The sequence below is a fragment of the Ursus arctos genome, unplaced genomic scaffold (assembly GCF_023065955.2).
Source record: "Ursus arctos isolate Adak ecotype North America unplaced genomic scaffold, UrsArc2.0 scaffold_13, whole genome shotgun sequence".
Lineage (NCBI taxonomy): Eukaryota > Metazoa > Chordata > Mammalia > Carnivora > Ursidae > Ursus > Ursus arctos.
The window spans coordinates 10,914,213-11,058,391 of record NW_026622797.1 but is presented as its reverse complement, the minus strand read 5'-3'; the positions used below and the strand labels follow the sequence as shown (position 1 = coordinate 11,058,391).

Genomic DNA, 144,179 nt, shown 5'->3' with positions numbered 1-144,179 from the left:
GAAAGATTGTCTATATAGAAAAATAAGACTGAAAGGAAGTATATCACAATGTTACTAGCAACTAGCCCTGGAAGATGGTAGGATTATGGGCATGTGTGTTTTATCTTCCGTTACACTTTTCTGTATTCTCCAAGCCTTTCATTATGTATTAGTTTTTAACTAAAAAAGAAAAAATTGTGTGTGTATGTGGGTGTATGTGTGTTGGAAGGGGCAAGGAGGAGCTGCCCATTGGGGTTAAATGGGAGTGAGGTGGTGGGTGACCAATCATCCCAGTTTTCACACTGTAAGACCTGAATTGCAGAAAATCCCTCAGTCCCAAGCAAACCTGGATGGTTGGTCACCACAGAGGAAAACAGGTGAGGGGACATCATAGGTGCTGCCTATGGACAGCCAAGAGTGGAAGGAATACCAGAACCATTATTTTTTCTACCAACTGGAAACCACTTACCGCAGTCTGATGGATGAGCTGCTCTGGATCCTTAAATTTGGAGAATCGAAGCAACACCCAATACATGGAAAGGTAAGAGCAACTCTGTGTTAGAACCATGTTTTCTTTTTCATCTATAAGGCCATGTTGCTCACTCAGGTCAAGGTAATAAAGCCATTTTGAGATTGAATCAGAACAGAAAATTCTAGACTTACTTGCTTTGCATTTTTTTTCTTGCTACTCAGGTCTCAAGAACTCAGAAATGCCAGGAGCACCCCTTTAAGAGCCAACTGAAAGACACAGATGTGGCTTCAGGTCAGCATGTTGACTCTAGTCCCTGTACCAGTTTCCACCCATGGAGCCAGCTCTGAGCAAAAGGCTGCAGGAGAAACATGATGCTGAGTCTCCACTCTGGTGAGAACCACTCTTCCCACCATCAGGAGCCCAGTGACTCTCCAGTGGTCTTAGCTGCGGTGAAGTGCATTTGTTTCCAAAGTCGTTGTGTGGTGATAGTAGATTCCTAGGAGACCTTTTAATAGCTCTTAAGAGCAAATGTTGAAGTGAGGCATGTGTAGCCCAGAGCAAACCCACAGACAACTCTTACCTCCAAGCTGCCATTTACCCCCCATAATAGCAGTAATAATTGCATTCTTTATTTCCCAGGTAATGCACGCAATATGCCTAGAACAGGGTCCAGCATATAGTGAGCATATGCAATATATACACACACGCCAATTTATGTACCAACAAAAAACAAGTCATAATTCCAGTTTTCCTTAATACAAAACCAGTCTCAATCACATTAAATATTTACTGAACACTCACTAAGGGCCAGACTGGGCTAAATATCCAAATACAAGATAAATAAGACGTGGCCTCTGTCCTCAAGGTGTTTATAGTCCAGTTCAGGGAATACAGGTAAGCAGATCATTGTTCTCAGAGAGCTCGCTGAGTAACAAAGCATGTGGGTATTGAATGCTGGAGAGAGTAGCAGCAGAGAAGCTTTCATGGAGGAGAGCATTATTAGAACTACATCTTTCAAATAACATATTTTTTATATTATTTTATTTTAAAAATATACAACTTCACTATTAAAAAAATTAAAAACACATAGGCAAAAAGAGAAAAAAGTAATTCGAACCACTTGGGACCTCAGTACCAAGAGATAAGCACCATTTAGCATTTATACCATTCCATAATTTTTATATAAATATGAAAACTACATACATATTTCCGGTGACACATACTATTTTGTAACCTTTTTTTTTCCACTTAAAAATATAGCATGAGTATTTTTCCATATCCAAACATATAAAAAATAAAGTACAACTTTTTAAATGGCTGCTTAGTACTCTACTATAAATGTATGTGTAATTTTCTTTTTAACCAACCCCTCTCATGATTTCCAAATGAGTTATGCTGGACACTCGCATTTGGTGGGAACTAGATTTGTTTAACAGGAGGAATAGCTCGATGTGATTGTGAAAAAACAACCAAATAGCATGGAAGATGGATCTCAGCAAAAAAAAAATTCCAAGGGCACCAATAGTCCAGTTGGAGTCAAAGAGGGGCTGAATTAAGGCTGTGTGGGCAGACAGGGAAGGTCCCAGCCTGGGGATCCAGGAGTGTGAATTTATAGGACTTGGAGTCTGACAGTGGGGGACTAAGGCAAGGTCATGCTTTGATGGGGGCTTTATCTCCTGGGTGCTTATTAATCGATATATCGAATGTAAGAACTGTTTGGGGGGAATGTGGATCTTATTCGTTTTTTTCAGGACGCATTTAGGTCGAAGGGCATACAAAACGCTGGCATGGGGATGATCGATCACTAAATTGAGAGTGCCAGATCGCTTCCAGGATGGAGACCATATGGATACAGCAGTGAAGAGTTGGGCATGGAGATCATCCCGCAAAGTTGGGGACAGGTGAGGACAGATGTGTGGGGAAGACTACAAGAGGCATGAGCCACGGAGTCTAAGATACAAGGTATGCATGAGGAGAAGAGTCTCTGGAAAAGAGCCTTGGAGATAAAGGCTTGTCTCTGACAGTCCCATGCTGCCGGAGGACTGGGATAATCCCCAGGGACCTGTTAGTTCTTCCGTGGACATGCCCTTCCCCTGGGGTGCAGCCATCATCAATAACTTAGCAATAAACGTTAGGACCTTACCGAAGGCCTGTGGTGGTGTTTCAGGCTTAGCTATTTTGATTGAGCAGTAAAATACCCTAGAGGAGAATCTCTCAAACTCTGCTACAGCACACCCATAAAAAATGGGGGAGAAGGCTTTTATAGCCACATAAATTTGAGAACACAGAAGCAAGCATTTAAATGGGATTCTTCACTACAGGACTTCTCAGAGGCTTTAATATGCTCTTGTAATTGTGCTTCCCCCAGAGAGAAATGTGGTCGATGGCATCTTCCAAACTTCTGTAAACACAGAATTCTTGCCATATGGAATACGCCTAGCAACTCCGAGATCACGCACGTTCCAGAAAGGTAGTGTAAGGAATGCTGACCAAGGAACGCCGGGCAGGTTCTACACATAACCCCAAACTCAATTACTTGTAATAACAAAACAAAGCAGCAATTTACTTTGTGTGCAACATAATAGGTCAAATACCAAAGGGAGAAAAGCATTAAAGGCAAGGAATCTTTTAGTGTTGTTATTTCATTAGCTCTGAGAGTCATATTTCTTTTTACATTTATTTATCTCTGAAATTCAAAATCAGAATAGGTCTCAGATCTAGTGTCTGACAGTCTTTGTGTGACCTGTGACAATCATGACAGAGTTCTCATTGTCCAAGCATCACCGAATATCAGCAACTTGGAAAAAAAAAAATCTTGGAAAATTAGAAATGCACTTTCGTAAAAAGAGCTCGCAATCAAATGTTTGCAGGGACCAGGTCTGCCATGGTGCTGAATGGTCAGCAGCATTTCTGACCTGGAGTCAAAGCAGGCTCGTACCATTTAATAGCAGAGCCGGATACGGAGCTCTGCTCTAATGGCTTTTAGTTATTTCACCGATTCTGTAAGAAACGATGAGCCATCGGCATCTTCAAAGGCACAGGTATGTACACAAACATGGACAGCAATGACAATAAATGAGAAATGACACAGAAGACCAGAACTGTGGATGTGAAGAAGCCTTAGGAATACCCCAATCAACTCACATCCCTTATATTGTCCTTTCTTTCTGTAGGCAAAGAGTGATAGGTGATAAAATCCTATGTCTACGTTCCAAGAGCTCTGTAAATGAGTATTAAATAAATTCCAAGTGATAAGAAAGCACTGTATCATAGTTTAATGGGCAGTGATTTTTCCTTCTTAGTGGTATATAAAATAACAGGCCAATTAAAATCAATTGTGACTTAGAATTAATGAAATGGATAACTGCCTTTTAATAAATTATTTTAGCCAATTCTTTCTCTCTAAAACATTTTGCATTTTATTCTTAAATGGCCAAAATTTCCAAGGAAATGCTACCTTTAGAGTGAAATTTTGAGACCTGTCCTTGGTTACCTTACTCAAGGGGTTCAAAGGCATTCGTCTGCTCTCACTGGAAATCTCAAGCAGACCACTTCCTAAAGCAGCATCTCTTTATCAGGCTTCTGCCTCGAAGCTGTCCTGGAGGACAAGGCTTTGCACCAGACCAGTTCTCCGGAGACAACCTAGCCTCCTCTTTGAAGTTTTTGTTTTCGTCTGCAGTTCTCTTTTTATAGCTGGAGCCAGTGGTGAGGCCGGTCTGCCCCAGCTGATGTCAGCTAAACCCTGTGCTTGAAGCAGGCGGTAGGGGTGACCCAGGGCTGCCTCCCCTCTCCATTCAAATTTCTATGAAATGGGGGGCTGAAATAAGACATTGCCTAGGTCACTATAGCGTTCTACGCTTTACGTTGACTTCTCAAAAAAACCAAAAGTACTGTTGACATTTCGTTTGCATTGTATACAAAACAAGCACATTATATTTATAAGTTGCCATTGTGCCTTAATAAGCAGACACAGTTCTTGATAATTCTCATGGTATAGTGCCAAATATGGGAACATACTACAAACTAACATTTGTCAAATGGTCACATTTCCCAGCATCTCTCTGAATTGTTTGACCACTGTGTTTTAAGATTATATTTGTTCTCACCTTGAAAGTAACCGAAGTGCTGCTTCTTAACAAGATAATCATTCCTAAGTTGAGATGGGCAGTTATAATGAAGTTAACTATTAATGTGATCTACAGTCACTAGCCTACAAGGTTGTGAGGTCAAGTTCATGTCCGCCTGGTTCACTATGATGTCTGTAGCACAGAGCATGGTGCATTATGCAGCAAATTGCTCAACACCTATTCACTGAATGAATAAATGAATGACTCAATGGCATCGAGAAATAGAAAATGAGAGCAAAATGAATTTTTAAATTCCAAATACGTGTGTAAACCACTACAAGCAAGTACAGACAATTTAGTGAGACTAATCTTTCTTCTAAGTATTCTTCACACCAGGATATGGTCTGGAAATGTCATAACAACTTGCATTGTCATTGGCCTTAGGTAAGTGAGTGACCCATATTGCAGGTTGTGGGATTATTTGTAATATACATACACACGCCTTTTCTTAATCACTAAGTATAAGCCAGACAGCTTCAACTGTAACAAAAGGGGATCCTAATCTGTACGTTTGAATCCTCTTTTGGTTTTGGGGGGTTTTTGGTTTTTTGTTTTGAAGACTCTTTTAGTCCTTTGGGAGAAGGTTTGAAGAAAACATTGGATGGAGAGATGGACCTCTGAACACCAGAATTAACACTCTCTAAAAAATATATATATATATATATATATATATACACATATATATATAATATAAATATAAATATAAATATATATATATATGTATATATATATATGCACACATACACATAAAAGCAGCTTTCCAAACTCTCATGAAAGATGCTCTTTGGTAGCAGAAAATTTACTCTTGGGGAGGAATAAGCCGAAGTCCTTGCAAATTTTATCTGACGAGGACAGCTGAGCTTTCACGTGTGATTACTGGGAGATGCACTCACAGAGCCTCTCCCAGCCCCTGGAAGTTGGTCAGGGCAAGAGACTGAAAGGATGCTTTGCGGCACCTGTCCTGTGGAGAGCAGATGGGAAGGAATCAGAGAGCAAAACTGTCCAGAGCCTGTGAGCGTGAACAAATGTAGCAGGAAAGTGCCGAGACCGTTGAGGCACCCCATAAGAAAGGAGGGCATGCCAGAGTTGTGAACCTAGTACCTTTCATTGGTTTAGGACTCTGAGGCAAAAAAACCACTGGCACTTTTTTTCAGGGATTGGTTTATTCCTGGTTTTATATGTCTTGAAAAGGAAAGAACTACACAAAAATTACATAACAGTGAAGATGTACATTCATATCCTTACTAGCTTTCCTGCCCAGTGTGATGAAATCCCAGAATTCTTATAGAAGTGATCATTCTTACCAGAGTTCATGAAATTCATCCACCGAACTAATCTAGAAATTCTGTCAGAACAAGCTCCTTCTCATATGTCAGCATCTCTGCGTCTTTCCATTCTCAAAAATGAAAATATTGATGTGCAGAAAAACAAAGAAAAGAAATTGAGGGGTAGTGAGCAGAGGAGAATGCCAACCGGATATTTTTCAAACACACGCAAAAATATTGGAATCAGAGAATGCAGGATCTATCACAACAGAAATGTGTACCTTAGGTCTAGGCTACTTTGATTCTCTGCATTACACCAAAAATCAGCTATTGATAAGAACTGCCCTCTAGATTTCTTTGTCAGGTTGAATGATTTAACTGATCAGATGTAACTAAATACTATAGGGTTGAGTGATAAAATGGAATCCAATGCTATTACTCAAACAACCTCCATATATCAGAGAGTTATGTATTGACTATGCAGCCTCGGGATCCTAAAACCAGCAGCACAATTTTTAAAGTTATTTGGTGGAGTCGGGGAGAGGTAGAAATAAAGATTCATTTCATCCAACAAAATACAATGGCTATATTGGTCATTATCTCATAGGAATTTAGAATATTTATCCTCACCAAGATCTTCCCATTGTTTCATTGGAGGAAAGTTGGATAGGCGACAAGATGCATGCAAGGGCTGTGATTATCCTATTCTCCATACATGCACCAATTTCCACTCTGCCTTCCTCTCTTCTGGGTATGTGGCCAAGACAGGTTGCAGCCCATGCTCGGCTGAGGGCTGGAGGCAAAGGCTTAACTGATGACCACAGACCTGGGCTACCATCCTTTGTAAACTTCTCTCTCGGAATTCCCACACAGGCCCACCCAGAGAGCAGGAGACACGGGGAAAGCCAAACGAGGGAGAAGCTGGAACAGAGCACATGCTGAATGGAAGTGACGCATGCTTGTCTCTTTGACCGTCGTCTCCATAGTAGAAGGTAAAGTAACCATTCAAACTCCTCCCTGAGGAAAATAGAATGCATACCAACCAATCTGAGCTCGAGTAGGTCAAACAGAAAGAACTTGCCAATTCTGCAAGGTCCAGGACATACCATCAAGATCCTGCCTCCCACAGAGCTTCAGAAAAATGGGCATTCATGAGGCTAATATTATTTCATCAAATTGGAAACAGCAAAATCAAGAAACAAGTCAGAGAAGAAATTGAGAATGTCCAGAGCTTAAGTAATCTCAATGCAGAGAGATTTATTTCTCCACTTCCAAAGGATCGTAGCTATACCCTATATACACATACATACATAATGTATTTGATTAAAGCCCTCCAAGTACACAAATAAATTACATTATCAGAATAAAGTCTATCTGGGTGTTCCCACCATGAGGAGAAGAATCCTAATCACGAATGAAGCAGTAATCATGAATGAAGCAGAATTCAATGAGTCAGCAATAGTCATTATTTTTTTTTTTTTAAGATTTTATTTATTTATTTGACAGAGATAGAGACAGCCAGCGAGAGAGGGAACACAAGCAGGGGGAGTGGGAGAGGAAGAAGCAGGCTCATAGCGGAGGAGCCTGATGTGGGGCTCGATCCCAGGACGCCGGGATCACACCCTGAGCCGAAGGCAGACGCTTAATGACTGCGCTACCCAGGCGCCCCGAGCAATAGTCATTCTGTGGGCAAAAATAATAATGAAGATAAATAGAAGTCCAAGGTGACAGCTAGATATTTACATATATTGTTATTATATATGAAATACATAATAATGCCTTTAAAGGCAGGCCATGCCCAGAACAGCATGGGAAACCACCTGACATATGAATATCATCCATTTACTTCTAGTCTATATTATTATATAGTTATACTTCAATATAGACTTGGGACATTGCCATTTATTTCATATTTAATATTACTCTTAAATGTTTCCATGACTGAAAGAAAGACATCTTACATTAAAATATTTTTAAAAGTCATATTTCATTTTCAAACTGTCAGAACAAAACAAGCAAAATGATGGAATACTTCAAAGAAGATAAACTATCACTCCCATTTCTAAAAGAGTCAGGATGGGAGCTCGACAAGATGAAACAATTAATTTTTGGAGCAACCTAATTCAAAAAAACGCAACTACTGTGAAATGTGCAGTGATGTTTCTCTTCTATTTATTAAAGAGAAAGTCCTGTGAAGTGAGATTTATACTCTCAAGCCATGAATGAGAAAAGGGGGTAAGAGCCAGAGGAAGTTCAGAATCTACACCCATCGTAAGGATCTAACCTGACCTCTGATATTAGATGACTATGTGATCCTAAAAATGACATCAATACGCTGTTCTAGTTTTTCTCTGGAGGTATTTTTGAATGCCACATAATGGAGCAGAAAAAGGTAAAATGAATGATGTTTTATATATATATATACACTTGGCTCTTAATGAAATATAAGTGATTAAATTTGCCTAATTTGTTTTTTCTTCTGTTTCGATGACTTAATTTGATCACTTCTTGGAGCAATTAATTTATCTGAGAAACCTTTTTTTGATATTTTAATCCAAGCTCTCATTGCACGTAATGAATTCTTATTGAAGCTCCAATAGTAGATTATAATTTTGAAATTGTATCATATTCAAAATACAGTGAGTCCTTCTCTGCCTTAAACGCATAGCCCGAGTGGCCGTGTATGACTCCAACAGGTAATTATAAACTCCACAGGACTTCTGGTTTCTGGTCCAGCATCTAAGGAGCTTAGAAGTTGTCACTCTTGGTAACAAGTCAAAGAAGTAAGGTCACAGGGCACATCGCTGCCTCAAAAACTGGAAAGATAGACAGGAGGATACAGAGAATCCCAACTAACCAGAGCAGAAACCTTCACAGGAACGAGTCCCAGAGTAGGGAAACCTAAACTGTAGTTGAAAAATTGCTGAAGACTCAGCAGGGACAAGCCTGAGACATAAAAACTCCAGGGGGACTCAGACGTAGGGGTCACTTCTGTGAGTTTTACCTCCAGGAGATGGACCAGCTTCTTACAGTGACAATAAGAGGAAGAAAAAAAAAAAAAAAACATAAAAAACTTTGTGCTTCTGGTGTGGGGGAAGGGGAAGGAAGGATTTAGAAACATGCCTGAGCATTCTGTTCTTAATAAGAAGGTTTCTCTGTCCTCAAGACAAACTATGTAAAGACCTTAAAACTTTGGGGTTTTATCAGAGCCTAACTGACCTGGGAGAAGGGAAATACCCTCCAGCCCACTGAAGCCATTACATCCCACCTAAGGTGATGGGGAGACTGGATATTGACAAACTGATTCTAACGTTTTTATGGAAAGGCAAACACAATATTGAAGGAGAATAACAAAGTTGGAGGACTGACAATATCTGACTTCAAGACTTACTAGAGTAAAGCTATGGGTAATCAAGACAGTGTGGTATTGGTGAAAGAATAGACAAATAGATGAACGGAACAGAACAGAGAGCCCAGAAATAGACCCATACAAATAAGGGTCTCAAACTGATGTTTGAGAAAGGAGCAAAGGTACTACGATGAAGATAGTCTTTTCAATAAATACTGCTGGAACAGCTTGGCATCCTTATGCAAAAAAAAAAAAAAAAAAAAAAAAAAGAACCTAAACACAGACCTTATGCTCCTTACAAAAATTAACTCAAAATGAAATTCTTAGAATATGACATAGGAAAAAAAAATCTAAGTGACTTTGGCTATGGCAATGACTTTTTAAATATAACACCAAAGGCAGATCTATGGAAGAAATAATTGATAAATTAAACTTCATAAAATAAAAACTTCTGCTCCACAAAAGACTCTCTTAAGAGAATGAGAAGACAAGCCACAGACTGGGGGGAAATATTTGCAAAAGACATATCTGATAAAGGATTGTTATCCAGAATATACAAAGAGCTCTCAAAACTAAACAATAAGAAAATGAACAATCCGATTAAAGAATGGGCAAAAGACTTGAAAATATTTCACCAAAGAAGATAAACAAATGACAATTAAGCATATGAAAAACTTCTCAAAATATGTCATTGGTGGACCACCTGGGTGGCTCAGTCAGTTGAGCGTCTGACCATTGATTTCAGCTCAGGTTTTTATCTCAGGGTTGAGTTCAAGCCCTGCATTGGACCCCATGCTGGGCGTGGAACCTACTTTTAAAAAAGTGTCATTGGGAAAATGCAAACTAAAACAACAATGGGATATGACTGCGCACCTATTAAGTGACCAAAATCCTAACGCCACCAAATGATGGCAAGGGTACAGAGCAAGAACTCTCCATCATTGCTGATAGGAACACCAAATGGTACAGCCACTTTGGAAGACAGTTTGGCATTTTTTTACAAAACTATAATGTACTCTTGGTAAATATATATGGTAAATATACTCTTACCACACAATCCAGCAACCACACTTCTTGGTATTTACCCAAATGATTTGAAACTTATGTCCACCCAAAACCTGTAAATGACTATTTATAGCAGCTTTATTAATAGTTTCTAGAACTTGGAAGTAACCAAGACGTTCTTCAGTGGGTGAAGGAATAAACTGTGGTACATCCAGACAGTGGGATATGATTCAGCCCTAAAAGAAATGAGCTATCAAGCCATGAAAAGACATGGAAGAAACTTTCAAAGTTAAGCCAATCTGAAAAGGCTGCATACTGTAGGATTCCATATATGACATTCTGGAAAAGACAAAACTATGGAGCCGGTGAAAAGATCAAGCGGTTGCCATGGGTTGATAAAGAGTTGGGGAGAGGGACAAACAGGCAAAGCAGGGAGAAGTTTTAGAGCAGTGACAATACTCAGCATCATACTATAATGGTGGCTACATTTCATTATCCACCTGTCATCAACCATAGAATGTACAACACCAGGAGTGAACGGGGGACAATGACATGCCAATGTAGGTTCATCCAATGTAACAAATGTACCACTTGGTACAGGTTTTGATAGTGGGGAGGCTACCTGTATGTGGGGGCAGGGAGTGTGGGAAACCTCTGAACCTTCCACTCAATTTTGCTGCGAACCTGAAACGGCCCTAAAAATAAAGTCTATTTTTTTAAATGTTGTTCTAATAAGTGTGTTTTTTCCTAAAAAATAAAAGTCCACAGTGAGCCCTTGCCCCTTCGCTCTTTCACTGTGATTTAATAAATGCTTATTAAGCATGTGATATTAATTTCCTAGAGTTGCCTGAACACAATATCACAAATTGGGTGGTGCAAACGTGTATTTATTGTCTCAGTTCTGGAGGCTAGAAATCCAAGATCAAAGTGTAGTTAGAGTTGATTCCCTCTCCTCTGAGAATCTGTTCTGTGCCTCGTGCCAAGCTTCTGGCGTTCCTGATCTGTTTTGTGTTCACATGGCATTTTCCTTACATATGTGTTTCTGTCTCTAAATCTCCCCTTTTTATACGGACACCCATCATACTGGTTTAGGGGCCCACACCGCCTAGCTTCCTATCTGCAATGCCCCTGTTTCTAAATAAGGTCACATTCTGAGATACTCATCATTAGGACTTCTGAATTTCGGGGAGATGCAGTTCAGCCCATGGTACGTGGCTATATACATAGCACCGTGTCGGGCTCTGTTGGGGAATCCAAAACATGATAAGGCCTCTTGCCCTCGAGAACATGACACAATTCATACACGACCACAGCAATTGCACAGTTGTTACAGGGAAAGTGCAGGATTAAGGGCAAAATGAAAAGTCTTGATGCTGCTGGTGTGACTTTAAAGGAAGGCATTAGAGACCACTTACAGTGGAAGCTTATGCGAAGGCTTCATAGAAGCAGCAAGAATTGGGGCATCCTGGGTGGCTCAGTCAGTGAAGCGCCCAGCTCTTGATTTCAGCTCAGGTCATGATCTCAGGGTTGTGGGATCGAGCCCCACGTCAGGCTCCAGACTCTGCACTGAGCATGGAATCTGCTTCGGATTCTCCATCTCCCTCTGCCCACCTACCCAGCCCACCCATGCTCGCTGGCTCGCTCTCTCTCAGCGAGGATTAAGGAGGACACATCTGATGTCAGGAAGGGGGGAGCGGGGTAAGAAAATGTCCTCCACAGCTCTTGGTAAGCATGTCCCTGCAGAGCCTCTGAGTAGCTGGAGATCAGCAAGTAGGGGGCTTATTCAGGGCAGCAGTGAGCAGGTGATGGAGCTGGAAAGTCAGAGGTGAGGCCAAACTGCAAAGAACCTCAAAGGATAAGTGAGGGCTCTGGGTGAGGTGGGACCTCCAAGGTTTTGGAATGGGCAGTCAGGTAAGGAAAGCCACCTTTGAGAAAGGTGTTCCTGGCAGGGGCGTGTAGACTTCACTGGAGAGGAAATCCATTCATTCCACAAACATCTATTGAGCACAGTCTCTCTGCATGAAAGGAGCTAATATATAACAAGTATCCTTTCTAAAGGAAAAGATCACACACAACTAAAATGCCCATTTATACAGAGGTAAGGCTGGGACCCGCCTGAGCCTGAGTCATCTCAGGGCACTGGTCAGCAGGCCCGCTTTGATGTGTTGGTGTTCTTTTCTTGAGTGCCACGTGCTGCAGTTTTATTCATGAATAATCCCTGAAACCCGATCCCATTCTCCCTTTTCAGCATACTGCTCTTCTCACACTCAGTGGGCCACAAAAGACAATGCTAATAGATCCCAACCGGGCTCCACAGAGGGAGAAGTGGGGGGGGAGGTGGGTATAAGAAACAGCGGCTCTATGAGAATCATAACCAATTTCCACTCATCACAGAGGCAGGCTCTGGGGCAGGAGAGTCACACATAATTAAGTCAAATTGTATTACTCAAATTTCCAGTTACATAAATCAATGATATTTGCCTCAATACTATACTGTATACGGTATAGCCCATAGATTTATAGGTGTTGGGATTGATTGAGTCAACTACCATCCCTGTTACATCAGCGGGTTCTATATCACTTGGTGTCAGCAAAAAAAAAAAAGAGTTACTTTTACATTCAAGATGAAATCACATTGTATTTTCAAAGCACATGTCATCTCAAAAAATTATGCTTAGGCAGGATTTTTCATATAAATAATTCTGTACAGGGCAATCTATCAGAGGCTGGTTTTTTTTTCCTTCTCCATCTTTTTTTAAAGTTGGCTTAGTGTGTTAAAAATAAATAAATAAATAAATAAAAGGATAAACCTTGAAAGCTCACCTCTAATAGCTGACTCAGTAAAATAAATAAATACATAAATTAAAACTAAAATTAAAAATAAATAAATAAAAGCAGAGAACTTTTTTTGGAAATATAATACTCTTCTTTCTTAAAACAATTACAGTAAGTCATCTGGGTTCTTGATTCAACAGATCGAGAAATTTTCACCCTCATCTTTTATTAATATGCATTGCCTATGGTTGTATGTGTTAATATTGTTTTGCAGACAGCTTCAAATAATCTATAAACTTAATCATCCCTTCATTTCCTCTTGACATTTTTACTTCTATTTCATGAAACAAGAGAATTTTAAATTTGGGTTATTAGAGATCTTCGTTGGTCCAGAGTTCAATTACATTAAAAAATAAAACTCATGGGGCACCTGGGTGGCTCAGTCGGGTAAGCATCTGCCTTCAGTTCAGGTCATGAGCTAGGGTCCTGGGATTGAACCCTGGGACTGCCCATCAGGGAGCCCGTTTCTCCCACACCCTCTGCCCCTCCCCCCCATTCATGCACTCTCTCTCTTTCTAATAAATGAAATCTCTTTTAAAAATAAAAATGAAATAAAACTCATTACCTTTTGTTTCAGTGTACTTATCAAAGCAATATAAGAACATTACAGAAAAGTTACAAAATAGAGTTTCCGATTGATTTCTGCCTTCTAATACAGTCAATGTGATTTTTGAAGTTTCTTTCTAGCATTCCCTCACATGTAAATATCTTATTGTGATTATAGTAATTATAAAATTTGGCATCCAACTTTTTTACTTTATGAGAGATTTAGTGGCCATAGTCACTCTTCCTGACACTTGCTCAAAGTCAAGTGTGGAGAGCAGAAGCCTTGGCCTTTGAGCACAAAGCATGGCGGCTTCAGCAGCATCAGCATCTGGGAGGAAACCTGCCTGCTCAGACCAAGAGCATCACAATGAGGAAATCTCAAAACGAACCCTGGAAGAGGAGCATGGGACCAGACTGGGGGGTTGGGGGGAAAGAATAGAGAGGGGGTCTACGCTTGTGGCAACGGGGCTTGGGAAGCTACTGTTACTGGACAAGCTCGAGAGGATGAGCTGAAGGAGGCCCAGCTGTGGAAAGCCCAGAGTAGCCACTGAATAACGGGAACTGGGGGGAGTGTGGCCACAGGGAACTATGGTTGGCATGAGGTGCCCACCCCTTGGGCTAAGGTCATAGACACAGGGATGGTGAAGAAATGTAGCTCTGATGCACTGGAAGTTAGGGCCAAAGACTTTATTTAAAGGCTGAAGAAAAACACGACCCAGAGGTCACACGTGTCCTCACTCTTCATCACAGGAATCCTCCTACGACCCAGCTTCCCTGCGAGCCCTCTGCTCTCCCCTCACCCCGCACTCCCTCAGAAGGGAGAAGCCGCTAATCACCGTATTGCTTGGTCCACAGCACTGGTGGGTGGGGTCGCTGTGTCTCTGAAGGAGGCAACATTCTTTCTTCAACTTCATTCTTTCTTAAACTCTGCCACCACCGGGCCCTTCCAGGGGCTGTCTGGCCGGTTGAAAAAGTAGACGGGGCACTCTTGGGCTTCAGCCACTCTTTGTCTCACTGTGGGCACACGGGAGTGTCTGGTCCCCAGGACTCAACCCTGAGGAGTGGGCAACAGGGAAGGGCAGGGTGGGGAGGGCAGGTGAGGGGGAGACCCCACTCAGGCTCCAGCCTGAGGACCCATCAGACTATATTAGAGGGCCAGAAGCTTGTCCTGCTGATATGGCTACACTTCGCTTCCCATTCAGGTACGATCCCATATCTACATTTTTACCTTAGGAATTCCAAAGGGCAGAGAAGTGAAGGCTAGACAGGCCTGGGTGTCCATGACACCCAGTACACCATGACACCCAATATACCATGACACCCATCTGGTCTGCGAACAGCTCTTAGCTGCTGAATCTGAGCAGCCCACAGATTATCTCCCTGTTACCTGCACATCTTTAAAAATAGAGTCAACATTTAAAACTAGGAGCTCCCACACAAAATTTTGGATTCCCACCTCCTTTTAAAACTTGTGCCATCTAGGGGCGCCTGGGTGGCTCAGTCGGTTAAGCGTCGGATCTTGATTTTGGCTCAGGTCGTGATCTCAGAGATGTGAGATCGAGCCCCGCTCTGGGGCTCTGAGCTCGGAGCCTTCTTAAAGAATCTCTTTCTCCCCCCCTCTCTCTGCCCCCTGCCCCTGCTCTCACTCTCTCTTTCTCTCTAAAACAAAACAAACAAAAACCACACATAATTGTGCTTCTAGCCACACTGGGCCAGATGACAATATTTGGCCAGGGCAGAGCAGGGCTGCCCCTGAGGGCTGTTTTCCCCTCCAGGGGCCCGCCTCCAACCTCTCCTGCTATCAAGACCCGAGACAGCTGCCTTCCATTTTCGTGCTCTGGGGGATGATATTCTTCTGGTAGCTAAGATATGGATGCACTTCTTGTACCTGTGTATCTAGAAAAAGTAGGAACATGAAAGATTAACTAAGAGAGCCTATTTTTTAAGAAAAAATAAAGGTTTAATATGAAAAAAAATACCCTTCCCTCATTTAGTTTTCTCCCTTATTTATTGAGGCATTTGTGTGAGGTGATAACACATTTTTTTTAAAGATTTATTTATTTGAGAGAGAGAGCGCACACATGCAAGTGGGGGGAGAGGCAGAGAGGAGGGAGAGAATCTCAAGCAGACTATCTGCTAAGCAAGAAGTCTGACTCAGGGCTCGATATCACAACCCTGAGATCATGACCTGAGCCAAAACCAAGAGTTAGTCACTTAATCAACTGAACTACCCAGGTGCCCCATTAATATGATAATATGGATAAGGGATTTTTTTAATAGAAATTAAAACACTTTTAGTTGTTCATGTCTCCATAAACAATTATTATTATTATTATTATTATTATTATTATTATTATTATTATATGCAGGGCTCCCTACTAGAAGCTCTTACATGTATATAGCACCTAAACTTTTGAGGTAGGTTTCACTCTGCCCACGTAACAAATAAAGAAAAGGACCAATCACAAAATCAATCAGCAGCAAGCTAGGATTTAAACCCAGGTCTACTTGGGCCCATGCCCAAGCTCTTCTCAGCATTACACTACCCTGATTTAATATGCAGGTCAGAACCTCGACTGGAAAAGTATCAGGACGATATTTCTATCTGTTGTTTCAAAGCTTTCTATTTTATTGCACAAAAACAAGACATGAGTCAAAACCTGAATATTATGGAACATAACTAGGCTGGTGACGTTAGTCTCCATACTAGTTTCTTATGCCAACCACCTGGCAAGTGATAAAGAGGCACGTCACCAATGCCCATCTTCAATGGGGCGTTAGGATCCTAAAGCCTGATTAACCCAGGCATCTTCAAACTGTGTTCCTTGGAACCCTCAACAGCCATCAGAAGAGCTTCTGGGTCATTCACCCTCTTCCTTTAGCCAGACCAGTCCCACCAATACCTATTCCATTTGCTTACACTTTTGAGTAAGTGGAAGTAAGAAAACCTTTGACAGCGACAATAATTTTGAAAACTACTGAGCTAGTCCAATCTCTTCCTTTTTTAAAGGGAAAGCACATGAGATTTTAGAGATGTGACTTGACTTCCCTCAAATCCCACACAGCTTTTAGGGGCAGCATCAGATCTCAAACCGGAGGAAGGCCTCGTCGTGTTTCAGGCAGATGCTCTCGGGTTCGAGGTGGAACCAGACACCCGTGCAAGGGCAGAGTGCTAGTGACACGGCCATTCTGTATTGCCCCGTGCCATGCGGTTTCACTGCTTAAACGCTTTTCTCCCTGGTGTTATGGTTGATTACGTGTGTGGAGGCTCTGAAAGTTGAAAGCTATAGCTCATTATTTTCTACGAATGTCAAGGGTTTTTGTTTTGGTTTTTTGGTTGTTGTTTTTGTTTTTGTTTTTTGCTGTGCTCAATTGTTTTTACTTTAACTCATCTCTGAATTCTAAATAATGCTCACTCCTTTCCAAATATGCATGAGCTTTCATTGTGCATTTGGTGAGACTGATATGGGAAGGACACTTTCTATTAAAAATAGCATTCCATGAACAATTAGGTAATAAAGAGTAATCTGGAATTTAACCAGGTAGATTAGAAAGATATATAGCTAGAAAGAAAGATAGATGATAGAGAGATAATAGAGAGATAGAAATATCAATATAGGTAGATGAAACAAAATATTAGTATAAATTAAAGGAAGGGAAATATCAAATGTGAGAGCAACTACAATAAGATACTTGATAATGCATAAGTGTTATTATTACTGATCACCATAATGAATGCTATGCGAAATGTAATAATAATTTTTATCAAGGCCAAACACACGACTTAGTGATGGTAAACATGCAGATAGAGTTGTCTTTTGGAGTTTGCACAACAGCAATAGTTTTCGCAACTTTGAGGCTGGCTCAGAGCCACAGTATTGCAAGGATTAATGACTTCCACTCTGGGGATTCCAAAGCCCAAAATGCTCCTGATACTACCAGAGACTTGCTTCACTGATATTGCTTCTAGCATCTCTAATGAAATTAAGTTTCTTATGTTACTGTAGCACTTTATCAAAACCCGTTCCACCTTTGTCTGATGGTCTATCAGATAAACAGACCCTCCAAAAAACCCATGTTGTATTACATAAATAAAGCACATGGCTCAGAATCTGCCCTCACCAAGCTACTGGTTCTCAGCCATATTTCTAAATAATACCAAGCTGCCATCTCAGCTACTAGTCAATTCTGTTAACACCTGATTCCCCTCCCTACTGAAGCCGTTGTTGAAGTAAGTTGATCAGCTCCATTGTCCGTTGTAGCGTCACGTGATTTCAGCTCTGTGCTTATGTGCTAAAGGGGAAAGGTTTTCAATACTTATTATCTTAGGGTCTACAGCTACACAGTAAAAATTTTAATTATACCCCAATTCCTAGAAATGGTGCTAGAAATGTAAATAAATAGTACGTGGCATGCCCTGTTGACCTGCTGAAATGTTTGTCACGTGGGCATGGCAAGAAAAGGGACTCTCCTTGCCCCATCTTCTGTTCTTCCCTTTGCCTGATGACGAGTTGAAGCAGCCTGTGTCCCCCAGCAGCTGTGACTGGATTGTGCGGGGCTGGTGGGCACCAGGGCAGGCACAGGGCAGAAGGAGCCAAGGGGCCCTCTGATGGATGTTCGTCCCTACCATGGACTCTGACCTTCCAGCAAATGATTCTGAGGAACCTTGAGGGATGAAGGAATTGGAGGCAACAAGCACAATTGAGAAGCAGGTGAAGGTCATTTTCAAGGCCATTCCAATCACCTCTGGTCCTTCGGACACCTTCTCAACATCCCCAGGTGCCCTCAGCTGTGCACAGCCCCAGAGTGAATATCCCAAGTGGTCTTGGACGTTGTGTTATTCCAGATCTTTCCCTCCTTCCCATCCTGTCTCATTGCCCCTTGGCCCCATCAAAACTCTGCTGACAGTGGAGTTACAAGCACTTCCCTCTTTCTGCTTTGCCTGTGGTTATATAGTTGCTTTAGCTTTTCTCCTAGACTACAAGACCCTCGAGGAGAGAAACCCTCCCCTCCTCAATACCTCGCACATATAAACACTTGTTGAATAAATGAAGGAGGAAATTATCCAGCTCCTGCCCCCAGGCAAGAAGCAAAACAGCGTCTGCTGAATAGGGACCATGTATCAGGCACAGTACATACTGTATTCTCCATGCCCTTCCGTAACCCGACACCCCCATTGGGCGCCTACTGTCTTACAGATGAAGAAATCAAGACTCACTGAGGGTAGCGGCTTGGTACTGCTCCCTCCTTCTGAATGCTTTGGTGACACTTCATGTCTAGGCTGGATCCTCTTACCATTCAGTCTCGACACAAAGGCTACCTTCACAAAAAAGCCTTTCCTCACTGCCCAATCTAAAAGCACCCTCTAGTACCTACCCTGTCACCCTGATTTATGTATCACTTTTCATCCCATACTTGGTGTTTACCTTATCTGAAATTACTTTGTTCATTTATATTTCTCCCCTCAATTAATCCCATGGGAGCTGGTGCCTTACTCACTTGCTCATTGCTTTACAAGAGCTGTGTCTAAACATAGCAGGTGCTCATTAAACATTTATTAAATGAATTAGTGAGTGAGTGAATGAGTCACAGAGGGAGGGAGAGAATAGGGTGACTCAACCAGTAAGAGCCAGGGCAGAATTTAAAACCAGTGCCACTTTGGGGTACATGGGTGGCTCAGTCAGTTAAGCGTCTGACTCTTGATTTCAGCTCAGGTCATGATCTCAGGGTTGTGGGATCCAGTCCGGTGTTGGGCTCCACACTCAGCCAGGAGTCTGCTTGAGATTCTCTCCCTCTGCCCCTCCTCTTGCCCAAGCTCAGGCTCTCTCTCTCAAATAAATAAATAAAATCTTTAAAAAAAAAACCAGTAACATTTGATTCCAAGCCTGTGTTCTTTCCTGCTAATTATAAGAATCATTTGAGGTGTTTGCTTAGATACACATCCCAGGCAGCTTGCCCCGAGATCTGACCCGACAGAGCCCAAACTCTGTGCTTTGTTAATATTAGTGAGTCCTGTGTCCATGCAGGATTGGAGAACACGGCACCGTATTACACTGTGTTTGGTGGTGCCTCAGTTACCTCCTGCTGGTGAACAGAGTGCCCCCCAAACTTAGAGGCTTAAAACACAATCATTTAGTTAGCATGTAATTCTGTGGGTCAGTGTGGGCTGGGTTCAACCCGGGAGTTCTTTTGCTGATCTCAGCTGGATTAGCTTGTGTATCTATGGTCAACTGGAGTGACTAAGTTGAGGAGATGGTGAAGGAGACCAAACCACAGATTTTTAATCATGCAGGGTTATTCATGTGATGGTACTCACAGTGTTCCACAAGCAGTCAAGGAGAGCAAGTCCCAAACACAAGCAACTTCCAAGTCTCTGCTTTACATCGTGCTAGCTATCATCCCACTAGCCAAAGTGGGTCACGTGGCCAGGCCAAAAATAAGCGGAGGGGAAAACTACTCCAGGGCTTGATACAAGGAGGCATGAAAGAATCAGGAGACTATTACTGCCACCTCCCTCTTATGACTCTGCCCCTGGTGGTGGAATGGAGATGGGGACAGCGAGAAGTGGATGGATTTTTATTGTATGAAGCAAGTGTAGCCAACAGGACCAGGTAATTGACTCATGTGGAGGATGAACGAAAGGGAAGAACACTGGGTGGTTTCTAGGTTTGAGGTTTGAGCACCTATGTGGAAGGTAATGACATTTGTTCATGAGTGGAAGGTAGGGGACACAGTGATATCTATCCTTTCCCACCTCTGTCTCCACAACCAGGTACAACAATAATTCTCAAAAGCTTTGGTTTCAGGACCCTTTCGAATTCTCAAAACTTATGTAGAACCCCAAATAGCTTTTTTTCATGTGGATTGTATCTAGTGATTAATATATTAAAATTTTTAAATATTTATTCCAACAACAAAAATCAATTATGTACTGCCAAAAATAATACAATTTTATGAAAAATAACTTTTCTAAGACAGAAAGGAGTGACAAGAATGACATTGTTTTGTAGTTTTGCACATCTCTTTTGATATCTGGCTTAATAGAACACAGCTGAATTCTCATTTCTGCTTCTGCATTTAATCTGTTGAGATATTTATTTTGGTTGATGCATATGAAGAAAATGCAGTTTGGTACAGTTATGTAGTTGGAAAAGAGCACTTTATAGCTTTTCCAGATAATTGCGTATATTCTTCAATACTATACCAAAACTCGACAGTGGTAGTTTCTTAAAGGTTATTCGTGATATGGAATCTGAGACTATAGTGATGAACTTTTCCCCACTTCGTTATATGAAAATGTATTCATTTATTCTGCACTTTGAATGGATCTTTAAATCCTGCATTGATTATTTGGAAAAGATTGGTTCATTAATTTATGCAAATCTTCCAATTATTGACTCTCTGTCATTACCTAACATCAAAAAAAAATCATGTTAATTAATATCACCACTAACCTCATCAAAACGCCTTTAAGCATCGGGAAGCTGTCAACCTCATAGTGGCAGATACAAGTTTTCCAAAATTCTAATTTCCCATGAAAGCTCAGAGTTTATCATTGGCAACAAATACTGTCAGTTGTTTTCCTAGAAGTGACAGGCTCCCTTCATTCATTTTTAAAAGAAAATGTCTGCCAAATACCCATGTTTGAATAACTAGTTTGTCTGTCAGATGTTTTTAAGTAAAAATGAGTGTTTCGTGAAAAAAGCAGCTAATTCAGCTCACAACTCAATCACATACCTGTTTTTCCTCCAGACAACCATTATACCTTGCTATGAAAGAGAAGTGTTTTATGTGTACTTCCTACCTTTTCACACCTAGTATTAAAAAGATGCATACTCCAGGGCCAGGTCTAATAAAATAAAAAATTTTTAGGGCTGTGTCAAAAACATTCTTATGTGAAATTGGCATTCAGTTTTCATTTTTATTTCTTTGCTGTGAGCTTTTGGTGGTGAGGAATGCAATGAATACTAGCATGGTTGAGGCCCCTGCCTTGATTCCTGCTGAAGCACCAGCAGTACGTCTCATCATTGCTTTGGCATCATTAGTGCAAATGTCACAACAGTGAAAAAGGCAAATGACATCTAATATTACTATGAAAATAGTGTTGACCCCACAGATCTCCCCCCCTTAAATAGTCTTAGGGGCCCCATCAGTTGTGTGCACCACACTTTGAAAGTCAACCCACCCAGTACAAATTTATATAGATGAAATTTGTGTACAGATATGAATTTATATAGAGAAGTTTCACTTTCCCCAAACCCTCCCACCACGTATGTGCAAGAGGACATATCAATCTCAAGAGTAAGCCACAAAAATAAGTCATTTCTCTGACAAGTATTGGACATGAAAGCAATTTGTGTGTATAAAAATCATCAAAGGCATAATAAAGGGGGAAAGGCAGATATTCGCAGATGAAAATCCAGGGCTCTGTTATGGGGCAACAGTGGCCTGGATACAAGACAAAACCCCAATGCCATGAGGAGAGCAAAGGGATCTGGAATGTGAGAAAGATCAGAATGGCATGGTTATCTGAAAAGGAAGGCTCTTGGAAGCCAAACTGAAGGGCAAAGAGAGACAAAGATTAAATAGGGAAGAGGAAAGACTCTTCATATAGAAATTACTGTGTATACAAGGAAGAGCCTGACACGGAAGATAGAATTGTTAGTGGTTATGAACACCAGTTCTGGAGAACAAGTGACCTGACCTTGAATTGAATTCTGGTGCTGTTAGGTTTTGGTACGATCATGGATGCACTATGATTTGGGCAGTATTCTCTCTCTATGCCTCAGTATCCTCAGCCATAAAATTGGTATAATAACAGTATCTTTTCCATGAGATGACCATGAGGATTAATGTGATCATGGGTACAAAATGCTTCACAGAGTGTCTAACTGCTCGGCAGGCTCTCATTAGATGTTCACCAGTAGCAGTATGAGCAGTCGGGAGTAGAAGGGGGGGAGGGAAATCAAGAATTTGACACAGCATGGAGGAAGGAAAGGCAAAGTAAAACAGTGGAGCTGGAATGAAAAGGGCTCACAGGTATTCAGATATAATGCCTAAAGAGGGCGAAGTTGACAAGTGATTTAAGGAGAACTTGGAATGCCTGACCAAGAGGTTTGGATTAAATGTTCAAACAGGAAAGAGTCACTGTGAGATCCTGGCTGGAGAAGCGAGTGATTAAAAACAAAACAAAAGAGTATTGCACTGGGGCACCTGGAAGGCTCGGTCAGTTCAACATCTGTCTCTTGATTTCAGCTCAGGTCATGATCTTGGGGGCGTGGGATCAAGCCCCGCATCTGGCTCACGCTCAGGGGGAAGTCTGCTTCTCTCCTTCTCTCTCTCCCTATGCCCCTCCCTCCCATTCTCACTACTTGAGCACTCTCTGCCTCTCTCTCTCTCTCTCTCTCTCAAATAAATAAATCTTAAAAAAACAAAAAAACAAAAAACCGTATTGCAGGAAAACCTACACTGACCCAATGTAAATGGAGGGGAACAGGCAGGGCCCAGAGACAAGGTCTGTAGGAGGCTGTCAATGAAAACATGTCAAAAGTTGTAACTTTTAGGTGGAAAGTTTCATAAATAAAACAGACGTCACAAATAGGGAAAATGTTACCAACGTAAGAGATGAAACAGCCCGAGTGTCTGTGTGGCACTGTCTTTCCATGGCCTGAGTCACTCTCCAGCTGCCCACTTGTAACCCTTACCCTCTCAAGGGATCAGTAGACTCATATCGAATTCAAGTGAAACACAAGTGAAACTTACATCCTCTGGGCTTGAAGCTGAAACTCAAGCGCACACATACACACAGTGTAGCACCAGTATTGTGTAAGGCATTTAAACCTCTGAGCTCATCCTAACACGTTAAGATAAACTCAGAACACTTTTTGCAGCCCCTGATCACTCACCAACCTCATCCCCTGACACTTCCCCCAATGCACCCACTTTATCAGGAGTCTCTCAGTTCACGGTGGCTGGAAACCAAGTCCTACTAGCTCGAGAAAGCATGTGTGAGTGTTTCTCAGGGTTGAGGCCAAGACAAAAGGAGGGGAAAGAGCTCTGTGGCCTGTGTAATGGATAAGTCAAGGTGTTCCATACCAGCCAGATCAAGCTAATCGCAGTTTTGCAAACACAAGCTGTCTTTGACCTCTGAGACTGAGGCTGCAATGTGAGGCACCACCTCTTTTCCCACCGGGATCCCAACCAGGCTTCCTTCCCCTCCCTCCTTCACCACCTCCACATCAGCCATCTGCTTCTGGGGGTGGGGAGGGGAGCCGCTTCCTGATCCCCGCACCACCCAGGCTCTGCCCCACGTGCTGAGGTGCCCTCTTCCTTTCCCCAACAACCTTCCGTGGCTCTTTTGGGACCTTGTCCTCCAGGAGAGGGCCCCAGAATCCCTTGCGAGCAGGACAGAGGCTTGGGCCCTGCTCCTGACCAACTAACTCGGAATTGGCACTTTAACAAGATCTTAAGAGATTCCCAATCACATCCCAATTTGAAGGGCTTTCCAAATTACAGAACTGGCCCACTGAAGGGTCTAACAGGTGCTTACTTACATACCGTTCTCCTTGAAGACAGCCATTGTCGTGGCTAACCAGCTTCCTGCGGAGCGCCTGCCCAGTCAGAGTTGTTTAACAACTGCTTGCTGGATAGACCAAGGAATAACGAAGGGACACATTGAAGGTGATTTGTTCTTGCACGTTTAGGAATGATTTCTAAACCAGAATTCAAATAGTTATCCAGTAGAAGATTCATTTTATCTTCGTCAGCAGCTGAAACATTTAAACGTATAGATAATAAATTCATTTTAAGTACTTATTTTTAAATGCCTACTTATTTATATCAGCTACACCTGTTCCTTTATTGAAAGCTCCTCTTTGGTTTTACAGAGAAATTAAAATATTCTGATAGTCCAAATGCATAGGCTCTAGGAATAAAACCATCAAAAAATATTTTTTTAAATTAGGTCTTAAATGTTGGCCAATGAATCTTTATGACAATTATTGACTTTGTAAAGCTCCCCCTAGATTAATGTGCAGTAGAATCTGTGCATCTTAAATGTTTTTCAATCAATGGCTTCATTTAGGGTTTTTTCCCCCCTTCTTTATCTTTTCAACAAACAGAGGCGGTGGTAAGAGCAGTTTGTCATTTTTAAGGCACGAGGATTAGGCTTTGACTAATTGGAAGATTTGCCCATTATTTAAATGAAACTTGTTTGCAGTTTCATCATCCGTGTGGCTGTAGAAAGGCGGCCGACTGGCCCATCAATTTGGTTAGAAAAGAATAAATGAATAAGGAGACTGACAGTGTTCTCTCGTGGGAGGCTCTCTGTCGCTATATTGTTTCTCCAGTATTAATTATCCACGTAAAAATAATTCACTACGCTGCACTATTATGTGCTCTGCTCTAAGCTCCCCAGTCAGCTCCCTCCCGGCCTGCCTCTCCCCGCACATTCACATCTCCTGATGTCAGCAAGCGCTGTGCACTGATGTGTTCACTGTCAACAACGCACCGGGAAATCATGGCTCCAGGCAGCCAAGACTTATTCTGGCTTGAGGCTGCTTCTGAAAGTGAGGTTAGCTCTCATCCACGCTGTAGGAAAGGCTCATTTACAAACCTCGCACCCTTTCTCTGGTTAGGGTTTGAAAAGATAGTGCCAGCACCTTGTGCTTGAGCTCTGAGATGAGGTGTGCAGGGAGGTGTCATTGATGGGTCATTGAGGAGCTCAGATGACTCAGAACTGACGGAAGGGGAGAGAGGCACAGAGCAGGAGGAGGAGAGGGGGAGGCTCACCGGACCACCCCCATCTTGTTCCGTGAAAGGGTTCCAAACCATTAGTGTTAAAGATCTGACCTGGCCTTCCAGGCACTGCTGAAATGGGGAGGACGGAGGAGTGGATTCCAGGGACAGGGAAAGGCACGTCTGACTTTGGACCCAGAAACAGAGGGATGCCAAGATTCGGAAGCGTGCAGTAAAGGGCAGGGCAGTGGGACTTGGAACTGTTCAGGTGAGGCTCAAAGTCATAGGGTTTCAGTGCTATGGATGTTAAGGGGCTTTTTCTTTCTGCGCATTTGGACAGATTTGCACATTCTCCATTACAGTCTGAGCTCTGCATTAAATTCAATCGCAGACTCTGTGGATTAGCCCACTCAGGCTTCTCTAACAAAATACCACAGACCGGGCGCCTTAAACAACACCCACTTACCTGTCAACGTCCTGGAGGCTGGGAAGTCTAAGATCAAGGTTCGGTTCTCTCCCTGGCGGAGAGCCCTCCCCCTGGCTTGTACACAGACACCTTCTCTATGTCCTCAGATGGCAGAGAGAGACAGAGGGCACTGGTGTGTACACCTCTTCTTCTAAGAACACTGATTCCATCGAGATCTCACCTAAACCTGGGGCGCCTGGGTGGCTCAGTCAGTTGAGCGTCAGACTCTTGTTTTTGGCTCAGGTTATGATCTCATGGTTTGTGAGATCGCGTCCCAAGTCCTGCTGCTCAGCAAGAGTCGGCTTCAATATCTTCTCTCCCTCTGCCCCTTGCCCGGCTCTTGCTCTCTTATTCTCTCTCTCTCTAAAATAAATAAATAAATCTTTTAAAAAAAAAAATCTCACCTAAACCTAATTACCTGTCAAAGCCCCCACCTCCAAATCCCATAACATCAGGGCTTAGGGCTTCAACATGTGAATTTCGAGGGAATACATTTAGTCTATAATCGCCTGCTGAGAGTTTAGCTACCACTAGGCAACATACTAGAACAGCCTTTTCTTCTGTTTTTCCCCTTAACCAAAGTCATTCTCTGAGTACGTTGGCATAATGGCCCTCTCCATAGAGCGTGGAACTTCATCCCTGCAGCCTCGGGACTCTCCACTGCCCACTGGGGTCCCACACCCTACCCTTTGCACAGCAGGCACACCCACTCACCTTTCACACCAGGACACACTTCGCACCTCAGCTTTCCCCTGGCTGCTTTCACCTCACCTGCTCATACCTCAGGACCCAGCTTAGGTAATGCTTCATTCTCCAGACTGACTTCACCCCTCTGGGCTTCCCAGCACTAGGCGCTCTCCCAGTCAGACATTTACTACTCTGCCCTGCAGGGTGGCTAGTCACCTCCCGAAAGGTGGCTTGTCTCCTTTGCATCCCAACACAAAGCATGGTACCTGCTTGTGAACAGCCTTCAAAACTAGTTCAAGAGATAGTCATGGTTGCCTCCTGAAACCCAGTTATCATAATACATGAAAGAAAAGAGGAGTGGGGGGGAGTCAAAGTAATGGTTTTCTTCCCTCCCCCTGCCCCTTCTCTGGGAAAGGATGACCAGGTTTTCTTGTTCGGTGGAAAGGAGAATAGGGTGGGGGCAAGCAGACAGAAAGTACCAGTGTCATTCTTGGCCTCACTCTCTTGGCCTTGTCCCCTCCCCCACAGCCCTGCCCCCTGTCTCCCAACCCTGACCAGAGCAGGAAGTCCTGAAGCAGGTCCAAGATCTCTGCAGTGCATTTCCTCGTCCTGCCTTCCTTGGCGGCACGCTGCCTGCACCCCAGGTGTGGGAGAGGTCCCAACCAACAGAGGGGAAGCTTCCAGAGCTGAGAGAATGAGTGGGCCAGGAGGCCTCTGCTGCTTTCAGCATCCATTTCTACTTTTGGGATCATAGCCAAACATCCCCACGTCTACTCTCCGTTCAATGTATTTCAACTTTCGCTCTTGCCAACTCTTCTTTTTAATCTCCAGATGAGTATTTTCTTGCCCAACCTCCAACTTTCAGAATCAATACTCACCAAACAGGGAAGTCCCATTACCTGGAGTCAAGTTAGCTGGGTTCTTGCCCACGTTTTCTGTGTCCGACTGGGTACATTTCAGAGCCTTCTCCCGCACGGGCCTCAAAAACCCTGAGGGCTGCCAAGTGGTAACACTACTGTACTGTACCCTCCAAAGTGGTTAAGGTGGTTAAAATCTCCGTTTCATGGTTTTTACCACAATTTTTAAAATGAAAATGTTTTTAACATGTAACAATAATTGATAACAGTAATAATAACAACCCTGTCATCAGAAATCTCTGTGGTTACCTTCCTGGTAGTAGAGTGTAATTTCAATAGAAAACTCAGTGAAGTATCTCTACATGTTGTAGGTTCAACGGTGTCCCCCGAAAATATATGTTCAAGCCTTAACCCCCAGAACCTCTGACTGCGATCTTATTTGTAGGCAGGCTGGTGGTAGATGTACTTAGCTAAGGTCAGGTCATACTAGAGTAGGGTGGGCCCTTCATCCAGTATGGCCGGTGTCCTTATGAGAAGCAGCGCGCACACACGCACACACACGCACGCACACGAACACACACACGCACACACACGCACGCACACGCACACACACGCACACACACATGCACACACACGCACACACGACATGAAGTGGAGGCGGAGACCAAAGTGCAGCCAGACAAGGAGCACCAAGAACGGCCAGGAGAGGCTGGAAGCTGGAGGAGACCAGGGAGGATTCTACCTTAGATCCTTCAGAGAGCTCCTGGCCCTGCCAGCACCTTGATTTTGGACTTCTAGTCCCCCAGATGGTGAGAGAATACATTTCTGTTGTCTTCAGTCACTCAGTTTGTGGTACTTTGGGCAGCAGCCCCAAGAAATTGATATATCATGTACATAAACCCCAGAATCTTTGGGAATTTGCCTCTCTGTTGCACAAAACCTCATTTCTGCCCCTGACATCATCCCTCCTCACATAAGCACAAACGCAGTATCGTTGGCGTAGCAATTCTTCATGTTCTCAAAAGGGTTGCCCACACCTCTACGGCATCCACGATGTTCTCTTTTTTTAATCAACAAAAGCCTGGATCCTTTGGCTTTTCCATATGACCAAGTTCCCCGAGTCCCTGAGTGATTTTCGCTGCTTTTGCTTTACCTTCTTCATCGCTACCACGTCCTTTTTACACCGAAGTGATAAGAATTGGAAATGATACTCTAAATGAGACTCTGCTAGTCCTTTCATATAATGGTAGAATAATTCTCTTTGACTCAAATTCAATATATTCTATTCACACCTCTCAAAGCTGTTGGTACATTTTCGTATTGCTTTATCACTGTGGTTTCAAGTACCAGCTATTGTTACATCGGACCCACAGACTGCTGGAGGTTTAGAGGTTATAACCCATTGGCTGCTTGCCTCGTACTCCATCATTGTCCAAAATCATACATTAATGACATGCATTTAATATGCACTTCATTCAATAGTACAGATTTTCTATAGTAATTAGGTCAGGTACGTAAAGGGGAGACCCCTTCCACTCCAAGGTTAGGGCAGGAACGAAAACTAACATGTATTGAACACCAGCTACGCCAGGCATTTCACATACGTGATCTCCACATCCCCGTACGTTGGATGCTGTTGTTTTTATTATGTCCGTTTGATAGCTATAGACTGAGAGCTGGAAGAGAACTTGACCCACTGCCGCTGTTAGTAGATATCAGAAGCAGGGCTGGATGTGAGTCAGCACAACTCTTCCTCTGGACCTCATCACCGACCAGCAGAGGGTAGGTGATGTTACCCTCTTCTGCTTGGGAAAAATGGAGACCCAAAGAACATCAGTAATAAGCCGAAGAGGCTGTGTGTGATGCTGGAGACAGCACTGTACTAGCAATAAGGAACCCTGAGCTCTAAATCAGCCCTTCTCTTAAGCTTCTTAAGCTTCTAAAGATCACAGTTTATTTAATTGGTCCATTGCTGTGTGATGTTGAGCAAATTGCTGACCCTTTCTGGACTTCAGATGTGTCATCTGTAAGATGAAGGGCTTGGAGGAGGCGACCTTAGCCGCTTGAGCTTTCATCTTGATTAGCTCTGACACGGGAGTTCCGGGAGCAAGGGGGAGGGTCCATCCCCTTCTGCCTTTAGTTCCTGTGTCCTGTAGATGCTTCATGTCAGCGTATGTGCTCCATATTCATTCTTAGCACAGAATACTCTCAATTTCATATTAATTTCTTTCATTTCAATTCCTTAGATCTCTTGGTTTTCCCCAGAGTGAAGGACATATGGCAAAACAGGCAACAAGAAGGCTCACTGCCTTTCTGTCCAATTCCCATGTGGGTGGAGCCAAAGCATACTTGTCCTGCTGTGTCAGCGACAAGAGGACACTGCGGAGGGACCGTTGGTCCAATTCCTACAGCTCAACTAGTCACCCCTGGCCAAGCACTGCTGTTACCATGGAAACCATTGCACTGTGCTCCATGGAGGCCACAGGTCACAAATGCAGATGCCACCACCAGCAGACACAAGCCCTTGTCCCCTCCCCAACATGCCCTGACTCAGCAGCACCGGTCACACACTCCAGCCACAAGCCACCAAAGGCAATCAGTTAGATCGAGGTCAAAAGTAGATGCAAGCTGGGAGCTGCTCTGCCCGTAGCTCTACCAGACTGAGAATTAGCATCGCACACATGGTGTCTACCTCTTTCGTGTGATGGAAGAGAGCCCATCGGACGGTCCTCAGCACACCACGTGACAAACAGACCTGCTCCAAAGAGAAACTGAAAAAAATGACAACATTTCCTATGGTTGAGCTATGAATTAAGAATTATCCTTCTTACAATTTGAAGATGTGGGTGGAAGATTTGCAGATCCTACCAATGCCTTTAATGGGTATACAGATTCCTCAGAGATCTCGTTAAAATACAGATTCTGGTTCAGAGGTCGGGGCAGGGAGGGGGCTGCTGAGCGTCTTCCTTTCTTGTAAGCTCCCAGGTGAGGCCGATGCTGCTGGTGCACGGACCACCGTCTGAGTAGCAAAGCCTTAGATGACACTCACTCCTACTACACATAAAGCTGACCCTGTCCAATCGCTGCCATTTGTCATTTCAACAAGGAATCAGAGTAAATAGTAGCTGGCTCAGAGCACACATTTCTACAGGGCGGAAACTATGTCTGTTTGGAATAAAGATAATAGCTACAATTTATTGAGAGCTTGCTCTGGGCCAGCACACCCACATGCGCACACACACACACACACTCCACACGATAAATAGCTTTTGCAATGGATTGTTACTGAATCAAAATGTAAAAATAAGGGAACTGAGGCTTAGATCTGTTCTGTGACCTACCCAAAGTCACACCATTGGTAAGGGGTGGAGCCAGGGCACGAGCCTACCTGTGTTTCTCCAAACTCATATGCTTGTCTCTCTGCACACCGCTTCTCTGCCCGGCTCCGTGGCACAAGGCAGCACATACAAGGGCTTAGTGCACACTGCTTCCCAAAAGCAATGATCTCACCATGAGGTTCCGTGTCCCTGGTTGGCACTGCTTCGGGAAAGGTCACTAAGAGAATCCCAAACAGGGGTTTTCACCCCTGGTCAGCCCATGGCTATTATTTCAGGGATTTGGGTTTTCATTCATTGAACAATGATTTGTTAAGGGTTTCCCACAGACAAATCATGAGGTTAGAAGAAGCAAAAGCTATAAGCTCTGCCTCTTCCTTCTAGTTCTTATGCTTGACTTGGAACCTCTTCTTCTCTGAGTCCCAAGAGGATTATAGTTTTTGCCCCAGGCAAGGGCCAGATTCTATCACATCTTGAGGAAAGCTGAGAAGGCTTCTTGAGACCAGAACTGAACTTCAAAGGTGTCACGGATGGAAACAAACATTCTCCAGTGATGAGGGTCCACACGGGCTGGTCTGAGCTGGAATAGACAGGCCAGTCTCTGGAGTCAGACATTCTGCTCAGTTTTACTTCAGCACTTACTGGAAGTGGGGACATAGAAAGATTATTTACCCTTTCTCAGCATCGGGTTTTGTTGGTTTCTTTTTTTTTTTTTTTTCTATTTTCATCTTAATGTCAGGATTATTAGCACCTGCATCAATGGCTGATTGGACCACTATGCCAGTTTCATAGTCCCCGGCACATGGCGGGCACTCAGTGAGGACTGGTTTCCTTCCTTCTGCCATGAAGATGGTCAAAGTGTGAAAATGAAAAATGAGGGTGAGATCAAGGAGTAAAAGAAAGGAGATAGTAGCAGGACAGAGCAGGGGCAGAAATTAACTGTGGCTCTTTATAGGAGAGCAGGCATACCTGATCAGGGAAAGGTGGAGGAAGGTATAGAGCCGTCAGGTAGACCACAATCACGTGACCGAAGTCGCGCTTGACAGCCAAGAAGGAAAACAAGGAGTCAAAAGCTGAGCCAGCCCGACTCAACAACTGCGATTCTTCCTGGGAAGCATGTGGTACCAACAAGCTGGAAGAAACAGTCTTTCTTCTCTTCTCTTCCCCCTTTCTCCCGCCCTTCCTCCATTTACACAAATACATGATCTTCTTAAAAAGTGCCCACCTGCTGTGCAGCCTCTTGATCTTCGGGGCCCTGTCGAGCGGCCAATGGGACTCTTCCAGGCTCCCTAACTCCTCCTTATGGTCTTCAGATGAACTCACCGGTATGCAATCTTTACCCATCAATTCTAGGACATTGTCAGATTTGTATTCCCCACACTCACTTACATAGAACACATGCATAAAAATACATTTATCTCAGACAAATGGTTTTCACCTAAAGAAACACAGGAAGAAGAGGGGATTTTTCATCACTTTTCCAATGAGTGTGGCAGTACCGATTCCTCTATGTGCTCAAACAATGTCAGATTCTGCTGGATGGCCACTAAATCTATTTCCTCTGTGCAGTATTTCCCGGGCTGTCCTGTGGTAGGCCCTTTAGTAGGGCCAGGTGACCCAATTCTAGATGATGGGTAGAATCAGTGGATGCCAGTTCAGGCCTGGCCCATGAAAACATCCCTCACAACCCTTGCCTCAGTTCTGAACGAGGTCAAGGTGACCCGAAGTCATAAGACAGCAGAGCTACAGAGAAGAAGCAGTCTGGGTCCCTCGTGTGAAGCTTGGGGTAGCCACTTGACCCACATTTGACTATGACATGAGCAAAATAAGCTTCTACTTGTGAGAGGTGGAGTGTCTGTTATAGCAACTGGTACGATTCATTCTTCCTAAAGCAGCAGCATAAAGCCCATGACTGATGCTCACCGTAGACCAGTGTCAGCCCTAGCCAGCCTCAGTCCGACTCAGCTGCAGGCCCTAAGGACCTTCAGCCTTCATGAAAGTGCAGCCGCGTGTGATGTATTTCTAAACTAAGCAGACAGACTTTCTGCTTGGGCCAGATCCTACCAAGGTTTATTGTTCAGACACTGTGAAGTGACTGACAGCCAGGAGAATCCCCTATCCCCGCATTCTAACCAGTCCCAAATGTCTCTGCTTCCTCGCTGGGCTGCCCATTATATCCCAACATAGAGTTCCAGTCATGACGACCAACCTGGCCATTCCAGCAAGTGTCTGCCTATGGATTAGAATCATCAAAGTAGAGGAGGAAAGGAGGGGAATTACATCTTACGGTAGAATCTATCCTTGTGATTGCTAAGCTTCACAATACATTTTCACTTGTGTTGTGTGGACCATCAGGTATCTGAGACAAATCTTCTACCACTCTCTCCTTCTATTACTGGTTTCTGATCTGACATTCTCATGGTTTTCAGTGTTACTCAAGAGCAAGAATTCTCAAACCTCAATGTGTATACAGATTTCATGGGAATCTTGAATATGTGAATTTTGACTCCATATGTCTAGTGTAGACTCAAGGTCCTGCATGTCTACCCAGTTCCTAGGCGATGGTGATGTGACAGATCTGCACGCTATGCTTAAGTGATAAGGCTCGTGAGGGAAAACAGGACTGATAAAGTGACACAGATCACACCCCTGAATTCCGTCTTGTGCATCTTTGCCTACATCTTCCAATAAAGGCGATTTAAGCCATTTAAATATGATCGTCTTCTTGAGAGTTCCGCACATGGGAGCTTCTACTTCTGTTTTCCTGTGCCGATAGATCACAGTGTTGCACCTAGTATGGCCACACCCAAGCACGAGCACTCCAGAATTTTCGTCTGTCATCTGTAAGCTGGTCGTGACAGGTCAGAGATGAGAAGAATCATCTTCCAGATCATGGCAAAGAGGATTTGTATTTCTCTAACTGGGGCCTTGGAGACAGTTCTGAGATCTAGAATTTTCAAGTCAAGGTGCTGGGAGGGAGCATGGAGACCACCTTGGAATCATCTAGTCTTGTACTTTAGGGACTTTATTTTAGCTGTAGAAACTTTTCTTCCAATGCAAGCATGCATCCATAAAGCTCAAAATTAAAGGAAATAGAAGGAGGAAGTCTCAGGTAGAAAACAGATAAGGCATTCAGACTCTGAGCCCTCGTGATTTGCACTCCCAGGTGTGCCAGGAGCAGGATGAGAATCGCCTTGTTTCCACTACCCCCCATTCATTCAGGGCAGTCTCCAGAGCAGCAGGGTGGTGCAGAGAGAACCCAGGCTTGTACTCAGGTGAATCTGGATTCAATCACAACTTCACCACTAATCTTTCTGTGGCATTGGACAAGTTACTTTCTATCTGCACTTCTGTTTTCTCACAAATAAACTAGATGATTCCTATATTCCTATATTGTCGGATCATTGAGAAGAGGAGACATGAACCTTAATTCTTGTGTTATACTCCAAAAGGGGTGAATCTAGTTTATTGTCCACATATGAATATATGTGACTATAAAAGTTATCTCCACTTTGGAGACATTTCACTCAATTTCCTCAGACACCCTCATTCTCAGGAAAACCCAACTTCAGACACATTCGACATCCACAAAGGAGGCTTTCAGCATGGACCGAAGGGGGCGAATAGCATGTATCAAAGAATACCCCAGACCATATTCTCACCCTAAACATCTTTGAGATCTACATATAAGGTTAGTGATGTCACTTATGATAGCCAGGTCCAGGGCAGCTATAGGGGCCAAGACAGGAAAGGTGGTTTTCTGCAAGACATCTGTCTACTACACTTGGGAGACCCATGCTGTAGAGAAAATTGCATTATTGCTCGGCTTTCTGTGCTTTATAAGAATTTTCTGGAAGTCTTTGTATAGTTTGTCCAAGCACACTTTCAAGGAAAGCTTTCATTATAAAGAAATTGGGGTACAGGGGACAAGTATCTATTATACACTTACATGATTAATGGCTTACAACCTATGCTTCTGCAGAAGTCACAGAAATACACAATAGATATGGCTCAAACCCTGGTTCCTGGAGAAACGGCTAGATACTAGGATGAAAAGTGAATGTGGTGTCAGGGAGGAAGTCAGATCTTCTTTGGGTTATCACTCATTTTCCTCTAAAGGCCAACAACGCACAGTCGCTACTCACTTTCTCTGCTCAAGAACCAAGACCATCGGAACTGCTTGGCGTACCCTTTGAAAGCTCTAAATTCCAGCATGCCCTTGCAGATTGACTGAGTCAGAATCTATGAGATGGGCAGCTAGGAGCCTGCAGGTCAAACCAGCTTGAAAGGAATGCCTATATTGACACACAGATGTTTGAAAACTCCTTTGATGAGTGGTAATGATTATTCACTCTGTAATGAGCTGAGTTTACCATGATTGCCATTGTTTTGACTTAGGTGCCTGGATGTCTCTGGGAAGGGCTGGCTTGGGTCAGCTGTGACAAGGGTCACCAGCAGCTTTGGGTAGCCAGAGATCTTCCAGAAAGGAAGAAGGGTGAAGAAGGAAGCGTATAAGAGGTGAATGCTTCCCATTAGAAATCCCCAGATTCAGAGACCCTAATCTTTCCTCTCCCTGATGTAGTCACTCCAGGGAAATCACACCAGCCAGATTCCCTCTCCTGAGTCTGCTGCTGGCGTCCTCCCTCATTCTCCCCACAGAGGTCAGGTGCACATTTAAGATCATAAAATTCCCAGCTGCATACATTGCAAACTGGGAAACTCAATTCAATTCTTCATATTTTATTAGGTGCCAAGCATTTCTCTTTTATTCTATGACAGAGCCAATCACGCCCTCGGAGTATCTCTCTATGGCTAGGTATTTCTCACACCTGGACTGTTCTCCCGCACGGCCCCACATCATTCTCCATCAGTGGTTCCTTCCCTTGGCTGCACAGCTGAATCATCTAAAGAGTTGATTCTAGAAGAACAATGCCTGGATTCCAACTCCAGAGGTTCTGAATTAACTGGTCAGGAATGGGCCCTGGACATAGGCATTGTTAAAAGCTGTGCAAGTGATTTTAATATATGACCAAGGTTAAGAGTTGCTTCTCTAGACCCAAGAACCATTACACTGCAAAGAAACTGATAAGATAGGGTGCCTGGGTGGCTCAGTCGTTAAGTGTCTGCCTTCAGCTCAGGGCCTGACCCCAGGATCCTGGGATCGAGCCCCGCATCGGGCTCCCTGCTCTGCTGGGAGCCTGCTTCTTCCTCTCCCACTCCCCCTGCTTGTGTTCCCTCTCTCGCTGCCTGTCTCTCTCTCTGTCAAATAAATAAATAAAATCTTTTAAAAAAAGAAAGAAAGACAGAAAGTGATGGGACCAGTGCTGCTCAATGCTGACTCCACACTAGAGTCACCTTGGGAGACTTAGAAGTCACCAAGTCCTGGGCCCCACGCCACTCAAATAAATGAGGATCTCTGGAGGTGCCAACCGGGTGTCCATATCTTTCAGAACCTCCAGGGTAATTCTAATATGCACCAAGATTGAAAACCCCTGGTGTAGACCGAAGGCGTGGCCAGAAGCAATCACTGGAGAAAGAATGAACGAATGACTATTCTGTGGGTAAAGCAAAAGAATAAGGAAAAATAGTCTCCACTTACGTGGCCAAGCAATGAGGGGCTTTTTTGCAGACTGATTCTACCTCATCTATTTGCCTACCTTTTCCAGCTGGTAGTTGCTTACCTGCCTGCCAATATTTGTGCATAGGCTCTAGGAGTTTACAGTCAATAAAGTATCCCACCTGCGGACTTAAACAGGGCTATTATCTGGCACAATGTTTGTGTGATTGCTTCTGTATTGCGAAATGATTTTATCTGTTGGACTTTCAGACTATCAGTCTGTGGGAGAAGAGAGCCCGGCAAACTGAGAGTAAGTTAACAAGCCTGGCTGAGAAAATTTATTTACGATTTCTAAACACCCACTGCCTACCTTTAGTCTTCTTCTGAACATTGGGTATCATTACCAACACATTTTTTCAATATACATATTTTTTTTTATGGCGGATATCTAGGAGTCTCCATTTCTGAAATCCCTAGAACTACTTTATTACCCGTTTATCACATGAGCCAAGGAGAGACATTTAATAATATATTCTGCTTTTAAAGAAGAAACGTCTGGCACTAAAAACCAAGGTGTATACATTAAGAAATAAAGATCAGGGAGACTCTGAAACAATTACTCAAGACTGTACAACGAGACGAAAGTAAAGCGAGAGTAATGAAATGGTCTACAATTCTTTAATTCCTAGATTCATCGGTCATTCCAATGTCCTCCTATTTATTTTTCTTCAGATTTCCTGCTAAAATGCAAGACAGCTCATCCTTCGTTTACGAAAACCCTGGAATTTAGTTTTTATATTTTGCAATCTCCCTCGATTTCCCTTTATCTGCTCTTTTTATTGTCTTCTGTTCAACACTTTTTCCAGAGGGAAGGTGAGAAGGGGACAAAAGGGGTTTCTGGAACTGTCAGTCCCTTTTCTATGTTGTGACCATTCTGATGACGTCTCAGTATTGAGGGAATAGAAAATATTCATTTGTCATTTATATATTGTCGTTTGAATATGTCTATTAATTTCTTTGCCTATTTTTGAGTCATGTTTTTTTGCTTTTTGTTGTTGAATTTTAGGAGTTCTCTACTCAGAGTACTAGTCACTTATCAGATATGTGATTTGAAAATATTTTCACCCATTCGGGGAACTGCGTCTTTATTCTATTGATAATGTCCTTTAAAGCAAAAGAATTTTAAATTTTCATAAAGGCCGTTTGCCTATATTTTCCTTTGTTCTCTATGCTCTTGGTATCATATCAATAAATATCAATAAATCATTGACAAATTCAAAAAAGAAAATATTAATTAAATTAATTTGGACAATTATCTTTAGAATTTGTATAATTAGTTCCAAGTTATGTGAGTATTATGAACATTTTTGAGTGCCTCCTTAAAATCAATCCCTCTCTCCCACCAGCCAGCAGACAGCATATTGACTTCCCACCGGGCAATATTCCTCTGCAATTTTATTCGGTCATGTGTGGAATAGTTGAGTCTGAATGAAGAACTACACAAATAAGCCATATTTGCAGGAAGCAATCTGTCGGTGAGATATGGTGAAGGAGAGAGTCAAATTGTAAACAGGTGTACAATCTCTAAGTTCTTCGGATGAAGAGAAGTAAGGAGTGAAACTTTTCTCTCACATACTACCCTATGGAATAGAGAGAATTCCTGATAGCCATGATGCTGACCTCTCCACGACGGGAGCTCCTTGCAAATAGTTAGGAGCAGTAACTAAAAAGGAAGTAGCATGAAAGTTATACAAAAACAATAAAATAGCAAAGAAAAAGAAAAGAATCGGGGGGGGGGGGGAATGACAGAAAATGCCAGGAAATGAAATTGCCCAAAAGCAAAATAATTTCCAAAATATTTTTAAAGTTTTTAATTAATGTTTTAAGCATAAAATCTCCCATGAGTATTTTTGAATGCTTCCAACTTCACTGACAGCAAATACAAAGATTTTTAAGACATTCATTCTAAGAAACTCTTCAAGCAAATAGAACATTTTGATCCACTCCAGGAGTGCCCTAAACCCCACTTGGTGTAACCGCGGAGGAAAAAAAAGGTCATTAGATTTAAACTTGAGAGAACCGCTGGTGGGAATAGCTGCTTTAAGTGCTTCTCTCTTCTTGTACAGGGATGGGAAATCTATTTCCCATATTGGGGGGAAAAAAGTATCGGGAATCTTCATATCTACTGCAGTTTCTTTTTTCTTCCTCCGAAAGAAGGAAGGAAATTATGAAAGAATCGAAAACCAGTAGAAGATGATAAGCCATGTGTGACGTCGTTCAGCACACAGTTCCTTACGCTGCCCTCGTCAGTCTGGCCTGCGATGCTGGAGCTGTGACCAGTCCTCCCATGGCCAACACCAAGGTGAGGACAAAGTAACAAAGGAAGGACAACACCGAGAGTTCTGATAAAACCCACTCCCAGATGAAGTTGGGACTGATAACATTTACAAACCAAAGAGAAGGCCAGCGAATTGATCCTTAAACCTTGTTTTCACCAAAATCTTGCTGTCAATGTGTGATTATGAACCCCAATCCTTGGAAATCCTGCTGTCTCTATAGAATTTTATTTCTGCAAATTAGATTCTGGAAAATGCACGCATGTGAGTGTGGTGAGCTTGAACAGATATCTAAGGCAGGAATCTTCGCATCCCTAATTAGAGGTTCTATTATTTAAACAGTGAATAAACCAGTTCAAATCATTTCAACAAACATTTGTTGAGATTATTCAATATGAAGAGATCTATGAGTTTACAAAGCTAAATATACATGGGATGGTGAATATTATTTTATGTTAAGCTCGTTAAGAACGAGGAGAGGCTCTAATGAACCCAGAAAACACATTGTTTAAAGGAGAGAGAGAAAAAACAATATTTAGTTTTTGCTGAATGACTGGAACAGATATGGTCAGTTCTGCTCTAATGTGACATATGGGTTCCTAAATATCCCTGCACTATGCAAAACCACACAATAAAAACCACAGGGCTTATGGAGAAAATGAGATTAGGGCATAACACTCAAAAACCTAGTGACCTGTAAAAAAAACACAACAACAACAACTTAGTGACATGTTTGTAAAAATGTTTTAAATAAAGAGCCTATGAAAAACAGTGGCACACACGTGACATGATTAAGAAACATGTATACTACAATAAATACGGCAATTTACCATCCTAATGCTGTGGGCGTCACAAGGTTGCCGCTTGTGAATTACCGGGGAGTGATGGCTGGTGAGAGGTTATGTGAACAGGCTGCGATGAGCTAGCTGGCGGATACTTGAGGTGTGGGCCTTTTGTGTATGCCGATGAGGCACAGTTTTCTGCACTCACCTAGTGTTTCTTGCTGACGACATCATGCACAGGCAAACATAAACAAAATCCGCGTTGTGAATTCAGCTTGTCCGCCTGATCTATGGGTAGTGCCGGAACAAATTCATGGCTTCAAAGTAAGCGTTATGGCAGAACTGACACGTATATACTCACACTCCAGTTCTCCGGCAACAACAGTGTTCTTCCCCATCTACCACCAAGTTTGTCTGATTATTATTTCTGTCTAAGCAATTCAAAAACTACAACACTCCAAAAAAATCATCTGTGGTCTTAAAGTAAGAACAATAACACCAGTTGCTAACGCTGGATCATTGTCCCCACCCAGGTTCTGCATGCCACCGGCACCTTCGGCAATATGGTCTAAAACCAGCCTGCGGATCTGCAACCAGGGCCCGTAACCCTCACCTGAAAGAGGTTTGTTTTGTGTCTGACCATGAGTGCCCCTTATACAGAATTACCCCGGGAAGCACTTCCACTTAAAATAGCATCGCACGGTGGGGGGAGGGGTGCCTCACTGAGCACCCCGCCTCTGATCCTCCCTTCATCCTCCTGATGCTTCTGTGCACAGCCCCCCGGAACAACAGTCATCACGTGCCTTGGTTTATCATTTTAACATTGGCCATCTCATACCCAATATGTGGTGGCCATTCTGGCATGAGATGCAATTAAAGCAGACCCTTGAATATTTATGTAAAAACCCAGCTTTCCGCGTACCCCCTGAATTATTTACCCTGCGTAAGTGCACATTAAGTCACGGGCTAATGGGTGACACACTTTTTCGTATGGATTCATATCCCCAGAAAGCATCATGGCCGTCAGGTAGTGGTGAATTCTCAGGGCACCGTGAAAGACTCTGTCCATTCTCTGAAGGAGCCAAGCTGCCCGGGGTTATGGCCGAAGGAAAAGTGGAAAAGAGAACCCGAAGCACGAGGCAACAGAATATTCGGCACACACCTCTCTCCCAAAGAACGCAGGACAATCAAAGGATGCCACGCAGAACCAACACCATTTTGACACTGAAACCAACGCTACTTGCCTCAAGATAACTCCACCAACCCCTCCTTATAGGTTTTGGCTTAATTTTGCTCGGCTGTCCATAAATTACTCTATGGGGTTTAATTCCTACAAAAGAGAATATAATCCACCCTTCTGCTATTAACGCAGCTACAATTTCATTCCTGTGCCAAGCAGCAGGGAGAGAAATCAAACAGTTGGCCCCCAGTGAATTCATCTATATGCCCCAGTTTCCTAACACTAAGCGCCTCAGACAATAGACTGGGTTTTAACTCTTTCTTGTCAAGTCTCCATCATGAGCAGTCCGATCGCACCCTTCCGCTCACTTCTCAGCTCATTACTCACAAAGAATATCTTTTCCCATGAAACCTGAGCTAACACACTCAGCAACCAGTGCTGAAGTTAGCAGTAAAAAGTCGGGTCTCGCCATCAGAAGCACATTAGCATACAAAATATTTCCATAGGAAGAAAAAAAACCCTGTCAATTGCAGGAGCTGCTCTCCATTGTCTTAAACGTTGCTGTCCTCAGTCAGAACGCGCACCCACCTCTGCTTGGAGATAATGCGTGTTCAGATCATGGTAACCTTTTACAGCGACTGTGGGCCTGTGTAGGAAGGAGATGCTAAAACTACATTCCAATTCGATTCTACGGAAATGAGGGGGAAGGTCTTTTAGACAGAAATCGAGATAAATAGGGGGAAACAGTTAATGACTGTAGGCTTTGCAAGAACTGCTAGTTTCAGGGAACCTCACTCAGGAAAGGACAAATCCCAGCCCTGACCCTCACTGTGATGTTCTGGAAAGAACTGGGTCAAGGATCCAAATGAAAGGGAAACCAGGGGTCATTTCACAATATCCTGAATTTATCGCGCCCGCCCGGCGGTCAGTTAGGCAGGCAAATGAACAGTTAAAAGGCTCCACTGAACCATAATCCCCAATCGTTATACTTAAATGGCTCTTCTCAATATAAAGGAGGCTCTTCAATAACCATAGATCTAATTTCTGTTAATTTTATGTAACTCTAACAGAGTCATTAACATTCGTGGGACCCACTCCACACGCAGCCCCTCCCTCCCCTACTCCCCTCATTTCTCCTACCAGCGTATCCCTTGAAAATTTAATTATTACCAGTGGAATTCCTGCACTAACTAAAGGCTTTTGCAATCAAATCAATAGTTGATGAAAGAGTGGTCCGAAATAGCCATGGTAAATGCATTATGCTCTCCATTTCCACATCACCCGTGTGGCTCCTTTCATGATGTTGCAACTGGAGACCCTCAAAATACATCACTTTCAGAGAGTTAAAATGTCTAAGTGTTATCCAGAGGTGGCTATTATATATTTATAAGGGCTCCCCTATATGCCTCTTCTGGATTTATTAAGTGCTCTAAGGATCTGTTTGGCTTATACCAACTACCACAGACGGATCTGAGAAATCAAGGAGGAAATACTCAAATGCCAAGCTGGGCAGGGAGGGAAAGGTTTGTGGGCATCACGACTGCTACAAGGAGACAGGCCAGTTGTATGTGTTATTTAGAAATAGAAATAAGTCGTGTCCCCCTCTTCTTGCCCTACTCATACCCCCCACCGTTCTGCTCTAATGGAAGAGCCCAAATGCTGTGCTGTCTCTCTTTGTGCTTTTCCACCTATGGGGAGTCTCCAGCACGAAATAACGTGCCTTTGGGGAGAAAGAGATGCTTCGGTGTTGTTGTGTCCTTTGCTGCTATTGGTGGAATGGGCTTTGGTGCCTTAATCAGATGAGGATTCTTGCACCAGAGATGAGTCTATAAAGAAAGCATTTTATCCAGGCCACGTGTAGTATGTACCTCATGGCATTTGCAATATTCCCCATATCTGAACATTCTGGGGGCATATGACACAAGTATATTTATAAATGGTTCCCTGGTTCTTCAACAGGGTGGTCAAGGGGCATTGCAGACGCGATGCATGGCTGTACTGGGTGCATTTCCAGAGGCCAGGCTGGAGAGGTGAATTAGGATGAATTCTCTGGATAAACAACCAGAGTCCTCTCCTAAAGGGCTGAAGCTGAATCCGCACATATAGGACCAGGTGTGCAAACACAGTTCAGATCCCGTAATCTAAGTGGTACGGGAAGCACTCACACATTATCTGAAAAATTTAGCCTGCCACTATTTTCCTGCTAAATTGTCCAGATAATTACTTCAATTTTCCATTTCACTTTGACTTAGAAACCTAGTCACAGGATAATAACAGGTCGTCGTGCAGGGCAGAAGCTTATTTGCCTATTTATTAATAATGCTCATCTATCAATAAGCAACTCCCGTGTGCCTGGCACTGCCCTCAGGAAGTTTTATTCTAATTGAAGTCAACACTTAGACTCTAGAAAGATCAGTGAACGTGAACAATGATCCATTAGCAGCTGGATTCAGTGAGAGACTGTACTGTTATGGGAGCAGAGGAGCCAGAACTCTCGGAGGCTTTCATGGAGGAGACAGGCTTGCCATAGACTCTGAGCAGCCCTCGATTGTGTTCACATCACAAACAGGGAACGATATGCTGTGTATCTCACGGAACAAACTGTGCTGCTCACAGCCAGTGGTGGCCCGAGCCACCGGCTGCCTTAGGACAGGCCTGGCAGCCCCAGGGGCTGAGGGGATCACTCATCACCTGGGTCACCCACTCAAAGCCCTCCAGTTCAGACACTTTGTTTTCAAGCAGGTGTATGTTGGGATTTCATTAGGCAGAGAGAAGGATATGAGAAAAGAGAGGAAACACATGATGTGAACGAACACAGCATTCTTTAAAGAGGAGGTACAGGGGGCGCCTGGGTGGCACAGCGGTTAAGCGTCTGCCTTCGGCTCAGGGAGTGATCCCGGCGTTCTGGGATCGAGCCCCACGTCAGGCTCCTCCACTATGAGCCTGCTTCTTCCTCTCCCACTCCCCCTGCTTGTGTTCCCTCTCTCACTGGCTGTCTCTATCTCTATCGAATAAATAAAATCTTTAAAAAAAAAAAAATAAAGAGGAGGTACAGTTTTTGCAAAGAGAACTGTAACCAGACACGGGGCCCCAGGACACAGTGTGGGTTCAGAGGTTAGCTGTCCCAGCTTTAGAATCGGAAAGTTCTGGCTTTTCCACTCTGCCCTACCGCTAACTGGTGGTCGGTTGGGTGCCCTTGGGCAAATTATTTAACTTCTCCATGCTTCCTTTTTCTAATCAGGAAAATAGGGATATCATAGTCCTTACCTATTAATATAATTGTTCCTATCGACCTACGTTGTGGAGAATAAAGGAGACAATGTGAATAAAGCACTCCGCACAGAGCCTGGTGCACAGAATGTTCCATAAAACCAGCTATGATATTAGTAATATAAGTGTTGCTATTAGTGTTGCTAAGTGATGTTTGAAACCAAAGGTCAGCAGCTTAGGGTGGATGGGGGGTGAAAATGTGAATTTTCAGAAAATGGGAATATGCATATATTTTGTGTATTTGCTGGTGGGTACAGAAAACTAGATGAAAGAAAAAAGAAATAATTACCTCAGACGCAGAAGCTCTGGTCAACTCAGAGGAACAGGAATGTTTTAACAGCTGTCTAGGGCCAATTAGGACTCGCATTTCAGATGACACATTCAAACGCTTATCTGCACAGTAGCCTCGTTTTCTCTTCTCCCTCCGTGTTTGTGCACTCACTTTTGCAAATGCATGGACAAGCAGATAAAAAGTTGAATGTAATTGCCAAAGGGGCCACCCGTCACTGTCGCTCCGGCTGCACTGTCTTCACTGAGGGACCTTCTAAGTGCCATCATATTAACGCAGGGAGAAGAAAAATGGATCATAAATATTTGAGGACTACCCAGCAAAAGTGCAAGAAATTATCTATTATCCATTGTGCAGCCAAATCCAGTAAAAGTTAGTTATAGAATCTGAGATAAAGTTGAATATCTCCAAAACAGAAGAGAACATAATTTGTAGCCTAAGTCAGCTGTGACATATAAATACACATAATCTCCAAAAAGAGAAAATACTTGATAAATTTTCAGTACCGAGCAGGGCACCAAGTACAAAGTAAAGTGATCGATTTAGGTTGGTGATAGATAGCACGTCCCTATTTGCAGTATAGATTCATCAAAAATTTCTCAGGAAGAAAAAAGGTTTGCAATCGAAAGATGTCATTAATTGTACATTTTGCCATATTATTTAGAAATAGACATTTCAATGCCTAAAGTGAAATGTCCATATAAAATACATTTTTAAAGCATTTCATTTACAAGTTACTCTGCGTCTATTTATCACTCTGAACTTCTCCATCACCGAGGGAAAACTGCGAGAGCATTTTCAACTCCATTTTACAAATGAAGAAATCAAATCTAAAGAAATTTAGTGACTGACTGTAGACTATGTGATTTGGAAAGCACAGGGCCAAGACAAGAACCCAGGTCTCTCCACTAGTACCCACTCCTCGTCATATATTCTTCTATTACATGGTAATTATTCTAGGTGCAACAGAAGTCAAGGTTAAGTATAAGTGAGTACAGCTGTCCCTGCAGAGCAGTGAAGAATGCCAGCCCAAGCTAAGGAAATGCATTAGGTCAAGTTCAGGAGCATGAACTGCAGGCACTCAATGATAGCCTGTCAAGTGGACTGGCTCCAATTATCAGTGTTTAAGGGGTGCATGGAGTAGGAGCCCTGAGGATCCCTAAAGCACACAGTAAGGAGTGTGGGATTTATCCCATAGTTAATTGAGAGCCATCAAAGGGTTTTTTAACTAGGGAGTGATGTAATTAAATATGTATTCAGAAGCCTGGCGGGGTTGGAGCCTGGATTTCAGGGCGAGAAAGAGCTGCTGAGAGGCTGGAGGCAGAAAGACAAATGGGAACAGCAGCTTGGGAATGTCTTCTATCATAGCTCGGAGTTAGCTGTGGCTTGCGTTCTTCTGGACTGTGGACACTAACTCTTCCACTAAGCTGTGAATTCTTTGCAGAAACTCATGTTTTATTTACCTTCGTCTTCCTGGGCTGCAAAGTATGGTGTCGTACATTGCAAAACCTGCGTGCAGGACTTCCCTCCTACAGAGCCCAACATCTTCTCCACCTCAACAGACCAACATGAAATGTATTGCTCTGCACCCAGAGATCACTTCTCTTGCCATCTCTCTCTCCTGGTAAATATGCACTGCCATCCCTCCAGTTTTCCAAAATCTGGCATTCATCCTACGTACCTCCCTCTCCCTCATCCCAGCCCCCATCAATTCATCCCCATACAATGCCCTGTTCTTTAAGATCCCTCTGTCCCCTTCACTAATTGTGGTTTGAGCAGTCTCCTAAGTATTTAACTGCAAATGTACCCCTTTTGAATCTATCCTCAAAACGACTAGCAGAGGCGTCATTATCAAACGAAAATATTGGGCACTGCTTAAAACCCTTTGTTGGCCCTCTGTTGCTTAGAGAACGGCCTGGAGTCCAAACTCTTCATCATCGCACACGTGTAAATCCTCCATCATCTGGCCTTCCACTCTGGCCAGTCAGCTCCAGGCACCCAATGCTCCAATCCAATGACCCGCCGAGGACACGCAGAGTGAGCTTTCAGGCCCGTGAGCCTGCACATATACTGTACCTTAGTGCCTCCGCCCAAGTCCACACACACCTGTTACCTGCCTGGCCATCTCTGATCTGTCCCGTTTACCATCTTCTCTTCTGCGAAAGCGTAACTCATACAGTCCCCACCATTCACTGGGTCTCTGAGGCCAGTCATTCTCTCCTTTCACAAAAACGCTCTGTCCATTGCTTACCTCTGCAAAAATTCTCAGCACCCTGTATTAAAGGCATTTATTTTCATGCTCCTTGAGGGCAGGGATGCTGCCTAATTCGTTTCTCTTTCTAATACCCAGTACTCAGCACATGCTAGGTGGTCTTTAAATACTTATATGTATTATGCATACATATTTTTTTAAAGACTAAATGATGGAATGAACAAATGGGTGACTGTTGACACATATTTTTTCTTCTCTATCCCCAACTGTGTGAAATCAGTAACATCTATCTGCCTATAGAGTCTGACAACAGGCATTTGAGAGCTATAGTAACAGATACGTATATATTAAGGGGTGTGTGTGAGTTCTTGAATTTCACAATCAACTTCATTGTGATATGGTTACGCTTTACATATAAAGAGCATCTTACCATGTGTGTGTGAATACATGCATAGTGAGATTTCAAGATCCCATCATTAAAATGTAAAGAATCTCAACATTTCCTTAAATGAATTAGAAGAAAATTTCCTTATATTGGTTTTATTTCTCTTCCCTAGATCAAACCTTTAGCCTCTGCATCTTGGAAACAGAGCACCGGAAACATCTTCGGTAACTGATTAGTGACTAAATTCACATGGAACAGTTGGCTTACCAACCAGCATGTCCAGTTTACCAAGAAAGAGTTTATTTGGTGAGACTATCAAGTCTATCGCAGTGACTTTCAAAGTCTTTATTCTCCCCCTTAAAGCTTCAAATTGTATATTTTTGTGAGTCACCTTGAAATATTCTGAATAAAATAAAATTGCACTGTCTCGAATAATACAATGCCTGGCACAAAGGAGACATCTGATAAATATCTGTTATCGTTGACTAACTCGTCCCTGCTTGATTGTATAATCCCTGAGAGCAGAAAGTGTGTCTTATTAACAGTACAGCCCCATAGAGTCAACCACTTTGCTCAATGTTCGTTGAATAAGTGTGTGCTCATGGGCATTTGAAATTGGGCAAGACAGACACATTCTTCAAATGGTATTTGTGTTGGTTCCACTACCTTAAGAATTGAGTTCATTGGTCTCTGTAGGTACCAGTCATTATTAAATTGAGCACTCTTCTTGACTATTACAGGTACAAATCAAGTCCATGCGCACAAATGCTAGCTTCCATCTGGCACTAGAGACCTAAATGTGAAATCCGACGTATTGTCTAAGGAGAAGTCAGCCTCAAAATCAGGGAATAGAAACAGTGATCCATAAATGTTGTTTCTTCATCTGCAGCAGTGATAAGTCACAAATAAGAAAGTAAAGAGTATTATCGCCGTTAACTGTTTCGGATCACCATCTGCAAAAAGAACACAACAGAATGGAAATTGCTTTTATAAAGTACTCAATACAATTTAAACATCTCATGATATGCAATGGGGCTCTCCGAGATGTGCCCGATGCTATTAAATACAGCATGCTCTATGGGAAAATCATGCAAAATACATTCAACCAATTGAATTATATTGCAGGGCATAAAGGGCTGAATACATAAACGAGCCCCCATTACCTTGGTCTTTGGCCTTTTTTTCCCTTATAGCTTTCAGATATAGGACATGAAAAATAAGAACAAAATAACGCCTGTATTTTTCGATCACTGATACACTTTCAAAGCATCACACAGTTATAACACAAACAGTGTGTACCCATTTTGCGTTAGAAAGAATAAAACTTGCTATTACATTTATAGTGTTTTTGCTCAATACAGTAACCTCTGGAATTGTTTACTAAAGAAGCTACAATGGGAAAGAAGCACAGTGGCTACAAATATAGGGACCTAGTCATTTGTTAGATATTGATTAAATTCGGGAAAGTTCTTTTAATCCTAATGCAGCATTTAAAACTTGCAAAACTTTTTCTATTTTGCAGGAATTTTTCTTTTTAATATTATCCTCTGAAAAAATACTTTCCCAATAAGATCCTTTAAGGTATGAAGAGGTAAGGCAAGAATTATTTAATAGACAAATTGTAAATACAAGGAAACCAAGGTTCCAGGCATTGAGTGCTTTACCCAAGGACACCAAGGAAGGAAACCCCACACCCAAGGGCTCCACGTAAATCTTTCATCCACACCCCATGTCCTTTCACACCCACCAAGGCCTCTTCAAGAGCTGCCTAGGAGAGGAGGCAGGGGCCAGACAGGGCCCCCCAGGTCCCTGGGCTCTGAGTACAGCTCTTTTATATATCATTCACTTGAAAACTAAATCTCTCATTTGAAAACTATTACTCTTCTTAAGCTTACAAACAAAAACAAAAACAAAAACCCTATGCACTAGACTAGGCCACTGTGAAAAGCAAGCTTCGGGTTAAGAATGTAGAGCAGGAGACTGATGTGCCAAGATGGTAAAGCTAGGGAGATAAAATCTCGGATCTAATATCCTGGGCCGCAACCAGGTATGAGAGCAGGAGCTGAACCAATGCACCAAATCAGGGTTCAGTGCATTGTCTCTCAGGAGGACTTATCTTCAGGACCCACTGCCATGGTCCCCCCTAAACAGAAGTCTGCTCTTCCAGCCTGGCATGCAGCCAACACCATCTCATGGGAAAATGTTTTTGCTCAACCCTCTGTCAATCCAACAAAAGTGGTTTGCTTCCAGTGGGTTTGGAAGCCAACTCACAGAGCTGTTGGTACTTTTTGTAGAGGTGAACAGGAGATCATTTTTCAAAGTTGTAAACATTTGTGTTTAAGACCTGGCCTGGCTAAGGCTCTTGCTCACAGACACAGAGAGTTGAGTAAAAGCAGTGTTTAAAAATGGAGCAACCCTTTGGTGACATGGCAAACACAGAGAAATTGGCCAGAGAGCCCACTCAATGGCAACTATATATTTTATTCATACACCATAAACCATCTTTCTTGTGGGTGGGAAACTAGCATAGAAGCCACCACCAGAAGGAGAAGAAACACTGAGCTGGGGTTGGGTAATGGCAGCAGAGGCAGCAATGTTGACCAGATGAATTTATAAGGGTGACTAGCTATAGAAACATCAGTGACAATGACAAGTTTAGAAACAGGTGGGATTGTTAGCAAATATAATGATGTAGGGACAGTGAAATTGTTGGGGAAGGAAGCACAGTCTTAATGGAACATGATCCTCAGAGCTACACTACCGAGGTCATAGTGTGAGACTAGAGAGAAAAAATAGTACAGGTGCTCACCACGCACTAAGAGTAAGATTCAAAGCCTGGGAGGAGAGGAGACAGCCTGGAAAACCTCGAGATGAGTAGAAAAGATGATCAAGACAGTTCAGAACTTGGACTCCAGAGTCATCTGTAAAATGGGAATAATAGTGCCACTACACAGGGTTCTGGTAATCATTAACTATGCTAATATATGGAAAGCACTTGGAGGAGTATCTGCTGGCTACTTAGTGCTCAAGAAAAACATATTAGTGATAATAATCATGGCAATAATAGTAATATAATAATAATAAATGGATGTTTTCATTTGAGGAGAAGAGAAAAGAAAAAGAGTAAAAGAAGAAGAAAGAAACCAAAAAGGGAAGAACCTATAAAATGAGTTGTCATGGAAACCAAAAGCAGAGAGGATTGTAAACTGAAGAGGTTAATTAACAATATCCAATACTAAAACAAGGTCAGGGGAAATCATACCTGAGAAGAGACCCTACATTTGGAAAGTTGAGTTCATTGATGGCCTTCAAGAAAGAAGTTCCAATAGAATATTGGAAAACCCAATGTTTAAGGGATAGAGTGACAACTTATAGGATAAGAAACAGGAAGAGTTGGCTATTCATTCAAGAATTTTGGAATGACAAAGAAGGGGAATAAGAGAATTACTTAAGAGGATAGCAGAGTATAGGGAAGATTTAAGATTGGGAAATCTTAGTATATCAGAAGACAGGGAACAGACCCTGGCAAGAGAGGGGGTGAAGAAAAAAGTTAAAAGTGCAGAAAACTGGGGCGCCTGGGTGGCACAGCGGTTAAGCGTCTGCCTTCGGCTCAGGGCGTGATCCCAGCGTTCTGGGTTCGAGCCCCACATCAGGCTCCTCCGCTATGAGCCTGCTTCTTCCTCTCCCACTCCCCCTGCTTGTGTTCCCTCTCTCGCTGCCTGTCTCTATCTCTGTTAAATAAATGGATAAAATCTTTAAAAAAAAAAAAAGTGCAGAAAACTGCTGGTGCCAGATGCCTGAGGAGGTCGAAGGGAGTTCACCCCACAACTCAGGGAGAGGAATGTGGAATAGTGAAGGGCAGTTTCTTCCCCTGATGCAGGAAAGCAAAGGAGAATAGACACACAAGTGCTGGGGAGGAAAGATGTGGAGGGAGCTGAATTTAAATGGGACACTTTTCACACTAAAGTTGAGTCAAGGCCATTTTCCATGGAAGCTTGAGGGGTATTAGGTTGTTTGAGAAAAAATGTTAAGGAAAAGGAACATGCTCGGGTTCTGTATGATGTATCAAGTGAACACATAGGAGATTTAATGACACATTTTTGTGATGCTCTTCAGCAACTCTTGATCGCATAGAAACAGGAAGCAGAGAGAAAGGCCGGCAAGCCAGATAAGGCTGAAAGTCCAGGACACAGGTGCATGGTTGAGATGCCTGACCAGGTCACATAGCGGAACTGTGGAGCCAGAAGAGACTTCAGGGTCCAGTAGAGCAGAGGCAGCCTAGGACTGAAGGTTATGTTAAGAATAAAATATACAAAAGCAGTAGTTGGGGAATGAATGATTAGGAGGGTGGTTCTGGTTGGGCAGAGACGTGGGGGCAGGCCCGCAGAATCTGAGACTCTGGAAGTCAAACTGTCCATCTCTTGGCTGGGGGGATAAGCCAGAGAGTAGAGATGCCAAGGAGTTCTCAAGGGTGTTCCGTTTGTTCCACGGAAAACTCACTAGCTCTTCTCCTACTTATGATGTTTTTATCATGTGCAATGCTAGAATTCAAATCCAGTTCTGTAGAATTTCAAAGCCCAAACTTTTTATCTTTCTTTTCTTTTTTATAGTAGCCACTCTAAGGGTATGAGGTGCTATCTCATTGTGGTTTTGATTTACATTTCTCTGGTGATTAATGATATGAACATCTTTTCACATACATGTTGGCCTTCTGTATGACTTCTTTGGAATAATGTCTGTTTAGACTTTCTGCCCATTTTAATCAGATTATTTTTGTTATTGGTTATTGAGTTATATGCATTCATTATATATTTTGGATATTAACTCTTCATCAGACATATGGTTTGCAAATATTTTCTCCCATTCAGTAAGTTGCCTTTTTATTCTGTTGATGGTTTCCCTTGCTGTGCAGAAGCTTTTTACTTCGATGTAGTCCCACTTGTTGATTTTTGCCTTTGTTCCTTTTGGTGAAAGATTAAAAAAATCTTCACCAAGACCTATGTCAAGGAGGTTACTGCCTCTGTTTTGTTTTGTTTTGTTTTTCTAAAAGGCCTTATATATAATTTTTTCCCCTCAGGTTTCATTCCAGGAGTGAAAATTTAAAAGTATAAAGAATCAGGACATAAAAGGCAATCCCTACATTTTGTCATTTGTTTCTCTATTATTACCATTATTGTTGTTGCTATCCCTTTATTGTCATTTTAAAGGCAAACTTTGAAGAGGAGAGACAGATGCACAGGTTCAGAGCCTGTCTTAAACTGGAACCACATTTTTCGATTTTCAGTGTAGAGTAGGCTCATTTGTGCCAACTGATTTACTCTCAACAACAAAAACAACCCTTGTCCAGGACTTTCTGAAATAACAGAGGCCAAACACTCTGTTCCTGACCTTGCCAAACTTGGGTACTTCTATGACTCTGAAAACACTTGTGCTTTACCCTGGAATGTTCTTCCTACTCTGGTCTACTTAGAAAATTCTAACTTATCCCTCCAGTTCCAGTTTCAGTTTAAGAATTACTTGTTCTGTGAAGCAACCACTGGTTCTCCCAGCAATCAAGTACCACAGAGACAGTGATTTTTTTAAATAGTCCACACTATGTGTCCCTTCTCTTGCTAGGCCGCATTCTCTCCCTGCATACCACCAACCATTAACGTCAGGCTAATAAAATTTAGTTCCCCTAGCAAGAATGAACATATGTCAAAGAAGATGTCCTTTCCAAGGAGAAGAGGAAATGGAAATCCTGATCTTTCTAGCCCAGCAGAAGATAGAAAGAAAAAGAAAAACTACAGGAAGACAAGTAACAATTGGTAAGCTATATATGTCATGGCTTTTCACCTATGAGGTAGGGTTGGAGGCTTAGGTTGAGAAGAAAGCTAGAAGATATGGGTTTTGTGCTCCAGTTTCTATCTGGAATAAAAATGAAAGAGAAAATGCTGGGTGTAGTGGCCCTATATCAATGTGGGGTGTCTGCACTGGGTAAAAATGGTAACATGCTGTGGTAAAAGAAAGAGAGCTGGTGTTTCCCTGGTTCCCTCTACCTGTGTGATGGAAGAAGCTCCCACCTGCCTTGTCAGGAAATGGAAGGTAGATAATGGTGCTTGTTAGCAAGGTGAGGGGATAGGGGAATAGTAATGTGGGAAAGTGGTGAGAAAAGTCACCACATAGCCAAGGCCTGGGGGAAGTGCTCCAAGCCTCATGCAGTGTCTGAAGTGCTGGGAAGCACTGACGAGGAGTCCTGTCATTAGAGGAAGACCACCAAGCCAAAATAACCTAGGCCACAGCCTGTCATCATTCTCAGCGAGAAGGTGGGCAAAGGACAATACATGCAGAGTCCAGGTGACATAAAGGACAACAGAGGGACCAGCAGACATGCCTATAAGACATTTCTCTTACCCACCTCCACAAGACCACCAGCAAGTCAACCCCTCACCATCATATGCTCATGCCATTTTAGAATGGGTGGAAATGCAGGGAAGAAAACAAAAAGATTACACATATATCTGAAAGGAATTTAATTGCTTGTAAGAGATTATTTTTGCTAGAAGAAAGTGAGATAATTACCTAGCTAGTAGTATTTAGCATTTAATTTACTATTTAAATTAGTAACTAAACTAACTAACTGGACTGAGATAACTAGCCAGTTAGAGCCCAATACACACAGAGACACACGGACACAAACACAGGTCGGGTTGGATGGGGACCTTATTAGTCACGGTTCTCCAGAGTAACAGAACCAACAAGATAGAGGATAGACAGATGATGATAGATGATAGATGAGATAGATGATAGATAGATAGATTAGATAGATAGATAGATAGATGAGATAGATGATAGATAGATAGATGAGATAGATGATAGATAGATGAGATAGATGATAGATAGATAGATAGATAGATAATAGATAGATAGATAGATAGATAGATAGATAGATAGATAGATGATAGATAAAAGAGGAGATTTATGATAGGAACTGGCTCACACAATTATGGAGGGCAAGAAGTCCTACAACCTTCCATCTGCAAGCTGAAGGACCAGAAACATTGGAGTGATTCAATCCCAGGCCACGAGGCTGAGAACCAAGGACCAATGGATAAGTCCTGTTCTGAGTCTGAAAGCCTAAGAACCAGGAGCCCTGATGTGCAAGGGCAGGAGGAAATGATCATCTCAGCTTAAGTGGAGAGAGAGTAAATTCTCCCTTCCTCTTTATTTTCATTCTAAGCCGGCCCTTAAAGGATTGGATGACACCCACCCACATTGGAGGGGGCCATGTGCTTTACTCAGTTCACCAGTTCAAATGCTAATCTCATCCAGAAACATCCCCACAGACACACCCAGAAATAATGTTTTACCAGCTCTGGGAATCCCATAGCCCAGTCAAGTTGACACAAAATTAACCATCACAGGGATTTACAGAAAAGACCATGAGAGAACACGGAGACGCTAAGTTTCTCCTCTTGAAATATTTGTAGATTTGTGGTCCTGCTACGCAAGTCTCACACCATGTTGTAATTATGTATCAACCTATCTATTTCTCACATTAAACCAAGGTTTTGAGAGTTAAGACTGTATTTTCAGCTTCTAATTCTAACACAATCTTTGGCATACAATAGGCTCCTGATAATCATTTGCAAAATGAAGGAATAGAAAAATAAAGGTTTTGGGGGTGCCTGGGTGGCTCAGTCAGTTTGGTGTCTGACTCTTGATTTCAGCTCAGGTCATGATCTCAGGGTTGTAAGACTGAGCCCCATGTCGGGCTCCACACCCAGAGTGGAGTCTGCTTGAGATTCTCTGTCTCCCTCTGCCCCTCCCCACACTCGTGCCCAATAAATAAATAAATAAATAAATAAATAAATAAATAAATAAAATCTTTACAGAAGAAAGGTTGGTAAGATCATGTGAGAAGGACCCCTGAGCATTCTCAGCACACCCAACAGCAAAATAGACTCAAGAATGCTCCCCAGAAATCTACCTCTCACTCATGGTTTTTGATGCTTTATTTCTAAGTTTTCTTAGTCTCTGTTCTCCTTTATTTATTCTTCCTTTCTTGCTCCATGAAAGCTTCAAGGAGAAAAGAAAATAGGAGAGCTGCCTATAGAGCTCTTCAAAAATATTTTTGAGGAATACCTTTCCATCTCTGTATGTTTTGATGTTGTGGTACATGCCAGAGAGTTTGAAACTCAATTAACTAGCAAGTTATACATTCATATCTCTATTTTGATCAATATATAGATATTTATAGATAGAGATGTATAGATATATACATGCTGAAAAAAATATAGAGCAGCTACAAGTGAGTCTACCTACAACCCAATAAGCCGTTTCACCAAATTTTCTCTCCAGCCTTGCTCCACAACAAGAAATAATAAGAAAGACTGTTGAGCAGTCTTGAAAATTAAATTATTCCTTGCAACTGCTGATGGGAGTGCCAAGGTGGATTTTGACCAAACTCTGCTAAAAGGAATCTTGTAAAATATGGCAAGGATCTCTGCAGGAATGGAACTGGAAGGAAGGAAGGAAGGAAGGAAGGAAGGAAGGAAGGAAGGAAGGAAGGAAGGAAGGAAGGAATCTGCCTATAGATTGCTCAGCACCATTTCCTTCTCCTAAGCCCCCTGTGTTTCACAGCCAGAAGTCTAATATCTACAATTCTAGAATCTCTGCCTGCAGGGCTCCCAGCCAGATTCCACCCAGGAGGAGCACTCATGCACGCTCTGGAAAGCAGAAGAGAAACCATCATCACACTAGTGCTCCTCTGGCAGAGGACGAGTGGCAAGTGAGGGTTTTGCCAGACAAGGGATTTTTTTCTTTTCTTTTTTCTTTTCTTTTCTTTTCTTTTCTTTTTTTTTTTTTTTGATGAACTTTCTGTGCTGGAGGCAGCAGCATCCAATGGTTCCTGAAGACCCCTACAACCTCCCATCTCTCTACAAGCTAAGTATTTCCTGTATTAAATCCCTTCCTTCTTGAATACGTAGAGTCATTTGTCTTTGACCATCTTTTTTTTTTTTTTTTAAAGATTTTATTTATCTATTCGACAGAGATAGAGACAGCCAGCAAGAGAGGGAACACAAGCAGGGGGAGTGGGAGAGGAAGAAGCAGGCTCATAGCGGAAGAGCCTGATGTGGGGCTCGATCCCATAACTCCGGGATCACACCCTGAGCCGAAGGCAGACGCTTAACCGCTGTGCCACCCAGACGCCCCTGTCTTTGACCATCTTGATATGAGAACAGCAATACATATTATTATACTATGGAACAGAGACACAATTTCAGGAAATGCCACAGAATCACCTTTTAGGAACCTCTCTTCCTACCCCCCACCCCTCACATTCAACCCATCTGCAAGTTTTTCTGCCTCGCCTTACCAGTTAGCTTGCATATCCACTTCCCAACGCCATGGCGATCACTTCTAGGGGCCCTCTCAGCACCAGGCTCTCCAGTGGGCGGGCAGCTCCCAGCTCCCACCCAGCCCCTATCATTGAGCACAATGTCAAGGTTCTCCTTCATCTCCTATGTTGCTCTCATAGTCAATAGTCTTCTGGGGTTACTTCCTTGGACTCCAGAGCTAAATCCTCCAAAGCCTGGCCATTCCCTCCCACCTTTGTAGCACTGCCCGAGATTCGTCATATCCCTAGTCATACTGGTCTCCCACACTATGGCCAACACACCACAGGCATTTCCCCCTCAGTTTCTTTGTTCATGCTTCCCCCTCCCCCAGAACGCCCTCCCTTGCCTGTCCACAAACACCATGTCTGTCCAAGAGAGGTCAAGTATCAGCTCCCCCATAATGCCTCTCTACGCACACCATACTCATTAATACCCTGCCCTTCTGAACTATTGCATCATGAATATTTGCCTGCAAAGTCCAGCCCGAATTGTTGCCCCACAGACTTGAGAGCTAAAATACAATGGCTATCGTCTTATCTTGGGATGACTTATCTGCAAACACTAATGAATAACTGTTCCCAATCTGTCTGCCTATAGCATTGTCTTCATAGGACAACCAGCAATCTTTTTAAACTAAAAATCAAATCACACCTTGCCTGTCCTGGTTTCCCCTACATCACCGACCCCTACACCCCATTTGGTCAGGCAGCCTTTTGCTATTCCTTAAACAAGCCTGCTTGCTCCCACCTCAAGACACTTGCAGTTCCTTCCATCTGGAAAATTCTTTTCTTAGAGCCACACAGGATTTCCTCTCTTACTGCATGTAGATTCTTTACTCAAATGTCACCACTTCCAAGAAGTCTTCTTGGACAACAGTCTCTAAAGTACCATCTCCCTCAGTCCCTGCTCCCTTACCCCGCTTTACTTTTCTACACTTGTTTGATGCCTCTATTACACATGCATTTGTTCACTGGTTTATTTCCCATCACGTAGAAGAGAAACCTGAGAACAAGGACCCCAGGGCCACACTGAATTGCACCTATAATGCTGAAAACCAAGCCAAACACACAGCAATGGCTCAGGAGGGAGCTGAGGACTGAAAACACGAACGATTTAATTTCAACCCGTCGGGGATGCTTGGGATATACCAAGTCTTGTATCTCAGAACTCCAGGTAGGCCTGTGTGACTAGGAAAGTTTTCTGTATCTAAAAGCATGTTACCAATAATGAATGAATGAAATCAAATTTAAAAGTCGTTTTTCTTTTCTATGGCATTATAATCATTTCGATGTGACACTGACATAGTTCTTCTTATGTGGTTTCCTTTTTATAACACAATTTGCATAATTTAAGGACAACTCTGGAAGATTTGCACAACTGAAGGCAATGCCAGAAAATGTATTTCGAGAGTCTTAAAATGATTTGTAGTCCTCACCAGCTCTACCTAATGTTGATGACATGTCTTATGGTAAAGGCATGAGATGGAACGTGGACACCATATGCATTCCTCTCTGGGAAGAAGAATGGGAGCAAAGGTTTAAATGCCCAGACACAGAAAAATGTACCATCATCAGGGCTGGCTGCCCCAACGTTCAGCAATCCTCAGGAAACTAACAGAATTAAAAGAGAGCCCAGCCTTTTTCTAGGTGTACCCTATTTAAACTAGCCATTGAGAGATCTAAAATCCTTCATTATGGCTCTTTTTAGAACCAAAATATGCAAATTTTCATCCTTCTGAAACACAGACTGCCCACCTAAATGAGGTCAAAATGTGTTTAGCTCAAGTAAAATAACCAAATATAATCTCAAACAACAAATAAATGACAGCAAAAGTGGGGCTTGGGGAACAGAGCTGTTTAGAAACTTGTATCATTTCTCTACTAACTGTGAACTAAGCCCAGTCCCGACAGCATGCTCCAGAGACAAATCATGTCATTGTTTATGATCTTTTTCAACATTTCAATAAGTTGAAAAACAAGAACAGAAAATTCTTATTAAATAAATTAAAATATAGTTAACCACACATTCCCTACTTAAAATAAAAGAACTCACTTACATTGTAATAAAAGATTGATAACTTATCTTAACCTTAAGAAAACAGTTTTACAAAATTCTAAAGCATTGTTTAGTTGTTCCGTGCATGTAATAGCATTATTTATTAAATTGTATGGGGAAAGATTATTTCTCAATCTTTCCATTCATACGGATCCCTCCATTCATACTAAGATATTCAGCCTGTACGGGAAAGACATTGTTCCGCAGACGCATTCAGATGGGGGGAAGCTGGGAGGGTTGAAGCATACACAGCACTTCTTCCTTTATACACACTTCTCTTTACTTTCTCTGTGAGTCAAGATCATAGTAAAGTAATATTTGCTTTATTGTTGGGTAAAATGGCCCGGATTTAACAAAAAGAATTGGTCAGATGCCACACAAAGCAGCCAGATCTTAAGACAAAGGAGCCCCGGAGACATGGAAGGATCTAGGCTTAGTGGACAGGAAGGTTCCACAATCTCAGAGTCCCTCTTTAAGAAAAAAAGAACACAAAATTGAAAATACAGAATTTCTATGGAAGTATATTTAATATATATTTGAAAAAAGAATTCTCAACAAATGATGTAATTTAAACTGACAACTATCAGAGCATAAGTATCCAACAAAACCATATTCTTTTTGAATATCATAGCTCTGTCATGCTTTTTTTTTTTTTGACTGGATGTTCCTTGAGCACCTCTTCACAAGACACAAAAGTCATATATATTCTACACAGAGACAGACAGTTCAGGCTTTCCTCTGCACGGCTGATAGAAAGGTGCTGCATTAACAGATATATCCGGGACAAGAGAGAACTTCCATCTGACTAGGTGTTAATAAGAACCAGACCTTCAACTTACAGTGTCATACACTGATGAAATTTTCACAAACTGGCCTCTGACTCTGTACATTTCAAATCTTGTGCGTCTTCCACCAACCGTATGGTGAACATGGAAGGAGAACACTCCTGTGGCAGGATGGTGCCCCACCCGCTATGTCTGGGCCGTGGTTCTAGGGGGGCTGGCACAGTGAGTGGTGCAAGTGTTCCGGGAAGCCATTCCTGCACCCAGATAGACAGCGGTGTTTGATGATACATGGAAGTGACTGCAGATCATAGAGGGGAGTCCCACTAACCCTCTGGTAAATTCACTCCCATGTCCTTTTCTTTGGATTATCTCAAAATTGCCCAGGGCCTTATAACGGTTTTATTCATAATTGCCCAAACTTGGAAGCAGTCAACATGCCCTTAGGTGATTGGATAAACTATGGTACCTCCAGATGTTGGACTATTACTTGATTTGAAAAAGAAATGAGCTATTGAGCCACGAAAGATGGAGGAACCCTAAATGCATATTATTAGGTGAAAGAAGCCAATCTGAAAAGACGACATACTGTAGGACTCCAACCATATGACCTTCCGGGAAAGGCAAAACTATGGCAAAAGTAAAAAGGTCAGTGGTTGCCAGGTGTTGGAAAAGGGAAGCAAGAATAGGTAGAACACAGAGGATTGTTAGGGCAGGAGAATTATCCTGTATGATATTACGATGGCAGATAGATGTCATAATCCATTTGTCTAAACCCATAGAACGTACAACACCAAGAGTGAACTCTAACAGAAGCTATGGACTTCGGGTGATTATGACGTGCAGACATAGGGTCACTGGTTATAACAAGTGTCCCACTCGTGAGGGATAGCCGGGGAGGCTGTACGTGTGCAGGGGCGGCTGGGATACGGGAAATCTCTATACTTACAGCTCGATTTTACTGCGAATCTAAAACTCAAAAATGTAAGTTTATTTTAAAATATTGCTCAGGGCCATGCCAGTGCTACCCAAGATGAGGGAAAACGTGACCAGAAGAGAAGCTGGAGAACAAAGAGAGAGTGATCTTAATCTGACTGGGGTTAAATATGGTATTTCTGCAAATTTTACAAAAATATGTCCATGTGACTACATGTTGGGTGGCCTCTCCCAGGGCCTTGGAAAGGTCCCTTACAAATGGGGGCCCTGACAGGTAAGCTTCAGTAGTTTTGCGGTAAATGTATTGCATTTAGGAGAGGAAGACTAGGGAAGAAATTCCAGAGCTGAAACAGATGAATGCCTCAGGATGCAGGTGGCAAAGGGAGTCAGTCCAGCAGCCTCTCCTTCTGCCCTTAGCACCGCCTGCCTCGTGCAGGTGGCCCAAAGCAGGGATCTGTGTCAGGGACAGAGGATCCAGCTGGAGACCTCTGGAAATAAAGCAAAGGGGAAAAAATGTTAAACTGTATTATATTTCTATTTTTGTAGGTAAAAATGGTCAAATATCAGCAATTTCATATGGATTAAGCCCATCATAATTATTCAAATTTAATGACTGCTTACCATGTGCTGTGTTATTAACACATCCTAGGCATTGTTATGGGTTGACTTATAATCCCCCCAAAAGATATGTTGGCCTCTGAACCCTCAGGGTCTCAGAATGTGATCTTACTTGGAGATAGAGTTTTCACGGGGGTAACCAAGCTAAGATCGGGGTCATTGGCGTGAGTCCTAGTCCATTAAGAGTGGTGTCCTTCTACAGGGGGAAATCTGGACACAGAGAAGCAGGTGCACAGAAAGAAGGTGGTATGAGAGACGGGGAGAACACCATCTATAAGCCAAGGCTATCAGAAGGTGTGAGAGAGGCCTGGAACTGGTTCTCCCCCATAGCCCTCAGAAGGGGCCAACCCTGCTAGCACCTTGATTTCAGACTTCCAGTCGCTAGAACTGGGAGAAAGCGACTTCTGCTGTTTTAGCCATTTCCCTGGCGGCGCTTTGCTATGGCAGCTCTAGAAAACAGTGCAGGTGACTCCTTAAATCTTCACTGTGCTCCCCTGAGGTGAGTGCCTTTCCTGTTCCATCGATCTCAGAAAACTGAGGCTCAGAGAAGCTAAGAACAGTGTCCAAGGTCACAGAAGCAGCAGGGGGTGAAACTGGGCCTTGAACGCCGCTCTCTGAATCCAAGCCCGTGCTCGCAGTCACCACGCGGAGCTGCCCCTGCGTTCAGTGCTACCCATCTTAAATTAGCAACACGCGCGGGTTACGGAAGGAATGTCTTCAAGTCCGTAAAACCACTCGTTCTCTGAAGTACTATTTTTCAAAACCCACTGTGATCCTGTGTGCAGGACAGGAAGCTCTCCTCACTTGAGGATAGTTAACACCAGGAAAAAAAAAAAAGCATTTAAAATAAATGCAGAGACCAAAACTCAGTGGTAAATAATGATGAAGGGGATAGCTTTGAAGACTTCACTTTGAAGACTTCATAGCTTTGAAGACTGCATGAATTCTTAGATAAACAGCAAATGAACATTTGAGCAGACCAATTGTACTAAATTTCTGTTAAAATTATCTGATACCCTTTATTTTGTGTTTGATATTCAAAGCATGTAGATGAAGGAGGTCCTCTCTTATTCACTGGAGATTCAGAACTTTTTTATTGGGAGGATCTGTCTAGTCTTCATTCTTCCTGAGTTTTTTCTTCCTTGGCTCTTACGTAGGTTAACGCTCCCAGAATCTCCTTCATATGTGGCTCTGGGTAAGCTTTGAGCTGTTTTCCAACATCACTTTCATGACTTTATGAAATCCTGGCTTTTTTGCAGGAATTGCAGATTCATTTTTGTAGTTAAAATACATTGTTCTGCCAAATATGTATAAGTTGGTACCATCAGAGAGATTATGGATCAGAAAAATACCAAGCCCTCCAAGTACCCAGATGAAATGGATGCAGGTAGGTGTTCCATTATGTGCAGAGGGATGTGAAGTGCGGGCTGATGCCATGCACTATGACAAAATATGGTTTTCCAGATAACTTTATAGTGTCGGGGGCTCTGTGAGTCCCCCCATGTCTTTGCTTAGAACGTCTTTTCCCAAACTGTTCCAGGGAATCGCAACTCCCAGAACATTTGTAGTTGAATGTATATAGAGGGGTGAAGGGCAGGATAGAGAGGGAGGAGAGGAACTTATGGTTAAGAACATTTGGGAAACCCTGACTTAAATAAATAAATTTGATAAATAAACTCTCCAAGAAGTCTCTGGGACTGTAATGCACCAAGAATGCACGTTTTGAATCTCCTAAGAGCTAGGCACAATAGGTAGTGGTTTTCAAACATTGTTTGTTTGATCATAAAACTGTGTTTTCCAGCATTTAATGGGATCAGTGTTCAGAAGAGCACACACTAGGACATGCCTTAGAAAACCATTTCTGTATCTCTGGTACAAGACTATTAGTTAACTGAAGGTGAGTGACCATAAATTCTGACTCTTAGACACCCAAATTAGTAAGACCTTGTGCTGTGAAATAACAATGGCCAGACCTCAGTTTCGGATAGTTTGGGGTTAGTCCCATGGAGTATTATAGGAAAAGCACCAGACTACAAGGAGAATTTACACTGGTCCTCATGGTTTGGGGGCCTTAGTTCCATTTCTAATAAGGTAGGATAAAACCAGACAGAACCAGAGTTAATGGAAAGAGAAGCCTCAGCACAGCAGAAGGTGCTAAAGAAGAAAGGGGAGGACCCAGTCAACGCTGGCAGCATTAAAACCAGTCATCTCTTTGGGGCACCCAGGTGGTTCAGTCAGTTAAGCGTCCGACTCTTGGTTTCAGCTCAGGTCATGATCTCAGGGTTGTGAGATGGAGTCCCCCATCTTCAGTTTCTCTCTCTCCCTCTCCCTTTGCCCCCCCCAAAAAAGTCATTTCAGAAACTGAAGATATGAACACAGGTTTCTACCCTCCTGTAATGCCCTTTGTAACAAACATAGGGGCAACCAATAGGCAGTCTTCTTTACAAAGGAATTAACCTATTTCAAAGTTTTGTGGGTTTTTAAGATTATCGAGGCTTGGGCCAGGGTACAAGTAGAATTGGAGAAGGGAGAACAACACTAGGAATGGTAGAGGTTAAGTCCATGACAGACAGCCAAAGAAAATAAGAAAGTAATGCTGGGGAAGCTGTTCACATCTATGGGAACCACCAGCACCCTAAAAATTACGCAAATGATCCATGATTTACTTACTCATACCACAGCTAGCAAAAGTTCCAGGTTAGTATCATGTTACTAAAAAGGCATTAACTTTAAAACTTCCTATCTTTTTTTTACCTGATATTTATTTATCCTTTCTATCCTGCTCACATTCCCAAGTAGATAAGTTGTCTTACGTTATTAAATCATGTGGAAATTCAAGGTAAAAAAAAAAAAAAAAGATCAAAAACAATTAAGAGGCGGGCATCTGAGTTTAATTAGTTGCTACAGCTGTGCATTCCAACCAGCTTTCTGTGAGCTGACACGGGTTTCTTAGTAGAAGGAAGTATCCAAGTTCACTGAAAAGAGATTAATTGATCTTCCGGGCACCATATTCCAGGACGACTCTATTGCTGGCATGCTTATATAAAAAGCGATAGGTAAGGGAAGCCTTCACCCGTAATGTTGGTACCATCCCACACCCCTCCTCACCACCTCAGCCCAAACTCTGCATGAAGTCCTCTCGGAGGGCTTGCTGTGGTCTGATGTTCACTTAATCCATCCCACAGAATCTTCAAAAGTGAGCTGCAGGTTGAAGAAACTTCCATCTTCCTTTGCCATCTCTCGGGAAGGTAAAACTTGGGAATCGGGGTGCCAATCCCTCATGCAGAGCTTTGGGTCTGGATACTGGGCCAAGCCAGCACCTGGGGATGGAAAGGTGAAGGGCTAAATCTTCACGCTGGATCTGGTCCAGGTTATGAAGGCAACTGACGTTTCAGTGTCACCTGGGGAGATTCAATAAGCAAGGAGAGCAGGCTTGGATTTAGGCTTGGTATCTTCCTTGTGCTGTACCTTTCAGGAACTTAACACCGTTAGGTTATAAGATATACACAGTTGTACATGTAGGTTGTATAAAGTCACAGAAATCCTCATCAGATGAGGGCTGCCTAAATACCACCACAGAAAAAGCTATAAAAAAAACCCTTCAATCATCATCACCATCACAACACTTAGAACTCTACAGTTTTGTTCCATTACCTGAACCCATCCCTGGAGCTTATCATCTCATCCCCTCAATTAGGAAACATTTGGAAAACTAAGATAGTAAAATGTATATATGTTGAGTTTGTTTCCGTGTTTTTTCTCAACATCTACTTAATGCAGGGAAAGATTTGAGACACTCTAGCAGAATGAATGGGCAAAATTTTCCTTGGTTTATACCATACCATTCAAATCAAAACTCAGTTGACCTTTTGGCAAATTCTAAATTGTTTTTAGAGCTGACATCCCTGACAAGGGCCTCAGTATCAATAAGTCTGAGTCTTTCATACCAGACGCAGAACTGGAATCCTTCTGGAAAGACAGGGACGTCTGCTTCTCACTTTTAGGCAATGCCAGCCCAGAACCACACCTAGCGTTGTCCTAGGACAGCCTAGAACAGGGATTCTCCACCTCAGTATTGACTTGTAGTGGGGATAAACTCTTTGGCATGGGGGTGGGGGGCAGGGAGGAGGCTGTCCCCTGCACTGTGGCACATTTACTATCCTACTAGACGCCCACTAGATGTCAGTAGTACCTCTGCTCAGGTGTGACAAGCAAAATGTCAGCCGTCCCTGGGGGTAGTGGGGAGAAAACCCCAGTTGAGAACCATTGGCCTAGATGTTGGGCCAAAGCCTTTCACAAAAACTGGACTTTAAATCTGCCAAGTGCCCAGGCCGATTTTGGGTTGCAAGTCCCAAATTTCTATGTCAAAAAAGAAAAGAAAGAATTTGGGTCTGCAACTTTCTAAGGTTAAGTTTTACTGGTTGGCTACTGCAATAATTTTAAAATCCCAACATGGCCCCAGGAGAATTTCTGATTTTTAATAGCTCTAAATTCTGATGAGCCCACCAGGATATTAGCTGTCCTAGGGAGACCCAAGAACATTAAAAAAACTCTTTAATGTGATGAGAGCTTCATTCCTGATCATTATTTAACTCCAAATGAGTTGTTTGTTCATTTAGAACTGCACAGTTAGGACAAAGTCCAGCTCAACTCTTGAGACATCTTGGCCAACCACAGTAATTTCAGTTTTCATATACTGGTACTGATCCTTTCTGATAATAATCAGGCAATGGCTCATCAGTGTTTTATGGCCATTCTAACAAGTGATACTAAGATTATGTCATCAACATAAAAGTGGATGTGTGTTTTCTCAGTTCCCATGACAGGCGGAGAGGCATCCAAATTATCTGATTTCTGCCTCATTACTTAAGCACATGTTTAACAGCTGAATGGCCTTGTTTTATATCACTTAAATTGGATTTTGAATTGACAAAAAACATATCTTTCTTACTTAGATTTTTGCCATAGTATTTATTATGAATTTGGCTTTGAGAAACACTCATGGCCTGAGATACATGATAAGGTTTTATAGACTGGCCCATAAAAAAATTCCTGTCTTTGTATAAAAAACCAAAGAAACAGCAAGAAACCTTAAGAAAAGTTTTGTATTTTTCTTCCATTACTTTATCAGCAGCCTGAAGGGGAGGATAGCAGTGATCAGTACTAAACTCATTTTGCATAAACTCTAAACCATTTTAGGATTACCTTAAACACAGGGCTACAAATTACATAAATGTCCCACCGAGTGCTAACTCTGTCATCTGTGAGCAATTGAGATGCCCCCTTTTTGAGGACTAATACCTGAAGAGCTAATTTAGCAAAGATTGAGGCCCATTCCTCAGGAGAGTCTCTAAACTCTGTAGGACAGAAAGAAATAAGCCCCTGAGACACTCTTGAAGGGAACAAAGGGCTTTTAATAGGCATTTAGTTTAGTGCATTCCAAATAAGAGGTCAGGAATATGTGTTAACACCAGAAGGACCCTTACAGGGAAGTCCAGTGTCATTGTCAAAAAGATTTGTGCTCCTGCAATTACAGAACCCATTGCTTGAGTGGCAATGTCCCCAGATCTCCATTTGGTATTGTTTCTGACAAGCAAACCCAAAGACTCCCTCCAAAATCTATTATAACCTGATTTTTGGAAAGGACAAGTTGCTTATGAAAACATTTGAACTTAATAAAGTTTACGTATGACTCATCTGGGTTCCGTTTGTGGTATTATCTCGATAACAGAGTCAGGAGGCATGGTTTACTGGCAGGCCTTCTGCAGGAAAGAGACAGCCAGGCCCAGCCTCTGCCCAGAAAAGGAGGCTTCTAGGCCAGTGGTTCCCAAGCTGGGTCTGAAGACTCACTATATCGAAATCACCCGAGCACCTACCAAAAATGCAGATTCCAATTACCCACTCCAGATCTAGTGAATCCAAATCTTGGGGAGAAGAGTCCCTGGAATCTGTGTTTTAACAAGCATCCAAAGGTGATTCTCCAGAACAGTGGGGTCTGACCTCAAAAGACTGATACATGAACCCTGATTTGCATCTTCATTTCCTCATATCCAGAGATTGTCTGCTTTAGGGTTGTGTTTGGTTAGTCATGGTGACATGCTGAGGGCCAGATGCAGCGTAAGAGGGGGTGCCGACTCTCAGACCCGGAGGTTTTGAGAGTCCCAGCCCCTTCCCAGTTCCCACTCTCAACCACAGCCACCCTTACTTGAGGCACTATTTCTCATTAAATTCATACACAAATATGCAGACACGCATTTATAAAAGATTATAAAACTACTTACCTGACTCTTTTCTCTGGATGAACCTGGGCTGTGACTTTTCTAGAGATGTTAGCTTGACCCTAAGAGTAAGTGTTTCATTTACCAGAGGAAAACAGGGGCCTTGCCTCTTCTTCTTTCCTCTTCCAATTGCAATGATTATTTTGTTTTTAAGAGACTCTCCATTCCTCCATGGAAGTCTTACAAAAACTACTTACCATATGTACTTGACATTAGCACCACTCTCAAGCATCAGTTTATGTATTCTGATAAATAAATAGCACCTTCTCTTTTCTCTTTCTCATTGGCCATCCTACAGTCCACAGTTACTGTTACCAAATAGTGGAATCTAGAAGAAAAAATAGGAGACACCTTTGTGAAAAGAAAATGTGCAAGAGGAATGAAAAGAGCTTGACATTTCCTTCTCACTAACCCTTTACATTCTGTCGTAGGACACAGGTCGTTTGACTAAAAAAGAGGTAGTAACCTCCAGAAGGATAACACATTCGTCAAGGAAAAGAGAGGCTTTAGGAACCTCTATTCAAAGTGAATATTTTAATCCAGATCTTTTGGAGAAGAAATATAATGCATACCTATCTAAATCTTCCTCCTAGGGGCGCCTGGGTGGCACAGTCGTTAAGTGTCTGCCTTCAGCTCAGGGCATGATCCCAGCATTCTGGGATCGAGCCCCACATCGGGCTCCTCCGCTAGGAGCCTGCTTCTTCCTCTCCCACTCCCCCTGCTTGTGTTCCCTCTCTCGCTGGCTGTCTCTCTGTCAAATAAATAAATAAAATCTTTAAAGAAAAAAAAATAAAAAAATAAATCTTCCTCCTAATTTCATGACGTTAGCAAATTATTAAGTGTCCACTTTATATCACACATATTAAACACCACCTCTGACTCCCAGGGACTCCCAACTAAGGTTGTGTGGTTGTCAAAATCAGAGTCTTCCATAGCTTATGAAGTTCAAAACTAGAACCCACCACGTGTTGCAGCTTATCAGAACATGGACGAGGCTACGAGACACAGAAGGGCTCCTGAGTGTATGGGCGTAAGGGCACAGCACACGGCAAGGGCCAGTCCGTCCCTAGGAGGCACCTGTCAGGCCCGGCAGTGCCAACAACCACTGCAGCCCAAGGAATGACATCAGATGCTCATCTTAGGAAATTTTGTTGGAAAAGAGGGACTGTGTGGTCAAGTTCATGTGAAAAACACACTCAAACACACCCATATTTGTTTGCTAGGACTGCCGTAACAGAGTATCCCAGACTGGGGGGCTTGAACAACAGAAGTTGCTTTTCTCACAGTTCGAGAGACTAGAAGTCCAAGATCAAGGTGTGGGCAGGTTGGTGTCTTCTGAGGCCTCTCTCCTTGGTTTGCAGGCCATATTCTCCCCATGTCTTCACAAGGTCTTTCCTCTATGCATGTTTGTGTCCTAATCTCTTCTTATAAAGACACCAGTCATTTTGAATTAGAGCCCTCCACATGGCCCTAATTGTGTCTTTAAAGACCCTATCTCCAAGTACAGTCACATTCCGTAGTGGGTTAGGACTTTACCATATGAACGGGGGGTTACGCAGTTCAGCCCATAAAAACCGCTTTTGTGCAGATTCGCAAGCATAGTACACTGTCAAGGATCTGAAAACTCATATAGTAAGGAAAATGCTAACCTTGTTTGAGACGGCACTCCTCCAACGTACCTGCCCTCAAAACATTTTCCACATCACATCTCTTCCTACGCCCCACAGTTCCACAGTGCACATCGCTGGGCAGCTGTCTGAGGACTTGGGCTTACTCAAAGTCCATGCTGACTGCCGAGAATTGTACCCCAACACACCTGGGGTCTGGTCTTAACAGAAACTTTGAGTCTCCACACCACAGACAGCTTGTCCCAGGTAGTGTGGGAAGACCCAGAGAAATGCCAGATATGCTTCGGAGGCATTCCAAATCCAGCTGGGTAGTAAAAGTAGGAGAGGAAATAAGGCAGCTCTAAATAGAATGCAGAATACTGTAAGACATGCCTGAATACCGCGGACATCCTGTAGAAGTCGGCCAGACGAATTCAGTGTGGACCCCCAGTGTCCACAGAACACTGCACAGACCAGATGAGGCTTGCACTGAGCTGGACCGATTAATGGGACATCAACATCAAGGTGGAAGTGCATTCCAGAATCCATGAACTGGAACACAAGGGATGTCATAAAAAAGGGAACAGCAAATTTGTATACTGAGCATTTGAACTTATGGGATCACGGGATAATGGTAACTGTCCCAATAAAATTAGTAAAGACAGAACAGAAGAATCAAGTATCTTCTTGGTTGTGTTTTGATAAACTTGAGGAAAAACAATATATTTGCAGTGAATACTTACTGTTTTGCCCATCAGCATCCATTCACACTTGCCATAAAGCAGTGCCCAGATATGCAGCCGTGCACTGTGGCAGAACGGATTCCCATCTGAAGTGAGGGGCAGAGGTTCTCTCTTCTCCATCAGTCGTGTGACGGGCAAAGCAGTAGCATGAGCACTTTGCTGACTCTAGCTAATCTCCTGGCTGTCAGAGGATGAGTCCAATCTCCAGGAAGGCAGAGCAAACAGATGAGAAAATCTAGGGCTTTGGTTATATCACGAGAGTCCCTGGGTCAAACGACACCTAAAGCCATTTATCCTGGATTTTTCAGCTAATTAACTGACAAAATATTCAAATGTTATGTACTGATAAGGTGGGTTAGTGATATAAATTTTGGAAACCAGCTCAAAGAGGTGATAAATGAATCAAGAGAAGCAAAGGTGGTCCAGGTTGAGAAGACTGAGGTTAAAAGGTGACAACTAAGAAAGAGGTTGTATCAATCATCATGTGTGAGGGCAGTCTGAGGCATGGAGAAAGAAAAGAAAAGAAAAGAAAAGAAAAGAAAAGAGAAAAAAAGAAGTGAAATGAAATGAAGTGAGAAAGGGAGAGAGAGAGAGGGAGAGGGAGGGAGGAAGGGAGGGAGAGAGAGAGGAAGGGAGGGAGGAAGAGAGAGAGAGAAAGAAAGAAAGAAAGGAAAGGAAACAGAGAGTTAGGTACGTAAGAGGAAAACCAAGAGAATGGAATATTGAAATCCCCAGGGCACAGGTAAAGAGAAGATTCCAGCTTCCTGATCTTTCCTGAGGAAAGGTTCTCCATCAAAATAACAACTACTATTATCTGTTGAGCACTTGCTTTGTAACAGGCAGTGTTGTGTGTACCAGACATTTAATGTCATTCAATCCTCTCAGTGTTACTATGAGATGGGTACGTTCATCGTCATTTCACAGATGAGGACGCTGGAGCACAGAGAGATTAATGAACTTGCCCACAGTCACACTAGTAAATGAAAGAACTAGAGCTGGACCCCAGTACTCTGCCTCTCGAGTTTACTCTCTTACCCAGTATACTCAATACCTCTCAGCCTTTAGCGACTACCTACAACTGATGCTTTCATGAGGCTAAGAATCCAGGTAGGGATTCATTTAACCAAAACTTTATCTCCTATGTCCAGGCTGACTTGGAGGTCTGAAAGTCTCCCATTTTGTGTAAGCATGGTTCTTTTTTTTTTTTTTTTTTTTTTTTGGTGTTCTGTTAAATGTAAATAGATTAAGGGCAGACAGTTTATTCAGCTATTCACATGTTAGCATGAATTAGATTGATAGAAAACTTTCCTAGACCAAGAGAGCAACCTGGGGCCATATCGATTTGCTAAAAGCATGAGGTCCATAAATCAAGTGGCTCAGATGAGAGAGGGTGAAAAACAAACTCTCTTCTTCTGGGTTCTCCTATGAATCACATTTTCCCTCCTCTCTAACTTCCATTACACCTGAACATAAGTTTTAAAGGTTAGTTTTACTGCTCATGAGCCCAGCCCCACAAGATACTTCTAGAAGTACAATCTTGGGTGTTCGTTTTAAATTCGCATCTGTCTCACTTAGGATGAAGGGTTCTAGAAATATCAAAAATGTAAAATTAAAATCTCATTGGATATATTTTCCAAGCAAAACACCAAAGGTGGAAAATATACATGAATATAAATGTTTATATGTTTTACTAATTTTAAAACCCTCAGATTTCAACATAGACCATGAGCCAAGTTTAAAAAAAAAAAAAAAAGAAGAAGAAGGAAAGAAAAGAAAAAGAAAAGAGGGAAAAGCAAAGAACCAACTAAGGAAAATGTTCCTACACACCTGAAACCCCATCTCTGCTTAGCTAAGTCCTCTTTCTCCTGCTTCTCTTCACTCATCACCACCTCCAGGAAGTCTCCCTGGATAGCCCGGTCCTCCTCCTTTATAGCAGGTTTTAATTATTTCTTTAATATCCATTTCCCTCCCTGAAGCTTACATGCACAAGGGCAAGGACCGGGACTGCTGTGCTCACCATCAGCACCTACCCCAGTACCTGACTATGGAGCTCACGCTCACGAATTAATAAATGAAAGCAAAGGGCTGCTACTCTAAACACACGAACATCCTCACAAACCATCAATAGAGAGGCAAACGCTGCAGAAGAGTGGGCCGGGTATGTCTATAAAAATAAATGCAAAATAAAACGACACCATTTTTCACCCATTTTTTTTCTTCCCTTTAAATTAAAAAAATTAAATAAAACACAAGGTCAACTAATGCATCCCTTAGATGTGGAGGATGGTCATTCTCATAGACTGCTACAACCTTCTGCGGGGCACTGTGGCTCTGCATAGCGACATCTTTCAAAGTGCGTGTCCTTTAGCCCAGCAATTCTGCTTTTCGAGGTGTGCCATCGGAATCTATACGAATATTTATCTATGAAACAACCCGTTTAGCCTGGTGTATAATAGCAAGGGAAAATCTAAACAAGCGATAATAGAGGATTGGTTAAATTACGCACATTAACAAAATGAAATGATATGCGGCATTTTTAGTTACCGTTTATTGGGCCCTTGCTACGGGCACTTACTAGGCACTGCGCTCAGTACTTAACATGCCCTGTCTGATTTAATCCTCAGAACACTTTATGCAGTGGGATTATTATGGCCATCTTCCCTGGGAGGGAATTGAGATTTAGAGGGGCGAAGTAATTTGCTCAAGGTTACACAGCTGGTGAGGAGCAGAGCCCGGGACGGTCTCCAAGGCCAGGCTCTGGATCACTAAGCTATCTGCCCCTAAGTTAAAGGTGTCAAGTGTGCATTTAGTGGCATGGGAAGGTATTCCCATGTTCTTGTTATATTAACTAAAAAGACAGATTATAAGGTAATTCACAGGACAGTCACCTTTCTGTAAAATACGAGCATATTACAATACATGTATTTTTATGTTTATGTGCCCACATTCATATCTGTGTTTATCTTTGCAAAGGGCTAAAAAAAATTTATATCTGAAGGTCATCGCAGGCTGGTGGGGTCATGGGATAATGAAGTTTTTCTTTCCTTTTTGCTTACCCCAACGTTTTATGGTTTTCTACAATAAAAGTAGGTCACACGTGTAATACTTGAAGTTGTTTTGTTTTTTTTTTAAGTTGAACTCAAAGTAGCCTAGAACTTCAGAGGACCTTACACATCACTCAGTCTAATCTTCTTTACCGGCAAGAAGAGCAAAGCTCAGAGAAATCAAGTGAGCTAATTAAAAACAGAACTGGGAGTGGAACCAGCCTGCGTATCAGCGGCCCATGGCTCTTAGGCCAGCCCTTCCCCAGGGAAGGCACCTGCGTGTGTCCTTTTGCACAGCGAAGAATGACAGAACTTGCTGAACGCTCGTTTTCCAGAGCACCAACCAGTCTGCCCTCCTGCACTACGTCTTGCATTCTGAGTGACGGGTACCTTGATGCCCTGGGAAACAATGTGTGCCACGGGGGATGAAAGCAGAAGGAAAGAGCAACACAGCCTGGATGGCTGATGGCCTCCAAACAACTCAGGGGTAAGTTTTTCTAAACCAGTGGCTCTTCAAAGAGAGGTACACCAGCACCCCCTGACAACGTTTTCCAAAGATGAGGCCCCCATGGAGCTTCTCAGCGGAAGGAGAGATGGGTTCTGGCTAGAATATTCCAAAACACCTCTCCATGTGATACTAACATACACCCTTCAATGAAGGAACACCAGACATCTTCAAATGTCTGTGTCTTAACTGGGAACCAGACACTGTTGGTTGCATCTTTATTTAAAATTCTTTCTATCTGCAACCCAGTCCACTGGGAGCCTTGTAATAGATCTGCGTTCCCTTTTAGGTCTCCTTTTGAATTTGAAAGAGAAGAACATTATGAAGAACAAAGGAAATGGTGGCACCATCTGCCATATTGCTCAGATAGATCTGGCCAAACCCCTGATCAGGGAACTTAGAACCCAAGGCAGGCTGGTAGTGAATGAGCAAAAGGCTGAAAGGTACCTGAGGGTGCAGGGTGTTGGGGACCAAAGCACGGTCATCGAGGGAGGATGGAATCCATGGTCAAGATGGTTCCACCAGCCCTAGCTGCTGAAACACAAGTCAAGGTGTCATATACAAACCAAGAACCTTTACACTGAAGGAGGCAGGCCCACGGTAGACAGGAAGCCAGGACAAAAACACAGAAAGATGGCCCCATTCAGAAAAGAACAGAAAACTTTTACAACGAAATGGGATGCAAAGCTGAGAAGCAGAAGGAAAGAAACACAAGAGAAATTAAGATGCGCTTGTAAAATTATGAAATGTATCATGCTGTATTATCAGTAATTTTAGCGACTACTCAGAAAAGCTGTTCTTTAAAAAGAAAAATAGAACAGCTTTTTCCTAGTTGAATAATAATAGAATTTTAAACACTGATTGTGTTTCTTGCTTTTTGACATTGTTTATATTTGTTATTTGTATATATTAATACATAAGTAGATTTTAAATAAATCCTACCCAGAAACCATTTTTAGAAATTTTAACTTTTTTGACATTCTTTTTTTTTTAACTAGACTATTTAACTCTATAAAAGCTGGTTAGAGATACATTGCGATTGTAAAGAATATTACAGCTAACAATAAAAATCAAAATAATGAGCATTTCCTTTTAAAGTACATCAGAGTCCCCTCACACAGGAAGTGCTCACGGTTCCTTCCTTTAAAAGGATTTGCTGCCCTTGCCATAAACATACACAAGACAGGGTATTTGTAAGTCCTTACTTACTGTATGATACCCGGGGGCTGCAGCTAGAAATACCCAAATCCACAGGGGTGTAACGCAAAGGATGTCACCTCAAGCCCAGGTGTGGGTCGCAGCTACCTACACCTGCCCAGATTCCAGGCCACGTTGTTGAATGTCCCCTGGTCTACACAACTTCCACAAAACAGCTTGAGCCAATCCCTTGGACAAAAGCCTAAACCCTCCTCCTCTTCTCTCTCTGTTCCAATCTCTGTTGACGTCAAGAATGTTCAAACCCAGCCTTCTCGGCCTTTCTCTGACTCAAGCCTTTGATTGCACAGTGAGGAGCATTCGCCCCAGGGACTGGATTGAGCCAGCAAAATGTTGTGGAAAGAGCACTCAACACAGAGTCAGAAAGCAAAGGTTCAAGACACAGTGAAGTCTGACTTGCATTTGTGATACAAAACTGCTCTGAGCCTATAGACAGGAATCTCTCTCCTGTGCACCGAAATCACACCAACTCTGCATCCTTCCTAAGGCTGGTGGAAAGCAACTGTGTGTTCAAACATCCGGGACGGTGCCTACAAACACAGGTGATGGACAGAGAAAGGAAGGCAGACACCATGTCTGCCCGGTACCAATAACCCCGCTGGTCTGGAGCCTCATCTGCCACAAAGTGCCTCTGTCCCTGCCCAGCCGGGCTCTGAGACCCCTGACAAGGGACTCCAAGAAGACCAGTGTCCTGGCTGTCCACCTGCAGCAGTGATAAGTTACCCTTCTCTGCCGAAGACCCTGTGAGCTGACCCCAGGCAGGGGACACGGAGTTTTCTCCATCGACGATCTGCCAGTTAGCAGGGCTCCCGGTTTATGGATTTTCATTCATTGTAATCTTTGCTTTCTGCAGCTGGGATTGGTTTAGTCCAAAAAAAAAAAGGGGGCTCTGCAATAATGGCGTTAAACAAATAGCGCCGGGCCTGGTATTTTTAGATACGTTAAAATTCTCTTTAAGCACGATGTGAGGGCCTGAAAACTCAGGCTGTTGCCTATGTCTGAGCGAATACTGATAAGAGCTTTATCCAATTTATAAGGCCAGAGAAGGAAATAATCATGTGTGATGGAATTGGACAAATAATCCAGCTCCAAACAATTATGAAATATAATGCAATTACAGAATCCCGTGCCAGGGTTCTGGGAGTACCAGATTCTTCTCTTTCGTGAAGCAACGATAATGGAGAATTTTAATGCTCACGGCCTCATGAGTAACCAAAACCTGTAGGCAACTAAAACTCAAGACAAAACCAGTATATACACGTGTGTGTGTGTGTGTGTGGCAGGCACGCCCTTTCTTTCACATGGTTGTGAGCCGATTTCACGTTGCCCCACAGACACGCCCCACTCTCCCCATCAAGCTGGCAAAAGCATCTTAACTCATGACTGCCAAAAAAAAAAAAAAAAAAACCAATTCTGTGGATCAGGGGAAAGTCATGTTCAACTGATGTTTCCTTGGAGAAATAGGGACGAAGTCTCATTATAGAATCCACCCAGCAGAAACGGATACAATTTCCCAATGGCTTTTCTCCCCTTCTGAGTTCCCTCTCTCCCACCGCTAATTTCCCCTCCCTCTCCCCAGTCCTCTTCCACTTGGACTCAGAGCAGGTTGGCTCTCCTCAACTGCAGGAGTCAGGTAACTACGAACAACGTTCTTTCCTCCTGTGATGTCTGCTTATGGGGAGAGGCCCTAGCAGCAGAGGTTCCAGGGCTGAGGACCGCATAAGGCTGAATCCTTCGTGTCATTTCACTGGGTTGTGGTGTGGACTGTGGTTTGGGTATGCTTAAGGAAGGACTGGAGGGGGTTGAGAAAAATGGGAGGGAAATGGGGGAAGGGACTGGGGGGAAGAATAGCCCCCTCGAGGCTGGGGTGAAGAACACACCTCCCCTACCTCTTCACTACCTTGATCCTCGTATAAGTTTTGAGAAAGCCCAGTGAGCCAGGTTGAAAAGATGAGGGTTGTGGGTACAGACTGAATGAAGCCCATCCAGTCTCCATCATGTGACATTTCTCCCGGTGTCTCCCATCCATAACTCAGGAAGACCCACGTATGCATCTGTCACGATTTCCAGCTCCTCTTCCAAATAGTGCTGCCCTTCCCTCTGGAGTCCCTGGATCCCTAGGGTCAGGTGGCTTTCTAGGTCCCTAGGAGAGAGCAAGACGGTGGAGGGAACTGACCAACAGCCCCGGATCTAAGTGTTGGCTCTTCACCATTCTTGCCTGAGCTTCCTCTGAACAAGCCCACCTGACACCTGACGGGCAGACACACCCAGAGCTCTACCCCGGTGCTCTAACTTCCCACACGATGACCCTGACACCAGCTCAGAACAAGCTCTGATCAGACAGGCATGCTCACCACCCCCTCCATGGCACCCCTCTCAGGGCTGGACACACACATCCTTCTTCACACAGCTGCCAGGGGGACCTTTCTGAAACTAAAACTCCTCCCTCCCTCCCTCTCTCTCCCTCCCTCTGGCATGTACACACGTGCAACCCCCCCCCCCACTTCTGTTTTATTACCTTCAAAATAGAACTTCCCTTTCTTTTAGGGACAAGTTCAAGTCTTCAAATGGCTTGCAAAACTCAAGATCTGGCCTTTGTCTTTAACACTCTCTCCACAGCCCAGCCCCTCGTTGCTTCTCTAGGTTCCTTGAGCACCGAACCCAATGCCTGTGCGTGCGGCTGTCTCCTCCTCTGCTGCTGCTTCTTCTCCCTCTTCTCCCGCCTCCTTCTCTTTCCCCCCTTCTCCTCTTCCTCCACTCTTCACAGAGCCAGCTTCTCACCTTCCTTCAGGCAGCACTTCAATACGGTCTCCCCAGAGAGACCTTTCTGACAATCCTATGGAAATCGGGTTTCCTACACACAGACCTACCCAAGGCCTAATTCTCTGGCGCGGCACCCCACGGCTCTCAGCGGTGTGGCACTTACTGAAATTTGCAATCGCTAATCTCTTTGTTCTCTGTTTTGGACCGTCCATCTAAGAAGCTTACTGTTCGCCCCAAGATGGCAGAGACCACAATTCATTCATCCAGCATCAGCACTCCACCTACAGTGGGATCCTGAAATCATGAGGGTACACATGATCGTAACTCAGATTTCTCTGCTTTCTTTCAGACAGACCAAAAAGAGAAGAATTATCATTCCTGTATGTGAGGAACAGTGAGAGGCCAGCCGGATTTTGGGGATTTGTACTGGGAAGGCCTGGAAGCAAGGGGCAGGTAGATATAATAGGCCGGCAGGGCCGCTCTTGAAAGCTCATAAGGGTGGGCTTGATCTGGCCGCACCCTTTGAGAGGAGCCATGGTGAGCACAACTGTACCCACAGGTTTTTCTAGTCTTGACACCAGACACACGGAATAGAAGAGACTCCAAGCTCACACTGGTGAATAGCAAGACAGAGTAATGTCTTCAAACGTCATATCCTAAAAAACGCCAAAGTTGTGGTAGTTGTTGCTGTCATGGGGTCGGACTGGTGCCTCAGGGAACTGCTTTCACCTCAGTACAAAAGCAAGCGTGTTACTACCTCGGACTACCTAATAATGACATCGATTACTTCCAGACGTAGTAAAGTCTCTGGTATTGGACATAAGTCAGGGACAGAAAAAAATGTTGGGGAGATAATTTCCACCTTCTACAGTCCCTGTCCTTCCAAGATTCAAAGGGCCACGGAGAGCCATCACAAGTTTTGAGACAAGGTGATGTGACCAAGTGTTGTACTGGAAAGATCTATGAAAAGTTTTGAAAACAGAAAAGTTTTCAGTACTGAAGGAAAGAATGAGTGGTACCTTGAGATATCATAAGGCCAGGAGGGAGAATTATTTCTCCAAATGAAATCTGATTTGACAAAAACAGTCCAAGAAAATAGTGCTTTCAAGATTCGTAACAGCTATCAAAGTCTCCAAGATAAGAACTTTTTTCATAACTAACATCTTTAATAAGTAGATAAAGGCTTCGGCATCAGAGACTTTGGAATATATTTCAGTAAGAATGACCCCTCACCTTCCCGTTCCGTGTGGGATACTCAATTACAGTGGTGTTCAAGATCAAAAACTTGTGGGATGTCTGATCTGTTTACATATATTCCAACCAGCAGCTGAAGAGCTTTCCTCACTGTAAGTAATTAAAGTAAGGCTCTCTTATAGCCTCGAGTTCTAAAGGGGTCTTCAGCTACCTGGGCCACATGTAACGCTCTCAGTACAAAGCCCTTATTTAAAAATTTCAAAGATGCCAGCCTTCTCTGGTCCCTCATCACCTGATCCTTCTTCAGCTGTTCGGGTCATGGAGGAAAAGGCCATCTTTCCACGAACTCCGTAATGGCCAGTCCTCCAGGTGCTCACTCGTGGGCAATGAGCACTGCATCTGCTTTATCGACTCTCCCTTCTTTCTCCTCTCTTCTTTTGCTACATGACTAAGAGAAGGGTCTCTGCAGCCAAGATGCATCTGTGAAACCCTGGGTGATGATTCAAACATTTGCCAAATGATCCAACTGCCGGAACTAAATGGACTTCGCTCAGGGGTGGTGGCGGTGACAATTTCAGCTTGCTCTAGATCCACAGGCACGGAGCCACGTCACCTGGCGCCTCCCCCGCGCATGGTGGATCAGGCACCTGTTGCCAACTGACTTAATTCTCTTTTACCATTTAATGAAAAAGCAACAAAGATGTTTTTCACCACTTGCTATTAGAGAGACTGCTTTGCCTTCCCCCTTGGAAGGCAAAAGGGGGGTGGGGAAAGGTGGTGACAGATGCCTCGAAGAGTGGCTTCCTTTGGTCTGGCTGTGACCAAGTCAATCAAACCTATAGTAAACGGTCAATTCAAGTCTAGGACGCCAACCAGGGCCATCACTAATAAAAAACACAACCTCACTGGCTGAACCCTGAAACATGTATTTCAACCCTTTGCAAGGATCAAAAAGAGAGGATGAACGACAAAAGGAAAGCCCCAGCCTTTTGCATTTTCTTTTTGTGTTTCGGTCAGCAGAAAGCTGTTTATTCAACTTAATAGAGGGTGACACCCGATGAAGTAATAAGGTCCACGCTGCAGGACAGGTGCCTCAGTTGTTCCAAGCCACAGACTTTCGGTGACAGCAAGAGGGCTTCAGGTTAAACACCAGAAAATATTCGTATTCGTAAGACATCATAGCCACTGAAACAGGGTTGAGCTAAAACTTTGTGGCAAAGCCAATACACAAATCCAAGCTGGTGATTTCTGCTAAGAGCTTTGGGTTGCGAGGTTTCCCAGCTTCGTCTCCAAAACCCTCATTTGAAACCACAGCGTTCAGCAAGTGAGTGAGAATTCATGCTTTCATCTGAAACCCATGCCAGCAAATGCATCTCTTGATGCAATTGGGGGTCTTAGCATCTTCTCTAAAGAACCAAACTAAACCATGGAACTCCATCGCAAAGCCCTCCTCCTACCTTGAGAAGCACAAGCTCCACTTAAAGGTTCAATAAAACGATGAGAGGTGGGGAAGTGCTTGCTGGAATAGCACATTAGCTGCTACATTTAAGCCCCCACCACAGCATCCGAATGTCCTTGAGGTTTCAGAGGGAAACCTACATGGTATGAAATGTAGCAATTACTGGTCTATTAACATAGGATGTTAGTTGCTGTCAACTACATTCTCTAAAAGAGGGGTGGGGGATTCGTACTGCAAAAGTAAACTGCAAATTTTTTTTTTCCGCCTAGGAAAGAAGAAATAAGAAATCTTGCTGGGGCACCATTTTGTCTCAGATGCAAAAACTTTCTGCTGGACGCAAAACAAAAGCTGGAAAAACAAGTGATGTCAGTGTCTCTCACCTACCGTGGCAAGCCTGGAAATCAAAGAATTTTTCAAATCCCAGGATTAGTCAGGAACAGAGAGTGCAAATGTGAGAGAGGAAAAAAGAAACGATTTGTAGAAGATTTTACCTAATGACCTTAAGACGCTGGCGCTGGAGAACGGAGTAGGTGGCTGTAATCCCCTCGGCCCTGGAGTCCCCGGGGAGCGCATCCACCCGACCTGGACTCGAAGGGAAGGCTGCCAGGAGGTGGTGCCCACAAGCCGGGTGAACTCCTCCGCGGGTGACACCCCGCCGCCACCCTCCCGCCCTCCTCCGCTGTCCCAGTTTTCTCTGCGCAGCCCGGCGCCTGTCGTTAGCGGGTAATTCATCCCCCAGCGCGTCAGCTTGTTAAGCTTTAGGCCTTTTTTAATGGCCTCAGGTGTGAGCAGCAAAGAGCCCCGTGGAGCAGCATTGGCCCGGCCGAGCGTGTCACCCGGAGCCAGGTGCGGATGGTCCCCGCGCAACCCGCGCCCACAGTGCTAGCTGGGCCCCAGTCCCCCCTCCTCCAGGCGGCAGGGAGGCCAGGAAGAGGGCCCCTCCAGGGAGCCTTCCTGTTTGAAAAGAAGGGAACTCAAAGGGGCGGGGGAGGAGCCCGCTTAAAAGAAGACAGTCCAGACATTCACCTGTGGTTAAGCAAGGACCTGTTAATCCCTCAGCTACCCCAAATCACAGCAGAGCTGGAGGAGGATGAAGAGCTTGAAGGCAAGAGGAAGGGAACAGGGTGTTGAGCAGGAAGGATTTTTGCAGACCCTGCGGTTGGGGTATAGACACTAACCCGGGAAGGTAATTCTGCAAAATTGGAACACACAGGCACTCTATCTGTAGGCAACTCAATAGAGATTTGTCCCCTGTCTCTCAGCCTACTGACCCACTTTCCTTGGGCTACATCTCCCCAGATCCCTGCCCCTTGCTGAGTCTTCCTGTTAGCCAATAGGGAGAAAAGAGTAGGTCTGGGGATCACAATGAAAGTGGAATAACACCACGGGCCTGTTTGACAGTTTTTGAGAAAAACACAAATCTCTCTTTTCCCCAGAAAATTCTTCTTGAGCCAGGCCCCCATTCCCACTGTGCAGACACACAGACACATCAAGATCTCTCCTCTTGCTCCCTGCAAGGGCCTGAAATTCTACGTTTAGTCATATATTTTGTTAAAGCACTGAAAACATCTGCAGCTAAAAAAAAAAAAAGTGTGTGCTATTTTGTAAGGAGAATCCTTTGATCCATTCTTAGTTCTTAAAGTTGTGGCACAAAGAATTTTCTCAGAGTATCCAGCCAGTTACTTGAATGAGGCAAAGGATGAGTGAATTAAGTGGATATTGATGGCAAGTCCTGGGGTGTGAGATCCTGCCCAGTTGGGTTACCGCAGAAAGAAGCAGCACACACACACACACAGATTGTCTACGATTTTGTCTAAGATCAGGCTTAATCAGTTGTCAGAAGCCCCATATGGCCACTAATAATTTTGTTACATCCACTGGCGTGGTTCTAAAGAAACACAGTTACACGATCATTGGCACCATCTTCTCGGTCCCCCGAGTGTGAGTGAATACTGAGTGAACACGGTTCAGCACCAAGCACACTTAGGTCTGACTCCTAATTCTCCCACCTTCTCACACAGCTGCTTGGATTCAAGTTCCGCGCTCCCTCTGAGCAGCTATATGACCTCAGGCAAATTATCTGCCATCGCTGAGTCTCTCCAGCCTCATGTATGATCTGCATACAGTCACGCCGGACGATCCGTGGAAAGCGCTTAGCAGAGTGCCCGGCACGTAGTGTACGTAATACGTGCTCAACAAAAATGAGCTCTTTTTTTTTTTAAATTTTTTATTTATTTATTTGACAGAGAGAGAGACAGCCAGTGAGAGAGGGAACACAAGCAGGAGAAGTGGGAGAGGAAGAAGCAGGCTCCCAGCGGAGCATGGAGCCTGATGTGGGGCTCGATCCCAGGGACCTGGGATCAGGCCCTAAGCGGAAGACAGACGCTTAACGACTGAGCCACCCAGGTGCCCCAAAAATGAGCTCTTTTTACTTTATTATTAATCGTGAGATTTTAGCCACGTGATTTTCCTTCTTTGAGCTTCAGGTTCCTTATCTGTGAAATGGAGATAGTCATATCTACTTTCACAGGAGCATTGCAAGGTCCGAAAGAAGTATATGTAAAGTGCCCAGCACCGTGCCTGACAGAGCACGGAAGCACTCAACAAAACGAGAGCGGCCACGTGGCTGAGGAAGATGAGGATGATGAGGAAGGGAGGATTTTGATGTTAGTCATGTTGCAGCCAAGTCAGGGAACTCACAGGCATCAGCCCTACCCACCCATTTCCAGAAAAGGCAGACCTCCCCCGTAAGTACCCATTCACCCCTGCTACGCCTGGAGGGAGATGCTGTCTGTCTCACCGGTTGCTTCTCCTTTGCCAAATCGGTTTTAAGCCACAGTAACAAAGATCAAGTGATCTGGTCTGAAATGACATAGAACAGAACCCAAATTCTGGGACTCTCCCCATATTTAACTGTCGCCTCCTTTCCCCCTTTTTCCTAAGCTCTGATGGGAGGTAGTGTCTTAGAGAATTGACTCAGCTGCCCGTATTTGTTCATTACAGCTGTTGCTAGGAAGTTATTATGTAAATGGCTCTACTCCTCACTCTCCATTATGCTTTTTTCTTGTTATTGTGAGATGGAATTAAGTGCTAGCCCTGTGCTGAGTTTTCATTAGACTCTTTCCATACTCTTCCCTATTTTTCTCTCCGGCTTTATCAGTCACTTTAGAAGCTAATCCTTTTATATTTTAAGGACTTTAAAGAAGATGTAAAAATTCTCGAGTATCCTGGGGGAGGGGCTGGATTTCAAAGTGGATTGAGCTCTGCTTCTTCATTGTGTCAATATTTAGTGCCTGGCTTTTTTAATTTTCAAAATTCAAATTAAAACATCATCATGCTCCTATAAGCTTCACTACCTCTAATAATCAAAGAACAAGTTTCAACTTGACACACAGATAAGGCAGTGCTGAGCCACATTCATTACCATCCCTTTCACTGGATTAGGTAATCAAGTTTAATAAAGATGAAAACCTTTCAAGATAAAAGGAAAAAATAAACACTCATGCTAAAAGTTCCTAAAAATTAAGGAAATACTGCAAAATCCATTTGGGAAACGTAGGACTAGGTGATTATTCTATTTCTTGCCACATTCCAAAAGATACTTGTTCCGTGTTCCAAAGTGCAGAGTCAATATAATTTTTACCCCCCGAAGGCAGACCAAACATGTATGAAGATTTCAAAACCAGCCCAGCAGGCTTTCCAACAGATGGAAAGTGAGGTTGCACATTTCATTTCAGTTACCTGCTTCTAAATCATTGATTTTTGTAGAAATGTCACACCGTGCTTGAAGAGAAGTCTCTCTTTCTCTATAAACATACAGCAAACTTCGCAGAAAATGCCAACATTTTTAGTTAAGAGAGAAAGCTTCAAAAAAGCCCCTGAAATTCAACTCACTCTCCCATCTTATGCACACAATACCCAGTGACTTCAATTACATCCCACCTTTCATCCCCACATGTCAGAAGCAGTTTTAAGCCTAAAACAAGCAGTGAATTGGCCTTACCCTGCTGAAAATTTGTGGGAAAAACAGTGGGAATCAACTACTTACTCTTTAGTTTCAATACACTGAAGAAAAAGGGTCAGACTTATTGCTTCAGGTAATAAGGCCAAAGCTGTAAGGGGTAAAAAGACTCCAGGTTTACACCTGTAGTTTTACTTTTCACGACGTTTTAACCTTCAGGCCAAATCTTCAAAGACGAGAACCAGCACTCTAATGTGAAAACACACATTCAAATTCGGTATCCCACCCAAACTACCTTCATTTAACCTAATTCTCCACTATGAAAAAAGGGCAAAAAAGAAAGAGAAGGAGAAGGAGGAGAAAAATTGTCAGTGAAGAAGGACTAGCACAAGTCTAGATGAGGCCAACGGAAGTAAGGTCAAACCACAGAGAGCACTGAGTTTCCAGAGGGGAAATTTAGGAAAAACACAAAAAGCAAATGACATAGATGGGTCTCATTTAATTCCTGATTCAAACTAAGGGTTAAAAAAGAAACAAACAAACAAACAAACAAACAATCAGCGAAATCTAAGTGTGGTATAGACTGGGCATTAGACGATACCAAGGAATAATGATTAATTTTGTGAGGTGTGCCCGTGCATTGTGGAAACATGAGGAAATGGCCATATTTTTAAGAGATGCACACTTGCATATGCACAGGTGAAATGAGATCTGGTTGGGAATTATGTTAAAACACTTAAGCAAAAATGAAAAGAAATGAATAGAGGAAGCAGGGCAGGAAACTTTAGACCGCTGAATCTGGGTAAAGGGCATATGAAGAGTCACTATTATTCTTCTCATTATTAATACATTTGTGTATGTTTGGGACTCTTCACAATGAATACTTCACGGAGTTCCTCTTACTCAAAAAGGTTGAGAATCCCTAAGCCAGGGGTACAAGAGTTTCTTGAGCGTTTATCTGGTGGAGACAAGAGGCAGCTCCCCTAACTGGTGTGTAAATAGCCCTGAGGTCTCAGGCATCAGGGTAAAGATGATCAATGGTCTTTGGTCAAGAAGACTACCCCTCTCAGGAAGCATGTTGACCAATTATGACTTCTCTCTCCCTAAAGGCTGAGCTCAATGTTTTTATTAACCTAATAACACATGTGTGGGGGGGGGGGAACCAGTTGAGGGAAGCCCATTAATTATGGTTAACTGTAGCATGAAGCTATGCAGAAGTGACTAAGGCCATAGGGGTAGAGACAGATAGTATTTAATAGATGCACTAAAGTGACAGAGGTGCCATGTTAGAAGGACTGGTGAGATGCAGAGCGGCACTGTCTACCTGAAGGATCAGGAACGGTTTCATAAAGTGACTTGTAAGGTGACTTTTCAACACCTCCCTGTCCTCACTGCTACACTTGCTCACTATTCGTGGCATACGTTGGTAATCAACAAGTACTTCTCGAACGTTATTGAACACTCTTGCCACTCTCCCCAAAGACTGTCAGTGGCTCAACTTGGTACAAAATGAAATCCTAGTTCGTCAGCCAATCATTCAAGACCCAGCATGACCAGACCCTTCCTCTTCTGCAGCCTGTCTGGACTTACTCCTCCAAACCCATCCCAGTGAGCCCCATCTCTCCAGAGCTCCTCCAACCCTGATCACTCAACACGTCCAGGGTGTACCTGTGTCCAGACCAAACGTAGGAGGAAAAGAGATGAAGGTGGGTGCTTGAGGTGGGGGCAGCTTCAGGGGGTCAGGAGAGAGATCAGTGGCATCTGCTAATGACCCTGATCAATAAGGAGGGAAGAAAATTATTGTTCAAGTCAGTTGAGTACAAGTCAGTGCTTTGGGAGGTAAGCATGGACTTATAGGTGGGGAGGGGGGGTACATGAGACAGGGAAGGTAAGAAGCCAGTGAGAGCGTGTTGTGAAGGGGGGGTACAACAGCGAGCCATCGGACTTACTGCCACTGGGGAACTCAGAGACAGTCCATAGAGCCCATGCTGAGAGGGACCCCTCTAGAAGGAAGTAGCCCAGATACTTATCCACCAGCTCTAGTCAATCACTGGCTGAGAACCTGGAGGAGAGGAGAGTCACACGTGCCCTGCTTCCCACGCACGGCCTCGTAGCTCTGGGAGACAGTGAGCGGCAGGTGTGAAAGATGGAAGCTGGGCTACCATGCCTGGAAACTGTAAATGCTGTAAGCATATGAGCCATTGTCTGTTGCATGTGCCCACGTTTAGACATATATACCATATAGAAAGCTCTGAAGTCATGTTCATTTAAACTCCAAAGATGGAAGAAAGCATTACAATGGGTTAATCTTGGTATTTGATGAAGTTCATCTTTGCATATCATCTTTCTATAGCAGGAGTCAACAAACTAAAGACTACAAGCAAAGTGGGCCCTTCTCAGTAAATAAAGTTTTATTGGAACGCAGTCATGCGCATTCACTTCCACTGCTGCTTGCGTGCTACGCTGTCAGAGCAGAGTGGCTGCCACAGACATCGCGTGGCCTGCAAAGCCAAAAATATTTATATCTGACTCTTCATATGAAACACCTTTGTTTCCCTGGCAGCCTTTTCTTCTGAACCATCATATAAGAAGAAGCCCAAAAGCAATCTCTAATTTCCCGATTAGTCCTTCTGTCCCTAAAGAAATGGCTTCCCAACCTGTGTGTCCGTCGTGCCATATCCATTCTTCAGCATGTCTCCTACTGCACCGCGCTCTAAGTAGTCCCCTACGCACCGTGCTCACCGCCGCCACGAGAACTGAGCTTTATTCACATTTAGATGCCTAATGTCTAGACCTCCAACAAATGCATACTTAAATAAAGTAAATTCATTTGGGAGATCTGAGCTCCATGGTCATCAATCCAGCTTGGGTTGGGGTCCAGAAAATGCGGACAACTTTCTCAAGATCGCATACATGGCCGTATCAGACCCAGGTAGTCCCCTTGTTCCTAGTCTGCGGTTGTCTGTTATTTACGGAAGCAGTCAGGCCACATGACTGCCCTCAAAATGCATGTGCTACATTTAACACGTGGCATTCCTGGAAGAAGAGCTCAAGGTGGTGATTTTAATCTACACGGTCTCCGAGTGGCCCGGACCGCTCTACCTGCGGAGCCCCTGGTCTGTCTTGGCCTCACAGCGGCCATGGCCACGGTCTACATCTCTGAAAACCCTCCTCCATCCACCAACCATTGTTCCCAAGATCAAACCTCAAAAGTCTCTCACAGGGCTCCAGTGACCCCGTTATCTTCCAAAACCACCTTAGGTGTCAGTAATAAATCTTTTGACTTCTGAAGAGGTAAATCAAAGCTTTGGACATAACTAGCAAAAAAAATGGCTTTTCATTATTTCTGCCGATTAGAACCACAAGTGTTCAGATGGCAGCTTTCAGAGCTGCTGAAACAGTAAACAATAACACAGCATCTTTACTGCCTGATAACGAGAAGCGCCTTACCTTCATCAAAATAAATCTCAGCAGACTTCAACACCCTTCGAAAAAGCTAGAGAAAATAAAAAAGAAAAACGTTAGCGAAATGATATTTTATTTATATCTTTTATTTATGTCCTGCTTTTTTAAAAATAGGCATCTCACACCCTAACCACAGGCAAAAGCCACATCGAAACACTTCAGGAAATTTGTTACCTGCTTAGCGATTTTTTTATGTAATTCAGAAAAAGTTAAGCCAAGCTACAGACGAAAGCCTTTGCCACAAACTGCCTATCACCCCTAGCCCATCTGAGGCCCATTTCACTGACTGAGCCGCCCAGGCGTCCCACTCGGAGGCCCATTTAAAACCCAAATGAGGACTTTTTTTTTTTTAAATATCCATGTCCAGATAAATTTAAGAGCTATTTTTCTCTCTTCAGGAAAGACAGAGCTTAATTTTTCAGGATTTCCAAAAATAGCTGCCTCACTCCTCTTCGTGTCAGAATCCTACCTCAAAATCCTACCTTTTTTACGGTGGCGACAATCTATGTCAAATCTATTCAAAGTAATGCTTTGCTTTCGGTAGATATTTTAAAGATGCTAAGTTTACCCTTGTTTCATATCTTTAAAATAAGCCCATATACAAGAACACAATGGGGAAAAAAACAGCTGGAAAAAGTCCATAATGGGCAACATCAGCATTATCATCTCCACTCTGCAAAGAAGGATGACCCCTGAAAATGTGAAGGGACTTCCCAAATTCACAACAAGCGCAGAGAAAGAACTGAAGCATGGTCCTTCTACCTTCCGGTATAAGGCCTTTCTCTGGCACGGGGCCGACATCTGTGTCCAACAGTGCTTACTTCTCTTAATTATACTCTTTATGCATTTCGTAAATTTTAATTAAAAGGAAAAAAGCAAGAATAGACTGTTAAACTAATACACGTCAAGCAGCTTAAGGTTATCACAAAAGCTACAAAATGCCATGACTGACTGACATTTCTCTGGGAAGTCTTGGTTTTCGGCAGCTTTTCCATTCAACCTGATCGGTCTCTTTGGTCCGGACTTTGCAAGAGAACAATCTGAATAGGACTGCATAAAGTCTGAGAGGTTAACATTATCAAGTTCAGACTCCTGTCCAATGTGATTGCTTAGACGATACTTTCCCCACCCCTCACGGCGAACAACCGCTGTAATCATTCGAGGACCCACCAATGATGCTGATTAACCTGAAACAAAATGTTTACAGAAAAAATTATGATCTCTATATAAAAATTATATATCTTTCTATATAAAATGCACTTGAACTCATTCGATCTAGAGCCACTCCATGAACAATGGGTAAGCTAATATTTCAAGATAAGTGTATGGAGAAATGTATCTGTCCTAGGAGAAAATTACAATATCCCAGGGGGAATTTTTCTCTCTATATATATCTATCTTTGGAAAAAGATTTTTATCTGTGGGATTGAAAACAAGAAAAGATACCCATGCATTAATAAGGAGAGGCAGAATCCACTGTTATTCGCTTAGCTACAAACAGTAGCCCCTGAGAAAATGATCCATTCAAATAATAATCTCTTAAAATGATATTTGACTATTATATACCCAATGTGATTTGTGTTGAATTTAATTATCTAAATTTAAAATACAAGAGACATCTAAAGCCATTATTTCATTTGGAGTTGAATGAAGTAAGTCATTTGGAAGTACAGTTTAATTTTTAAAAGTCGTAGCATAACTAAGGGAGATTTCCTCTATTTCAACTCTGGAAACACACAAGAGCAGGCTGGGATGCTTAATTGTAAAGTGCTATATTATCAAAGGGAGCAAAATTAAGTAGTCAGATGTATTTGCTACATTAAGGCAAAATGAAAACTACTATGATTAGAGCAGTGTGAGAAAAACGGAGGTAAAATACTTTCTGTTTAAATTACAGCAACGGCTACAATTAAAAGAGCACTTTGCTACTTGCTGGATAGCAGGAAGATTGTTTTCTTATGCCATTTGGCATTTGGGGGGATTTTCATACAGCCCTGCTCCAGCCCAACTCCAGCCTTCCTGGATGGCTCTCCTGAGAAGCAGGGACCTCTGCAAAGCTTCTTGAAAAGGCCACAGGAAAGAAGCGGCTCAGACAATCTAATCATGACCAAAAAGAACCAGACACAGGAATGAGAATGTCAGTCAAATTCAGTTCACAGAGGGGTGGCCTCGGCTGCTCTCTGTTGTCCCTTGCAAATGGCTATGGTGGCCTCTGGAACAGGCAGATACTGAGAAATGCAAATACCTTTTTAAAAACTCTTATTAGTTTTAAAAATAAAGACAACACTTATTTTTTTTTTTTTTGCAACAAATCTATATAAGTCAATCAAGACTGAACTATGGAGACCAAAACCCAAATCCATTCTGCGCCCCATTAAGTGTGGGTTGTGTTCTCAAAGAGATTCCTATGAATTTTCACACATACAAGAGGAGATCGTAATAGGCATACTCTTCTGCCTGGCACATGCCCTCACGCTCTTTTCCCCTGCCCTTTTGCTGACCAGGAGCCTCAACAACGCACACTTTAAGTCTTCCTAACTTTTGAGGAAGCTTGCAGGCCGTGAGCAAGTTATGTGAGTAGAAATCATGAGCCTGGCATTTTCTCTGAGCCAGAAATCAACCTTACCTGCATTGTTCTGCAACCTGCCCATCCGCGTGTTCTGAGAGGCCCAGCAGTAGATAGAAAAGTCGAGAGGGGCTTTTCCTTGGTGTTATGGGTAGGTCTCTACAGTGTTTCCCAAGGTTGTCTGATAGTACAGATCACCTGAGCAAGTATTTAAAACACAGAAAATCGGGGTCTCTCCTCTGAAGAGGTTGACTTTTTCACATCACGAATGGGGCCGTCGGATCCATATTTTTGCCAAGAGCTTCAGTTATTTCCTATAAATGGGTGGTTTGGTAAATTGTGTTCTGTGCACTTGGGCGAAATCAGGATTCACCTAATCCTGAAGAAAAGAAGAAAGGGGTAAAGGACAGAAGTAACTTGCAAGAGAAGAAACACATCAGAAAGAAATAAAGTGCTAGGGAAAAAATCCTGCCTCACTCTTCATTTCTGTGTAGACCTCGACGTAGGGGGCATCGATTACTCCACCTTTTTTAGATTTCTTGTTGAGTTCCCTGTTTGTCATTTTGTAGCATACCTCGCTCTCTCCCTGTAGGTATTAGCAACACAACAGCTTTTATTTACTCAAAACTGAGGAGTCTGAATAATTAGGAGTAGCAAACAATGTTTCCTCTTTTTGTGGAGGGCCCAGAATGAAGAGGTCACCCAGGTGCTGAGGTCAGCAGAGAGAGGAAATGTACAAAAGAGGCCCAAAGGTAATTCTGGGGATTTGTGCTCTGATAGAAATTCTGGAAAGTTGTGGCGACTGGAGTGCAGTGTAGAGGAAAATCGTGATGGAACCTGTTCTCCTTGTTGTTTATTTTGATATAAAAGTGGTGTGAAGCCCCAGGAATCTCCCAGCCAATCTCTCTGTCTTGGGGCCTCTCCTGGGATGAGCAGAGAGCATACTTCCCGCCCACATCTTGTGAACTGACTGTGGCAACACAGTGTTTCTGAAGGACTTGACCGTCTCCATCTTGGAAGATGCCAAACATCTATGTTTCCTACAATCCGAATCCTTCCTATTTGCTGGATGTTTCACCTCAACTATAAATGAAGATCTCTCTTTCCTTTGTTATTTATGTAAGTGACTCCACACACCCCCTTTCGAGCCTGAGGGTCTAGGCTATAACTCACGTTATGATAAAAAGGAATATCTGTTCATTTTAGCAGTTGCCGCTGCAAGGATATATTTCAAACACATTTGTAGTGAATGATCACACTATATGGCACTGTCAAATTGATATGAGAAGTTCCCAGAATAGTGAGCAATTAATACAGAATGTACTACAAATCACTGGGGCTCGGGCTGAAGACGGAGCACTGCTTCCGCACACCGAGAAATGAATTTGTATGCCAGCTGCATAAGAGAAATGCACTAGTGGTCCTGGGCTGCGGCTGTATGACTTAGCAACGTGGAATCGAATACGTTAATACTGCTGCCCAGACACGATAGTCGTGCACTGGAGAGGCAGACAAAACCCACAGCGCAATGCCCTTTTCCTCCATGAACGGTGGTATTCAGGAACATGAACTGGCCTAGGCCATCCCACAGGCTGCCCGGCAACCCAAGCTGCAGTCGGGCTCAAATTCAGAGGAAAGGCTTTGGGCTTTTATTAAAGTCCCATTGGATGGTTCATTTACCATTCACCTGTCTCGTGTTTTCAAATTTATAAATGGGTTACCTTTTAAATAGAGTTCATTGTTTATCTAGAAACTCTGCTTCCTTCAAGATCTATTCTGTCTACACCACTTCCCAAGACTAGCAGGATCACACACACAGCTAAAGGAAAGTGGCATTATTTTATATTAAATAATGATTGCTTAAAATGATTATTTGGAAGTTAATCAGGACTGGCTTATGACCTCAGTTCACATAATACTGATTTAATAAATGTCCTGAAGGAAAATACACTCACTTCTCATGAGTTTAACCTACTCCCATGACATAACTCATACCTTTAAATAATCTGGTTAGATACTTGTGGTTAAGTGTAATGAATAATCAAATAACTATCTCCTCTCAATGACAAGACATAATAACTGTGAATTCCAACACTGAAAAATATAATGTAATAGACTAATAATGCACATATATATCACAAAGTATTTACAATTACACTATTCATATAAATTACCATTTTTAAAAAGTAATAGTTTTTCTATATATGGAATACATTTATTATAGAACATGAAATGTGTTAAAATTGAGAAAACAGTTATAATAGATATTGATATGATACTTAATCATATTGTTTTTTTGTTTTTCATCATGAAGAAAAATTACCATCATTTTAATATGACTGTTTAATCCTTTTACCTTAAATAGAATATAATAATGAATACATTATACAGTATATTTTTAATTCACATAATATTATTGAAAAGAATATTACATTATATTTACATGCCACTTGTGTTAATAATTTTTAAGCTACATTTAGTCATTATTATTACAGAGTAATACATGCTCATTGAAGAAATGTTAGAAAGAAAAAAAAAAACAGAAAATAACAAAGAAGAAAATAAGAATCTCCCACAATCATCACTGAGAGATAGCAAGTACCAATATTTTGAGACCCAGGTGACCCATGAATTTGGATAGGAAAAAAATATATCTATGCATCCTTACTGAAATTTTGCATTTCCTTTAACCATCAACGTAGACAACAGTCACATTAAAAGATAGGGAATCTTAATAAAAACAAAGAGGGGGTGACACTCGGGTGGCTCAGTCAGTTGAGCATCTGACTCTTGTTTTCTGCTCAGGTCATGATCTCAGGGTTGTGAGATTGAACCCCATGTGTTAGGCTCTGTGCTCTGCTTGAGATTCTCTCCCTCTCCCTCTGCCCCACCCCTCTGCTCATGTGCACTCTCTCTCTCTCAAATACATAAATAAAGTCTTTAAAAAAATAAAAACAGAGAGTGAAAAAAAAAAAAGGACTGAAATTTCTAAAACTGAAAAATACAATACCTGAAATGAAAATGCACTGGATAGCCTTCACAGCAAACTGGACACTGAAGAAGAAAAGATCAGTGAGGAGCACCTGGGTGGCTCAGTCGGTTAAGCATCTGCCTTTGGTTCAGGTCATGATCCCGGGGCCCTGGGATCGAACCCTGCGTCAGGCTCTCTGCTCAGCCGGGAGCCTGCTTCTCCCTCTCCCTCTGCCTGCTGCTCTGCCTGCTTGTGATCCCTCTCTCTCTCAATCTGTCAAATAAATAAATAAATAAAATCTTTAAAAAAAAAAAAGAAAGAAAAGATCAATGAACTTGAAACTAGATTAAATAGAAATTATAAATCAAGTAATATTAGCAATGTCTGTGACCTTATCATCAATAAGAATCACATTATAGTTATTACAGATGTCTTAGTATTTATACTCATCAATACTTTGAAATTACACTATTAGATGCATCACTAAATCACACACGATAATAGTATCTGTCTACAGATATATGATACACAACATAGCTGACCTACTATTAGTCAAATCTGCACCTTGCAGTGGTTTAGCCACCAAGCAGAGAAGTAGCATGTTTTCATCATTGGAGTTAAACTCAAATAGCTTTGATGATAGACTTCCAGTTTCGGCCATGATAGAGTAATGAGTATCAGACTGTAGACAACCACTAAACTTTACAGTTGTATGAAGCAACTATTTTCATCCATTGGCAATAAAAATCGCAAAGCTGTGATCCACAAGAAAAGGGAAACACATGAGATAAACTTCACATCCACCCCAGTTTTCTGCCTAGGAGCACTTTCCAAAGCGCAGGACATGAAACTGAAACCAAAACAGAGAATAGGAAACAAAATCTGTTTGGGGCTACCACTAGAATTTGCAGGTCAGGAGAAGGTGAACAGTGAAGGATTTCCAGAAATCTGCAGTGTCGCTATGAGTCTTAGAATTAAACCACACAGTGCATGCTCAGGGAAAGACTCTGAAAAGCCTACCATAAATGAGTTGCAGGGAGGTCTAACTTAGATTTTGGAGATTTTATCATGGTAGGAGATGGGACATTGACCAAGCAAAGTGGAGATCCCAAGATGGACATTCTGGGCATTCACTTAAGACCTAAGAAAGTTCACACTTTAAGGGTGGTTCCATTCTGTAACTGAGCCTCTTAATTAACTGCTTGACAGAACAAAATTTAATACTCCTTAAAAGTAAAGGACATAATCCAAACTATCAACAGGTTAGCATCTATAATGCCTAGCATATAGTAAAAAAGTACTAGATATATGAAAAAGCAAGAAAATGTGATTCATAATCCTTGGTAGAAAAAAAATAGGTATAAACAGTCCCAGAGATGATATAGCTATTAGACTTACAAGACAAAAATTTCAAAACAAATTTGTAAATATGTTCAAATATTTAAAAGAAAATGTGAACAAATGACTCCACAAATAAGGAATCTAAGAAATAGAAAATATTTGAAACAATCAAATGAAATTTCCAGAGTTTAAAAGCAAAATATCTGAAATAAAATATTCATTGCATGGATTTAAAAGCACATTTGACACTACAGAATATATTGGTAAACTTGAAGGCAAATAGGAACGAAAACTGAAGCACAGAAGCTTCAGTTATTTAGTCTATGAAGTATATAGATGAAATATAAATGAACAAATCCTTATAATATGTGGAATAATATCAAATAGTCTAACATACATGTAAATGAAACTTAAGAAAAAATGAAGGAAAATTTGTGATAGAAAAAAATTAAGAAATACAGCAAATTTTTTCCAAATTTTTCTCCAAATTTCAAATGCACAGAACCAAAAAACATTCAATGAAACCCAATAACACACACACAAATTCCACACATAGACACAAAATATTCAAATTACTGAAAACCAAAAATAAAAGAAAATCCCAAATGCAAAGAAAAAAAGACAACTAACATACAAAAGAACATCAAAAGGAACGAATACAGTCTTCTCATCAGACATGCAAACAAGAAGACAACACAATGGTATCTTTAAAGTGGCAAGGGGAAAAACTCTTAAACTAGAATTCTACATTTAGCATAAATATTCTTCAAAAACAAAAATGAAATAAAGACATTTTCAGATAAACAAAACCTGAAAGAATTACTTAACAGGGGAACTTCGTAACAGGATTAAAGGCATTTCTTCAGGCTACAGAAAAACTATGTAAAACACAAACTCAGATTTACCGGAAGGAATGACGAATGCCAGAAATTGTAAATACATGGTTAAATATAAAAGACTCTTCTTGCTTCTTAATTCCTTTAAAAGAAAATCGACTGTTTAAAGAAAAAATAACAATGTACCTGGGATGTATAGCATACATAAAAGTAAAATGTGTGACAACAATATCACAAAGGATTGGAGGGTATAAAGAGCTATATGGTTAAGTTCTTACATAACACATAATTACACATAAAGTGATTAAATAAATGTATTAAATAAATATTAGCAATTATTCTTTATTATTATAATTATTAATATATTATTAATAGATATTAATTAAGTATTAAATAAATATTAATCTAAACTAGACTATGATAAAGTAAAGATGCATATTATAATCCCTTCAGCAAATACTAATAGAGAGAACAAAGTGATTGTGATAGGTAAAATAACAACTTCCCAAAAGATGTCCAGATCCTAATCCCCAGAACCTATGAATATGTTAACTCTTATGGAAAAGGGGACTTTGAAGATATTATTAAATTAAAGATACTGAGATCGGGAAATTATCATGTTTTATCTAGGTGAACCCAATATAATCACAAAGGTCCTTATAAGTGAAAGAGAGTCAAAAAATGAGATGTGATAATGGAAGAAGTCAGAATGACATAATACCTGGTTTTGAAGAGAGAAGAGGGCAATGAATGATCCACTGAGCATGGACAGCCACAAAAAGCTAGAAAATGCAATAAAGTGGATTCTCCCCTGAAGTCTACAGAAGAACTGTAGCCATCCTGCTGACATCTTGGTTTTAGCCCTATGAGACCCATTTTGACTTCTAGAACCATAAAATAATAAATTTACATTGTTTTAAGCCACTACATTTATGGCAATTGGTTATGTCAGCAATAAGAAACATAATACAGTAATTAAGCTAAAAAGCTCAAAGAAGAGATAAAATGGGATATGAAAACTATTAACTTTCAAAGAGCAAGAAAGAGAAAATGGAACAAAAAATAGATGGGGAAAACAAATATCAATAACTTTCAAAGGATTTAAATCATACAAACTATGTTCTCTAACCACAAAGCAATTAATTTAAATCAATTTTTAAAATCTAGAAATTCCCCACATGTTTGGAAATAGCGTATTACACTTCTAAATATCACTGAGCCAAAGAAGAAATCACAAGGGAAATAGAAAATATTTCAAATTGAACAACAATGTGAATCTGACATACCATGATAGATTATATGAGATGTATGAGATAAAGCAGTGCTTAGAGGAAAAACTATAGCTTTAAATGCTTCTATGATAAAAGAAGAAAGTTTTGAAATTAGTGATCTAGATTTTCACCTTAAGAATCTAAAAAACAATGAGAAATTAAAACCCAAGGTAAGTAGAAGGAGAAAATCATAAAGATCAAAGCAGAAATAAATAAATAAAATGAAAAACAAACAGTAGAAAAAATTAACAAAATCAAAAGGGTTTTTTTATTTAAAAATATTAGCAAAATCTATTCATCACTATCATGACCAAACAATAGAGAGAAAAAAACCCCCACAAATTACCAAATTGACAATTTCTGTTAGTTAAACATGAATTTACCCTGTGACCTAGAAATTCTACTCCTAGATATTTACCCAAGTAAAATTAAAATATATTTCCACAAAAAGACTCATACAAAAAAGATAATAGGGTGTTATTCATAATAGCCAAGATCTGGAAATAACTCCAAAAGTCCACTAACAGGAAAATGGATAGACAATATGTGTATAAAGAAATATCATTTGGTAATAAATAAGAACAAACAACTATACACAAAATAACATAGACAGGGGCACCTGGGTAGCTCAGTTGGTTAAGTGTCCAACTCTTGGTTTCAGCTCAGGTCATGATCGCATGGGTCATGAGATTGAGCCCTGCATCAAGCTCGGTGCTCAGTGGGGAGTCTGCTTGAAGATTCTCTCCCTCTGCCCCTCCACCCCCACTCAAACTCACTCTCTCTCTTTCTCTCTCTGAAATAAATAAATAAATCTTAAAAAAATAACATAGAGTTCAAAAACAATAAGCAAAATAAAATAAACCAGATACAAAACAGTATATACTACATGACTCTATTTGTAGAAAGTACAAAAACAGGGAAAAAGTAAGCTATGTGTAAATCATAGCACCAATAAAGGGTTAAAATCCAAAGTATATAAGAAACCCTGGCAACTCAAAAGATATATATTTGTATATTTCACACTTAAAAAATGGACCAAAGACCTGAATAGACATTCTTTCCAAAAAAGACATACAAATGGCCAACACACACATGAAAAGATGCTCAACATCACTAATCATCAGGGAAATGCAAATCAAAACTGCAATGAGACATCACCTCACAGCTATTAGAATGATTATTAACAAAAAAAATAGAGGCTAACAAGTATTGTCAAGGATGTGGAGAAAAGCTAACCCATTTACACTGCCGGTTGGAACGTAAATTGGTATAGCTATTATAGGAAACAGTATGGAGGTTCCTCAAAAAATTAACAATAGAGCATACCAGTTCTAGGTATATATCCAAAGGAAATGAAATCATTATCTCAAAGAGATATGTGCATCCCCATGTTCATTGCACCATTGTTCAAAATCAAGATATAGAAACAACCTAACGGTCTATCCACAGATGAACGGATAAAGAAAATGTGATATTTATACACACACACACACACACACACACACACACACACACACACACACACAGGAATATCATTTAGCCTTAAAGAGAAGGGAAATCCTGCCAATTGCAACAACATGGATGAAACTGGAGGGCATTATGCTAAGTGAAATAAGCCAGTCAGAGAAAAACAAACACTGAATCACATCATTTACATGTGGAATCTAAAAAACAGAAAAAAAATTAAGTTGCACTCATGGAAGCGGAGTGAAATGGTAGTTGTCAGGGGCTGGGAAAGTAGTGGAGTGGGGGAGGGGAGATGCTGGTCCAAGGGTATAAACTTTCAGTTTTAAGATGAATAAGTTCTCAGCAGCATGGTAACTATAGTTAATAATAATTTGTTGAATACTTGAAATTTGCTAAAAGACTAGATCTTGAGGGGCGCCTGGGTGGCACAGTGGTTAAGCGTCTGCCTTCGGCTCAGGGCGTGATCCCGGCGATCTGGGATCGAGCCCCACATCAGGCTCTTCTGCTATGAGCCTGCTTCTTCCTCTCCCACTGCCCCTGCTTGTGTTCCCTCTCTCGCTGGCTGTCTCTATCTCTGTTAAATAAATAAAATCTTAAAAAAAAAAAAAAAAAGACTAGATCTTGAAAGTTCTCACCAAAAAAAATGAAAAAGAAGTACATAGGGTGATACATTAATTGACTTGATTGTTGTAATCATTTCACTAGGTATATGTATATCAAATCATCACATCGTACCTTTAAATATGTTACAATTTTGTCAATTATACCTCAATAAAGCAGGAAGCAGGGGGAGAAGCTATGGCAATATTCCACTTTGTTAACATCTGCTCCTTCTCTAGATTGTAAACTTTGAGAAGACAAGAGTCAAGTTCATCTCATCTTAATATCCTTCAGTGGATATGAATCAAAATGAGTTGAACATCCTGGAAGGATCTAGGGGCATCTATCAGTCAGTCATTAGAGGTAGGCATGATCCTATAAAGTGATGGAAAAAATATACACTTCAAGATAAGACAGACCCTGGGTCAAATCTGCACTGCTTTTTACCAAGTTGCTTCCCCTTTCTGAAATTCAGTTGCCTCATTTGTGAAATTACGGGTGATGCACCTGATTCATAGAGCTTTGCTGGGTTAGTGAAACGGTGTCAGCACAATGCTTGGTAGTAGGATCCAGTCCATGAGAATGTCTAGGAAACCTCTATAGATACCGGTTTCCTCGTGTTTTGAGTAAAATGGTCTCTGAGGTCCCCCTTAGTGTTATGAGTCCTTGAATCTATGAGCATTCAGTCAGTCAACGAAGATACTCATTTCTCTGCTGAAGCCTGAAGATACAAATGGAATAAAACATACTTTCTGACTCTCAAGGAAATTATGGTCCAATGGAAAGGGCAAAACAGTAAATGCTGGCATGGAAGTAGAGAAAATGTGGCAATGAGAGACAATAAAGGCAATAAGAGGTATGCTGCTCCACCCTGTGTCAACAGTCTTATTTTATGGATGAACCAGAACAAGGCTAGGACACAGCTAGCGGAAGGGCAAGACTGGGTCCAGTCCTAACTTCTGGCTTTAATGGGTCCTGAGCTCTAATCTGACTCAACAACGGCTCATACATCCGCTTGACATTTGCTGGAATATACCACCCTGGGTTGTACCTGCAAAGGTAACCCACATTTGTAGAAGCCAATTATTGGCCAAAAAGACCCGCACGGTTTTGTATGGATGGGTGTGCTGCGAACAGCACTGTCTGTCAAGACACATTTACACACGAAAAGTAGAGAAAAGGTAATTATGGGAAAGATTAATGTTGATTTTCCTGGCTTTACTTGGGTTTAAAATCAGAAGCTTACCTCTTCATTAACACAGGTGATTAAGCTGATTACACCATTATAACTAGTAATCGGTCAGATGGCTTGATGAGACTAATTTATTGTCATTACTCTGACATACATTTCTTACGCACAGCACCCAAAAGAGGAGAGTTTGTGTTTGTAAGGCCACAGTCCCTCATCAGAAATTCTCAGTGTCAGATGGTTTTGAGAGTCAGAAATTTTTGGACCTCAGAAAGGTAATTTGGTACATATATCGTTCAGCATATAACACTCCCGGCAGGGTCTGGGCAGGTACTCTGCAATCAAACAGCAAGACACATGAAGTGTCACATTAAGCAGGATAAATAAAGACAATGAAGAGACTATGTCCACTCAGGCCAGGTTTTGTGGCCAAATGAGTTCAGGTCAGCTCAGGTTTTGCCACCTAAAAGAAAACACTGGATTCTCAGAGCTTTTAGGATTTTAGAATTATGAATAAGGAATTACAGACTGTATTAAATTGTGTAGAGAGCAACTGGCTAATTCTTACCTAAAACCTCCATGGATATATCTCAGTTATGCGCATAATCAATAGCCAGAATTATGACCAGAACTCTTTTTCACAGAATGCTGTGTGCACTTGCAGAGAAGGAAAGAAAGATATCTGTACCACTACTTGCTCTCCTGCCCAGAGCACACAAAGCTAATCAGCCACTGCCTTTTCTGAACCTGGAGCAGGAGGGTTGGCAAATTATGGCCAGGGGGCCAAATCCAGCTACTACTCATTTTTGTAAATAAAGTTTTATTAGAACACAGCCATGCCCTTTGGTTTACCTATTACTTTGATGAAACAACAGCTAAATTTAGTAGGGGCAACAGAGACTATATGTCTTTAAAAGTCTAAAATATTTACCATACAGTCATTTAAAAACTTCTTTTGCTGGTTCCTGGTTTTGAGGTAGTCTCATTATCCTTACCCGAGTACTCTAGTTACCACCAAGAGATTAGAGGGGACAGTTGAGATGAAACCTATTTCCATCCCTGGCAGAGTGGGTCAACATTATTCACAGCAGTCTTCATTAGTATATTATGTGCAATTTCCCTGTTTAAAGGGATGCAATGCGACACCTGGGTGGCTTAGTCAGTTAAGCATCTGACTTCGGCTCAGGTCATGATCTCAGGGTCCTGAGATCGAGCCCCATGTTGGTCTCCGTGCTCAGCAGAGTCTGCTTCTCCCTCTCCCTCTCCCTCTGCTCCTCCCCCGCTCATGCACTTGCGCGCACTCTCTCTCTCAAATAAATAAAATCTTTAAAAAAATAAATAAAAATAAAGAGATGCAATGATTCCAACTATTTTAAGAGTCATTAATACTCATCATCATGCTGTATACTTCTATGGCATAATACACACAAATATTTCAAGTCCCCATAGCCATATTTAGAATTGTTTCCATTTTAAACAAGAAGAGAAATACAGGACAAGAAAAGTTAGTTTTTATCAGAAAAGACTGGCACAAGATACATTTCAACCAGGTATTTAAAAACAAGAAAAATGATGACTCTGATTTTTCTCCCACAGCTTAACTTAGAATGGTACCCTATTACCCCAAGGTGGGTTTACAAGCTGAGCAATAGAGGAAATAGTCCTAGTTTTAGACTCACCTCAAAGTGAGGCATGAATTAACTTGACAAAATATAGCTCAACATCAGTGGTTAATAGCTGGCCTATTCAAGTTTGTGTCAACATGAAAGAGCTTTTTATCTTCTCTCTGTTTTTATTCAATGTAACACCACAGTGGGAACCTGTAGGGTTAATTACAACCTAATGAATGAATGGATGTTCTTCACATAACCTGGAGCTATTTCCACACATAATTCACTCTCCAAGGCCACTCTGCTGACTGGCCATCCACTAACCAACATAAATGCCAATGCTTGGAGAAATACGATGCCTTCACTGAATGACTAAGTACACAGCCTTCCCACTCACTGTGTGCAGTTCTATGCTAGGCACTATGGAGAATTCCTGGAAGTATAACCCTTTCCTCTTGGCCCCAATATCTTACAACTTAATTGGGAAAGTAAAGCACACACTCATAAAAGTTAAACAAGCATAAAGAGCTAATTCGTGGTAATAAGAGGTAATTTGTGGTCATTTGCCAAACTTCAGGCCAACTTTTCACACACTTCAGCATAAATCACACTGCAGCAAGAGTTCAAACCTGTCTGGAAAATCCTTCTCATCTAATATCATTAATGCATGTTTCAAACAGTGAGATTTCTATTTATTTTGACAACTATTCCCAGTGTCAGGATGTAGGAAGCAAGTATGAAAAGATGAGTAGACAGGAACTTGACAACCTAATTTTATAATATGAATTTTGAAAATATTTGTGGGAGAATTTTTTTATCTTATTTACTACACATTGTCACAGAGAATCTTGGAGTCTCCAAATATTATAGTTAGAGGCCGTTTAAATGTAGGAAAGACCACACCTTCACTTTTAAAGGTGGAAATGAAGAAATAGAGATTTCGGGTGGCTTCCCCATCATTAGTGGCAACCTAGCCTGGATTGTTGGTCTTCTAACTCCAAACTGGGTAGGGGTGACAGGAAGGGTGGGTTACAACATCCTGGATTATGTAATATTGCAATAATCTTCCTGGTGGGAAAGGCCCTGGGTAGGTCCAGGAGGTATGTAGAAAATTCAAGATAAGAGCTAAAGACTAGCTGGGGCTCTCAGGTCATAGGGCAGCTAACACTATTTTGAAGACAGAGCATCTGCAACCAATTCCAACTTCCAAAGGAGGACAGAATAATAGTGGCCAGCCTAGAAAGCAGAGTCTGGATTCATGGTTCCATTTTCTATGGACAGAACTTAAAAAAAAAAAAAAAAGATTTTTTTTTTTTTATCATGGAGAGAAGAATCATTCCCCAACAAGTACCAATTTAGAGTGACCAACCACATCAGCTTTCCCAAAACTCTCCCAATTTGGCACTGAAAGACCTGCATCCTGAGAAACCCAGCAGTCCCAGGCAAACCGGGATGGTTGGTCACCCTAGAAGGGGAGCATGGTGCCCACACAATGAAGACACCCATTCGGTTAGGACCTGGACAGACTACTACTCCCTAACAGTCCCCTCTGATGTTGTGTGCATACAGGAAGGTCCCCTACTCTATATATTCTGGAAATTGATTACTCCTCCATTAAGGTGTTCGAGCTCCTGACTAAAAAACTTATCACTACACAACCAGTCCACATCTGGGCAGAGTTAGAAAAGTTGGCCAAATCACACAGGAAAACATTCTCTTTTGGAATAATCTTTTCATGACTTGACCTGGGATTTTTTTTTTTTTTTAACCAATTTAACATGGAAGAGGAAGATATCTCTGTTTCTCTATCTACTATTTCTTGCCTAAATGGTACCTTTGTCAAAATGTGTGTGATTACAGAGTGACAAGCACACTGTAAGTCCTTATAGATAATACTTTTTCCTTAAAGTTACTCAATATCTCAAATAAAAACTTTATTTTTAGCAAAGTGCTTTTAAGAAGAGGATTTTGAGGCAAAAGTACCAAATGCACAGGTGAGAACAATTCAGTTCTGTGCTCTGCAAGGCTGGCCTCTTTCACAGCAACTCCTTCCTGCAGCTATACCATTCTATCAGTCTGTGCTAAGGAAGCAAACCAATTTGGATACTGGCTTAAACCCAATATCACCACAGAGGAAACTCTTCTGCCCCCTCCCCCCAAAAAAGACCCTGCATGTCAAAGCCAAATGTAAATGGCAAATGGCATTTGGCTCATACACTCATTGTGGTTGACCATACAAATTGATCTAGGTAAGAATTCTGGTCCCACCTCTGCCACCATCTGTGTGATCAGGAGGAAGTCACTTGACCTGCTTCAGCTCTGGCCTTTATAAAGCAAGATCACTCAACTAGAATGATCTCTAACTTCTTTTTAGCCACAAAAACCATTGAAAGTATTTCTATATCTTTGCTTTAGCTCATATGATAAAGCTTTGGCTTACTTATTCATGCAGACAATATTAGAGTGTTCCTCTTTCTAGGTGGTAACTAGGCCCTGTGTGGGGTGTTGTATACATCGGTAAATAAGCAACAAGACCCCTGCCCTCGAGTTCACAGTCTATAGGAGAAAGACTATAAACAAGAACACAAACAAGGTGTAAGTATGAATTGCTTCCTGAGCCCAAACCACCACTGTACTCTGTCACCCTAAGCCCATGTTGCTAATGTGCCCCTGTCCTCCGGAGCCTCAGGCACTGCAGTGAGTCCCAGAGACCCAGGCCCCAGTTCTATGAATGATCCACACATACCCACACCTCAGACACTGGTGCCAGCCCAGCAAAGTAATCCTTCAGAAATAAAAGAAGGAGGGGCGCCTGGGTGGCACAGCGGTTAAGCGTCTGCCTTTGGCTCAGGGCGTGATCCCGGCGTTACGGGATCGAGCCCCACATCGGGCTCCTCTGCTGGGAGCCTGCTTCTTCCTCTCCCACTCCCCCTGCTTGTGTTCTGTCTCTCGCTGGCTGTCTCTATCTCTGTCAAATAAATAAATAAAATCTTTAAAAAAAAAAAAAAAGAAAGAAAGAAAAGAAGGAGAGGCACCTGGGTGGCTCAGTCAGTTAAGCATCTGCCTTCAGCTCAGGTCATGATTCCAGGGTCCTGGGATTGAGTCCTGCATTGGGGTCCCTGCTCGGTGGGGAGTCTGCTTCTCCCTCTCCCTCTGCTGCGCTCTCTCTCTCTCTCTCTCTGTCAAATAAATAAATAAATAAAATCTTTTAAAAAGGATAGAGAGAAATAAAAGAGAGATAAAGATTTCCCCAGACAAACAAAAGTTGAAGGAATTTACCACAAAACCTGATTTATAAGAAATACTAAAGGAAGTTCTTCATACTGAAATGAAAGTATGCTAATTAGTAATAAAAAAAACATATGAAAGCATAAAATTCACTGGTAAAGGTAAATATACAGTCAAATTCAAAATATCCTAATACTGCAATGGTGGTAGGTAAATCTATTTGACCTCTAACATATAAGTTAAAAGACAAAAGTGTTCAAAATAACTATAGCTACAATATTTTGGTAATGGATACATAACATAAGAAGATGTAAATTGTGACACCAACAACATCAAATGGGGGACACAAGTAAATGTGTAGAACTGTCTTATGCAATTGAAGCTAAGTTGTTATCAGTTTAAAATAGAATATTATAAATTAAGATATTATTACAAAAGCATCATGGTAATCACAAAGTAAAAACCTATAATAGATACACAAATGATAAAGAGAAAATAATCAAAGTCTATCATTATAAAAAACCATCAATTTACAAAGAAAATAGCAAGTGAGAAAGAAAGGAATCAAAAATTAATCAGAAAGCAATTAACAAAATGGTGCTAGCAAGTCCTTATCTATCAATAATTACTCTAAATGTAAATGGTTTAAATTATCTAATTAAAAGACACAGAGTGACTAAATGGATTAAAAAAAAAAAACAAGTACATGCCGCATGCAAGAGACATACTTTAGCTTTAAGGGTACCCATAAGCTGGAAGTGTAAGGATGGAAAAAGGTATTCCATACAAATGGAAACTAAAAGAAAGCAGGGGTAGTTATATCAAACAAAGTAAACTTTAAGTCAAAAGCTGTAACAAGAGACAGAGAAGGCCATTATATAACGATGAAGGGGACAATTCATCAAGAGGATATAATGATTGTAAATATATATGTGCCCAATATCAGAGCACCTAAATATATTAAACAATTATTAACAGATCTGAAGGCAGAAATAGGCAGTAATGCAATAATAGCAGGGGACTTTAATACTCTTCTTTCAACAATGGGTAGATCATTCACACAGAAAATCAATAAGGAAATAATGGACTTGAACTATACTTCAGACGAAATGGACCTAACACAAATACAGAACATTCCATCCATCAGCAGCAGAATATACATTCTTCTCAAGCACACACAAAACATTCTCCAGATCACATGTTGGTCAAAAAAAAAGTCTTAAAAAAATTAAGAAGATTGGAATCATAACAAGTATATTTTCCAACAAAAATAGTATGAAATTAGAAATTAATAAGGAAAGAAAAGCTAGAAAACTCACATATACAGGGAAAAACATACTAAACAACATACTACTGAACAACCAGTGGGACAAAGAAATCAAAAGAGATTAAAAATATTTTTAGACAAACAAAAATTGAAATACAATATATCAAAACTTACGTTAAGTTTTTAGAAAAGCAGTTCTAAAAGAGGAGTTTATAGTGATAAACACCTATATTAAGAAAAAAGATCTCAGATGAACAACTTAAACTTACACCTAAGGAACTAGAAAAAGAAAAACAAACTAAGCCTGAAGTTTGCAGAAGAAAGGAAATAATAAAGATTAGAGCAGAAATAAATTAGAGACCAGAAGACAATAGAAAAGATCAACAAAACTGAGAGTTTTGTTTTACAGAGATGAACAAAATTGACAAACCTTTAGCTAGACTAAATAAAAAAAGAGAGAAATGACTTAAATTAATAAAATTATAAACAAAAAAGGAGCTATTTCAACTGATACTACAGAAATACAAAGAATCAGAAAACTACTATAAACAAATATATACAAATTAAATAACTTACAGGAAATGGATAATTCCTAGAAACATACAACTTAACAAGACTGAATCAGATATATAGAATGATAGCTAGCTAGCTAGATATTGGTATGTATATAATCATATATATACTACATATATAATATTAGTAACTAATGAACAATCTGAAAGAGAAATTAAGAAAGCAATCCCATATACAATAGCATCAAAAACAATAAAATATTTAGGAATAAATTTAACTAAGGAGGTGAAAGACCTATACACTGAAAACTATAAGGCATTGATCAAAGAAATTGAAGGAGACATAAATAAAGAGAAAGATATCTCATGTTATTGGATTGAAAGAATTACTATTGTGGTAAGTCCATGCTATCCAAAGCCACCTGCAGATTCAATGCAATCCTACCAAACTTTCAATGGCATTTTTTACAGGAATGGAAAAACTATCCTAAAATTGGTATGGAACCACAAAACACCCCAAATAGCCAAAGCAATCTTGAGAATGAATCACAAAGCTGGAGACATCACACTTCCTGATTCCAAACTATATTACAGAACTAGGGTAATCACAACAAAATGGACCTGGCATAAAACAGATACATAGACACATGGAACAGAAAACCCAAAAATAAACACATGCATATAAACTCCACTAATTTTTGATAAGGGCACCAAGAACACATTATGGAAAAAGAATGGTCTCTTCAGGAAATGGTGTTGGGAAAACTGGATATCTATATGCAAAAGAATGAAAGTGGACCCATATCTTATACCATATACAAAATCAATTCAAAAAAATTAACACAAAATGGTTAAAGACTTAAATGTAATACCTGATGCCATAAAAGTCCTAGAAGAAAACACAGGAAAAATGCTCCTTGATACTGGTCTTGGCAATGGTTTCTTGGATAAGAGACCAAAAGCCAAGGCAACAAAAGCAAAATAAACAAGTGGGACTACATCAAACTAAAGAGTTTCTGGACAACAAAGCAAATGAGCAAAAAATTGAAAAGGCAACCTACAGAATGGGAGAAAATATTTGCAAGTCATATATCTCATAATGGGTTAATAAACTAAATATATAAAGAACTCCTACAACTCTATAGCAAAAAAAGCAAACATCCAATTTAAAAATGGGCAAAGGATCTAAATGGATATTTTTTCAAAGAAAACATACAAATGGCCAATAGATAAGAAGGTACTTGACATCATAATTATCAGAGAAATACCTCATATCAAATCACATCTGTTAAGATGGCCATTATCAAAAAAGACAAGAGATTACAAATATGGGTGAGGATACGGACAAAGGGAACCCTTATACACTGTTAGTAGGAATGTAAATTGGTACAGTTATTATGAGAAACAGTATGGTGATTCTTCAAAAATTAAAAATTGAACGACTGTATGATCCAGTAATCATACTTCTGGGATATCCAAAGGAAATCATATTGGTATCTCAAAGACATATCTGCAGCCCCATGTTCATTGCAGCATTATTCACAATAGCAAGATATCAAAACAACCTAAATGTCTTTCAAACCTTTAATGGATGAATGGATAAACAAGGTGTGATGTGCATATGTGTGTGTGTGTGTGTGTGTGTGTGTGTGTGTGTGTAGGTATATAGATATATATGTGTGTATCTATGTGGTGTGTGTGTGTGTGTGTGTGTATAACAGAATATTATTCGTTCATAAAAAAGGAGATCCTGCCATTTGCAACAACTTGGATGGACCTGGACTATGTAATGTTAAATGAAATACGTCAGAGAAAGGCAAATATTATATGATATTATATATGTCACTTATTAATTACAGGCTGCAAGGAGAAGAAAATGGGGAACTATTGGTCAAAGTATACATACTTTCCATTTTAAGAAGAATAAGTTCTGAGTTTCTAACATACAGCATGTTGCTATAGTTAATAACACGGTGTTGTATACTTGAAATTTGCTGAGTGTCGATCTTAAGAATTCACAACATACACATACACACACACAAAGAGTTAACTATGTAAGGTGATGGATGTATTAATTATCTTGATCTTGATAATCATTCTGCAAGGTATATGTATATCAAACCATAATATTGTACACTTTAAATGTATACAATCACTTTGTCAATGATTGCTGAATAAATTTGAAAAAATAAAAAACAAAATAGAGTTGCAACCTTTGCTCCAGCCACTTCTTACCCCATTTCCTGATGCACTTATCTCATAGCCCTTATCACCAACAAATTATTGATGCTCACATTATATTGCATAATATATGTAACATATTAATTATATTTATTGATCATGTTTACAGTCTGTATTCCCACTCTAAAGTAAATTGCATGAGGGTGGGGATTTTTTCTGGTTTGCTCACTGCTATATTTCCTGTGCTTAGAACAGTGCCAGATACGGGGCACCTGGGTGGCTCAGTCATTAAGCTTTGGCTCAAGTCATGATCCCAGGGTCCCGGGATAGAGCCCGCATCAGGCTCCCTGCTCAGGCTCCCTGTTCAGTGGGGAGCCTGCTTCTCCCTCTCCCTGTACCCCTCTACCACATTCATGCTCTCTCTAGCTACCTCTCTCTCTCAAATAAATAAATAAAATCTTTAAAAAACAAAAAACAGTGCCAGACACATAGGAGATACTCAACACATACTTCGTAAACAAATGAACAACAACAAAAAATGCATGAGTGTGACCACTTCAAGAGATGAATTTGTGTCCAGGGTTGACCCAGAGCATGTCAGATCTGAATTTTTATTGGGGATAAGGAGACTTAGGTCAAAGAGCACGAGGTAGAACCAAAGCTAAAATAAAAATGTTCCATCCTTGACTAGAGAGCGTGACTTTAGCCTGCCACCCACCGGTTGAGTGAATGAAGAATATTAACGTGCACTGTCTGCCTCCATGTCTAAAGCAGACAATGTGGGTGGGAGGTGAAAGGAATTAGGCAGGGACTAATGCAGGATTCTACTCTATGAAAAATCCTAAACCATTTGCAAGCATAATGTTGTGCCGGATGCTTCAGTGGAGAGAGAGATGGCCATGTGAATGTTATGGTTTGCTGGATAAAATATGGTCTCAAAACATGAGTCAGAGTCCCCTAGAAAGGCTGGAATTTCTAATAATTAAGTTTCCTTACTGCAATAAAAAAAACAAAAACAAAAAAAACCCCATGATCTCATCTCTCCCTATAAGCAGCTATGTTTTCCAGGGTAACAAAGCTCAAAATTTCTCTTAAAACGATTTTACTGGATGAGATAAAAGAAGGCTAATGCTCATCTGCATTTCCCTGCCTGACGTCATCATTACTGCTTGGTTATAATCTTTGAACAACTCCCTCCATTCAGGATTTGTTGACATTATTTAAGCTTACCAAAAAAAAATATTTTTAAAAGTCAAAGAGTTCAGAAACCAAGCCCCCTGCATGATGAAGGTTTTTATTACAACTGAAATGATGTGACTGATAACACTTCATCCCTTGGGATTACATGTCCAAAAGAGCAAATCCATACCTCAAATTGGCTCTTGAACTCTAGTCTATAAGAGACAAGCCAAAGTTTAATACAGAGGAGAAGCTTCAATATGGCCCAATCTCAGATACAGAAGTGAAGGATTGGCCTGGCCCTTCTGGAGAAAGCAGTTTGGGGGAAGAAGAGAAAAGGAATTATGGGTTTAGGAGCCTGTGGGGGGGGGGGGTACATGATTTAAGAAGCATATAGACATACCTCAGAGATACTATGGATTTGGTCCAGACCACCACAGTAAAGCAAGTATCTCAATAAAGCAAGTCAAATGAATTTTTTGTGTCCCTGTGCATAGAAAAATTATGTTTATACTATATACTATAATATGGTCTATTATAAGACTATTAAGTGTGCAATAGCATTATACCTAAAAAAATGTACATTTCTTAATTTAAAAATACTTCTGACTCTTCCTTTCATGAACAATTTCTCTGGAGCTTCTGATGCTATTTGACAGCATATAACCCACAGTAGAATTTCTTTCAAAGCTGGGGTCAGGAGGACCTGGGTGGCTCAGTTGGTTAAGTGTCTGACTCTTGGTTTGGCTCAGGTCATGATCTCGGCATCATGGGATTGAGCCCCACGTCAGGCTCCATGCTCAGCAGGGAGTCTGCTTAGGATTCTCTGTCTGCTGTTCCTCTCCCTCTCCCTCTCTCTCAAATAAGTCAACAAATCTTAAAAAAAAAAAAAAAAGGAAAAACAAAATTGGGGTCAATCCTCTCAAACCCTGCAACTCTTTATCAACTAAGTTTATATCATGCTCTAAACCCTTTGTTGCCATTTCAACAATCTTCACAGCATCTTCATCAGGTGGACTCCATCTCAAGAAACACTTCCTGTGCTCATCCATCAGAAGCAACCCCTCGTCCATCCAAGGCTTATCATGAGATGGCAGCCATTCAGTCTCATCTTTAGGCTCCACTTCTAATTCTAGTTCTCTTGCTGTTTCTACCACATCTGCAGCTACTTCCCCCACTGAAGCTTCGAGCCCCTCAATGTCATCTATGGGGGCTGGAATCAACTTCTTTCAAATTCTTGTTCATGTTGATATTTTAACCTCTTTCCATGAGTCACGAATGTTCTTAATGGCATCTAGAATGGTGAATCCAGAAGGTTTTCAATTTCCCTGCTCAGATTCCTCGAAGGAATCACTATCTATGGCAGCTATAGCCTTAAGAAATGTATTTCTTCAATAATAAGACTTGAAAGTCAAAATTACTCTCTGATCCGTGAACTGCAGAACGGATGTTGTGTTAGCAGGCATGAAAACGACAGTAATCTCATTGTCCATCTCCATCAGAGCTCTTGGGTGACCGGGTGCATTGTTAATGAGCAGTCATATTTTAAAAGAAATCTTTTTTGTCAAGCAGTAGATCCCAGCAGTGGGCTTGGAATATTCAGTAAACCATGTGGTGAACAGATGTGCCGCCATCCAGGCTTTGTTGTTCCATTTACAGAGCACAGGCAAAGGAGGCTTAGCATAATTCCTAATGGCCCTAGAATTTTTGGAATGGGAGATGAGCACTGGCTTCTACTTAAAGCCACCAGCATCAGCCCCTAACAAAAGAGTCAGCCTGTCATTTGAAGCTTGGAAGGCAGGCATTGACTTCTCTTCTCTAGCTATGAAAGTCCTGGATGGCATCTTCTTCCAACAGAAGGCTGTTCTGTCTACATGATAAATCTGTTGTTTAGTGTGCCACCTTCCCTGATTGTCTTAGCTGAATCTTCTGGAGAACTTGCTGCAGCTTCCACATCAGCACTTGCTGCTTCACCCTGCACTTGTGTGTTATGGAGACGGCTTCCTTCCTTAAACTTCATGAACCCACCTCTAGCTTTAGACTTCTCTTCTACAGCTTCCTCACCTCTCTCAGCCTTCACAGAGGTGAACAGAGTTAGGGCCTTGCTCTGGGCCAGCCTTTGGCTTAAGGGAATGTTGTGGCTGGTTTGATTTTCCACCCAGACCACTAAACCTTTCTCCATATCAGCAATAAGGCTGTTTTGCGTTTTTATCATTCATGTATTCACTGGAGTAGCATTTTCACTTCCTTCAAGAACTTTTCCTTTGCATTCACCATTCATTTGCTTTTGGCCTATCTAGGCTTTCAACATGCCTTCCTCATGCTTAATCCTTTCTAGCTTTTGACTTAAGGTGAGAGACGTGTGACTCTTTCTGTCACTTGAACATTTAGAGGCTACTATAGGGCTATTAATTGGCCTAATTTCAATATTATTGTGTCTCAGGAAATTGGGAAGCTCAAGCAAAGGAAGAAGGGTGGTAGCATGGCCAGTCAATGGAGCAGTCAAAACACATATATTTATTGTCTTATGGGGTGCATGTACTTCATGGCACCCCAAAACAGTCACAGTAGTAACATCAAAAAATCACGGATCACAGATCACCATAATAACTATAATAATGAAAAAGTCTGAAATATTGCAAGAATTACCAAAATGTGACACTGAGGCACAAAGTGAACAAATGTTATTAGAAAAATGGTGCTAATAAACACGCTTGAAAACAGGGTTGCAGGGCGCCTGGGTGGCACAGCCATTAAGCGTCTGCCTTCGGCTCAGGGCGTGTCCCCGGCATCATGGGATGGAGCCCCACATCGGGCTCCTCCGCTATGAGCCTGCTTCTTCCTCTCCCACTCCCCCTGCTTGTGTTCCCTCTCTCGCTGGCTGTCTCTATCTCTGTGGAATAAATAAATAAAATCTTTAAAAAAAAAAAAAGAAAACAGGGTTGCCACAAAACTTCAATTGGTTAAAAAAAAATGCAGTATCTGTGAAGGGAAATAAAGCAAAGCACAATAAAATGAGATATGCCTGTGTAAGATTTTAGAAGCTAATGCCCATGGTAGAAATGACCTGTAATTGGAGAGGCGGGGGTCAGGTGGGTAGTGATCAAGTAGATTGTGATTAAACCACTATAGGAGTTTCAGAAGTCCTGACAGTTCAGAAAAATCTAAAATAAAAAAGGTAAAAAAGAGCTCGAAAGACAGCCCCAAGAGTAGAGGAAGGAGGTAAGTGATTTCTATCACAGCCCAAGTAAATCTGTAGGGGCTTGGAACCAAGGGAAGGTACCCGTCTCCACTAGCAGGTCCCAGGATCATGAGTCTGCTCAGATGGTCCAGGGGCCCTGAGACGTGTGGCACAGGTGGAACTAAACATCGAGTTTGTTCCCCTTCAAGGAAAGATCCTGTTTTTCTAAAATGGGTTTGGAAGTGACTGAACTAGTAACAGGGCATTCATTCATTCATTCATTCATTCATTCATTCATTCATTCATGCATACATTCATTCATTCATTCATACAATTACCGAGCATCCACAACATACGATGAATTTGGTGGTCTCAAATGAGCCATTCCTCCTAGCTCTGTGGAGCCCTCCCAAATCGAATCTGGGCTCAGCCCTGTGGCTGGCTAGGGCCAGTAGGACAGGGGCAATTATGACATATGCAGAGGCTCCATAAGGCCTATCCTCAGAGCGCTCTCTTTTGGGAGTCCTGAGCTGCTATCTAAGATGTCTGCCTACCCTGATGGAGAAATCACATAGAGGAGGAGAGGCCCTGAGATGACATGGGGAGAGCTGAGGAGCCAGTCAAGAGGGAGAACTAGGGACCCAGAAGTCTGACCACACTGGAGCCCTACTCGCTGCAGCATCAGCACATGAGTGAAAAAGACGCCTCGGACATTCCAGCTTCCATGGACGTAAAGGAACAGATATGAGACTTTGGGAGGACCTTAGGAAGTGAGACCGAAACAAATGTTTGCCATCAGAGGACAGACTATAGTTGGCAGTCTCCAAAAATGGCCCCAGAATTCCTCTCCTCTGTGAGCACATGTGCCATTCCTCATACCAAGAAGTAGAGTTTAATTTCCCTCCCTTAAATGTGGCATAGCTCTATGATTGCTTTAACTAATAGAAAGAAGCATAAGTGACATTCTGGGGCTGCCAAGCCCCGTTTTAAAGGAATTTTCAGCTTCTCCTTTCTCCTTAGAAAGTTTACTCTTGGGACACCCCTCTCCGAGCCCAGTTTCCACACTGGACATTCAAGTCACGTGAAGAAGATACCTAGAAGGGAACCATGAGAATAGGACCAAAGCCTACAGCTAAGACCCCAGCCGGCAGCCATCATAAACTGCCCACCTTGCAAATGAGTCATCCCAGCCAAAACAGCCCCAAATGACTGCAGATCCCGCCAACATCACGAGACATAGAAGTACCACCTGGCTGAGCTCAGTCAACCCGGAGAACTGTGATAAATAATAATTGGTGTTATTTTAAGCAGCTAGATTGTGGGGTGGTTTGCTGTGCAGCTTTGTGTCTCCAAAATCATGACAGATAATAATCTTGGGATTCAGGAATAGAAATTTTGAATTCCTGGGAATTAGAAGTTACTTAAATATTTCCACAGTCTTCATAAATTTTACTCATTATTATGGATAGCTTTAAAAGTTTTAATAAATAAGAAATATCACATTTAGTAGTATTTTCAAAGAGCTAAGGCCTATAGAGAATATCCAAACACTGGAAAATGTCAGCAAATACTATTGGGTAGTATTCAAATAAATGTAGCATTTAGATCTCATAGCAAGGACTAACAGAATCATATGTCTAAATAGCCTATTTAAGGGCTTATTCTGCTTCCAAAACATGTTATTCTTTTTTTTAATAATAATTTTTTATTATATTACATTAGTCACCATACAGTACATCCCTAGTTTTTTATATAAAGTTCCATGATTCATTACTTGCGTACAACACCCAGTGCACCATGGGATTTGTATGAAACATACTATGCACATAAACATTTATATTTATTTTCAATAAAGATTCACGCTTTGAAGCAGACAGAGCCACAAACACACACTTAAAACACGGCAGCAGCTGACAAAGGATGACTGATTAGACTGTGACCAATTTTCTCATATCTGTTCCCATCCTCATTCCTATAAATGTTGACCTTCATATTTGACTCCATGTATCAATATTTTCTGTTCTTGCTTTCTACTTGACCTCAATGGATGCCTTAGAACCAGTAACTGTCTATGTTGTATTAAGTGTTAATTCTTACAAAAGTATATATTTTATCCAATTTTCCCGATTTTGTAACTGATTTTTCTTAGGATTCACAATTCAGAAAAACACACAAATTTCCCAAGAAATGCTAAGGAAGAATTCCCACATGGAATCACTAGCAGTAATAGATGACAACATCCACAATCAGCCTGAGTGTCTAGGTACTCAAACTGGTAACAAAAACAAACATGGTTCCTCCAGGCACAGAGCTTACAATCGGGTAAAGGAAGGGAATACTACACACATGAGCAGAGACATAACCACGTGATCACAAATCACCATGAGCCCCACACTGCCACTGTCCAGGCAAAGATGGGAAGCCGCCAAAGGAAAGGAAAAGGTGGATTCTACTCAGACAATCTTGAAGAGAAGCCAACGAATCTTTGTACCATTGGCGTAGTGACTACAAAGTAACCCAGAGAAGCAACAATGTGAACTCAGTCAAGAAGACATTTTGGTTGGGGAGTCATTCTTATAAGGGTCACTTTGTCATGAAGAACAGAAGTATGGCCACCACCCTATGCCAGCTGGAGTCAGGATTTCCAGGCCACTGCTGCCTTCCTCCCAGGTGAAGGGGACGCCCAGGAAAGTACTACAGTGAATCCTTTTTTTACAGTGTCACTATATTTCCTCATGATTTTCATCTTTTTCTTCAGGCCCATTACTTTTTCTCTATGGGTATAATGCAGATCACAATTAATGCTACATTTTTGTAATTTGTGGTCATTTCTCATAAATCTTCAACAAGTATCTCTGTTGATGCTAGCAATTAGTCTAGAAGGAAAGAGAAGTTTCTTATTAGGCTTCTAACAAGCATATAACACCTTCCTTAGAGACTCAGTTCACCAAGTTAGTCTCAAAGATACTATTCATTCTACCACTTGGATACTTCCTGAGTCAATGACCCACCTGATAATAAACATGGCACCTCTGTAATCCAACCCCTGAGATCTTGACAAGGTTCTACCATGTGAACTCTCCTAGGCCTTTGCTGTAGGTTTAATTATGTCTGATTATAACATGTGATAAGAAAACAACCTGGTTAATTTAAGAGTTCTATCAGTTTATACTTTCCTGTTACTTAGAAAAATCCCCTTATGCCACCAGATAATTTCCCATAGGCAAAGAGGACACACTTAATAGTGACCAGAGCAGGACTTAACAGCTTTAGACCTTCCTGTTGCGAAGACTCGCTCTCTCCTCATAAAATGCTACATGATACCCACCAAAAACCACCACTTAAGACTAATTTCAAGAATGCCAAGATGTAAGTTGGATTGATATGAGAAAAATGAATAAGAGGAAGAGAAGGAGAAGCACAGAGAGAATTAAGGTGATGGATTTTTTTTTTCAACAATGGCTAGGGAATCTGACTCAACTAACGTTTACATGTTTTGAGAAGCTAGCATGGCTCTATGAAATCCTCTCAAAGATCTGACATAGCTAATGAAAATACCTTAGGCTTATATAATGAATTAGTTTCCAAGAATGCCAGGCAAGGCACAGCTGATCCTCATAACATCTCAGTGTGGTAGAGGAAGAAAGTAGAAATGAGAAATGAGTTGGTAACTAAGGAGCTTGCCTGAGGACACACAGCATCATCAGAGGTTTGGTGTTCAGCTCACATTTTGTGATCTTCAATGCCACGTGCAATTCTCCCAGCACACAGCTCCCCGAAACAGTGGCTCAGAACAAAGAATTAGTTCATCCCTTCACTTAACTCCAAATAATCACATGGGCTTGGGGCTTGAGGAAGCCCCTTCCATTGCCTCTCCTGACCCAGCCTCAGAACATTAACCATGAACAGAGGAGAGCCCGAGAGTGAACTCAGGGGAGACTTTCAGGGAATCGGTTTATTTGGAACTTAACCAGATGAATTTCAATCTCAATTAGACTTCTTAAAACACAATTAAAATTTTTATGGGTTATTTGATCCTCACACCTCATAAATTAAATGGAATAAATTTTTACCTACCTAACTCCTCCTGGTAAAAAATTGGCAAGGGTGAGAAAAGGGGTTTCCAAGATATTTGGCATGAATTTCCCTCAGGGAAAGCCCTGCAGAGCCTCGTTCCCAACACAGAGGTACAAGCCAGGGTGGACCGGTCCACACAGCATCCTTGTTGAGGCCAGAAGGGAAACAGCACACCTATGCTTATTATAACCCTGTCCACCCCTTAGGACATCATAGGCTAATACAGTTTTGTGCAAATGTATAAAAAAGAGTGTTGGTCATGTTTTGCAAATCCTTCCTGATATTCCATATTACCGTCAAGTAGCCATCTTCCCCCAACTGACCCTTCCCTTTCCACACTTCTTAAACTTGGGCTTTTCAGCTCAACCAGGCCCATCTATTAGCTGTTCCTCTACAAGATACCAAGATGCCTTAGGCAAGCCATGTCACAAATATTCCTCCTCCCACAATCAACTACATAATTTGTAGGGTCCACAGCAAAATTAAAATGTGGGTCCCCTTGTCCAAAAATGATTAAGAATTTGGGGCACCTGGGTAGCTGAGTCAATCAAACATCTGACTCCTGATTTCAGCTCAGGTCATGATCTCAGGGTTGTGAGATCAAGCCTTGTGTCATGCTCCGTGCTTGGAGTGGAGTCTGCTTAAGATTCGCTCTCTCCCTCTGTCCCTACCCGCCCTCTGCCCCTCACTCTCACCCTAAAATAAATAAATAAATCTTTTTTAAAAATGATTAAGAGTTTAACATGCAACAGTAGAGCACTAAGCCAAGCTTGGGGCCCTTCTAAGTAAGGCCTTGTGTGACTGCCTAGGTCACATGCCCAAGAAGCCTACTCTGCTTGCCTCCCCTACCGTTAGAGATAAGAACGTGCCCATCTAGCAAGCTAAACCCAAATTCCATTGAGCCAGAGTACATGGGGTGATATGTTGATCTTTGTATTTATGTATTTTCTTGCCAACAGGACTAAAAAATCTTCTAAAATAACCCTGCTTTTTTATTTTTAATACCTCAATAGTACCTAAACCAATGCTCTCTATATAGTATTAATAAAATGATTGTTTTCTAAACAAAACTTCAGAACAATTGTGAGCACACTTCACCTCAACAGAGTTCCTGTGCTTGACTCCGACTCAAGTGGCAACACCACCCCCTTAGGAAGTGGTGTCATATAACGTGGAATCTTCAGGAAAGCTCCAGGAAAGGTTAGGGCCAAGGGATGAGGGCATGTTGCAAATATGCCTGCACCTAAACTCCATTTACAAGGTCTACAGAAAGTATAGTCCCTGTCAGGAAGCCCACCTTCGACCTTGTTTGAATCTGACTCCAGAGCCGTAGAGTGAGAGACAGGGATGGGGTCAGTGAACTGACAATATGGCTCCTCAGAGGCCAGGTGCAATGCACGAGGGGTGGGGGGATATATCCACAAAGTGTCTCACTTTTAAAGCCCATGCTCATCCTTGTTGTCACGGGCTATAACTTTCTTGTTGAACTACATAGCCAGGTCTCATCAGGATGTATGTTTGTATGCTGATGTCAATCATTTCTTTTTTGTGTCCCTCGCTGGCTGCTGCCCACAGGGTAGAGGTGATTCTTGTTCCCTGCTCTATTGATGTTGGTTATTTTTATGATATTATTTTTCCCTCATGCTTTGATACCTATCAAGGTCTCACATCTACAGTGAGCAGGGGGTTATCCAAGAATCAAGGGCAGAGTTCATACAGTTGGAAGAATGTTGGTGGGAGCAGATGCGATTTATCTCAAAGAGATTTGCCACCATCCATCATTCTTGGAATAACAGCGTTCTTGCATCCAACCTCACCCTTCATAGAAAGATAACCACATGCTTTGCAAACACTGATTCATTCATCCTCCATCACAAGTGAGTTCCATTTTAACTCTTTATGTCTCTGTTTGGCCTTAAGAGAAACAATTAGTAAGATACCTTGTTTTTCTGACGGTGACCTCCCTTGACATCCTTCATTATCCAATATGCAAATGAGAACAAGGAAGTCTCTGAACGCCTAAAGTAAATGCACCAAAGCCCTGACACTTTGTTCATAGAGGAAGCCCTCCCTTGAAAGCTGATTACTCTTATTTTAAACACTATTCCAACAAGGTTGAATATCTAGTTTCACAGCCAACAAAAGATGAAGGTCTGTAATGGCAGGAAGGAGAGAGGGGACAGGCAGACAAAGTGACAGCAAACATAATAGAGTCCTGGGGGCAGGGCACAGTTTATCATCTCCCAGAATCCCATGCACACCCACCCCTTCAGACACCCTGAGGTCCCATTCAGGCAATGTCCTTTCACAGCCACCTACCTTTGTGCATGCTGGGCTTGGGACTTGGGATGTTCACTCCCAGGGTCTCTGGGTATCAACCACCTACTTATCTTTCAAAACCCAACCCAAATGTCCCCTTCTATGTGAAACCTTCCCATTACATGTTTGCCCACCTGCACCAATGAATTAAACGTAGATCTGAATGTATGTGTCTACTTCTCTGGCCAAACTCAGCAGTTCCTAATGGCAGAGATCATTTTGAGCATATCATCATATCCATGCTCCCCCAAACACAGCAAGTGCTTAATCAATCTTTGCTCAAACAAAGAAAGAGTTACCTATGGAAAGTAGACAGACTAAAAGAGTATGGCAAACGAGTCCCCGGAATTATCTCCCTGAAATACAGCCACTAGACTGAATGACAACCACAGTGATTACAGTAAATTATTTAGAAAAGGTTAAGATACGTAGCATATCCTTTATGATGAAAGGCAAGTAAGTTGTGTATATCCTTAGAAGACTTTGGTAGTAACTATAGAAAAGTCATTATTTGAAACACCTCACCTGAGTTAATATTTAATAGGTGGGAAGCTCCTATCAACATCATTTACTCAGTGTTTGAATCAAAAGGAATTGAGATTTCTAAGACAGGACCTCTGACCCATACCTCAAGCTCTCCTTCCCTCTCAGCCCTAGCAGAGACCGGGTAGGAAGCATCTCGTCACCTCCCCAGAGATGGACTACAGGTCCATCCCTCCCCTGCTTAAGTAACAGATGAGATGAACTGCAGGCAAATGTATCCATCAAAACAGGTGGCAGCTGCCAACGAAAGAAGTTTTCTACTCCCGGGGTGAAGCGATTTTGTTCTTTCTTCTTCTGGCACAGGTTTGTTTACTGTTCAGCCCTATTAAAAGATATGGTGCTCTCAAATATTTATTAATAACCCTAACACCTAGTTAAATAAATAAGCCATTTATGATCTACTTTTCGAAAGGGAAGCTGCGGAGCAGGGGGTGGGGGATGAGAGAAACACATGAATGTCTCTGCCCCTGCCACTTCCACTTCACCCCTTCACATCGAACTGTACAACATGACACGTTTAAAATTCAACCCTAACCACACCGGGAAGAGACAGCACATTGTAAAATAATAAATTCAGTATCTTTAGGGGAGGTGACAAAACCCATGTTTCACATTTTCTGGGCATCTTCCAGGAGCCCAACACCACCATTCCCTATCTCTGAGATCATTTCAATTCAGCAGTAAGTCTGTCTTTCAAAAAGAGATACAAATATTGCTCCTGATGCCCATTCAAGTAAAGATCCTAGTTAAAACTGTCAAAAGGAGTCACCTTGCGCTGACCACATGACTTTACGTCAGTCACCTCCAGTTCTATCCCTTTACCTGTTGACCCTGATTTCCATGGTCCCGAAGCAAGGGGGATGAGTAGAGAAAGTGGCCATCCAGAGCCGGGGAAACAGCACCTCTGGTGACGTCCCCAGCATACACTTCCTATCCTCAATGACGTCCAAGGTTAAAATAGCCTTTTTTTCCCCCAAAGTCACAGCCCTAGGCAGATTCATGGCAGCTCTGCAAAGCACACTCCAGTTTGAAAATCTGCCCACTGCCACCACTTTACACAGAAGAATTGCTTTCATCTCCAGTAAATCATCAGACCCAAAGAAAGTCATGCCAGGCTGTAGAAAAGCCAACCTGGGCTGACTGCATTTATAAAGAGAAGAGCACCAGGACGCCCAGTTTAAAGAGAACAGCTAAGGCTGTGAGAAGTGGGGTCAGAGCATCTCAATGGGGTCATATCAAGACCTAGGTGCTCCGTAGATGCCCTGCATTCGCCCCCAATATCACTGCAGTGAGAGCCCAAGGAAGGGCCTGCAGTGAGGGGCCTGGACAGATGGTACAGACAGTGCTGGGCGAAAACACTTAAAGCTATGATGGTCATTCCCAGAGCTATCTAAATGTAAGGAAAATCGTATTTTAGTAAAGAATAAAAAACACAATGATCAAAACCTTTTCATTCAAATTCTATGACCAGGAAACCACGAAGACGAGAAGAACAGAGAAAAGTCATCTGTAATCCCCACATTTACACCATAGCCTGAAACAAAATAGAATGAGAATATTCTATCAAATGTAGCTTATGGGGTCCCAGATGGCAAACGAGGTTATAATTGTCCCTAAAACAAGAGGGTAGAATTCATAGACTTGCTCTTTGGATGTTCTCTGGTCTCTTTCTCTAGGGACTGGCTGATACTGGCAAGCAGGAGTGTCTTCAAATAATAGAACTGTTCAAGTTTTGTTTTGTTTGTTAGATTTGAAAGGAAGTTTAGAGCTGGCCTAGTCCAAAGGCCCCATGTGCAGATCAGCTGGGAGTTTGCTCTCACACTTGCCCTCCAGTCTTCACCGGGCATCCTGGCCAACAGGCTCCCAGTGGGTATTAGCCAGTGAAAAGCTCTTGCTTGGACATTGGAAAGCACGAAGAAAGGAAAAGCCAGAGTCCTGCCCCACCCCTCCTATGCAGGAGGTCCTTACAGTGACCGCGTCTCCTCTGAGGCTGTAGGCCCAGACAGCACCCCTCTCCATGACCCTAGCTCTCCAAGGCAGCCCTGCTGTAGTTTTAGCATTGGCCGCAATGGCAATGGTTTCTGGGACCCAAACACCTGCTTTTCCCTTTGTCCCTCCAGTCCTGGGGGAGATGCTTTTTTTTTTTCCATTCTCATCTCCGGATAGCCTTGTTGGCCAATGTTACCAACCCCCTGTATTAAATCCCCCTGTCTAGACTACTTAGAATGGTTTTCAACTCTCTGGCTCAACCCTGACTGATATCTTAATATATAAATGCTCTCTACAATATTTCTCTCTCGGTAGTTTCCTATGCTTTGCTTAAATGCTTGCAAGAACTTGGAATTCATTGCCCCTCACAAAGCTTCCCAGTCCTCACAGATTGGTTTAAAAATTCTTCCCTATGCTGCCAAAGTACATCTCCCACTTACTACTAGTCCCTAAGCTTCAGACGGGCAACTTCGCGCATCCTGAAGCATCATAACCCACCGGTTGTAACCCCCAGGCAAAGGCAAGGTTGGCGTTGAGTTTGCGGTCTGATTTGAAGAGCAATTAGAAATCTTAAGGAACCAGGGTGTGCTGAGTTGTGCCAATCAGGGCTTTGGTCACTATCTGTCTACCTATTAGGCTCATGTCCCCGTGCTGTTGGTCTTTTTTTTTTTTCTCCTAACATCTGGGGGTGCGGTCTTAACTGCCCCTTGCCCATGATACTGACACATGCTTTTGTGGTTGTCTTATTTTAGGACGTTTTGCAGAAGTCATTTCTGCAAAGGCTATAGAGCAGAATGTCAGTGTGGTCCCCTCCCAGCTGCAGAAAAGGATGTCAGTGCTATTTTATTTTAACTGTCCTGACTCTGTGCTTTCTTGTTGGGGACCCTGGCCCTGACTACCTACCTAAGAAGAAACTAAAAAGGGGGGGGAGGGGAATACACGGGTTTCACCTCCTCAGAAAAACCCCTAAACTTAGAAACTACAGGGGCAACCGACTCAGGTCCCCTCCCTCTCCAGGAGCTTTGTCCTCTTGTTCAGTAAACTTTCCTTTGCTGCCCACCACCCTTCGTCCAGTCTACCTCTTTGTCCTTCGAAGCGGCGTGAGCAAGAACCATGGGCACTAAGGAGACACAAATCCGGTAGCACCACGATGGTGAACATTCAACATCACGAAGGATCTGTAGATTTATCAAAGATTGTCGGTTTAAATATGGACTAGACAATCATTTGGTGGTGCTGGTATTTCAGTCAACAAGCTACCTGTGAGGACTTAAGCTGGACTAGCTTCTAAGCCTGTGTAAAGCGAAGGTACTGGGTTTTTCCAGTCATAGATACATGAATGACAGTGCTATGATGTCGAATACAGTGTTCATTAGATATATTCTTATCTGTGTTTGTGCGACCAAGAAAATCTAAATGAATGTATTTCTTGAGAAAAAAATAATAAAGAATAAAAAAAAGAAGAGCAATTAGAAAGTCCCTCCTGAAATTCCAGCATCTCTGATTCATTTCTTCAGGTTAAATAAACACTTATACCTTCAAGTGTGCATTCTATAAAAATACCACATTAGCAGGGAAATCCATGAAGTCACCATCCTTTACCAAAGCCTTCAGAGGAATGTATCCTATTTCTTTCCTCACAACTGTTCGTTGAGAGCCTGGCCCTTTGGAAAAGGGTCTGGATGAAGTAAGGGCTCTGAGTGCAATGGTTGGGGAGCAGCCGGGAGTCCTTGGGTCAGGCAGCCTGGGAAAGGGGCCCAGGCAGGGGCTCTGAGCTGCCAAAGAGAAGTAAAGTCCCTGGAAAGACAGAAACAGGGAAAGCAGAGGAGAGAGGCCCCTTCCAACAGTGTTGCGCAGGGCTGGCCTGCCCGAACTTGTCTCTGCCTCTCTCCCAGGCTTGCCTCTTGCCCTTTTTGCTTCTGGATGCCGGCAAACAGAAGCTGCAGGGCCACGCTCACCTTCACTCTAACTAATAAAAAGAAGGGAAATGCCAACAAAATTATTATTTGCATTTATATGTGCAGTTCCTGCAAGTTTCTGTATATTTCATTGGTAAGCACTGCAGGACATGAAAAGTGGAGCTCGAGAAGATATTTTATCCAGCTGCCCTCTTCCCAGAAAGTAAACAGATAATAAAATAAATCTAATCAGCATTCCTTTTCATTTAGCTGAAATTAAATTTTACTCATCATGGGTAAGTGGCTAATTACATGTTTAGTGTAAAGAAAATTCCAGGGACATTACCTTATTTACTTTCTTCTTGCGTCAATAGAGGAGAGGACATCGGCATTCAGATGTAGGTAGGAGCAGCTGGCTGCCGTGCCCACTTACCTTCTACGGCCTGAATTCAGAGGAAAACAAAGCAAACAGTAGAGACACTGGAATTAAATTGCCTTCCACCCCAAATCCAGGCAATCTGCCCATTGATTTATGGCAACTGGAAGTGCTGAGGAAATTGCTTTCCGAACGGATGGATCCCTGAGCGCCAAGAGCTTGAGGGGGAAAAAAAAGGCCAAAATTTCTTGAGCGGTTCCTATGCCATAGGCATTTCTCATGGTAAGATTCTTCATCACAACCCAGGAGGCAAGTGTGATGTTTTTATGCCCCTTTTGCAGGGGTAGAAACCAAAGTTTAGGGAGCAAGGAACCCGAATCTGCCTGACGTCGAAGGTCATACTTCTAACTGTGGCACTGCCTCTGTGGCAAAGGGGGCTCCTTCCCCACACGTCACAGCTGCCACGTGTAGAACCCGAGAGGGACTCAGGTCCCTCTGTCGGTCATGAAAGTTTCCCTTCAAGGAAACTCCAACGGGTGAACGTAAGCGCAGCACCGGTCATCTCTCACCTGCTCCGGCTTCCTCGCTTGGCTTTGTCCCAAGAACACGTCTGGCTCCGAAGCCACCTTTTGGGTGACAGACCTCCCATCTGGTGGCTTGTTTCTCAGCGCTATGTCGCTCTGCTAAGCTTTCCAATCTGGAAGCCGCGGTTGTATACAGCGCACTGGCAGAGAGAACACTTTCTGCAAAGTGCTTAAGGAACGGAGCAGACTGTACAATTCACAGGCTTGTTAATGAGAGCTGTATGTTTAATTCCCCACACTCTGAGCAAGACCTGGGGGTATTCGTTTTTAACTCAGGAAAAACATAAATGCAAATAATTCCATACAAATAGAACTGTCCTGAATTAGTAATGCTCAAATGAGTCTATGCACAATTATTCCAGCTCCTGATCATTACTAATGGAAGCTTATGTGTATGTCATTACATTTTACTTATAACACACTCCAAACAAATGTGCTCCGTCTCTGAAAAGGGGACTTGTTTAGTCCCTTTTTTTCCCCGAGTTTTCTACATCCTGAGCCATTGTCAACATCCTACCAGGTTATAAATTCAATTTATTTTCTTCTATGGCTGTTTTGAATTTTATCTGGAGATGTTGTTAAATAAAATCTGCTTAAACCTAAAGACCTGAAGTTTGTCACATGGAACCTCTAGATAATAAATAAAAAGAAACAAGTCAAATCACTCTGTCTAGGTGATGTCTGCAAATCAGAAAGGGAAGCATTTTCCTTCATTATGTCAAGTTCATCACTAAAGTTATTGCTCAGCAATAAATGTTGCCATCAAAACACACCCCCAAATAGCTTCTCCCAGATTTGACAAAGAAGACAGAGGATATGACACTTTTATCTAACCTGGGGGATACTAAACATGGTAACAAAAGTCATCTTCCAATGATTCAGATGGTTCCAAACACACTAGCTACCTGGTTCTCTCCTTGGTATGTTCCTGGAGGTCAAGCAGGGACACGGGAATGAAAGGGACCCAGTGCCACTTAAACTCAGACCGCAAGACAACAATAGCTGGACCTTATTGGAAATTGTATTCTTGTGAATGACTTACCCCAAGGGGAGAAGCTGGGTGGTGGGGGTACTGGGTTTGGTACCTATCCAAACTGACACTGCAATTTCAGAGATTCCACCAAAATATATTTCACATCATGTGGCCTGAGACCACAAAATCTGGTATAGAAATTCGGGTGCAGCGGACGACGATCCATGCGAATTTCCTGTGAATTTCTGTTCTCACGCTGCCAGGATTCTTTCCTTATGCCCGACGGCACCCGTTCTTGCCTGTAAATTAGCATGCAAAATTTACCACACCTTCCCGAAAGACAGAAGGTAGGCTTTGCGTTTCTTTGATTTGTGCAAACCAGTTATGATTTAATATTTAATGAAAACATAGGTCATCTATTTTCCCCTTTACTTGTCATTCTTGATTCATAGGCCACCTTCTTATCCGTTCCACCCCGCACGCTCTCCTTTTATCTGGGTCGGCACACTTACTCCTCTCCCATGACCGATGTCTCCATTTTTCTCCCCTCCCCTCCGTCTCCTTGATTTTCCCATCTGAACAAAAGAAATAAGTTGCCCTATTGTTTACTAGTTCTTAGAAATCTTGTGCCCCTTTAAAAGCTTCCCTTGTTTAGTGTTTGGAAATTTTGCAAGAGACAAATTTGGGAAAGCCACGACCCCATATGCAATATTCTCCCGAGTTTAAATATGTCCCAGTGATCTAGCATCTGCCAGAAATGAGCCCCTCAACACAAGAATTCGAGGTTCCCAAGCCCTAGGAATTGGTAACGGCTTGACAAATCAAATTACAGGACTTCTCCGATAACCATGAGTACGTGTTCCTAAATCTCTTCACGTTATGGAATTTCACGCAGTAAAAATAACCAGTGACAGCAGGTGCTGCCCGTGCCTTAACCGTAGCCCTCACACCCATCAGTTGGTTGCGTGTGGGCCAGACTTACCACAACCAGCCCCGTGATGTTAGTCCTTGGGCTGCAGGTCTCTCCGGCCTCTGGAGCCTTCCTCGCCTGTCCATATAGAGGACCAGGAATGCAGGGGAATTAAAACCTCCCAGGAGCGGCTCTGACCAACGTCTAACAGGAGTCAGGGTATTAATGCCCCAGCCCCTTTGCTCCTCAGGCAGGAGAACTCAGGAGCGTGTGTTTTGCACTGGCTCCTTGAGTTTCCCCAAGGGGATTATGTTGCAGTGGCCCACAGATGTAACTGTCCCCAGACACCTTTGTCAGCTGGCTTCTCTTCCCTGTCTCATTTCCCTGCTTCCTTTCAGTATTTCCTTCACCTTTCAATTCAACTACCTGCACTTGACCTCTTGCCTCACGGTCTTCTTCTTGGGAACCCCCCAAAACACCCAGGGCTCTGGAACAATGGGGCTGGGCCAGGTACTCAAACCTTTGAGGTTTCCTAAATAATACACTACCAAGCAGACAAAGAAGAAAGGGAAACAATAGAACAATTAAAATGCTACCACAGCGGTAAACATTTTAGATTCTTTTAAATTTTAAAAAAATTTTTAAAATAATGTATTATTTGGCACATTACCTTGACAAATTGCATAAATTTTGTTTAGTGGAAGTAGGTATGTGAGCTGTCCTGGCTCTTGAATTATGAGGAAGAGCTGGAAGAAGGCCATTCTAATTTGTAAGATGAAACGTTGCGACAGCAGAGGTGGACAGCTATGGCTCTTCCTTCCATAGTTCGTTCTTCTACACCGCCTTCAATTAGAAATCCAGCTCCTGCGTTTGGCCGGGTCCCTCTTTTTGTGACACAAAGTGCTGGCTTGTTGCATTTGCATTTGTAATTTGGCATTGGATCATCATCTTCACTCCACGGAAGGTGCTTTTAAAACACATTTAGGGGGTACCTGGGTGGCTCATTCAGTTAAGCATCCAACTCTTGATCTCAGTTCAGGTCTTCATCTCAGGGTTGTGGGTTCAAGTGGGTTTATTTCAAAAAATAAATAAATAAATGAAAATAAAACATTAAAAGTAGCTGATATGTGCCACCCAAGTTATTTTAAGAGTGAGAATTTAATACAAGGGATGGGTTAAGCAGGTGATGGATGACTGAAAAGGCAAAGGGGAAACTGAGGTAACTTCCGGAAGCAGCCACCCTTCCTAGGGCTAAGCTGGAAAAAGAAATGAAGCAGGAGCATCATGTGGTGGGACCAGACCTCTGGGAAGAGGTAGAGTGACTAACCATCCTGATTTCTCCAGGACACAAACTTTAAGTGCTAAAACCAGGAGCATCCCAGGAAAACCTGATGCTTGGTCATCCTAGGGGAAGGAATGATGTCTGGCTGGTGGTGACGCCTCAGGCACTTAGAGAAGGAATTCCTGCCCCACTACCCCCAGCTTACCTTCCGGGAGCTGGAACTCAGATCTCTGATCAGGAAGAATGTGGTAGCTGTGAACTGGTAAAATGGGTCAGGGGCCAGGAGAGCAAGGAGACTGGAGACTAGAAGCCCCTGTTGTCTGCAAATGCATCCCTAGCCCCTTCCATCAGCGGGGCCTGCCAAGGAGCAGCTGCCAAAGAGCAAAGTGGAGATGTGGTCTGCTTTACCAGCAAAGCCCAAACGGTGGATCTGGAGCTGAAAGTAATAGTAACAACCAGACAACTAGTCAACACACCCACCATGATGGGTTCCCCTGAGCTTTCATTTCTACCCCCCTCTCTTTTTCTAGCATTGTCTCTGATGAGGACTCCTTTAGACCTACTAAGGTCTAGACCTATGAATGCTTTCTCCTTCTTGCATTGTTTAAAGCATTTTGTTATTTTCAGTTTCTCCTCAATATCTAAGGTCCTCCTTTTATGCTCACTACTTGAATTTTTATAACCAGGACACTTATTCGTGTTTCTGATTACTGTATTAAATAATCTGATCAACAAAACATGCACACAGGAGAAGAGCATGAGACACTCTCACTGGAACATGTAGGCAGGTGACCGGGGACACGAGAGTGGATAAGGTGCGTGTTGTGTGGGCGGGGCTCCTCTGCACGTTAGTGCAATGAGTTGCACGCCATTTTTCATCCTCACGTGCTGTCTCTTGGTAGTGCAAAGCTCTGTTACCTTGTGGCACAAAAAATCTTATTTGAGCAGACATGATGTTGCGTTTTGGTGACTTAATTGTCCCATGTGTCTGACCCAGAAGAACAAATACATGCATAAGGGACAGGCATTTTAACACAAGAGTTGGTATAAGAAGTAGGGCCATCTCCTAGACCTGAAGGGGGGGGGGGAACTACAGGACTCCCGGCCTCTTCCCACCCAGAAGTTTCTTGGTGTGTCTCTCCCAGAAATAGCTTTCTAGTCTCTCTTATCTCTCCCATCTACCTAAAGAAGTACTAAGCCAAAATAGTCCTCAGAATTTACTTGGTAACAGTTCATGCATCTTTATCTACCAACTCTGTGGTGATGTGTAGGATTCATACACTGTGACTGTTGGATCTTTATGTCTCAGAAATTCCTAAAATAAGCACAAATACAGCCCCATCAGGTTAGAAGGAATAAGAACTCCTAATCACTGAATTCTACTCCAGAACCCAATATTGCACTTTATGGTAACTAACAAAATTTAAATTAGAAACAAAAAAAGAGAACTCACAACCTGAGAAACACTGCCAGGTGCCGGGACCGCGCACCCCTGTCTGCCTGCACCTCGGCTCCCGCCCCCCGCCGCCCTCCGAGCACTTTCATGAGCGGTCTCGGATCAGCCAAGAAAGCTAGAATCTTTGATTTGTTTTCCACTACTTTAAGAAGTCCCATGTTCTGCCATATAAACCTTTAAGAACTTTCATCTTCAAAGAAACACCAAATTATGTTATAATTTATCTGAAACTTTAAATTATTTCTGTAATTGTTTCATGTTTTTAGTCTCCTGCTCCACTCGCTTACTCACAATTCCTAGGAGGGTCTTGGATGGAAGCTCGGCATCACAAAATAGGTCACTGGCACGCCCAGGCCGATTCCTGCAGCCCGAAAACATTTTTATTTCAAATGCAAGCAACCATAAACTTCTGATGATAAAGGCAAATTTTCAGAAGCTTCTGCTGCTTGTTTGAGAAATCTTGAGGGTGCTGCTGTGCAGGGCACCCCTGTATGCCACAGAGAGCTGTCAGACCAAGACTGACATTAGCTCTAGACATGAAACGTCATCGCCACTCGATTTGCATTGAGCTTTTCAGTTAATGACATATTCATTGGGTGGGCACTCACTGAACAAGAAAATAAATATATCCCTGCCTTGAAAAACAGACCATATGAAAGAACTTTAAATATGTTTCTTCCAGATCACTCTTCCATTGTATCCTACTGGGGAATATTTTTCCACTTCCTCGTAAGAGGGTTTCCTTCAGGCTTGGTGCTCTTTGACCTTTATCCATGGTGGTCAAAAGCCCATCTGGGCCTTATATCACTAAGCCACAATTAAAGTAAAATTCAAAATAGGAAAACAGCTCCCTAACCACAAGACAGGCAGGTGTGGAGACTGTTCACATCCAGCAGCAGCCCCCATACACGGCTGTGGACCCTGGGCAAACTATTGATGCCAGCCAGTTCTGCGTCCTTCTAGGACTAAGGGTTTCTTCCCAGTGATATCTCAGACTGACTCAACTTCTAGTTCTTTCAAGCACAGCAAGAAGTTGCAACCACCCTTAGAAATACTCAGTGGCCTAGAATCCTGGCAATGGGCTCAAATGCCTTTGGGTTGAAAATTCACAGAAACAGGGGTGCCTGGGTGGCACAGCAGTTAAGCGTCTGCCTTCAGCTCAGGGCGTGATCCCGGCGTTATGGGATCGAGCCCCACATCAGGCTCCTCCACTGTGAGCCTGCTTCTTCCTCTCCCACTCCCCCTGCCTGTGTTCCCTCTCTCGCTGGCTGTCTCTATCTCTGTCGAATAAATAAATAAAATCTTTAAAAAAAAAAAAAAAAGAAAGAAAGAAAATTCACAGAAATAGCATCAAATTGGGGAGCTGACAGCAAAGCCTGATGCTCCTCCTTACTCTGCCCACCTTGCCATTCTATGGAGCAATCTGGAAGAGAAGAAAATCTCCCTTCCTCACCTATGGCCATGTTGGTGTGCCCCACTCCCATACAAACCAGTGGTAAGAGCTAACTCTCCATACTAACCATAATCATACCTGCTCTCCATGGGAACCACAGGTCTTTCCTACTCCCAATACCAAACACTGGTCATCCCACAGTCTCCATACCAACTTTTGAGAATCCATCTGGTTCATTTAAGAAGGATACATAAGTTCGAGTATACTGTGTGTGGTAGTTTCTTTTTTTATTTGATTATTTAGTTATATTTTAACTCAGCCCAATAACATATAAGCTCCCTAAAAATAAGAACTCTATCTACCTTAATGCTGTGTCCCATTACCCGTTCGGCACAATACCTGTCACAGAAGAGACTCAAGAGTATTTGTTGAATGAACGATGTATGCAAAAGAAGGAAAACACGCCCTCAAAGAAATAATTCCAAATGTGATCTGAGCTATTGACATATCAAATTAGTCTACATTAAAATTCTTTAGTCTTTTCTGCTTTAAAAAATACATGAACACTTCAAGTCTCTTCTATATCACCTGAAATTATTTCTGAAAATTACCAGTTCCACTGCTCTCTCTTCGCTGTGTCAAACTGTGATCCTTATTTCACTTCGTATAAATCATCCGTTACGTCACAAAGTTACATCCAGTAACGCACAAAACCAAGTATGGTGTGAATCTCTTCTTCTTGGACCTCCTTTTTGGAGGGAGACACAAACGTATCACTCCGTTTGTTTGTCCCAATGATAAGCTCCCCGCAGGCAGGGACCTACATTTTTTACTAATATCACCATATTTAGTGCATCGCCTAGCACATGACCATAGATAGTGATTACTAGATAAATGTGTGAGTTGCGTGTGCCCAGGCACTTCTTCTATTTCGGATGTCCTTTTCCCCGTTGTGAAAAACTCTTTTACTATGATTTCTATTGTTTAGGTTAAATCCTTTCTGCTCTCTCACAACTTGTGGTTGGTTCCACCGTGAGCAGATAGAGGACAAGGATGTTCCCATTTTTAAATTTTTGTTCACCTCTCACTGCACTGAGGACAGTGCTTGGAACGTAAAAGGGGCCTAAGAGTAGCAACAGCTGGCTTCTTAAGTGGCCCGTTTTCAGGGCTGGACCCGAGCTCTACAGAAAGCTCTAGCTAATGGATTCATTTAATGCTCGCCACGCCCTTTCAGGTCGTTGATACCAAGATCCCATTTTACGGAGGAGGAAACTGAAGCTGAGAGACACAGACAGTAACACCAGCCAAGATTCAAGTCCACTGGTTCTGCTTCTTGAATGTCTCCTCCTTAACCAGGAAAAAAGGACCCAGATCTCCCCCACAAAGGCAGCCAGACAGTCACGGACCAGCCAGAGCGCCCAGGGCGAGCGAGCCTGGTGCCCGCGGGCCATAATGAGTGCCCCCAAAGAGACGCAGCGAGGAGTGTACGAGGCCTGTGACTTCTGTGTCTCAGATAACAAGCAAGCGAAGTAATAGGTGCCTTTTGTGGCCATGAAAGCGTTGTGTGTTTGGGGGGCCCCCGAGAAGACTTCAAAAGCTTATGAAATATTTCCATGAAGCGTTTCCTGCTCTTATCCTTCTGATGCAGGGTACACAGCCCTGGCCAGTGGGACTGTCCCCGCCTCCACTGTCACACAGCACGCTCTAGGCTTTTCCATCTTCAGTTATCTTAGTTTGATATGAAACGTCCCTAATAACTCAACAAGGAAGTAAATACGAAGGGCTGCTGGATAGATTCTTTATACAGACTTCGGAATTCATCATGCGTTTTGTTCTTCTTGGTCGAATATGCTTTGCTATCTTTAAATAAAGGGAAATTGAATGGGTCACAAATTTGTATTGTGCCTGAACTGTAACCTAAGTGGCTTCAACTTAAACACTCTTGTGTCTATCACATCCTCAAATAGAACTAAAAGACAAGTGTGCTGCTTTTAATCCTTTCATTTCAAGTGTTACAGAGACACATAATGATGGAATTTACTTACGCTTCACAGAGATTCTAGAATAGTCTGTGTAAGCAACGTGCACTATTTCAATTACAAAGAGACTCTTGGCAAGCACATGCTGAACACTCACTTTTCCATTTATTTTTGATTGATCCCAAATATCAGCGTCATGTAGTGATTTATAATGGGATAATAATATCTGCTTCATAGGTATGTTTTGAGGATTTAAGAAGACGATATATGGGAAGCATTTTATAAGACTTTAAATCACAGGTGCTACAAAGGCTGACATGAGGGATGGAGCCAGGGAACCAATGAGCGAGTCTTGCTCACCCCAGCCTCCTCACTCAGCGCTGTTACCCTGAGATCCAGGGACGCACAAGTTTCCGTACGTCTTCTTTAAATTTTTTTTTTTAGAGCTTTTATTTATTTATGTGACAGAGAGACAGCCAGCGAGACAGGGAACACAAGCAGGGGGAGTGGGAGAGGAAGAAGCAGGCTCCCAGCGGAGGAGCCTGATGTGGGGCTTGATCCCACAATGCCAGGATCACGCCCTGAGCCGAAGGCAGGCACTTAACGACTGCGCTACCCAGGTGCCCCCCGTACGTCTTCTTCTCCAGTGACAAGAGCCTGCTTTTGTTACAATCTGATACCCTGTGAACTTTGAGGGGAGGCCATTTTTCAATATCTATGGAAAGTAAAGTATAGATCCCTTCTGACAAAACAAATTCACTTCAAGTCAGTTACGCTCTAGATCTAGCCACACCTGCATCCACCATTTTTTTTTAAAGATTCTATTTATTTATTTGACAGACAGACAGACAGCCAGATAGGAAACACAAGCAGGGGGAGTGGGAGAGGAAGAAACAGGCTTCCAGCGGAGGAGCCTGATGTGGGGCTCGATCCCATAACGCTGGGATCACGCCCTGAGCCAAAGGCAAATGCCTAACGACCGCACCACCCAGGCGCCCCTGTATCCACCATTTTTAATAGTGGCCAAACATCCAGCTCGAAGGGATACGTGGTTAAATGAAGTATGGCACATCCGAAGAGTAGATTACTATGCAGCCATGAAAAGAATTGTAGGGATGATTTGGAATCTCACCAAAATAAACTGGTGGTGAAATGGGTGAGATGCAAAATCGTACGGATAGGTCGCCCCATGGGTGTTTCTAAAATAAGGAGAGGCATACATATAACCCTTACATATGCACAGACTACTCCAGAAAAGATTCCCAAGAATGTGGGAAGAATGATCGCCCACGGGGAACAGAAGTAGAGATTGGGATCTGATGGGAAGGAAATCTATTTTCACTTTATACCGTTGTGCACTGCTTGAATTCTTTTTATCGCTTTGAAGTATTACATTTTCAATTTAAAAACTAGATAATTTTTTCTCCATGATTATGATCAACATTCACCAGCTCAACAGCATGACCGGTGGGCAATACTTGCTTGCAGGCGTCTATTCTAGATGAGGACAACGCTGAGCCCGAGCAGCCTTGGTGTTTGTAGGACAGAACACACACAGTTCCACTGGTTGGGGCAAAGGCTCTCCGTAAGGTGGCTTGCCGACCTGAGCAGCCATACTTTTTGGGTGAAGTGTGTCCACCTGGAGGGAAGTTAAAAGCAGGTAAGGTGGGAAGGTTTCTCTGCAACAACCTGATGAAGAATATATAGTCTGGGCGGGTTGGAGTTTTTCCTACCACTCAGCACACAGCTGACCAACACTGCCTGTGGGGTGGGCCAGGCCACTAACAAGACTTGTGTCGCCAGAGCATTAAATCTGTAATATGCTCCATCTCATAGACATTGGTATAAAAACACTTACAGAAAATGTCCATATTTTAAAACCTAAGCGTGTTGCCTAACTTAAGTCCCTAATTATACAAGAATGAATTATTAAATGAAAAACGTAATTAGATGTTTAAAATGTTACTGATAGCTCACACTAACAAAACAAACTGTGAATTATACTTTTTTAGCATATGATTCAGGCACCAGTTTTATAGATTTAATGTCCTTGAGGAATATCAGATGTCCTCAAGATCTGGAATTTGATTTAACTGTAAGATATGGAGGAAAACTTTGTAGCCAGACAATTCCCCACTGGCTCCGTATCTAAAGAGGATCAAAAGCATGCATTATTCCAGCTAAGGTTAGCAATAATTTATGCTGAATACATTATCTGCAGTTTAGCTTCTTTCAGCCGGGGGCACGAGGAGTTACGCAACGCACCAGGCTGTGTACCCTCGCGTGTACTAGCATGCTGGGACCAAACCAGGCCGGCCCTGCAAAACTGGATCCCAAGCCCAGTCTGCCGTTGGCTCGGTGCAAAGCCAACTCGCAGGCTCAGCTGGGAGCAGAAGCGACTTCCCAGGCTCCACCCACTCACCTTGCTTACCCTCCCACTCACCTGCCTGACCTGCACCTGTAAAGTGTAGAAAGCGTGCCTTGGAAATAAAATGGGATAATAACGTGCCATTTGGAAGAAAAAATAGACACCCGTCGATGAGGAGTGTGTGTTCCAGAAGATGCCACAAATGCAGGTGAAAGAACAAAATCGATTCCCTTGTCTAGAATGGATTCCGAATCTAGGGGGTGCCTCTTAATGCTGTGCCCAAATTTTCACAGAGGTGGCAGGCAGCATGAGAAGAGTTCTAGAAAGATCTGCCCCAAGGATCTCCTTTCAGGAGCTGGAGCGACGCGGGGACTAGGGAAGTTGGGTCTGGCTCACTGTCATTACCACTTGTGAGAGAGCCCGGCCCCCACACTCCTTTCCATGATTGAGTCAAACCAAAGCAAGACCCTTATTAAGAACATAGGCTAAACTGTCTAAAAGGCAAATGCATTAGTATGTTCAGTCACCTTGTGAGCTAATGACTAGACACTTTAGAGCACAGGGGATCATTATTCCAGCGCATCATCAGTGAACTTTCCAGAAAAGCTAATTAAAGGATCCATTAAAATGCTTACCAGAAAGTGAGGGTTTATCACAAGAATCTTATTCGCATTTGAAGAATTTGCAAGATTTTTGCCTTGCCTGCTGCTACCACCTTTCATTTCCTTTCCTGCGATCTCTAAAGATGAACAAAATTAATTAGGGAGATTCTGATTTTCCTTTTATCGTAATTTCGGTATCTCCTCATTTCCCCTCTCTCTGATACTGTTTGCTGCCGAGCTGACATAGTAACCCCAAAGAACTGAGAGCTGACAAATACCATTCAGATCCTCCTCTGGCTAGAGCAGCAGTCCACACCTGCCCAGAAAATTCCACAGGGGCTGAAGCCCTGTTTGCTTCTATCACATCAGAAGCTGCTCTTACATCCTTTTCAGGTCTTTTGCTCTCCTTTACGTGGTGTCCCCACAAGGTGCGAACTGCATTAATCCAGTACAGTATGGAAGAGAATATTACATTTCATGTTTTTATTGTTCCCTCATCCTATGGTCACCTTATTTTTGTATATGCTTTACAGTAAATAAAATACATGAGGACAGCAACAGTTAGACATCATTTGTAAGTAAAACAAATAACCGTAAATGAGAAATGTGGGCTCAAAAAGGGTTTATGGATAGGTAAGCCGTCAAAAGTCACCCGTGGGCTAGTCCGGGAAACCACAGCATCCATCTGGGACCGGCTATCACGTGCTGTCAACAAGAGGCTGGAGGTCCTACTGTGTGCACCCCACACCTCATCAACCCGCCCCAAAAGAGACACCACATCTGGAAAGAATTCAAGCCCACAGAACTTGGTAGAGATTCGTCTGTGGCATAACCTTGCTCACCTCATACTCAGAAATCTTAACGGATGGGCAAGAGAAATCGGTGAATTCACCCAGGGGGACTCTTTCCCAGAAATGGGTAAACTCCAGAAAACAAAGAGAAAATGCTTAACTAACCTGAAAGTGTGATTCAATGAATACGCAGATCTGCAATCCGGCCTTTCCCTTACCCCCAAAGGAAAGTCCGAATCACTTCCATCTTGACTGCTTAATTAATGCTTTTGGACCTTTTTTTTTTTTTTAGTTATAAAATAATACATAGCTACCACAAAAAATAAAGGTAAAAATATAAAAAGCTGCCTGTAATAGCATTTTACTCCAGAGTCAAGAATTTAAAAACAAAAACAAAAAGAAAGATAGAAAGAAAGAATGAGAAAGAAAAGGAAAGGAAAAGAAAAAAAAGAAAAAGGAAAAGCACGCTGCAGACGCCATCATAATCATTACAGTGCTTGCGTGCCCAGCGTCAGCGACCCAGAGGCTTGGGAAGAGGAGGCCTGGGCTCTGTGGGGATGCAGGGCCCCTGAGGGCGGGAGTGCACTTGTCCACGGCAGGTACCCCCATGCCCAGCCCAGGGGCTGACCCCAGCAGGCATTCAGTAGGTGCTGATTAAATGAAATGAAGCCCGTTCCTGCTCCACGGGACAAAGGCAATATCTCTTCATAAAAAATACAACAGTGAAGACATTGGAAACAGCGAAATTGGATGAGTCAAATTAAGCTGCGTGACATTCCCTTTCCTTACTCGTTCCTTGAACAAACATTGAGTGGGCCCAGCTCTAGGCCAGGCCCCATGGCAGGCACGAGGAGCACAAAAATGAATCCAGTGACGGTTGCCTGGGACGAGGAGGCTCAAATACAGGCTGTGATAGTCAGCATAAGTCATGCTTGGCAGGCCCGCAGCGCTCAGGGACAGGCACCCCAGAGCCCGAGAAGCTTTCCTGGACGAGGTGACTGCGGGGCTGGTTGAATAGACATATTAGTGATTTTTTTCTCAAAAGGAGAGTGAGGAAGGGAAATAAGAGACCTCTGTCTTATCTGCAATGTGTTAATTCGTTTAAAAGAAAGCAAGGTATTAATGGTTGTTAATTCAAGATTTTTTGTTGTTGTTGTTGTTAACCCTAATTTCTTGGCGTGGGGACGGGGAAATGGGAGGTAAGTGAAACTTAGCCCACCTACTTGTGAAAGGCAGTTCGGACAAAGGGACAGGCAAAAGAACACAAGACGTCCTGCAAAACTGTTAATGCCCCATCTGCCCTGCCTGCCTCATGAGGATGTTAAAACAATTAGGTGGAAAAGGAAAGACCAAAATATTCTGCGAAACATACAGCTGTGCTCTGAGGTGGGCTGTTTTGTTTTGTTTTACCTCTTTAATATAAGATTATATTTTTTACTTGATTTTTATTTATTTTATTGTATAATTAATGTAAGTTAATGAGTCCTCACAGGCCAATTTCCTTTCCACCATCAGTTTTGGAGAGCCAGGAGGTACTAATGGCCATAGTGTGTCCTAATAAAGCCAGAACTGAAAGGGACAGGCACCGTCACACAGTGGTAAACTTTGGGGGACCAATAAGGCAGCAGACATCAAATTCTACATGAATGAATAACCCCTGAGGAGTGTATTTCTATGTCAGTCATCTCACAAAAGATCCTGGTGACTCACAGCAATGACAAGATCTCTCTGAATACTAACAGTATCTCCGCTTCCTTTCATCTTTACACTCATTACTCTATCAGCTATTAACGGAAAATTGATTTCGTTATTTTTGCCGCTCCGTCCATCTTATCTGCGGAGAAGTCAAAGGGAATCCCTATGGATACAGATGGAGGGAACCATTCTTTACACATTTTTGTATGTGATTTGGAAGGCTTAATAAAACGGACAAATCACAAGAAAAAGAAATTTGTGTCCTGCAGAGTAAAACTCAGTACCTGGAAATCTCACTGCAGGAAGTTGAAATTGACAGACAGAAACTAGACCAGTTTCATAATATCACTTCACAAACTCGCAGTGAAAAACTGTTCTGAAAGTCTGGCTTTTTCCTCACAAATATCAGAAAATGACAGAACTGAAGGGGCATTGAAAGGTCATCTTCCCCAGCCTCCCGCCTCGGGCAAGGAGCATTTCGCCAGACAAGATAAATGACTACATGTGCAGTTTTGTTTTGTTTTGTGTTTTTTAAATATTCAAAGATATTTCACTTTCTTTTAGTTACTTGATCAGTATCCAATTCTCTTTTAGTCATGGAAATTTGACTGGACTCCTTGTAGTTTAGACTCATTTCCTTCTGTTCAATTCTCTATAAAGGGTGAATTGGTGATTGTTATTGTAAGAATATCGTCTGATGTATTTGAAAAGAGTTATGCCTCCTATTTCCAATAGGATGGTAAACTAGATACTCTAGCCAGGCTGTTTGTTATAAACAACTAAAAATGCTTAATGAAATTTAAAATCTATCTTTTAGCCTACATTAGTGAGCTGATAGGGAGGAAGGAAGGAAGGAAGGAAGGAAGGAAGGAAGGAAGGAAGGAAGGAAAGAAAGAAAGAAAGAAAGAAAGAAAGAAAGAAAGAAAGAAAGAAAGAAAGAAAGAAAGAAAGAAAGAAAGAAAGAAAGAAAAAGAAAGATTGATTACTGAGATGCCAAAATCCAGGTAAAAGCCGGACTAAGAATGAATAGCAGAGCCACAAAGCTGTCTCTCATCTGAAGTCATTCACCAAGCCAGATGAACTTGAACTTGGTCTTTAAGGCCTCAAAAGGGGCACAAGGAATAGCCAACAAAGCCTAAAGATGGAATATAAAATAGGAGATACGCGTTCCATTCCACAAGATACAGCCCCAAAAGGCTATACTCTCAATCAGGACAAACTAAAAAGAAGTCCTCCACAATCCAGGAGACCACAAGGAAGATTATGTCTCAAATCCTGAAAAAAGAAAAAGAAAAAAACTCTTCTCTCTGAAGTTGTCACCACAAAGAAGCCCCCCCTCAGATGAACTTGTATTTCAAAATTACACTAGCTGGCATTTTGGAAAACCAAGACCTTGATTTTAAAGGGATCCCAGGCTGGCCACGCTACCCAAGCACCCAGCTAAAGCAGATGTGAATCATCCCTGAATATGTAAAGGTTTTGTCTTTGTGGTCATACTGTTTCTCCAGGGAAGAATCTTATCAATATTCTGCCCTGGCTGGATGTACATGTGTGTGTTTACGGGGGTGAGGGGGGGGGAGGTTGGGATAAAATGCCTGATGTCCAGTATTTCGGTAGCAGAGCAGGGAAGGGGGGTAGAGGTCCATTACGGACATTTGCTTCATCTCTTGTATTTAATCCTCCACTCTATCCCCACCCTTTACTGCGCCTACTTGTGGTTAAATCCTAATTCTTTCTGGTTTCATTTGTCCACGATGTAAACCTCTTACCTCCCACCTGTGGAGGGAGCCAACTGATGCATGGGGTTCAACCACTGCACATACAGACTCTCTGCCAATCTCCTGTTTGCAGCCTGATGCCTCACCACCGCCTGCCATCCACGTTACCCGCATCCTCACCGCCCCCGCTCCAGGCTCTGTGGAGTGGATCAGCTGACTCCTCACGGTCTCCCCTATGGTCGTCCTTGGGATTGTCATTTCCTCTGCTCTGCTCCTTCAAGGTGCCACTCCAGGCTTCCAGATATGTCCTTTTATTTACTGGTGTCCCCACTCACCTTCTCTTTGTGCTTGTGGGTTTATTCATTTGTATTGCTTTGATGCCATTTTCTTTGGATTTGGGGAGGGAAAAGAGAGAGACATTCTGCCATGTTTAACCAGAAAAGGTCAAGTTGAACTTTAAATGGCCTGGGCGATAATGTGGGCCCATCATACTGTTCAGACTATCTCTCAGGCTACCCTTAGCCTTGAATTTCCTATTTAAATCACTGGCTCCTCCCTGAAAAGGCAGGGACTGTGAATTACCTTCATTATGTTGCCAGAACATACAACAATAGATATTTATTAAAAGAATTAAATTCAGATGGCTTAATGCTTGATCATCTACAACAAAATCATGTTTTAACATTTACTTGTTACGTACCTTGTATGTGCTAAGACCTGGCTTAAACGCTTTACAGATATTATTTTATTCAATTTAATCCTCGTGACAGTGCTATGATGGAGATATCATTAGTCATGTTTATAGGTGATAAAACTGAGGCTCAGCTGAGCTGAGTGGTTTGGTGACAGACACACAACTAGCTGAAATGTGACCCAGGGTACACTCTGACTCTCCCACAAGCCAAGGACCTCGCTTGCTCTTTTTGACCACACTACGCCCTGCCGAAATCCAGCATCATGAGACTGTGGAAGCAGCAGCAAGCCCAGCTCACACACAGACACGGCATGCAGCGGCTTCAATCCAGAAAGCATGTGCCAAACAAAGATGGGATGCAAGCCGATCGGCACCGAGGTTCAATGTTGAGTGCTTATTTGGACTTGGCAGTTCAGAGGGGAGCACGCTTTTCAAACTTCACAACTACTGTGTTACACGCGACAGTTCTAAAAGTACTTCAAACACATTGTCTTGTTTGAGTCGCCAAACAGACCGATCAGAAATCAACTAGATGTGAGTAAGGTGCTTTTAAAGTCCTGCATAAAGAGATCGAGCGCAATATTTTTATTATGCAAGCATAATATATTTCAGAAGAATATTTGAGTAACTAATATGACTAAAAATAGAGAAGTCAAATGCATACTGATTAACACAGTGAATTAACTATCCCCAACTGTAAGTATGATTCAACATCATATTCCCCAGGAAAATATTTGGACTTGGAATTATCCATCGAACAACATATTTTCACTCAAAAACATATTGAAATATAAGCAGCTCTTACAACGCTTGCTTTCAGAATCATCGAATTTTGGCTTTGTTGAAATTACTTCTCCCATGGCTTCCATTTCTTCTGCATACACAATTTCATACCCAAATTGTGAAACAAAAACAGAGTTTTTCTCATGGCAAAGGATGCCATGCAATTAGATTCAACATATTTTGAAACCTGACTATAGACGAAGGTCTGTGCTCAGCACTCTAGCATATTTAAAGCTGAACAAGGAATGTTTCCAAACATCAAGGGAGGAAACAAATACGTACAGCATGATATAAGGCGGACGTGGGCAGCACCACGCCGGAAATAGAGACACATGCTATGGCCGTCCAGAGAAGAGAGAGGTATGGGAACCAGGCAGGTGAGGGGACACATGAGCTGGCCTGGGAAGCATGAGGGGTCTCAGCAGCCAGAAGTGGCAGCAGAAGGGGCCATGGTGAGCAGACTCCTGGCAGGAGGGAAGAAGCGAGTCGCACCAGCATATCAGACATAAGAGGCTGGGAGCAGGTCTTGATGTCCTAAGGCTTCCATAACAAAGTGCCACAAACTCGGCAGCTTCAAACAACAGAAATTTATTTTCTCACAGGTTGAGGAGCTAAAAGTCCAAAATCAAGGTGCCAGAGAGTCGGTGCTCTCTGGAGGCTCTCATGACAATTCTTTATTGCCTCCCCTGGGTCTGCTGGCCACTAGCTGCCCGAGCGATCCTTGGCACTGAGTCTAGCCTCTGCCTCCATCCCATATGGTTCCAACTCTCCATGGTTCTGCGCCCCCTCCTCTTCTCTTCCTTTCCATCTCTTCTCTTCTCGGGACTTACCATTGGATTTAGGGCCAGCCCGAATTCAGAATGACCCGTCTCAAGAGCCTTACCTCTGCAAAGTTTCTTATTCCAGTGAGTTACATTCTGAGGTTCATGGTGGACATATCTTTTTTTTTTCCGGGGGGTGGACATAATTCAAGCCTCTCCAGGGCATCTCTCACATAAACGTATAATTTTAAACATATATTTTCCTTGTACTTACGTTTGGTTAAGAATTGTATCAAAAAATATCCAAGGAATAAATTCTTAAAGACAATTGGATTACCTTTTTTTTGAATTTCATTTTTAACTAGTCAGCAGGGGTTTAAGATGATGGCCAGGTCCAGGTGACCGATTGCCGAGGGACACCTTCCCCAACCCCCCTCCCACCACATGTGTAAAAGAACCAGTCACATGACGTTACTGCATCCACAGCTGTCCCAGAAATTGGCCATGAGTAATGCAACCCCATGCAACCCTTCACCTCCTGTACCAAGAGGAGAACTGATCACCATATTTGAAAAATACCCCGCAAAATACTAAGCAAGAGACATGAATCAAAAGCACTATAGAAATTAGGGAAGAAAACAGAGCCTAAACTAATGCAAAATTTGCTTTATGCATGGGAAGAATTTAGAAGCTGAACCCTAAGAATGGATTTTGTAGGGCATTTCATAATTGCCTTAATTATAGAAAACACTTTTTATTGGATTAGAGGTGCAATTTGATGCTCTTTGGGTACTGGCTAAAGAACTCGGTAATTGTATAAAATGATGGACAGGCTTTCAGGCTCCTGCACTTGTTTTTTGACCCTGTGATTTAAGTGTGAAATTGATCTGAAGTCTGTGCGGGTCCTCTATCAAGTATGCTCGAATGTAAGCAGCGCGGTTCCATTTGCACTAATTCAGTACAAAATATCCTTTTGGTGTGCAACACTCAAATGCATCTCTTAGAATAGAGAGTCCAATTTATGTCATGCTATAATCATAGCAGTTCTAAACTAATTTAACACCCTGAAGAAGTTAATTAACATCATTAAAAAGTGCATCCAGTCAAGTATAACATGTGACCCAAATAAATAATTGAATGAACTTTCCTACTCCAGGGGTGACATGTTCCAAGGCTGTCCTCTTTCATCAGACCTGGTCAACAATTGTTTGAAACATCTGACACCGACCACATTAGATGATTTTCGTGAAGGTGTAAACCTACATGGCAGCCTAATAAACAACTTAAGTTTCATGGCTGACATTGATTTATACATCTTCTAAAGAGATGGTGCATGAAATGATCAGAACAGTCAATAATGCAAGCAAAATGTATGGGCTTGAGATAAGAGAGCAGAAAACAAAATCAATGCTTTCCAGCTATTAACAGCATGCAGCAGAGTTCATAATAGATGGCATTAAACTTGAACAAGTTGCATCCTTCAAATACCTCAGAGGAACTGTCACTCCAACAGTAATTGCAAGAATAGCATTCATATATATATGGCTGTAGCTTGGTCACTGAAGGCATTTTACCAACTGGAAGCTACTTAGATGAGTTGTCTGGGGTGCATTCTTATTGCAAAAATTTTAAAGAAGGTCACTAAGCATACTAATAAGTATCATTAGGTGCATAAAATTTAGATAATGAAGAAAGTCAATACATTGCAATAAACCTTCACACACAAAATAGATGCGCAAAGGGCAAAGCAATCAGCTGCAAATGGATGATTTTTTTTTCCTTTAAAGAAATGAAATCGAGCGGAATTAAATATTGTTATCTTGTAATCAACACAGTCATTTTTAAGCCCTACAGGTCAGAGAAGTTTCTGTTTCCGAAACATGAAAGGAGTTCTAGTATGAAGTATTTGGTCGAGCAGAGTGGCTGAGCACACCAGCTTGGAGATCAGATCGACCTGTGTTTGATTCACACCTTTACCACTTATTAGCGTCTTCATTTAACCTCTCTGGGCCTCTGTTTATTCATCTGTAAAATGAGATTAATTATAAGGTACCTAGCAGTGTTGTTGAGAGAACGTAATAACAGATGTTGGAGTAGCCTCTGAATAAAGTATTCCACATCTCTAGTTTCAGGATACGTATGAATTTGTCCATATACCACATTTTTTAGAGACTAGTAAATTAACATAAGCATTTCAAAACAAGGTCAGCCCTTCGTAATCTCCATTCATCACAAAAATAATGTTCAGATTCCTAGCAGTTAACTGAGAGAAGCAAGTGGTCAGACTGCTCTCTAGCAATTCAAATACATGCCTGAGAATGATGCGCTCCCAGCGACACTCACCGCCCAGCTCAGTTCCCGGCTTCCTCTCCTTTAGACATTATCCAGGTGAAGGAGGATTCAGATAATCCTAGCTCACGTTTTCCATTTAACCTTGAAATGATTTCAAGTATCAGAGGATCTTTTCAAATTCCAGGTCAGCCACCCACAGCTTTGCGTCTCAGGAGCACATTCTATTATCCACTCCTAGGGCCGCGACTTCAAACATCGCAGCACCGTTTTAAATTTCTACTGCGTGCTGGTTTTTTTGTTTGTTTTGGTTTTGTTTTGGTTTTGTTTGTTTTTAGGCAGCATGCATTTGTGAAGAGTCACATGGCATATGTCTTTTTTCCCCAGTTTTACTGAAAATTAATCGGCATACATCACTGTATAATTTTAAGGGGTACAGCATGATGATTTGATTCACATATACTGTGAAATGATCACCACATTAGGTGCAGCTCGCATCCGTTATCACACAGAGATACAATAAAAAGAAAAGGAAGAGGAAAAAAAGGAATCTTCTCCTTGGGATGAGAACTCAGGATTTACGCTTTCAACAACTGTCCTATAGGTCCTACGACAGTGTAACCTA

The 144,179-nt window shown here is 42.2% G+C and overlaps 1 long non-coding RNA gene across 1 annotated transcript; it reads right to left on the bottom strand.

Annotated features, from left to right (window-relative positions):
* Positions 1 to 66,722: 66,722 nt before the first annotated feature.
* LOC113259589 (uncharacterized) lies at positions 66,723 to 127,676 on the bottom strand. Its single transcript, XR_008958916.1, has 8 exons — positions 126,414 to 127,676; positions 122,082 to 125,132; positions 103,562 to 103,705; positions 92,252 to 92,485; positions 89,302 to 89,620; positions 86,661 to 86,706; positions 66,917 to 67,047; positions 66,723 to 66,781 (listed from the first exon to the last, which is right to left on the bottom strand). It is a non-coding gene; the product is annotated as an uncharacterized LOC113259589 (long non-coding RNA).
* Positions 127,677 to 144,179: the final 16,503 nt, after the last annotated feature.